The 142312-nt window shown below is 44.2% G+C and overlaps 12 protein-coding genes across 12 annotated transcripts; 5 read left to right on the top strand and 7 right to left on the bottom strand.

The window, feature by feature from the left end:
* Positions 1 to 4401: 4401 nt before the first annotated feature.
* LOC105904801 (extracellular calcium-sensing receptor-like) lies at positions 4402 to 9973 on the bottom strand. The gene is made up of 8 exons (XM_012832736.2): positions 9881 to 9973; positions 9055 to 9063; positions 8709 to 8938; positions 7155 to 7431; positions 6070 to 6900; positions 5720 to 5926; positions 5499 to 5622; positions 4402 to 5306 (listed from the first exon to the last, which is right to left on the bottom strand). Exons 1-8 carry the CDS (start codon positions 9971 to 9973, stop codon positions 4402 to 4404), a joined length of 2676 nt encoding a protein of 891 aa, XP_012688190.2.
* Positions 9974 to 12592: 2619 nt separating this feature from the next.
* Positions 12593 to 17948, bottom strand: LOC105904800 (extracellular calcium-sensing receptor-like). Its single transcript, XM_031573733.1, has 7 exons — positions 17939 to 17948; positions 17348 to 17543; positions 16774 to 17065; positions 15071 to 15886; positions 14065 to 14292; positions 13758 to 13881; positions 12593 to 13503 (listed from the first exon to the last, which is right to left on the bottom strand). The coding sequence occupies exons 1-7, from the start codon at positions 17946 to 17948 to the stop codon at positions 12593 to 12595; spliced, it is 2577 nt and encodes an 858-aa protein (XP_031429593.1).
* An 8842-nt stretch (positions 17949 to 26790) lies between these two features.
* On the top strand, positions 26791 to 31163 carry LOC105904815 (extracellular calcium-sensing receptor). The gene is given in 6 exon segments (XM_012832750.3): positions 26791 to 27013; positions 27483 to 27786; positions 28185 to 29003; positions 29155 to 29382; positions 29506 to 29629; positions 30208 to 31163. Coding segments are annotated over 6 exon segments (2649 nt in total). The 5' UTR covers positions 26791 to 26795.
* Positions 31164 to 31726: 563 nt separating this feature from the next.
* On the bottom strand, positions 31727 to 35049 carry LOC105904799 (extracellular calcium-sensing receptor-like). Its single transcript, XM_012832734.2, has 6 exons — positions 35006 to 35049; positions 34580 to 34874; positions 33630 to 34433; positions 33146 to 33367; positions 32932 to 33055; positions 31727 to 32759 (listed from the first exon to the last, which is right to left on the bottom strand). The coding sequence occupies exons 1-6, from the start codon at positions 35032 to 35034 to the stop codon at positions 31846 to 31848; spliced, it is 2388 nt and encodes a 795-aa protein (XP_012688188.2). The 5' UTR covers positions 35035 to 35049; the 3' UTR covers positions 31727 to 31845.
* Positions 35050 to 40265: 5216 nt separating this feature from the next.
* On the bottom strand, positions 40266 to 44980 carry LOC105904798 (extracellular calcium-sensing receptor). Its single transcript, XM_031573734.1, has 7 exons — positions 44910 to 44980; positions 44440 to 44728; positions 43124 to 43664; positions 42849 to 43051; positions 42502 to 42703; positions 41247 to 41369; positions 40266 to 41164 (listed from the first exon to the last, which is right to left on the bottom strand). The coding sequence occupies exons 1-7, from the start codon at positions 44963 to 44965 to the stop codon at positions 40266 to 40268; spliced, it is 2313 nt and encodes a 770-aa protein (XP_031429594.1). The 5' UTR covers positions 44966 to 44980.
* A 9519-nt stretch (positions 44981 to 54499) lies between these two features.
* On the bottom strand, positions 54500 to 58167 carry LOC105904812 (extracellular calcium-sensing receptor-like). Its single transcript, XM_042708726.1, has 7 exons — positions 57710 to 58167; positions 57280 to 57568; positions 56597 to 57131; positions 56322 to 56524; positions 56002 to 56203; positions 55481 to 55603; positions 54500 to 55398 (listed from the first exon to the last, which is right to left on the bottom strand). The coding sequence occupies exons 1-7, from the start codon at positions 57910 to 57912 to the stop codon at positions 54500 to 54502; spliced, it is 2454 nt and encodes an 817-aa protein (XP_042564660.1). The 5' UTR covers positions 57913 to 58167.
* A 761-nt stretch (positions 58168 to 58928) lies between these two features.
* Positions 58929 to 62491, top strand: LOC105904797 (extracellular calcium-sensing receptor-like). Its single transcript, XM_031572873.1, has 6 exons — positions 58929 to 58939; positions 59246 to 59543; positions 59715 to 60548; positions 60768 to 60983; positions 61324 to 61447; positions 61602 to 62491. The coding sequence occupies exons 1-6, from the start codon at positions 58929 to 58931 to the stop codon at positions 62489 to 62491; spliced, it is 2373 nt and encodes a 790-aa protein (XP_031428733.1).
* Positions 62492 to 64548: 2057 nt separating this feature from the next.
* On the top strand, positions 64549 to 65867 carry LOC105904796 (extracellular calcium-sensing receptor-like). The gene is made up of 3 exons (XM_031574173.2): positions 64549 to 64812; positions 64990 to 65583; positions 65620 to 65867. Exons 1-3 carry the CDS (start codon positions 64549 to 64551, stop codon positions 65851 to 65853), a joined length of 1092 nt encoding a protein of 363 aa, XP_031430033.2. The 3' UTR covers positions 65854 to 65867.
* A 615-nt stretch (positions 65868 to 66482) lies between these two features.
* On the top strand, positions 66483 to 67796 carry LOC122133152 (extracellular calcium-sensing receptor-like). Its single transcript, XM_042708652.1, has one exon. It carries the CDS (start codon positions 66997 to 66999, stop codon positions 67789 to 67791), a length of 795 nt encoding a protein of 264 aa, XP_042564586.1. The 5' UTR covers positions 66483 to 66996; the 3' UTR covers positions 67792 to 67796.
* Positions 67797 to 71183: 3387 nt separating this feature from the next.
* Positions 71184 to 72742, bottom strand: LOC105904794 (vomeronasal type-2 receptor 26-like). The gene is made up of 2 exons (XM_031572874.2): positions 72604 to 72742; positions 71184 to 72262 (listed from the first exon to the last, which is right to left on the bottom strand). Exons 1-2 carry the CDS (start codon positions 72740 to 72742, stop codon positions 71364 to 71366), a joined length of 1038 nt encoding a protein of 345 aa, XP_031428734.1. The 3' UTR covers positions 71184 to 71363.
* Positions 72743 to 90205: 17463 nt separating this feature from the next.
* Positions 90206 to 96686, top strand: LOC105904792 (vomeronasal type-2 receptor 26-like). The gene is made up of 3 exons (XM_031572875.1): positions 90206 to 90261; positions 95326 to 95462; positions 95788 to 96686. Exons 1-3 carry the CDS (start codon positions 90206 to 90208, stop codon positions 96684 to 96686), a joined length of 1092 nt encoding a protein of 363 aa, XP_031428735.1.
* Positions 96687 to 126944: 30258 nt separating this feature from the next.
* On the bottom strand, positions 126945 to 131409 carry LOC105904791 (extracellular calcium-sensing receptor-like). The gene is made up of 6 exons (XM_031572876.1): positions 131384 to 131409; positions 130558 to 130831; positions 129497 to 130312; positions 128227 to 128457; positions 127991 to 128114; positions 126945 to 127858 (listed from the first exon to the last, which is right to left on the bottom strand). Exons 1-6 carry the CDS (start codon positions 131407 to 131409, stop codon positions 126945 to 126947), a joined length of 2385 nt encoding a protein of 794 aa, XP_031428736.1.
* Positions 131410 to 142312: the final 10903 nt, after the last annotated feature.

The raw sequence follows: 142312 nt of genomic DNA on the forward strand, positions 1-142312 counted from the left end.
GTTTAGGGTTGTCAGTGCACCATTTCTGTCTAGACTGTAAAGAGGGGAGGTAGTTTCTGAGGAAATGGGCCCAGAAATGATCAGACAGGATTTGGCTGTGACGCCAGTGACGGCGACTGCGGAGCTCAGAGTCAGGATATGTCACCAGGGGGAGGGAGGCATCATGCCGCCCCATGAGCAGCAGGTTGGGGGTCACCGGGTCAGGGTCAGCAATGTCAGATGAGACGTAGCCTAGGGATTTTGAATTGAGGATGCCTTCAATTTCGATCATCACTGTACGCAATACCTCTTCAGGGACAGATTGGGCTCCTAGGGTGGTGTCTAGGGCAGTCTTAATTGAGCGAATCTCACGCTCCCATATTCCACCGAAGTGGGGTGCGTGCGGAGGATTGAACTTGAAGGCAATCATCTGTTTAGCCAGGATTGTCTGAAGGTCAGAGGTCAAGGATTGGTAGGCGGGCAGAGAACTGGACAGAAACCCAGGGTCAGGCGGCCGGCCAGGTCGATGGCCAAACAGGGGCAAAGTGTCTGGTGGCTGGCCAGGTAGGAGGCCAAACAGGGGCAGAGTGTCTGGTGGCCGGCCAGGTGGGAGGCCAAACAGGGGCAGAGTCTTTGACGGCCGGCCAGGTGGACGACCGGAATGGGGTAAACGGTCTGGCAGGTGACTGGGAGCCTTGTTGGGGGCGAGGAGACCCCGACGCGCCTCCTGAACCAGGGCCGGTAAGACGTCGTCAGGGGAAGAGGCCGGTGTTGCATTACGATAGGTGGCTGGGACTGCAGGGTCAGTGGCTGGTGTAGTTGTGGCGCCTGGACTGCCAGATTCACTGGGAGTGGCGGGGCCGGGAACAGGGACTGTAGCACCCGGGACAGGAGCAACCGGTATGGGGAATCCTGCGACACAGGAGACAGGGGCACAGGTGTCTGGGACAGGGGCAGGGACACGGGCACCGAGGACGCTTGGGACAGGGACAGGGGCGCCTGGGACACTTGGGACAGGGACACGGGCACTCTGGACAGCAGAGTCATCAGTAGCGACGTCATCAGTGGGTGCTGCTGGGCCTGCATCGGGAACGGATGCTGGAGGGTCTGGATCGGCTGCGGCGTCTGGGTCGGCAGCGGTGGCTGCGGGGTCTGGGCAGGCAGCGGTGGCTGCGAGGTCTGGGCAGGCATCGGTGGCTGCGGGGTCCGGGCCGGCAGCAGTGGCTGCAGGGTCTGGGCAGGCAGCGGTGGCTGCGGGGTCTGGGACGACATGAGACTGCAGCAACTGGGGCGTCTGGGACTTTAGGCACTGGAGTGCCTGGAACTGCAGCCATTGGGATGCCTGGGTCAGTGACAGCTGGGTCTGCAGGGTCATGGCACTAGGCAAGGCTGGATGAGGCAGTGTATGGGCTGAGTGCAGAGAGTTATGCGGGGCTGGGACTTGTCCTATGGTAGGGGACTGACTATGGGCAGGAAGATGTGATGTATGCCAGGACTGAACTAAGGGCTGGACAGGGGGAACCCGGCTTACAGGAGGAGGGGAAGGAAGCCGCTGCTGAAATGGGTGTGGTGAGAGCCTATAACTACTTGTGGTAGCCTGAGGTGGCGCTACAGTGTGAAGGGCCTGAGAGGATGCTGCTACCTGGGGGCCGTGGGTATCAAGGCAGGGGGATGGCAATGAACGAGAAGGCGAGGAGTGGGTACTACCTCTAATCATGCACTGCTGGAGTAGTCTGCCCCGATTCCTAACTTCTTGGTGGGGCGGACTGGACTCCATTGGTCATCAGAGCTCCAGCTCGAAGGACCATGAAAAGGAGTTTGAGGAGTTCAGGGTAGCTGGCTTGAGACCAATGGGGGTGTCGGTGAGAACACACTTGTCCAGTCAGGATTCACAGTTCAATTTGTTTATTGGAGTTTCCGTTGAGGATATGAGTAGGACTGTATGGATGTGTGTGTGTGTTAGGAAGGTGTGTGTGATAGGAAGGCGTGTGTGAGGTTTATGTTTCAGATAACGCACACAGGAGGAGCACATGCAGCAGCATTCAAGTTCTCTGTGTCTCTGAGTGAAAGGAAGGGGCTGTGAGCACAGGTGTAGCTTATAAGGTTGGTGGCAGGGTGGGATTGGAGCTGAGTGAAACAGAATGAGGAAATTAACAGGCTGGGAAAGCGGTGTGGCCGTGAGTCTGTGAGGGAAGCAGGGAAAGTGAAAATCTTCCAAACAATTAGGCTACCTGACGTATTACCCACAGGCTTATGTATAGACACCTGGGGTCCTAAAGCCGGTAGCTTGTTGTCAACACCACTGGTTCTGGGGCTGTGTAGCAGAGTCACGGGTGCTGTGTGAAAGCAACAGGTATGTCTGAGCAAAGGTTTCTTTAAGTTCTTCCGTCACTTATGACTAGCTTGCTAAGTGGCTATTTGTTTAACAATTGTATAGGAGGGCGAGCCGCTGTATGTTGATGTGCATGTGGGAGAATGACGCTGTGTTGTTGTGCGTAACAAGGTACGTTATTAAACGTATCCGTGGTAATAGACTTCTGTTTGTAGTATAATACAGGCAAGTCATGTAGTGTTTATTTATCCTTCACCAGTGTCTGCTGGGCACTGTTACCGTAGCAGTGAGGGGAGTTGTTCTCCCGAAGTCATCAGCTACAGTGTTCGTAGCCTTGTTGAAAAGGTATGTGCTATACCTGATCCATGTACTGTGTTGCGTACCAGCAGGCCATAGCGGCCATTTGTGCCATCGCCTTTTCTTTCTTTTTATGTGTGCTGCTTTTAAGGCTGTGTGATTAGCAAAGTTGATTAGTGTTGTGATTGCTATTTTGCACAGTGGTAAAGTACCAGTAACCATCTTATCACTGTTTGTTTTATATGCTTGCAGTGATAGACCCTCGCAGCTACACAGTGATGCTAGTTGCTGTTCTCTTTTTATGTGTGTTTGATGCATTAGTGCCGCTTATAGTTTGTTTACTTTATTGTGTTTGTTTTTTGTTCCTCTAGCCTATCGGCCTATGTAGCCTGTGTGTAGGTACCACCTATTTAATGTGAGCCGCAGGCTAGAGTGGATTTATTTGTATTTCTTTTTTTCTTTTTACTGTACTTCCAGTTCGTGTGTCTCCCTCCCCCCTCCACAGCTAATAGCCTCTGTGCTTATAAGGCCCATTAGTACCTGACCTTGGATAGCCGGTCTCTGTAGTTTTTCTCACTCTAGTAGCCTACAGAGATTGCAGTGTGCATGTAGTTTGAACTCTTAATTGCCATGTCACATATCACAGAGTGTCTTGGATATTGTAGTGCATTTTCCCTGAATTTAAACACGTGCTATTTAGTGTGCACAAGACCACGTGTGTTATAGAGACCTGGCCTGACATCAGTTCTCCTAGTGGCCCATTGCCGAGGTTCCCCAGTCCCCCTATTGTGTCTATGTATTTTTGTATTATTCCCTTATCTGGTGACCAACCAACGCTACTCGTGTGTACTATTTATTAATAAAGAGTATTTTTATACTTTCACAAAAACTGGCAATAGTGTAATTGAGTTCCCCTTGCTCTGACATAATTTAGCCCACAAGGGGTGGCGTAGTCGACTGTACCCGAGAGGTCGCTACATAAAGATTGTCTGCTGAGATCATACATCAACAATTAAATCACATCCCTCCCTTGCGTGTCTCTGAAGCAACTCATTGATTGGCTGTAATTGTTTATGGCTCTGTCCGAGCCACAGTGTTCCAAGTATGTGGTTTGGTGACAAACCTCACAGTAAGCGGTAAAGCTTTCAGTATGTCAGTCACCTTCCTCTGTATCGGGTGTGACGAAAGCGCGTGCTGGGTACTATGGATGTGATGGGTGTGACCAAAGGGGAGAATGGTACAACAGAAAGAAAAAACTGAATTTCCGTTACAATAAGCAAAAAGACTACTTGTGGAATGATATGAATCAGAAGCACAAAACCTGTTACCAATGGCAATTTTTTAGACGATACATGTGGCCCTTAGTGTGAATAACTAAAGTGTACCAGCAGCAGCTACTACATGTTTGGGATGGGATGGGAGGTTGCTAAACCAGGTGTTATACATGACTTGTAACCTACTGTGACACAGAGCTGAATACTCAAAGAAATTCAAACATAATCAGGTGCCTTTTAATTCACTGCCACTCTTAAATAGATATACCCACCATATTTTATGCTGAATGCTGTGAAACACTTTTGCCTCAGAAATGTCAAAACTATTTTACCACAAGTATCAGTTCTTTTAGAAAATGTTTACAGAAAGTGCATCCAAAATGTAAATTTTTCCTGTGTAGTAGTAATCTTTGAGGACATTAATGTCTTATAAAAAGACACTGACATTTAACACATAGTTTCCATTATCTGTATGTATGTGCATAATAACAAAAGTATTACTTCATGTGCTTTAAAAATTTATTGATGAGTCTGTGCCTTTCCCATTAGAAATTTCTTGGTATTTTTCTCTGGCCTGAGTAAGATTATGAAGCACTTTGGAGCAAATATGCAGAGGAGAAGGCCAAAACTTGATGCCAGGATTGCAAAGATCTCGACGGCGATGGCATACTTCCCTGGTGAGCTCACATAGGCAGGAACAAAAGCAATCCACACAGCACAGAAAATTAGCATGCTGAAGGTTATGAACTTGGCCTCATTGAAATTATCTGGAAGCTTTCTAGCAAAAAATGCCAACAGGAAACAGATTGCAGCCAGCACACCGATGTAGCCAAGTAATGTTGCAAATCCTGCCACCGATCCTACTGTACATTCTAGAATGATTTTATGTCCAATGTTCCGGTGAGGCAGAGGAGGTCTTAGGGATAGCCATGCAGCACATATAACCACCTGCACACAGGTGAAGAGAAGTACACTGCCTCTTTGTTGACCCGGCCCAAACCACTTCATCATAGAGTCTGAACCAGGTCTTGCTGACCGAAAGACAGCCAGAACCACTATAGTCTTGACCAGGATGCAGGAGATGCACAGGACGAAACTAATCCCAAACGCTGCCTGTTGAATGCGACATGACCAGTCTGTTGGCTGACCAATGAACAACAAAGAACACAGGAAGCACAGCTTGAGTGACATCAGGAGCATGAAGCTGAGCTCAGAGTTGTTGGCCTTCACAATGGGTGTATGTCTGTTGTACAGAAAGACAATAGCTACAGCCGCTGTCATCACAGCACCTGACACAGCAACAGTTGTGAGAGTGATGCCCATGGTGTCGTTGAAAGAGAGAAACTCCACAGTGAGAGGAACACACATGTTCTTCCGATTGTTGGACCAGAACTCCAGAGGGCAGCCCTCACAAGTCAGAGAATCTAAAAGACACAAACAAGACAATATACTACATTTAGAGTGCTATTACATTTATTTAATATATTCTTATCCATCCATGGCCCAATCTGACCTGTTTCATCCTCTAAAATAAGCAGATATAATTAGCGGATTTAATTAGTAGACAGTTGTGATTTGTGTTAATGATGCCACATATCTAAACTTTATATCCTCACCAGTTGTGTTGCTGATCTCTCCGTCTGCACAAGGAAGGCAGTCAAAGCAGCAGATTGGCTCCCCCTTTCGGTTTGCTTTTCGAGTCCCAGGAGGGCAGGACTCACTGCACACAGACCCTGGCACCTGCATATGCCAGAAGGGTGGAGTGTTATTATTGCAGTGTTATTTCAGTAAGTATGTATCACAATATGAATGTAGGTTCAGCCTTAAATGGAGTTACTTGTGATCCTGTGGCCCACCAGATGGCTGAATCTTCCAAATGTAGCTGGGATCCCTCCACACGTCCAATTGTGATGTACTTCAGCACACCGTTAGGTGCTTCCTGCCAGTTCACAAGGTCATACACTGCTGGGATGTCCCCACCATGGAAGAGGAAATTCTCCCCAAGCTGAGTGGTGAAGTTCACCTGACTCAGGTGTTGCAAAAGCTTGAAAGAGCACACGTTGACAGTAAATCTCATCTCGGTTCAAGTCAAGGTGAGTTTTGATTATGATAAATATGATATGATATTCTGTGTTCATAATTTCTTTCAAACTATCCAAACTAATTAATTGAGGCTGAAATATTCACCTTAGCTGGGCTGATATTGTAGTCAGAGGAACACTGTTGGCCTCTGTTCATGTCAGTGTTCTCTATTGGACTGCATGACAGCAGAGAGTGAAAAGCATGTGCAGCAGCATACACAGCTATATATGCATTATAGGTCACCCGCAGGTGAGTTGTATCTGTGAAAGTGTTTTGCACCCCTTCCAGGCTCTCTGTCCCACTGCAGGACGGTAAGGAGGAGGAGTCAGAGCTAGAGCCACTGTCAGGGTTACAACCAAACTCCTCCCTCCAAAGATCTCTCAGAAGGGCGTCTCTTGGGTGACGGGAGGGACGAAGCTGGCGTAAATGTGCCTCTAGGCCTGGGATGGGTGCACTCCTAATGGCCACTCCCAGCACCCCATTGCCGATATTTCTCAGGGCAGGGTTATTGAGCAGGTATGAGCTGGTGCTCCAGGCCTCACTGGCCAGGAACTGTCTACCAGTCACATTCCTGCGAGCAAGCTCCAGCAGCAGTGCCTCCACATCTGTGTACCAGGCAAACACCAGCACCACCCGTGCTGAAGACATCTGCACTGTAGTTGCTGCCCGATCCACGTCCTGGGCCAAGGTCTCACGGTTTAACGTCTCAAAAAAAGCCAGGCATATCCCTGTGCCCTGTGCCCTCTCTCTGAAGGCTTGCACTGCCAGTAGTCCATAGTCATTATTCACAACCACAGCTCCAACCCAGGTCCACCCATAATACTCAGCAAGGTCGGCCATGGTGCGTGCCTGATACACATCACTGGGAATTGTGCGGAAGACATTGGGGAACTCTCGTCTATTACTCAAACAGGCGCAACTGGCTTGATAGCTGATCTGCGGAAACAAAGCATCAGTTACACCTAGGAAAGTATTTTCCATCCATCAATAGTCTTTATGCTTCCTTTCTTGTGTAACTATTTTGTTGGACAAATCATTCCACACAATACAGAACATTCAGTTTAACTACCACATGTCACCCGTGGCTCATTTCATTACATGTAGAGAAAAAAAGCTTGATTTCAGCTGGCAGTCAGAACATCCATAATAGTTATCTTTATAGTTTGTAGTTCTACCATGATGAAACTCACCAGTGGCACCTGCAGAGGGCTCAGCGTCCTAGACAGCATGATAGTTTGAGTAGAAGATGCATCCCCTATAATCACACGCACAGGTCCAGTAGACTTACAGGAATGATTCCCTCCGCTGATCAAAGACATCGCTGCTCGTAAGGACCAGGGGTACCGAGTGCAGCTGTCTAAGATTTGGTAGCCAAGTCGCACTCCTGGGAGGAGGTAGGGATTTTTGTTTATCTCCTCAACAGCAAATACCATAGCATGGGCCCAGCGGTAAGGCCCTTGCTGAAAACTGACACGAGAAACAAGATTTAGTCATGGATCAAGATTATGAGGTAATATCATTAATTCATGATATTTATATAGACAAATTCATTTGCCTAAGCCTGATTTATTGCATTTTTTTACTTAATAAAGCAATTTCAGCCAAAGTCATTTTTCTGAATTTAGAAGTTTATTTTTCCATTTTTCCATGGAAAATGATAAACTATGACTATGAATGGTAATATTATATACATTTTAACTGGAATGGCCATTTTTGTCCACATATTGCCATGGTAAATGTCATAACAATAAGACATACAGTATAGTCTATAATTTACATAGATTAAAGAGACAGAAGTCACAAAATGCATTTGCAATAAGACAAGCAATATTTTAAAGAGTCCATGATTTGTCAGTATTCCCAGTTTAGTCAAATATGACTGAGATATGTCACAAATGACTACCAAAATAAATAAATACCAACAGATATAAACAGATCGACAATATAAAATAGAAACTAAAATTCAACCCAAGTCATGTGAAACAGAAAACAAACTTGTCCGTTACATGATCACAGAAAACAACAGTTTTAGGTTCTGAACATTTAACTGAATTGTTGAAATAAACATTTGGTTTGTTGGTTTGTACATTTTTTTTATATATATATATATTTTCATGAAAACATCAGAATAATCAGCTCAATCAAATCAATACTGGACATGACACACATTGGCCACAGCCTCTCATATTGTTTTTCAAGCATTATTGTAAAGAGAAGAAGGGATTAGTGACAGGTCATGGTAATATCCTCCAGCCTCATAAAGCATTGATTTTCATCAAGGTTAGGCACATTTCTTGTTGATGAAGTGAAGCATATATTTCATGAAAAAGAATAAAACATTTAGTTCCGATAATGCATTCATGGTAGTAGGTGAAAGTTGATAAATAATAACTTCCAAGTCAAAAAAACTAAAATACAATTACTATTATTTAAAATAACATACAAGTCAAAGTATTACAAGAAGTTCAGCAAATGTAATGCCTTACATTCAATTCACCATGGCATTAATTTAATGCTTATTCCAGAGTAATCAGTTACAATTGGATTATAAAAAAACAGGACAATCACATACATTACATTGAAATTGAAAATAAATACACAGAATATGTAATATAATACAGAGTGGTTCGTATATGTATGTACAATAAACCAAGATGAGCAGAGGGTATTATGTATATCATAGGTGAAATGTTCTTATAATACTCCTCGCACTTCATATCACTCTTCACTTTTTGGATACTTACCTAAAGCAGGGCTTTTGCCCAGGGTTCCTGGTAAAGCTCAGGTCTGGAGTAGGTGGTTGGTTATGCACCACAAAGAGCCCTCCAATGACCACATCTCCATCCTGAGAGATGCCACGGTCATCAACCCCCTCAGATTGGTCCCAGCGTGAACAGCTCTGCTGCTGCTCTGCCATCTCAGCCACCACTGCTTCTCCAGGCAGCCAGAGCAGAAGCAGCAGTGTGGCAGAAGCCTGCAGCAAAAGGGCTGATGAGGAGCTGGGCATGGGTGAAGCTCTTCTGACCTGACTAAGTGCCAGCCTCCCCTTCTGTGTGTGTGAGTGCTGTTAGTATGGGTATTTGTTCAGACCACACGGTCCTGAGAGGACGTGAGAAAAACAAAAATTACAGAGCAGAGAGTTGTTTCCAATTACTCTTCCCAGAAGGCAAGCAGTTAGGGATAATTGTCCAACATTTAGCAATGAGTGTGCGGTTCACTGCTGCTCCCACTGGGCTGCTAATCTGAGAGAGGTTGGGTGAAGGTTTACAGTCGTCATTAAGTCATATGGCTGTGTTGTTTTGGACCACTAAAACGTTCAACAAGGAGCATGACAAAGACAGCAAGAGAAATACATTTTATAATTCTGTATTCTTGCACCCATACCCCTAAATCACAGAATCCACAGCGTTTGGTGGGGCAAAAGTGGTACTGGATTTGATAGTCCAGTCAAATGCTCGAACATCACTAACCTCAACTCATTCTTGAGAGCTATCAGACAGGTTAACTGGAAAAAGTTCGCCATAGTGTTTTGAAGGGTGGAATGCTACCTATGTAAGCCCTTACTGTTTATGCTGTGTATTTTACTGAAGATGCTAAAAGTAAATTGTGTGACCTTTGAGAAAACTAAAGTAATTGCTCCAAAATGAATTGAGGTTTCCAGACATGTGACCTGGAAATATAATAATGGCTATCAAATTTAGCACACAGCTTTAAAAGTACATGTACATGGTGCCCCGACCACCACACGACCAGGGGCAGACCAGTCCCACTGGTGCTGGATGACAAGGATGGTGAGCCAGGGTGTAATTGAAATGCTCCACCAGTCCATCACTTTGTGGGTGAAGGGGGGGTTACTGACAGACCTCACCCAACACTGAGGCCTCAAAGTTCTGTCTTTGATCACTGTGCAGCTCACCTGGTGCCTCAAACTGGTACTGGAACTGTAAGTGGCACTCTGATCTGGGATGGCAAATGTTGTGGGCCACTTGGTGATGTAATCTATGGCCATGAGGATCTAGCGGTTCCCTGCATCCGTGACCAGAAATAGTCCCAGATTGTCCACCTGCACCTGCTCCATGGGGACCCCCACCTAGTAATGTTACGAGGGAACATGTGATCGACAGCTTGATCCCCTCTGGGCATCACAGACATAGCAGCAGTGAACATGGAGATCAGCACCCTGTCTGCACCCTGCCCAGTAGAACTGTCCAAGCCTATGGAGGGTTTTGCCCCCAAAGTCACCCGCTCCCACCGAGTCCTGGACCATCTGCAGATCTGGGGTGAAAGCACTTATCGCTCCAGTAATTACAGCAAGTAAGTCCCAACCCCAACATTACTGGCATTGGTATCCACAATAAAGGGCCACTGGGCATCAGGGTATGTCGGAGCAGACGACTCGGCAGCAAGCAGCAGCTCAGGAGTGATCCCACAGAAGCTTGTCAATTGTGACAATGTTGGCACGGTCCTTCACAAAAACATCAATACTACGAAGTCAGCCTCAGGAAGCTGCGAAGTTCAGAGATATCATTGCAAGTTTGATTTGTTTTTGTTTGACAGTGGACACCTCGCTCAGTTTGGTGGCCATACCATTTTCACCCACCACATGATCCAGGGGTGGCAGATGGCAGTGAGGACCTCAGGAAGATTCTCCAGGTCACCTAGGAAGACCACACAGTGAATATGAGGGATATTGGCAAGCAATCTCTTCATGAGTTAAAACAGCATGACCCTGAACTACCAAAGTTCTTGTCCAATGGTGAATGCCGTTTGGGGATTTGCTTCTGCCACATACTTCTGCTACATACTTCTGCCATATCCACGTAACTTTGGTGGATATGGCGCGAGACCTCTTGTGAGAACTACATAATGCTTTATGGCACCACCTCACGCCACAACAACTAGACCTATCTGCTAGCTATAAGAGGAAGCTAGCGCAGTATTCTCTGTATGGACATAATAGCAGAGGCGAAGAAGAAACTGAGGAAGCTACCTATCTCAATTTTTCCTTAAAAATGTGACAATCACTGTTGAGTGTTGCACCACTCTGGAGTACGAGAGAGAAATAAATGCCCTGTGTATGTGTAGAGGAGGTCCATTAATGTTTGGCTTCCATGGCAACATACAGTAAATGGCCAGTGTACAGGTTAGGAAATCCAAACTGGTGTTGTCTTAACACCAATCAGATTAGAAATACAGACAAAGTATTAAACTGAATGCCGTCCTATGTGGTTAGTCAGTGAACTGCCACTGTGAATGTGCATCAATACAATACATGTTACCTTAGCTACATTCCTTGTTGCATATACAGTACATATGATCAAGATTCCTTGTGAATAATTATAGTAAATATAATAGAGGATAAAAGCTGAGAACATTTGTGCAAAACAGTAGGATTAGGTTCCCTTAGGAGTTTTATGGTAGGGTTGGTAGTGGAAGGTAGTGGATTAACCTTTTTAAACTTTATTTTATTGTGAGTAAAGGTATCTGTGAAACTGAAAATCATTCATGACAGGACCACTGCAAGTTTGTGTTCCACCCTACGTCCTACTGCCTTCTACCCGCCCCGACTTCTAAAGTCATGTGGGGGCATCCCAACACTGCTGCTGACACTACTGCTGTGGGATTTGCACACACCAACCCATGGCTCAATTTAGGGTGACCGTTCTAAATGTTCATGTAGGCCAAGATAATTCAAGTTATTCTACAGTAGTTTATTCATCAATAGACACAGTCAAATAGAGAGCGCTCTTTCAAACTCATTGGCTAAGATATGACTTAGCTTATTGTAGGCTACACCTTCATTTGGTTAATATGCATCTAGTTATAAAATGTAGACATTAACTTATAGTTAAAGGCTGGGTAGGCAGTTTATTTCAGAAGCAATCTTTTCTCTTTACATCCCGATAGCAATGAATACATTAAATGCTCTGACAACAAAAAGAAAACAATCTGTCATCTGTGGCAGCTGCAGGGCTGTAAAAGCCTATCCAATCATTTCATTCGTCCCTTATGCAAATTATTGGCTGTCTCATACTCATTGCGCATGACCGGAATCTTCCAAAAGGCAGGGCAGACATATTGCTATAAAAGCTAACAAGCTAGTTGCACAAGAATGTCAGGGAAAATGCAGCCAACATTTGCAGCCTATACCTACAAGTTTGTACTGCTAAACAAAGCAAGAAGAGAAAGACAGATATTTGACTGTCCTCTCCACAGAAATCAGGAAGGACGATCCACGACAGGGATAGGAAGTTGGATACAGTTAGCGATGACAATGATTCACTGTGATCTCTCTCATGGAGTCCGGCACCAGAAGTAGGCTAGTCAGGCAGTGCACGCTCCTGTGTTGGAGAAGTGGCTTTGGTCGTATGAGTGAATCTACATAAACACAACTCAGACGTTACGAACTGCAGGCTTATAATAAAAATCATTAACCTGATTCAGATTAGGCAAGGACTCTCCGACATCAGATAGTCCATCAGCCTTCAGATCGGGTCAATTATTATAGCCTAAAATTTGTATCAGTTATTACGATTGGCATCTTATGAATTCATAAGCTTTTGAGAAGCAACGTTATTGTACGTTTTGCTATGATTTCAGTATGAGATTTTATTGGTCAAGTGAATTATTATTTAGGAGTACCTCGACCCATTAGTGCCTTCTTGGTGTTCCTTTCTGGATGCAAGAGAATTATGTAGCATTTTGGGGCAAATATGGCTATGAGCAGGCCAAAGCTTGAAGCCAGGATGGCAAAGATTTCAACTACGTCTGCATACTTACCAGGGGAGCTAATATAGGCAGGAACGAAAGCAATCCACACAGCACAGAATATGAGCATGCTGAAGGTAATGTACTTAGCCTCATTAAAAGTGTCTGGGAGGTTTCTTGCTAAGAAAGCTAACAGAAAGCTAATGGCTGCCAGAAGGCCTATGTAGCCCAACAATGTCGCAAACCCTGCCACTGAGCCAACTGCACATTCAAACACAATCTTGGAACTCTGGTAGTGAGTGTTTTTGTAAGGTGTAGGAGAAGCAGTGGAGAGCCAAATAACACAGATGACCACTTGGAGAGCAGTTAGGATGAGGACAGTGCCTCTTTGTTGGGCTGCTCCAAACCACTTCAAGGCGCCTTTACCTTTAGGTCTTGAGGCCTTAAAAACTGCAATCACCACCATTGTCTTAACCAGAATGCTAGAGACACAGAGTACGAAGCTGATACCAAATGCTGCATGGCGGAGTTGACAGGTCCACATCCTGGGCTGACCAATGAACAGCAGTGCACACAGGAAACAGAGTTTTAGTGAAAGCAGAATCAGGAAGCTCAGTTCGGAGTTGTTGGCTCGCACTACAGGAGTATGACGGTGGTAAACAAATATGGCAATGACCATAGCAGAGGCACATGCACCAAACAAAGACACTGATGTCAATATGATGCCTAAGGCCTCTTCGTAGGAGAGGAACTCAATCTCCTTAGGCACACAGTGATCTCTCTCTAAGCTTGACCAGAATTCCACTGGGCACTTAATACATTCAATGGCATCTGATGAGATAAAACATGGAGAGCAGAAAGATATTCAATAAAGAGAGGAAAAAAAAGGGAATAATTATCACTTCTAAGACCATTTAAGACTTTTTTGCATTTAGGTAATGTTAAGAACAAAGAGTACATGACACTTTACAAAATGGGACACTTCCAACAGGTAATGAACATAGCGTTCTGCATGAAAAGGCCTTCAATATTCCCTTTAAACTAAATTACACTGGACATCCTTTTGGTTACATCAGTTTATTTACCTGTCGTGTTACTGATCTCTCCATTTGCACAAGGAAGGCAATCAAAGCAGCAGACAGGCAGTCCTTTCTTTCTGGCTTTTCTTGTTCCAGGAGGACAGGACTCACTACACACTGACCTTGGAAGCTGTGCATAAAAGGTGCAGTAAATTCCTCTTGAACTGTAGTGAAGTGTGTTGCATGTATGGTACTTAATTCCTTCACAAATCTAGTGTTTTCAAATTTTTAAATTAACAATGTACCACAAAGTGTACTCTTAAATCTTATTTCAGGAGATATTCATGACTTGAGAATTACAATGTGAAATCACTTTGTTTAATTCAGAGTTCCAGGAGAGTTTGTCTTCTTCCAAATAGAAGACCTGCCCAGTTGGTTGTGATTCATCAACAACACCCACTGTTTGAGCCTTCATTGTACCATCTGGCATTTTGTGCCAGTTGAATATATCGTAGATTGCCAAGGCTTCACCAGTTTCATCAAAAGACACCTGATCCCCAAAGCCTGTGGTAAACTTCACCGTCTGTAGGTAGTGAATTAACTATAGCCAAGAAAGACAGAGAACACAGATAAATTAAGAGACAACACTTTCGTGCCAGGTCCTGACACCTAATATATCCTCCAATAAAGGTGCTTCATATTGGGTTGGCATAATTTTAGCAATATGAATTGTGAAATAAAATCTTAGGCTAGCAATATGAGAAGAGCTGGATAAAGTCACACCACAACAACATAATGTGGTGGTATCACAGAAGGTCATTTATAAGAGAAAGTATATGTATGGCACCTATATAGCAATAGTTTGGTAACACCGAAACGAGACTGTCCATATTGGAGATCAGAATGTATTTCACACAAAGCCTTTGCAGTGCAAAACACAGAAGAACTCAGTGTTATAGTTTATCAGCTAAGACACCCTTCCACTCCATTGTAGTCAAAGTAATAGGTTCCATAGGTAAGCAAGTCATTTTTCCCAGCTACTGGAGACTGGGTAGAGTTTTAGAATGAATGGTTCTTAGGTTTTTATGGGCAAAATATTGTGTCTTTAATTCATGTTGTATTTTGTCTTTAATTCATGGCCTTCTTAATGAGCAGTCTGATTCAGTGTTTCTTTTCTGTGGATTTATATATCTTGTTCAAAATATTTCCTATCAATAGACCTTTTTCATTTTATATGTTAATTAAATAAAAAGTGTTGGGTGTAAAACTAAAATTGTGAAAAATTGTCATGTACTGACTGATATGAATTTTTAAAATCACTTTTGGGCATAATGCCCAGCCTGAGCTTCATATGTGCTTGTGTCCAAACAGCTGTGTACCTGCCAGGGTTGCATACCATAGAGACTGGCACAGCTATTTCCTTGAAAGGGCCCTTGCCCTGGGACACAGCTCATCAGGTTGTGGAGGGAATGTGCCAGGGCATAGACTGCTTTATAGGCATTGTAGGAGGGTCTGAGGTCCGACACATCGCTGTATGCCGAGTCAGCTTTGCTCAGGTCCTCCTGTCCTGTACAGATTCTTCCCTCAGCCACTGCCAAGGCCTCTTCTGGCTCAAACCTGCAGCTGAACAGCTCCTGCCAGACCTTTCTTACCAAACTGTTAGAGCTGTTGTCGGGGCGGACACTCAATAGAAACTCTTTCAGCCCTTCAATCTCTCCTCGCCGGATGCCAATGCCCAGTGTGCCTCTGAGGAAGGGCAGCAGGCGCGGGATAAGAAAGAGAGTAGAGGTGGACCAGGCCTCACTGGCAATCCACTGTCTTGTTACATTCTGACGAACTACCTCATCCATGAGGGGCAGTAGGTATGATCCCGCTGAAATGACCACAATCACTCGTGAGGTGGAAGTCTGAATCACCTGCATGATCTTTCTGATCTCCACAATATCATTGTCTTTGGGCAGTATTTCTGAGAATGCTACACAGCCACCAAATGCAGTGATATCTTCATGGAAAGACTGAGCAGCATATCGGCCATAGTCATCATCACTATAGATGAGACCCACCCATGTCCATCTGAAGTGCTGCAATATCTGAATCATAGCTCTCACTTGGAAGGCGTCACTGGGAATAGTCCTGAAAAAGGAGGGGTAGCGCCGTCTGTCACTTAAGCAGGAACAAGTAGCAAAATAGCTCACCTGCATGAAAGAGAATTTTTTTTATTGTCATTGAGTAAATTACACAAGCGGAAAATAGAACTAATTTGAGGATACAGGTCAGTTGTCTCTTTTTTTTTAATATTTTACAAAATGTAATTTTCTAAAGGTAATATCCTTATGTTACAACGGTTGTGAAAAAATACACCCATTAAGGCTGGCTGATTTGAAAGGGATACACATTTAAATGGCACTATCCACTCAATCCATTGACACCATTCACTCATCCACACCATCTAAATGCAATAATTCATCCATAAGTTTAGTTTAGTTAAGTGCAACAGAATTATATGACAAAATGCAGGATCAGGCAAGAAGTAGGAGAGAAGCAGGATCATGAACTAGCCACCATTCACCTGTACTGCCTGTAGTAGTATAAATATAAACAACAACAGTACAGTACAGAGTCCTAAAGAGAAAAGACTGACAGAAAAGAATGGTTAGATTTCTGTGTATAATTAGAAAAAGGATATACCATGAATACATTAACAATTTTACTGATGCATTCACAAGGTAAATGTATGCCATCTGAAAGCTGCCTCTATTTTAAAATTATGACCGTGAGTAGCCTTATCTGTCGTGGTTGGAATATATAGAAACAGCAGGTGTAATAGAGACTTTTGTGAAAATGAACACAACCAAAATCTTCTTCTCAAAATCTAGGAAGGCTATTAATTTTACATTCCAACATGTCCATGTTTAACACTGACAAGCCACAACATCTATTATATATCTAATATATACTTTTTGTTAGCCTTGGATAAATTCCTTTAAAGCAGTTTTTCACAACTGGAACATTGAACATGCAATCCAGCCCCCCCAAATGACAATCTCCTTTTTAATGCATATTGGATTACACCAGCTCGTACCATTGGGACACGATACAGACCCGCCACACTAGAAATGGCGATAGAGTGAGTTGATATGGAATCCCCCACGATTCCCAACACAGGTGGCAACCCGCTGCAGCCAGATGAGGAGAGAGTTTTTTGTGCTCCACTAATGAGAGCTGTTGCAGCGCGGAATGCCACTCCGAGTTTTACACAATTGTCATAAATGCTGTATCCTAGAGAGAGGTCGGGAAGCAGATTGGGATTTTGGTTTATCTCATTTATGGCAAAGGCCATTGTCTGTGCTATCTTAAAACCATCTAGGTCAAACCTGGCAGATAGAAAGGAAAAATACAGCATTCATCAATTACATTATCAAATATTATCCTATGATAAGGCTAATAATATTCATTATAGACTACTGATAATTTAAAAGTGGCACTGTCAGTTGTAATTGCAGATATCACAGTAGAAGCGGCAGAGTCAACTTTACACTGATTACATTGTTAATTTGATGTTTGCACTTGATGAGTGTAAAGACTTGAAAGAAGCTCTGTCCTGTCATATCATTGGATTTAGAGAGCCAGGCCAGGCTACCCAGCCGTTGACTCACCCATGGCACCAGGGATCCGCTGGTTTAGTGCTGAAAGACAGCTCTGGAAACTCAGTGAATAAATGGACGTCAAACAGTCCCCCTATGATCACATCTCCATCCTGATGCATCCCAGTCAGATTGAACTGCTCCCGCAGCTGGCAGAGGTCAGGAGTATCAGAGCTGGAGTTGAGGATGGGAGAGAGCAGTGTGGCCGCTGACACTGTCCAGGCCAGCAGAAGGAGAATTGGAGAGACCCACATGTCTGCTCTCTGTCTGCCTCCCTCTCTTTGCTCTCAATTGTTTTATGGAGAGGGTTGTGCCTTTTCAGTGTGTCATCTGATATTAAATTAATCAAATTGGGCAGGTTGGCCATTTGCTTGAGAGGGGAGGGTTCATTTTCATAGTTCATTTTTGGGGAGTTTAGAAAGGTTGAACAAAGCTAGAGTAGGTCTACTGTATTTGTACTGTATTTTGTAACATATTTTGTAAAATCACACAATCACAAATCACACAGGCATCACTCAAAAAGGGAGAGGGTAAAGGTTTATATTTGTAGATATTAGTTAATAAAGTACATAGTAGTTATCTTTTATACACACAAGGGTGTACAGAGAATCATTGGCCAGAGGTGCGCTCTTCCATAACATCCTGACGGTGGCAGTCAAACACTGATTTCTTTCTCGATCACTGGGATGCAAGGAGGAAGCATCTAAGCCTATTGGACAACAATGTCAATGACTTAGGACAGGGGTTCTCAACCTTTTCTACTTTAAGATAGCATGCACTCAAAACAAGTGATGAAACATTGAAACATAGAAACAAGACCACTCAGGCCTAAATAAAATAGGTGTTGCTTCAGACATGCAAACAAATAGGTTCAAATAATGTTCAAATAAATAGGTTCAAATAGGTCCAAATAATGATTCAAATAATTCAAATAATGATTTAAATCTGTTACTGCAATCTATTATCAACATAAATAGCACCAAGTCTTCCTGGGCAGTGGTTCGAGTTGGTAGCTCTCCACAGAAAAGCATGTCCTCTTCGAATCGAATACCGCACCAACAATAACGCACAAAAACCAGCAGTAATGCAGCGTAACTGACGTCCGTCGACTTATCTAACTGTATTGAAAAGAACGGGCTATCTTTCATCCTTTCCAGGACCTGGTTCTGTATGTTGGAGGCCATCTCCGAAAGCACCATCTTGTCAAGCGTGTCTAACTTCAGTGCTTATCATTCTCTCCACAATTTTTTCGTATATGTAACAACTTGGTGAGATTGATGCTGCCTGTTAGGAAGATTTTTTTCAACATTTTTGACAGACAGCAATGATATCAAGTGTGGGATATTGTCAGGTTCCTGCGGAGCTCCGCTCCGGCCACGCCCCCTTCAGCTCACTAACCGAGCATTCACACGCTTCCGTTGGAATGCGTTGCGCCAACGGATGGCGGAGGAGGAGTCTGGTGCATGGGGTTCTGTTGATACCAGAGACGTTATAGTGAGATTGACAGGTCAACAAACCAATCACGCCACTAGCAAGCTGCTTACCTTGTAAGCAGTAGCATGCTTACATTAGGTAGGGTGCTCACACACCTCGCAAATCCTATCAGACGTCTATTTCTCGGTAACTTTAAAAAAATCTAAGCAAAAAAAAGTCAAACAAACAACTTTTGGGTACAAATACGACCATCTACGGAGTTTGGTCACCATCTTTTTTTTTTTTGAGCTTGCCGCTTTCTAGATGTGAGCATATACGGGATCTGATTGGCTAGCGCCTGTGCTGTCAGTTATGCATGAAAGGCAATTTGATTGGCTGACGCATGCATTGCCTCACGAAAAGTTGAACATTCTTCAACTCTTGCTGCAAGCAAAGCATGAAACGCAACGCACGGGAACCCAACGGAGCCATAATTCAGTTCGGCAAAGGATGACGTTACCCCATTCAAAGTGAATGGAGATCCGTCAACCCTGACGGATCAACGCATTCCAACGGAAGCGTGTGAATGCTCTGTCACTCTCCCAGCTGCACGCTCATCAGTTGCGTTCAGATCCCCAATCACCCAAGCACATACACCTGCACCGCGTTTGCACTCACCTGGTTCCTAATCACTCACACCTGTATCCTCACTCACCTGCACCGCGTTTACACTCACCTGGTTCCTAATCACCCACACCTGTCACAGCCCCTACATATACCTCACTCTCCCTTCACGCGGTGTCTGGTATTGCACTTCAACGGATAAACAACCTTAGATTTTCCGCGGCCTGACTTTCATGTGGATTACCTTCGCTCCCGTCATAGTTTGTACCAGTTCCGTTTATCGCCTTAGTTCCAGTTTCGCGTATTGTATTAGTTCTTGTTTAGTTAGTACCTTGCCGAGTGTGACTTGTGTTTTGTTTGCCGCAGCGGCGTTTTCCTCAGTTCCATCAGTCCCAGCAGTGCTACGCAGTGGCGTAGCGGGTGTTTTGGCCGCCCTGTGCGGTAGCCAAATTCGCCGCCCCCCTTCAAGGAGGATTTCCTACTGGTGCGAATTTTTGATATTGTTGTCAATATGTCTTTGAAGTTCCGCGAGTCTTTGTCCTAGCGTCATAAAAAGGACATCCTTAGAAACCTTGAATCTTCTTCTGTGTACAGATATATGGGCCATTCTACCGAATTGGTGCAAAGTCAGGTTGGAAATATTTTGAAAATTTGTATGTTTTATTCCCAAAACGTTGTCCGTATATATATTGTACCATATCTAAAGTATACATATCTAGTAAATTAACCGTCAATTTTCATATTGTATTTTCAGAATGTGTTGGAATGTTTTTCCTCTCCCAAAAATTGTCACTACCGAAACATAGTAATAAACTATAGGAAAAACGTATTATTATTATTAACCTGTTCAGATTGTGTTTCCTTCCCTTCTCTGAAGAGTATTTTTACAAATATTTCTTGAAGGTTTTCACAATGAAATCAATTAAAATAAATTTTTTACCAAATTTCAAAGTTCAATTTATACAATTCATCAAAATCTAAGTGCAATATTTCTTTGTAAAATGCAAAATACTGATCATATTGATTCCAGAGTTGATGATTGATGAAATTGAACATACATTAAACCAATCAGTATCATAACATTTTAGTTGATAACTCGATATACTTTATTTTTTACAAAACATCCAGTGTTTCGGTAGTGACTGCACTGTTTCGGTAGTGATCACAGTATTTTGTTTGCAAGGTTGTATCATATTTCCTCAACCTTATTGCTTAATCTTAACTCATACCATAATTTAGGTTGGGAATATTAAAAACACAAATGTTTTGTGCTTTTGCTGTCTTTTCCTCCATATTTTTCTGACCTTCTTTTGCTCCCTGTTGGATAAATCACTGATACATTTCAACTTTCCTTCTTCCTTTCGTTTTTTATTTCTTTCTGTAGGAGCCGCATTTAAGTTTTTTGTATTTGGAATGATTTATTGATTTTTTCCCCTTTTTGTGGAATTGCGAGTGTGCGCCCTCTATAGGTGGTGACGGTGCCACCCTTGAAATGGCTGCCAGACACGCATGACGGGGAGAAGGCGGGCGCAATTACCGTCATTGACCTCAGTGCTGAGGCCGTGAACCATGCTGTCTCCGTTTGGGCCTGTTCAGCTTGTTGCAGCGTTTAGTTATTTGGACTTTAAAACTGCAATTGCATCCTTATTTTTTGTGACAATTTTTATACAATAAAACCGGCAACATTGGATGGTCAAACTCCCTTTGTATTGGATTATTGGACAGAACTGCGAGTCTTGACATTGCTTCTCCTGCTTTCTCCATGGTGGTAAAATCAATTAGGACGTAGGAATAGGATCTAGGGGTTTAAAGGAAAAAACTCAACTGTTTTTGCCACTACACTTTCTCTTTCCTTCCTTAAATATTCTTGGTGTTTCACTGGGTCATCCCTCACTCTTTGTCGGTATTCTCTCAGCCTCTCTGCTCCACTTTTTCCTTTTGGCATTTTGGTGTCTTATGATTCTTTCTCTCCTGAACAATTTCAGATAGAAATCAGCATTATCTACATCTTTACCATTTAGTCCACATAACACATTTATTTCATGATGGGATTGAACTACTTACCATTCCATTTTGTCACTACCAAAACGATCATGTCACTACCGAAACTTTACCATACGTTTTGGTAGTGATTGTTTCGGTAGTGACTGTTTCGGTAGTGACAATTCTAGCTAAATTTGAGCATAAATAATTCTAGCAAGCACATGGCTAGCAAACAAATCTTTGAAGAGGTGTACACACAAACAAACATAATACTTTGCATAAAACCCCAAAAAGTTTACTTAATTGAAGAAAAAAAGGTGTTCGGTAGTGACAATTCTTAAGGTTACACACTGATTTTCAGACTTTGGAACACATTTATATCAAAAGTATGGGATCTAGCTACTTACCATTCAGCGATGAGGGACAGATATGCAGTATCACTGCCTGGTTATAAATGCAGGGGTGTGGCTAAAAAACAGGCTCAGCCAATGGACTAAAACTCCTGTGTTTCGGTAGTGACATGAAAACTATGGACATGATTTTTTGAGTATAGTTTATTTAAAAAAAAATTAAACCCACAATAAATCTAAATCTTCCCAGTTCTGTTTAAACTTAATCGTAAAGATCTTTGAAATTACATCATTGAAAAAAATCTAAAAAGTGTTATTTACAGACATTGAAATTTAGATGCCAGGGTTAGGGACAGCTACTTACCAATAGAAAGTACCCTATAAATGATGATTTTGTATATATTTAGCTTATCCCTATCTCAATTAATGTCTTGGGTTTAAATAGACCATAACATATTCTTAGTAAATATCTGTCTGAATACTTAATTGTTTTGTAAATAGTTTTTATTGTTGTGGGACCACACTTTGCACCAATTCGGTAGAATGGCCCATATACAGTTCGAAAAATAATAATAATTAGCACTTTGTAAGGAGAATAGAACTAAAATCTTGCCCATTTCATTTTCTGAGTGACAAAACAGCTGCTAACGACCCACCTGTTAGCAAATGAGGGCTATTCATTTGTTAAAGGCATGGTAAAGAAGACGGCGAGGACAAACGTATCCACTTTGAGCTGGTTGCTATGGTTACCTAGTTATGCTAGCTAACTAGCTAGCTAAGGAAACTTGTAATAACCTTAAACGGTTTAAATGGAAGAGTTCCATTTACATAAAATGATAGCTAGTTATCTAGCTGATGTTATAGTCTCCTCGATTTAACTGATCAAATTATAATAGGAAAGGGTCGAAACCCTCATGGTGCCTGTGCAACTTTGTATGAAGGAGTTCATATTCATGAGTTCATATTGACACATATTAACACGAAGAGTTCAGCCAGCGCATGTATTACCTTACCTATTTGTGTGTAAAGAATGCTGATATGAAATATGAAAACAACCAGTAGAAACATCTATGTGTATAATGTTCTTCAAAAACTTAGGATACCCTACTTGAAAATGTTGCAGAATGCAGTCCAATAGTAAAATTTGGCACTAAACACAGAGACGTTCCACCAAGACGTTCACACGCGCAGGTCACGGGAGATTGTTTACAAGCTGTCAAACTAATATGTTGCAAAGTGGATGCTAGGGAGACCGCGCCACTACAAAACAGCACCATATTCTAAATTCGGCCATTTGGGAAAACTACTATTATCAAAACAACAAAAAAAACACAAGAAAGTAATACAATTATAGTATTGACCGCCCCCATTCAATTGGCCGCCCTGTGCGGTCCGCACACCCCGCACACCCCACGCTACGCCACTGGTGCTACGAGCCTGCGCCCCTCTGTGGGTTGTGACTGTGTTCTCGAGGATTAACCCCTCAGCATCTCCGTGTCTGCATCAGCATCTCCGTGTCTGCAACCTGTTGTCTGTCCTGTGTGTTCCTGGCTGTCACTGTCTGCAATAAACTCTGTTCCAAGTATTCCTATCTCGGAGTCTGTTCGTTCCATGACAGAATACCAGACCAAAAGAGACGGATGGATTCAGCCAGCTCTGCCGACGCATCCGTCCCACGGGTTGGCGCGGCGATACGACTACCACCGTTCTCCGGATCCACCTCAGCCACAGCCCCCTTTCCCTTCTCCTTTTCCGATGCCCGTGAGGACTGCTGGACATTTCTCCTCGATTGTGCCATCGCCCTGTCGAGGATGAAGCATCAGTACCCCACCGAGCGATCACGAGTGATCTACGTCGTCCTCCGCGTCCAGGGACAGGCGCTACTATGGGCAGCAGCTGTGTGGGAGGGCCCAGAGACTGAGGCACTCGACACGTTCATGCCGCATCTAATGGCGAAGTTTGGTCGTCCTGCAAGGGACCCAGCGATCCAGGCGAAGCGCCTAGGACTCCACCAGCAGGTCATGGAGGAGCTCCATCGCAGCCTCGCTACCGCAGATCCACCTCCTACGGTATCCGCTGCTCCCACACCTACCTCGCTGAGGGTAACCACCACAGCTCCCACGCATCCTCCGCCCAGGACCCATGAGGTTTGGATCCAGCCTGAGATAGTCGGTGTGGGTGATAATGCTATCCGTGAGGCATATCGCACTGGATACCCTGTCTACGCCCATAATTATGACTCGGAAGAGGATGATGAAAATGTTTTGGATAAAGCCATCAGTGAAGATCTCCTGTACGCCTACTATGACTCTGAAGAGGATATCAGTGAGTGGATTGATGGGGACTTTATCTTGGGGGATCGGTTCTTTGCGAGATCAGCCTACAAAGAGATGGACCCAACTCCCGCTCCTGCTCCGAAGACGACCTCCGGCAAGATGCTGGCACTGGCACTGGTGTGGGAGAGGCTGGAAATGAAGACGTAGGCGGTACTTAAGCCTCACTAGCCACAGCGGTTGCTGTGGGAACAGCGGAGGCCGCGGCCGTCGTCTTCGGAGCAGGAGCGGGAGTTGGGTCCATCTCTTTGTAGGCTGATCTCACAGCCCACAGCTGCCTCTGCCTCCGCGGTTCCCAAAGCAGCCGCGGTGGCCAGTGTTGCTCCAGCATTGCCTATGTCCTCCCCTCCAGCACCTCCTGCACCTCCCACACCAGTATCAGTGCCAGCACCTCACCGGGCGCCTGCTGCTGCCTCTGCTGAGCCCACACCTGCCTCGGCTGAGCCCGCAGCTGCCCCGGCGGAACCTGCAGCAGCCCCTGCGAAGCCTGCGGCTGCCTCGGCCGCAGCTGAGCCTGCAGCTGTCTCTGCCTCTGCGGAGCCCACAGTTGCCTCAGCCTTGGCTGAACTCACAGCTGCCTCTGCCACTGCCTCGGCCTTCGCTGAGCCCCCAGCAGCCTCTGCCCCCGTGGAGCCCGCGAGGGCAACAGCAGCCCCAGCCGCAGCTGACCCTGCCGACCCAGCCGCAGCTGACCCTGCAAACCCAGCCGCCGCCGACCCTGCAGACACAGCCGCCGCCGACCCTGCAGACACAGCCGGCGCTCACCCAGCAGACCCAGCCACCGCTGACCCTGCAGACACAGCCTCCGCAGTCCCTGCAAACCCAGCCGGCGCTCACCCAGCAGACCCAGCCGGCGCATACCCTGCAGACCCGGCAGACTCAGTCGCCGCTGACCCTGCAATCCCAGTCCCGGTAGTCCCAGACGCCCCAGTCCCAGCCGTCCCAGGCACTCCCGTTCCTGCAGTCCCAGGCACTCCCGTTCCTGCAGTCCCAGGTATCCCAGGTGGCCCGGTCCCAGGTATCACAGGTGTCCCCGGCCCAGGTGTTTCTAGTTTCCTGATCCCAGGTGTTCCTGTCCCAGTTCCCTTTGACGTGTGGTCCCTTCCAGTCCCCAACCTTCCTGCGCCCTTAGTCCCTTTGCCGCTTCTGGCTCAAGCACCAGCAGCACCCTCTGCCGACCCGGACCCCCCAGCATCCGTTCCCGACGCTAATCCAGCAGCTGGCGCGAATAACACAGCTGAGGACGTCGCAAAGGGCGAAGCCAAGGAGGCTTCCACTACGACTACCCCAGCTACGGGTGCTGCAACCTCAGCCTTATCCCCGGTCGACGTCGTCCGAGGCTGGGTTGAGATTGGTTGCGGTCACCTTGCTCCTGACAGAGCTCCCAGTCATCCGCCAGATCTTTGGCCTCTTGCTGGCCGTCCACCCGGCTGGCCACCAGACACTCCGCTCCCGGTCGGCTGTCCAACCGGCCGCCCACCAGACATTTCACCCCTGATCGGCTGTCCACCAGGCACTACGTCCCTTTTCGGCCGTCCACCAGACATTCTGCTCTGGTTCGGCCACGGCTGGACTGCCCGCCTTGCCCTTGACCCCTCCACCCTGTGGGGAAGTGTATTTTTTAAAAAATTTTATGTTAAGGGCCGTCTGGAATCCGGCCGTAAAGGGGGGGGGGGGGTAATGTCAGGTTCCTGCGGAGCTCCGCTCCGGCCACGCCCCCTTCAGCTCACTAACTCTCCCAGCTGCACGCTCATCAGTTGCATTCAGATCCCCAATCACCCAAGCACATACACCTGCACCGCGTTTGTACTCACCTGGTTCCTAATCACTCACACCTGTATCCTCACTCACCTGCACCGCGTTTACTCAGGCGACAGTGGTTCCGGAGGTAGAGAAGTCGTTTAGCAATCAGAAGGTTGCTAGTTCGATTCCCACTGTTGAAGCGTCCTTGAGCAAGGCACTGAACCCCTAATTGCTCCTGATGTGCAGTGTGCCATCAGTGTAGATGTAAAAAAAAAATGTATATACAAAACTATACAAAGTCGCTTTGGATAAAAGTGTCTGCTAAATGACTAAATGTAAATGTACTCACCTGGTTCCTAATCACCCACACCTGTCACAGCCCCTACATATACCTCACTCTCCCTTCACGCGGTGTCTGGTATCGCACTTCAACGGATAAACAACCTTGGATTGTGGAACTTTGCTTTGTTCAAATTGGTGTGCCTGTAACATCAATAGTATTCAGTTAGTTTCAGAAAAACCATAATCTGGTACAAGTGAGCAGTCAGTATTCACTTCTACTGTCATGTTGATGTGTCTGCATATTTTCACCACTTGGTCTTGGTTCTAAACAATGGTGAAAGGACCCTTATTTTGGTAAAACTGACTAATTCATTGACTCAATTTTCAACTCAAACATGATTTAAAGAGTTGTAAGTGAGCTTCTCCCCTCCCCAGGTAAACAATATTGTGTTGAAAAATATAACCTATGTTGAAAAAAATGCATGAACTATTGAGAACGCAACTGAGAAAAACTAACATGAGATGCATTGTACTGTGCTGTATAAAGTCCCCTCCCCCACAAAAGCTTTCATTGGTTTATCTTAGTTGCTGTCACTTGACATGTCAGTTGAAGCAGATCCAGGGCTTTTATAGGATGGGCATGTCTGTCTACCCTGCACTCTGCTGCAACTATGTCACATTTCTCTGCTTGTGGTCTGATATAACATGATTACTGCAGAGATTTCAGCAGCCATGAGTAAGCGAATGGCACCTAGAGTACTATTCGTTCTGCACCTCTTGTTAGAGAGCTGTGCTGCAGAAAGATTTTGCAGTATGATGGGAGATTTTAATTTGCCAGTCTTGAAGGCAGATGGGGAGATCCTGATTGGGGGGCTATTTCCTCTTCACTACATGACCTCAAAGCCAGACCATAACTACACCTCCAGACCGCAGCACAGCCAGTGCACTGGGTGAGTGGAAATCTCAAAAACCTCATTGTCAGATAGATCAGGTGGATGAAAACCCAATTTGTCCGGAGACCTCCATGGAAAAAGACCACAAATCAAATATGGCAGTGTGACTGAAACTAAAATGATAAAAAAAATTTAATGTGAATTTAAACATTGACACTTTGTTTTTAGTTTTTTGGTAATACATTAATGCATTTAATGCACGTCATGTACACTTTTCTTTTGTGCAAAGCTCATCAGTTTTTGATTATGGTATTTTTCATATTTAATATTTTTGGTGTGTGTATGTAAAATAAAATTTTAAAATGCACATCTTCTGCAGGCTTTTCAGGTTTAGACTAAGAATTTGTAATACATCTCAATTTTCTTAAATGTATATGTAGTCTACCTTTTAAAAAACACCTGCATTGTTTCATGAAAGAAAACATATTTCTGCTGTTAAATTCACATCTGCTTTTGATTATTTCAGGTATGATCTTCGAGCTTTCCGTTGGGTCCAGACTATGATATTTGCCATCAAAGAGATAAATGAAAACGTCAGCCTCTTGCCAGGGGTTACACTGGGCTACAGAATCATGGACAGCTGTGATCAAGTCCACACTGGCTTGACAGGGGGGTTGTCACTGGCTAGTGGATCTCTGGCTTACCATCAAAATCAGACAGAAGGCTCCCAGTGCGTGGCTGATGCCCCAGTCTCTGCTGTAATTGGTTTAGCATCTTCCACACCCACCCGTGCTCTGGCACACACTTTGGGACCTTTTGGAATACCAGTGGTATGGAAAAGAATTAAAAGATTAAATCAATTATTTATATTATTTGAATGATGTACATGTGTTCCTTTAGCTCAAACGGTAGAGTAACAACACCAGGGTCATGAGTTGGATAAACTGTACAGCAAGCAGATCTGTATAAACGTATAAATCAAAATGAGGCTGTGCAGTATTCATGCATAGAAATGGAAATGGACACATAGGGTTGTACAGTATACTTTTTTCTAATTGTAAAACTACTGTGATATTCTTCATTCTGACATCCTGCAGTTACACATTTGATTGCTTTCTAATGTGATAAATCATATGCATTTGTGCTTTTGAACTATGAGGTGTGTGTTTTTAGACAAACTTTTATATATACAACCACTCTCCTCTTTAACCCTTGCCTGTGTTTATAGGTTAGCTATTTTGCCACCTGCGCATGTCTTACAAACAAGCAAGTATATCCTTCCTTCCTGCGCACAGTGCCTAGTGATACGTTTCAAGTGCAGGGACTGGTTCAGCTCGTTGCCCACTTTGGCTGGCGTTGGGTTGGCACAGTAGGCACAGAGGATGACTACAGTCGCTATGGGATCCAGGCATTTTCTGAGCAGCTACAGGAGTGGGGTGGTTGCCTAGCCTTCCACCAAACCATTCCTAAAGCGCCATCAATGGCCAGGATCAATGTCATTGCTGACATTCTAGAAACAACCACTGCCCGTGTGGTCATCGCCTTTGCCACAGAAGGACAGCTGCTTGAACTTCTGACTGAAGTTGCTCGACGCAACCTGACCAGGTTGCAGTGGGTGGCCAGTGAGGCGTGGGTGACTGCCAGTCTGCTGACTGCACCTGAGTTTCAGCCTGTGCTGGTGGGCACTCTGGGCTTTTCCTTTCGAGGCACAGTGATCCCAGGGCTGTCGGACTTTCTCCTGAAGGTGCGTCCATCACCACGACCAGAGTCAGCATTGATTAATATGTTCTGGGAGGAGCTGTTTGGGTGCAGGCTAGTGTTTGGGTCTCACAGTTTCTCCAGCACTCCACAGTGTAGTGGAAATGAAGATCTGACCTCACACAAAACCAGTTACAGTGATGTGTCACAAGTCAGAATCTCTTACAACGTATACAAAGCTGTGTATGCCATTGCCCATGCTTTGCACAAGCTGCTGCAGTGTGGTTCTCTGTGGGAAAACACCACACACGTGGGCTGTAACAGAACCACCGCATTTACACCAAGGCAGGTAAAACAGTTACAGTTTTGTACTCTCTAAGACTGACAACATAGTAATCACTTAATATTCTAAATAACTAGTAGTTATTTATGTTTTTTTTTTTTTCAAATTAAAGTTTAGATGCTTATGCATTGTTGTTTAAACTAACCTCTGCCTACAGCTCCTTTACCACTTAAAGAGGGTGAACTTCACCAATCAGTTTGGGGAGAAAGTGTCCTTTGACTCTAATGGTGAGCCTGTGCCCCTCTATGATATCATCAACTGGCAGAGAGACCACCAGGGTGGCATCAGGTTCCAGAAGGTGGGAAGCTATGATGGATCAGCTCCTCATGGCCAGCAGTTACAGATGGAAGAAAAGTCCATTGAGTGGACAGAGGGACAGTCTCAGGTGTATATCTACAATTATCAGTTCAGTGAAGTGTTACAGTGTAAATGATGAGAGTGACAAAAAAACAAACATTTATTTTGTTATTTATTAAACTTATTTAGATAGCATTGTATGTCTATGCAGGCTCCTGTCTCTGTCTGTAGTGCAGCCTGCCCTCCTGGAAGTCGAAAGGCCTCACGTCCAAGAGAGGCTGTTTGCTGCTTTGACTGCCTGCCCTGTGCTGAGGGACAGATCAGCAACACAACAGGTGAGTGAGCCAACATGGAACACACTTTCCTGACAGAAAAGAAGGGGAGTCAATTAAAATGTTTACTGTCCATTATGTAAGGGACAATATATAGTCCGCCGGGCAATATATGAAAATAAACCTCCAAACAGGACTAAACATTATCCCCTCTATTATTATATGGTTACTTGCCAAAACGATAAAAGATATAACTCCAAGATACCTCATTTTAATGATTCTGTTGCCATTTCATGACTTCTGCTAAGAAAAGATATTCAGGTGAAATCATTTTCAGGTGTTGTGTAGCAACCATTACCTGCTGACTGAGAAATATCAGACCTCCGAACATTGGGGTGACCCATTCAAATCAACAGAACGTTTTGCAAAATTCCGAGGAGCCTATAATAATTATAATATAATATTTTATTAATTATGAAATAACATTTTACATCCCATGGGTGGAGTGTAACAAAAATCAACTTGGAAACTTGGCTTTTCCTTAGGGTCTTTTCTGTCTTTGATTACTTTAGTCAATATGTATTAAGGCTGTTACTAGCTCTCATTAACAGAAATTAAAAGGCTTTGTTTTTTTATGCTAGGAGCTACGGAGTGCATCAGGTGTCCTCTTTACTACTGGTCTGACAGAGACAGAGTGGCCTGTGTGGCTGGTGTGGAGGAGTTTCTTTCTTTCCAAGAGAGTCTGGGTATCATCCTTGTCGTCTTGTCTCTGCTGGGAGTTTCTGCGGCCACAGTCATTACCGTGATCTTCCTCTGGTACAAGACCACACCCATTGTCAAAGCCAATAACTCAGAGATCAGCTTTTTGCTGCTCCTGTCACTCAAACTCTGCTTCCTCTGCTCCCTGGTGTTCATGGGCCGGCCCTCGCCGTGGTCTTGCCGGGCCCGACAGGCGGCATTCGGGATCAGCTTCGTGCTCTCTATGTCCTGCATCCTAGTCAAGACCATTGTGGTGCTGCTGGCCTTCCGCTCCTCCATACCTGGTCTCCATGCGGTACAACTGTTTGGGCCTCCTCAGCAAAGGGCCTTCATCTTCTGCTGCTCTGCTGTGCAGGTGATCCTGTGCGCTGGATGGCTGGCTGTGGCGCCCCCTGTGCCCTTCAAGAACACATCCTTCCAGGCTGGGAGGATTTTGCTGGAGTGTAAAGGTGCATGGCCGCCGGGTTTCTACCTGGTGCTCGGGTACATTGGCCTGTTGTCTTGTGTTTGCTTTATACTTGCATTCATGGGGCGTAAACTTCCAGACACTTTCAACGAAGCTAAGTTGATCACCTTCAGCATGCTCATCTTCTTTGCTGTGTGGATTTCCTTCATACCTGCACACAACAGCTCCCCAGGGAAATACACTGTGGCTGTGGAAATTTTTGCCATCCTGGCTTCCAGCTTTGGACTACTACTTTGCATCTTTGCTCCGAAATGTTATATTATACTTTTTAAACCTGAACAAAACATCAAGAAAGGAATGAGGAAATAATCACAAAAATGTTTACCTGATTTTGTGTATATCTTTCATGTGTGTATTTTTCTGGTCATGTGAGTTTTTCTCATTAAAACTAGTCATCCTGATCTTGATTGTTGATGCAAGTTATTTTTATGAATAATTTCGCTCTTTCGTACAATTATTATAGTATTATAGTAATTATATAGTGAGGCATAGTTTAATGTAATTTAACATAATAACATGAAATAATACACATATTAAATCATAAACATTGAAATTGTAAATAAATGACAACAGCATTGAACATAACCACCACAAAACTGAATATTCTTTTTATTATAAAAAATATTCAGCTTGGATTTGTACAGTGTTTTATCAATTGCAGTTCATAAATCATACCATACAGCACACTTGAGCAAATAAAGATTTAATAAATATTTTGTAGCAAATGTTTTTTATATATATTTTATAGCAAAGAAAGAAAAACATGAATCCATCAATCAAATTATTAATTTTGAGTCATCTTATTATTAGTTGAAAAGTGTTATGTGAAATAATCAATGATACCACACATCCAGCCAACTATATGGTGACTATTAAGGCATTAATGCTGCATACAGTGAGTCAATGTGAGTACTCTCACAGTGAATGGGGCCTATTACAGATACAAAAACATATGCAGTTTGTCTATAGTTCTGAGAGAGAGAATGAAAGAGAGAGAAAGAGAGAGATAGATAGATGGATGGATAGATAGACAGATGGGATTTCATACAATACGTCAGAGGGCCTTTAACTGACCTTTACCCATTACATGCTTCTTGGTATTTTGCTCTGGCCTAAAGACAATTATAAAACACTTTGGGGCAAAAATACATATAATTAACCCAAAACTAGAAGCTAAAATTGCAAATATCTCCACAGCAACGGTAAATTTCCCAGGAGAGCTGACATAAGCTGGTATGAAGGTGATCCAGACTGCACAGAATATCAGCATACTAAATGTGATGAATTTGGCTTCATTGAAGTTATCAGGTAGTTTGCGAGCCAGAAAAGCCAGTATGAAACACAAGACAGCAAGGAGTCCGATATAGCCCAATACAGCCCAGAAAGCACCCACTGAGCCCAGGTCACATTCAAGAATGATTCTTTCCTTGTAATGTGACATGTTTATTACGGGGAATGGGGGTGACAGCACCAACCACAAAATGCATATTAAAATCTGTACAACAGTGAAAGAGACAACTGTCATCCTTTGCTGTAAAGGCCCAAACCACTTCATGACATTACTGCCTGGAAGAGTGGCTCTGAAGGCCATTAAGACCACTAATGTTTTCCCCAGAACACAGGAGATGCAGAGAACAAAGGTGATCCCAAACGCTGTGTGACGCAACATACAGGACCACTCAGAGGGCCGACCAATGAAAGTAAGAGAACACAGGAAACACAGCATCAGTGAGAAGAGCAGAAGAAAGCTTAGCTCAGAATTATTTGCTCGAACAATAGGAGACATCCTGTGTCTGTAGAACACGGTAGCCACAGCAACAGCAATGCAAGCTCCTGCAATAGAGAAAACTGCTAATACAATTCCAAGAACCTCGTCCCATGACAGGAACTCAACTGGTTTAGGCAGGCATTGATCCCTCTGGGCATTGGGCCAGTTCTCATCAAGACAGGAGACACAGTCAACTGAATCTGCATGAAATAGAATAGTGTAAGCTTAAAGCAGTGTGGTGTAAGGTTCGTGTTAGGATAATTGAAATTCGTCAGAACAGTAATTATTTTGGCCAAGTAACACAAAGGATTACGACAAAATCTGACAAATTCAGTGTAGCTGGTTTGTATTTCTGTACTACAAATATGGTACCTGTTTCATTGCTGATCTCTCCCTCTCCACACGGTATACAGTCGTAGCAGCAGACAGGCTTGCCCTTCTGCACAGCCTTCCTGGTGCCTGGGGGACAGCTCTGACTGCACACAGACACAGGTACCTAGCAAAGCCATATAGCAAGACAGATGACAACTTTGTGTAATAAAATGTAATATACAGTGAGTGACTCAACATCTTTTCAGGCTTCTACCTGTGTTTGTCCTTCCATCCAGGTGATGTTTCTGCTCATGCTGAACTCATGACCTTTGGGTTGTGAAGCATCATAACGGCCCACTGTCACAAACTCCATTACTCCATCTTCAGTGATTTGCCAATTAACAAGTTCATATGTGGCAACAGGGTCCCCATTAGTGTCAAAAGAAATGTGATTTCCATTTATGGTGAAGTTGACCTTTTTCAGTTGATCAAGAACCTTGAGAGTGAATAGGAGGGCAGAGACATTTACATATCTTCACAAATAGTAATATGAATACAAATAGTTTTATTGTCCTTCTGATGTTATTCATTTACACAATATTAACTTGGTGATGTATCTCTTCAATTTGTATGAAAGATCTGAACTCACATATCACTTACATTCACCACTGAAACCCTACCTTGTGACATCAACGCCATTATTATGATTATGATTATGATTATTATAGTTGTTAAATTGACTCCAAACAATCTTTTACCTGATCTGGCTCCAGTACTATGCTTCTGTTGCACTGCGATAAAGACTCTGGCCTATCTCTGCACACAAGGCCATGGATAGCATGAGCTATGGCATAAGCAGCTTTGTAAACCATGTTAGTGATGCGCAGATACGAGGTATCCGTGTATTGAGTCAGAATGGCATCTAATTTTTCATTGCCGCTACATGGCTCAACTCCCAAAAGTTGACCTGCTTTTGCAGCGTGCAGCGTGCAGCCAAATGCGTCTTCCCAGAACTCAGTGAGAAGAGCGGATTTTGACGCTTGAGCAGGTGAGAGGTCCAGAAGGAAGTCTCGTAAACCAGGGATTACAGAACGCTCAATTCCGAAACCAATGGCTCCGGCACACAGTCCAAACTTAAACATATGTGGGTCTGTTACCCACGCCTCACCGCCAATCCACTGTAACGGTGGAGGGGTACGTCGCGATAACTCTTCTAATAAGAAGCGCATGTCACCTGAGGCAACAAAAGCCACGATAACTCGTGCGGTAGAACTGCGTATCACTTCTGCCACTCTTTCTAACTTGCTACGAGGATTTGTCCTGTAGTAAGCCACGGAATATTCAACACAGATTCCTTCCTTTTTTGCAGCTCTCAGGAAGGATGCCATTCCGTTGTTCCCATAGTCAGAATCGCTACGAACGGCTCCAATCCATGTCCAGCCGAAATGTTTGACTAGTCGTGCAAGTGCAGCTGCTTGGTAGTGGTCGCTTGGTATAGTCCTGAAGAATGTAGGATGCTGCGTCTTATCGCTCAGACAGGCACATGTCGCAAAGTGGCTCACCTGTAAGATTATAAAATAAAATATAGACATCTGTGAATGGACAGCTATCGGTAATACAACGTAAAGCCAGCATGTATGATATATTTTTGAAAGACAGATATTAGGCCTTCATAGTAATGCTGTTGACACAATTACATTGAACGCACCATTGGAATTCCAAAAAGTCCTAGAATTCTGGACATGCCAATTGACGGTGTTGAGCCAGACTCTCCCACAACAGCTACAACGTCGGCTGTCTTGTTGCAAGAGTTACTCATTGAAATATTAGGGGTTTGCCCGTTAGCAAACTGAAAAGCGAGTTTCAAAGCTACAGGCACAGCTGCACAAGAGTCGTGTATTTCATACCCCAGCGTAATATTTGGCAGGATATCTGATCTATTGTTAATTTCCTGTATGGCAAATTCCATCGCGCGAGCAAATCGAAGTTCCCGAATGTCCATGCTGTTAAAAAGTAATAAAACAGGTTAATATGACTCTAAAAGTGCTATTTTCAGTTGTAAGCAAAAAGGCATAATAAAGATTATTAGATTATTTTTTACTTATATAGCTAAACCCTTCTCATAGTAACTGACCTCCCACTGCATTGCATAGGCTCTGGCATACTGGTATAGTTGTGCTGTATAGTATCCATATAATAATGGATTGAAAAAATTCCCCCTATCACAAAATCTCCATCCTTAGAAAATGCAGGGGGCCTGGTAGCTCCTTGCAGCTTGCAACTAACTGAACTCATGTCAGACTCCACAAATTTAAGCCCCATACCCAACAGGGCAACAAGGAGGGTGAGAGAGAGACCCTGAGTGGTCCACATCACTAGGCTTACATATACTGACAGATGAGAGCTATCTGTTACAGGATTAAATACCTTTGTCCTTCATGCTTTCTCCCTCTAGTGTTCTTAGCTGAAGCTAAAAAAGGGATTGGGGGTTGGGCCAGTTTTACCTGGGTTCATTGTTAGTATTGCTTGTGATGACAGCAATTGTGTGTGGAATTAAATTAATTATGATTATTTAATTATCTGACGATTCTATTTACTATTCAAAACATTTTCTGTACTACACATTAGATCTCTGTCAGTGACAACTAATGATTTTTCTGCAGGCCTCTCCACCTGGTTTATGGATGAATACCCTTAAATCATATGCAATTTAGATTTGTTGCTCCTACAACCAGTGGCGGCTGGTGAATTTGTTTTTTTTGGGGGGGGGGGGGGGGGGGGGGCGCAGTTGGGCGGCACGGTTAAAATAGCACTCCTCAATGAGAAGAAAAGAGGTTGAGTAGAATATAAAAAAAACAAAGCTTTATTTCAAGAACACACAGTGCTCAACACTATCCAATAACAACCATCAACAAACTGTAACTTTGGGCATGAGAGGTTCAGAGCAGAATGGTTTCAGAGGTGCCCACACCCTCACATGAAAGAGGTTTAGAGCACAAGATATTCAGAAAGAGATATCACATTTTACATTGGGTGTTCGACAAGAGTAGGCCCCACTACTTGTAAAGAAATTTAGCCCTCCTCTCTTTCAAGTTGGCAAATCTCTCAATAACTCTCTGGTTAAAGTCAATCATGCCTTCCCTCACAACAGTCAGCATACAGTCAAGAAGTTCATTCTGGACTGTTTTGGATGTTCCCTTAAACACAGTTGCCCTCTCGAGATGCTCTTTCAGTGCACTGTCAAGTGAGGCAACGACGTCCACCAAGGCACGGAATATCCCTGGGTTATCCGAGTTCTCGCTCTCATCATGACCATGCAGGGCCAACTCAAATGCACCACAGAACTTCACACAGTCTATTATTCTTGAGAGAATGTGTCTGTTTTTCCTTACTTCTTCATTGTGTTTTCGATTGCCATTTCGGTACCCTTTGTCGAGCTGCTCTGCTATACTCAGTCTTCCAAAGAGGCTTAGCTTCAGGCTGTTAGTTAGATGGCTGCGGCAAGATTCGTGCTTCCTACATTTATCGTTGAAGTGCTTTAGATCCCTCATCCCCATTGCAGTCCAGATTGTTTCAGTCCCAGGACTTGGAACAACAGGCAGGGAAAACAAAAAAACGCATCACTCACTGAACAACCAGCTAACCAGCTCCGGTTAGCACACAGGCTTGAGGAGAAGCTACGGGTGTACGTCCTCCCGCGGTCGATGCTCTGCTGCTGAATTTTTAAATCCGGACGTTCGGGTCCCATGTCTTTAAGTCTCTTCTTATCGACATCTGATCGTCGATTGAAAGGTGTTTCACGAAGAAATACAACAGAGTTTTCAATCGCCATACTCACAGAATCAAAGTCTCTGCTAGCTATGTTGCTCTCGTAGATACGTGAGATTTATATGGGATGTGAGGGAATGATAAAGATCTCTGATTCGACAAATAGTCCAGTCGCGTTGAAATAAGAAACAATGTCATTGGTTAGGGCGCAACATTTTGCGCCCAAGGATCGAACTTTCATCTGCCAATGAGAAGCTGTCCTTGCTCAAATGTATGTAAAAAGTATGAGAGCTCCCATTGACTTTCATTTGGCCGGCGCCCCACCAGGGAGGAGGGGCTTATCTCAGTGATAACGAATGGCAATTGTCGGCAGAGATAACGTATTTTCTAAAGGATCCGTATTGAAACCGGAAGTGGGTGATTTACTCCGTTTGATTGACTAATAACAGGACCTTTACTTTTTCGTTGAGAAATTATGTTGATCGCCTGACATTCAAACGATCGGTTTTCTTTAAATTATTATTATTTTTGTGAAGTTATACGGCTCAATACTCAATTGACTTGTTAACCGAACTTTTACGAAGTCATACAACTAAACACACAAGTGACTTGTTAACCGAACTTTTACGAAGCTATATGACCAAACACAAAGCTAGCACTGTTAATTCCGGTATAGCTAGCTAGGTCAATTAGCTCGCCTAAGATACTGTAATTTAAGCTAACCAATTACCTAATTTCCCCCAAAACCCATCGATTGTGTGTGTTTGTGATGTGTAACATATATCCTTTATCAGTCATTCAAGTTATTTACGTTTATTTACCGCTAGCGATTGCACCCGACAGAAGTGTAATTCAATTGCTAGCTAGGTAAATTAGCTCGCGTAAGATACTGTGAGTGCTAGCTTGAGCTAACCAACACACCTTGAGCTGCCCACTGAATAGCTAGCTAGGTCAATTAGCTCGCCTAAGATACTGTAATTTAGGCTAACCAATTACCTCATTCCCCCCAAAACCCATTGATTGTGTGTGTTTGTGATGTGTAACCTATATCCTTTATCAGTCATTCAAGTTATTTACGTTTATTTACCGCTAGCGATTACACCGACACAAGTGTATTTCAATTGCTAGCTAGCTAGCTAGGTAAATTAGCTCGCGTAAGATACTGTAATTTTTAGCTTACCTATTACCTAATTATCACACAAAAAACATCGATTACGTGTGTTTGTGATGTGTAACATATATCCGTAATCAGTCATTTAAGTTATTAACGTTTATTTACTGCTAGCGATTACACCGACACAAGTGTAATTCAATCGCTATTAATGTTAACGTGACACAACATTAAAAGTCAGGCATGGACATGGTTCCTAAAGAATAAATCAAAGGTCCTTGTCCATTTCTGTTCAGGACATGTGACAAGTTTTATCCAACCAGAGACCGGAGTAAAGTGACGACATCCGGTTTCAATACAGATCCTTTAGGAAATACGTTATCTCTGCCGACAGCAATATATTATATTTGGTCACATTTAAGTGGTTGTTGACAGGGGCTTACGGTCTCCCACACACATTTAACGTGTTAACACAGTACATTTCTTATTTTAATTGTTTGGTATATAATGTTTTTTGACTTTTCTTTTTTTTTTTTTTCATCTCAAAATGTTAGCAGGGGCGGTACCCTTGCGCCCTGTATTGACGCACCGCCACTGCCTACAACCCTATCTGAGTAGAAGTATGCAAAAATGATTTTTTTTTTTTTTTTATTAATTTTAAAAATATTTATTTTTGGGCGTTTTGCCTTTAATCGGACAGGGCACAAAGAGAGACAGGAAATTATTTGGAGAGAGATTGGGAGTGAGATCGGGAAATTACCAGCTAGTCGGATTCGAACATTTTCAATGTCATTTTCAGAAAACAGGATGATGAGGCGGGTTTGGCAGCAGCACTAGCGGTAGCTTTGCCTGTTATACCTGAACATTCAACATGGATCCAGAGTCGGCCTGAACTGAGCCCTCTGATATCAGCCACCCTTGGCCCTATTTAAAAGATAAGTTCGAGTTTAAAGGCCCCAAGAATGACTCCTGGAGGTTTCAATGTGTTTCCTGTCTCCCTCAAAAAAAGGAGTTGCTAGCCTTCAATAATTCGCCTTCAAATTTAAAGTAGCATATCGAGGTAAGCAGAGTGATTGCTATGCTAAGTTAATGTCCCTGACTTTCGAATATTGATATATGTATTTAATTTGGTTACTCACATGATATTATAACGTTATCTAGCGAAATGCATGTTAACATACAGCAGTAGCATCAAAATAACATGATTGTATCTTCAATATATATGTAACGTAGTGGTAAGATAAAGCTGGTAGGTTAGCTATGTCAAGCTAGCGGGACTTGTTCTGTCCAGTTTTACAATTATATTTGTTTTTTATGTTCCCCTTTTTTACACGTTTACAATTAAATAAAAGATTTAAAGATATAACATGTTGTCTTTATTGGTTTGGCTTAATGGTATTAACTTTGCAAATAATCCCTGGTAAATAACAGAATTGTAAGATAGAGTGTGAACAGTATTACAGACGGTAGGCACAATAAGTACACCAACCTTTCCAATAAACAAATGTTGTTGCTTATAATTATTACTAGTAGTGACATCAGTAGAGGCATTTATTACCAGTAGCTATTTCTTTATCAAAATGGCACAGCCTAGACATTGAGAGACAACCCATTGCGTGAGTACTTTTACTTTTAATACTTAAAGTAAATGTAAAAGTAAGTACTTTTTACTTTTACTTAAGTAGGATTGTTGATGTAGTACTTTTACTTAAGTATATATTTTCCTGGGTACTTGTACTTTTACTTAAGTACTAAACTTCAGTACTTCCTCCACCACTGCAGGTTTTACAGAAGGCAGAGTGATAGCAAAGAGGGGAAGAATAAACGGGCAACCTGACACCCCATTACCTCTTCCTTTGCCCCCATATAAAGGAGGAATCTACAGAAATACAGCCCCACCTGTTGTCTGGAGGGCTCCCCAATTCAAAAACCTTCCAAATTCTAGCCTCTCCTCTAATTCAATAAGGATACAAGTTTTCCCGATTGGAGCATCCGTAGTTGGTCTCGCCCACGATAATTGCCCATAGTGAAACACAGATAGTTTTCATGTAATGTGCAAGTCTCTGAACAATCCTGCCTGAAAAGCTTTATGTTTACAATTAATGCCAGGAATCTGAGGTCATCTTCCTGTGTAGGCCTTTGCAGTCACAGATGTGCAAGACGTGATTCATGTATTTGCCTCGGAATTGAGTCAAATAAATACAGTATGTTTATAATTTTACAATGTCACATTTAAAAAAGCCTTCTTCAGAATTGTATTATTAATATCTCTAAAACTTATAATAGATCAGTCTTTCAATTTTAAGTCATGGATTGAAAAGTGTGTGAAGCCATATTGTCATTTTACTACTAAAGTCAACTTTATACCATATTCTCATGATACTATTGATGTTAACCACGAAGATAAAAATGCACACCACTTGATTTCTATTCATATTTTATTTTGAATATGCCAACATTCACTTTACTTTATTTCATCAGTTCCTGATTATTACATTTATTTACAGTGTTTTGGTTACTTTTCTTTTCCCATTAGGTGATGCTTAGTGTTTTTCTCTGGTTTTACCAAGATAATGTAACACTTTGGTGCAAATAAGCACAATAGTAGGCCAAAACTGGATGCCAAAATGGCAAAAATCTCCACAGCTACAGTGAACTTTCCTGGGGAGCTGACATAGGCTGGGACAAAGGCTAACCAAACTGCACAGAAGATCAACATACTAAAAGTGATGTACTTTGCCTCATTAAAGTTTCCAGGAAGCTTTCGGGCCAAGAAGGCCAGCACAAAACACAAACAAGCCAGAAGTCCAATATATCCCAGAACACACCAGAATGCCAAGTCAGAACCCACACTACACTCCAGGATAATTTTGGAGCGTTGGTACTGGGTGTTTCTATAGGGAAGAGGGGGAGCGTAGATTAGCCAGGCAGCACAGATTATGACCTGAACCAGAGTGCACGAGAAGATGATGACCCTCTGCTGACTGGGCCCCAGCCACTTCATTATGTTGTTTCCAGGCCGAGTGGCTGTGAAAGCAGCAAGGACCACTAAAGTCTTGCCCAGGATGCATGAGATGCAGAGGGAGAATGTGATACTGAAGGCCGTGTGGCGCAGCATGCAGGACCAGGCTGTGGGCTCTCCGATAAACACCAGTGCACAGAGGAAACACAGAGTGAGTGAGAGCAGAATAAAGAAACTCAGCTCTGAGTTGTTAACACGGACAATGGGGGTGTTTCTGTGATAAAGGAATACTGCTAGAACAGAAACCGTGAGACAGGCACCTACAATGGCTATCACTGTCAGTGACACTCCCATTGCATCGTGGGAAAGAAACTCAACAACCTTGGGTATGCAGTGTGTTCCAACAGAATTTGACCAAAAGTCTTCAGGACAGGACATGCAGTCTATTGAATCTTTAGGGAGGAAACAAAGATTTAATTAAAACAATATTGAACCGTTCAGGAGAAATGTGATATACAAGGGTGTGGGCCTCACCTGTCTCATTGCTAATCTTGCCACTGTCACATGGTACACAGTCAAAGCAGCACAGAGGCTCCCCAGGACGGACAGCCTTCCGGGATCCTGGAGGACAGCTGTCGCTGCACACAGACACCAGCACCTGTTGTAACGGAATACAGGGAATCACACCTTTGCAGGGGCGTAACTATAGGGGGAGCAGCAGGTGCGGCTGCACCTGGGCCCGTGGGTCTTGGGGGCCTTTTAGCCGGGGTTTTTTCGTGCCTAAGAAAAATATCTGCGCAGGCGGAGGGGGCGTGGCGGCGGCGGTTAGTGACATACCCTTACAATTTCACAGTTGTAAGTGTTGTAGGCTGAATATCTGCGCAGGGGGAGGGGGCGTGGCGGTGGCAGCGGCGGTTACAAACATGGGGTACGGGACTGTAAAATGTTTGGGAACCACTGCCTTACGCCACTGATTAGGACCCGTTATAATAGCCTGCACCTGGGCCCGTCGTAACTACGTTACGCTACTGCACCTTTGCCAACCCTTCACACCTCTCTACTAGTTCAAAGTTCAGTTCATACAAGTAAACATGAATAGTTCACGTCCATAGTTCAGCATTTAAATTCTGAACTAGTTCATAGTTCAGTTCATTTCATAGTTTTAAGGTGGAAAGTGAGAATGAAAGACTTCACTTGTTTTTTAAAGAAAACTTTATCCATCACTACCCCTTGCCTTAAACTGCACTTCATATGTATCAATTCCTAAAGGAAATGTTTTTTTTTTTAATTATTGCTAATTTTTCAGGAGGACATAATTTGCACAGAAAGGTGCAACGACAGGGTGCAAGCATTCGATTTAGACAGCGTCTCTCGTCATGAGAAGGAAAACATTCCGTAATGTTTTAGCTAGACCTCAGTGGCGCCGGACCTCAGATAATTTGAACGTGTTCACCGTTCAAATTCATTATTTGTCATTAAGTTGCGTTCATCATTCTCATAAAAATGAACGTGTTCAATGAACGCGTTCTTTTGAACTCGTTCATGCACAACACTGCCTACAATGCAGCGATATTCTGAATCTGTTGGATGGTTTGCAGGTCCTTTGCATGGTTAGTTTACTACAGTTGCACAATCTCAGATTTCTTGGCCCAACTTTGCGCAGCCATTTACTCATTTCATTTCTGTTTCACTCACCTCCACTTCACCCTAAAGAACTTCAAAAGATGGCATCTCATGTATTTAAATACACACTGTGAGCAGCTTGCCTTGCTGCGATGATCAGTCCACATGATCATTGTGTCCTGTATGAGTAGCTCTTTCCCAGCTTCGTTTGCACCATCAAACAATCCAACATTGATGAACTCAATATTCCCCTCATGCCCTCTCTGCCAGTTAATAAGGTCGTATGATGGAATTGAGTCCCCTTTCTCATCAAAGTTCACTTCTTCTCCTGATATGGTGAATGATACATCTTGAAGGTAGTGCTGGAGCTTTACATTGTTACAAAAAAAAGAAGAGCACACAGGAACACACATGTAACATGTATTTCATGTATACATGTATTGGAAAAGAAAAATTAAAAACAGGACATAACTGAATATAAATGAAAATCACTCGGTCAACAATAATTTATACCTGCCATGGATAGGTGTTGTTGATGTCTGCACATGAAGAGTTTTTGAACGGTCCCTGTCCAGTTTCACAGTGCATGAGGTTGTGCAGGGAATGAGCAATAGCATATACACCTTTGTACACATTATAGGAAATGCGAGGGCTTGAGGTGTTCATGTAGGCAGAGTGCTGCTCCTTCAGAATCTCATGCCCTGTGCAGAGGGGCAGTTGGGTATTTCTAGCTGCTGCAGGGGGAGAACAGCCATAGAGAGTCTCCCATAGCTCCTGTACAAGAGGATTAGAGGGGTAATGCCATGGGTCCACTGTCATCAGGTAATCTCTGAGTGCTGGGATCTGGCCTTGTCGTATCCCAAAGCCAATAGTGCCCCCCAGGAAAGGGTAGTACTCACTCCCTGTGAACACAGAGGAAGTCACCCATGCTTCGCTTGCAATCCACTGGATCCCAGTGATATTCTGTTCCATGTAGTCACTCAGGAACGGGGTGAGCTCACCCTCAGCAGAGAAGACCACCACCACCCGAGCACTAGAGGTCCTCATGACATTGATGATTTTGAGTGCTCTCTGCCTCTCATACAGCAGGGGAATCATCTCCTGGTAAGCCACACAGACACCTGTGCCTGTCAGCTCTCTCAGGAGGCCCTGCAGGGCAAAGCGGCCATACGCGTGGTCCCCTCGCACCACACCCACCCATGTCCAGTTGAAGTGCTGCAGAAGCTGGGCAATGGCTTTTACCTGGTAGTCATCACTGGGAATTACTCTGAAGAAAGTGGGGAACTCTTTTCTGTCACTGAGACAGGCACAAGAGGAGAAGTAGCTGATCTGAAAGAGAGACAAGTTGATACATTATTCCTTCACTGTGCTGTTAGTTGTTTCAGTCATAACACAAGTCTTTTATTGTCAGATGCACAGAATAACACAGGGTCAGACTGGGCACTGAAATTCTTAAGACAAGGCACCGCACAACAACCTACCATAACATAACATAGTATAACATAACATGACATATACGCTGCACAAGTACTCTGAACATAATTTACACGTGTTAAACATATAATAAACTAAACATAGAATAATAACATGTAATAACCCTACTAAATATACAAGATAAATATACAATACAGTATGCTAAACCTATAATAACCTATACATATAATAATAACATGTAATAACCCTACTTAATATACAAGATAAATATACAATACAGTATGCTAAACCTATTTACACACATATTAACCTATGCTAGCCTAGTAAACCTATACTAACCTACAGACAAATCTAGTGTGGGAGTTACAGGTAGTGCTGTATTACTGATACAATATTACTGATAGTGCAAACAGTAGGTTGAAAGTGACAGTGTATGTAATGTGACGAGTGCGAAAGTGGCGATAGTGTATCAATGTTCATTTAGAAGCCTGATAACACAATGCACACTGTGGTTCATTTTAGAATATAAATTGAATTGGTTTTACATTTAGTCATTTAGCAGACGCTTCTGTCCAAAGCGACGTACAAGGGAGAGAGTGTTAGATTTCTTTGCATAAAACTGACACCTTGTTTTCACATCTTCACAAAGTACAAATAGCTTAATCTTTACCATTGGTATTCTAAAAGGTTGCAGAATCCTGGACACCACTATTGATTGAGCAGACCCTGACTCTCCGATGACAGCTATTAATGGAGCAGCCTCAGCGCACAGTGGGCTACTGACCTCACCGGGTCCATTTAGGATGGCCAAAGCTGCCCGCTGGCCAGTTAAAGGGTATGCACAGGAGTCAAAAATCGTATAACCCAGTGTGTGGTTGGGTAGTAAGTCTTTGCTGTTGTTGATCTCCTCCACTGCCAGCCTCATGGTTAAGGCCCAGCGGAAGGCACGTGGGTCAAACCTGCATACAGTGGAAAAAGGTATGGATTATGGGTCTCTGTTGCAGTACAAAAAATGTGTAGATGATAGTAGTGGACCAGGTCCAGTCAAGCCATTGTATCACTGAAAAACCAAAGATATTAAAACATGACTATTTACAAACTTGTATGTTTTACAAATTAGAATATTTTACTCTCACTCACCCATTACACTGTACTGGTGCCGGTTTATAGGTACAGTTTAGGTCAGGCATCTCCATATTGTAGTGTAAAGGAAATATGCCTCCAATAATGAGATCTCCTTCAGCTCTGAAGCCTGCCTCAAAATGTGTCTGCAGAGTACATGGTGTGGACAGTGCCAAGGCGGGAATTAGAAGGACGGAGAGATGGTGAAACAAGGAGCAAAGGAGATGGGGAGTCATCCTCTGACAGCACTGGTTGCGTTCCTGAAATAGGAAGGGAGACATGAGTGCTGTTTTATAACCATGGTATACAGCACAGCTGTCCACGTTTCAGTTCACCTGGGACATTCTTGCTTTGACCAAAATGACATCATCCAAACTACAACCCCCAAGGACCTTTGACATTCAAAAAACAAACTCTACAAAAGTCTGATAATTTGCCTACACCTGGAGGGTTCAATCAACCCCCCTCTATACCTGTCATTTGTTAAAATAAGTAATAAAGTGTCTTTGTTTTTATATAGTTCTGAACCTTTATGAACCACTTATAAGGCACTCTTTCTGAATTGAAATGGTTTTTCAGCAAGTTTTTTCAGTGTTGAGTACACAGTATCAATTCTTCCTGATCTGAAATGTATATACCATACTCTCTGATCACATCTCCTTTTGAGGAGTTGGTCAAGTTGGATACACCTTTACTTAGCTTAAGTTAATACAGGCTATTTTAGTAGTCATTATCATTATATAGATATATTTTCATAGCAATAAATAAAGTAAATGTAGAAGTTTCTCTATATTTGTATACATTTTAACGTACATATTCCTTATAGTGTAATACATATATTTTCAGGTAGAGAAATGATGGAACTTAGGTAGAATGACCAGCAGAGGACACTGTTACAACACATTCACTGAAATCCTTTATGGAATATCTAATGGCAAAACTGCATGTTCATCTTCACAGACTTATCCTGAAGAAGCAAGACTGAAAAATATCTTGGGGGGCTCTGGTGCAAGCGGCAGCATCCCAACCACATGTGGGTCTATGTGCCTATGGGAATCTGAGTTCAAATCCACCCTGTGGTCATTTCCCAATCCCCCTCCTACTTTCCAATTAGGTGTTTTTCTCTGGTTTTGCCCAAGATAATGTAACATTCTGGTGCAACTAAGCACATTAGAAGGAGGGAGAATGTGATACTGAAGGCCGTGTGGCGCAGCATGCAGGACCAGACTGTGGGCTCTCCGATAAACACCAGTGCACAGAGGAAACACAGAGTGAGTGAGAGCAGAATAAAGAAACTCAGCTTGTTCACACGGACTATGGGGGTGTTTCTGTGATAGAGGAATACTACTACAACAGAAACCCTGAGACAGGCACCTACAATGGAAACAAAGGTTTAATTAAATAATATTGAACAGTTCAGGAGAAATGTAATATACAAGGGTGTGGGCCTCACCTGTATCATTGCTAATCTTGCTGCTGTCACATGGTACACAGTCAAAGCAGCACAGAGGCCCCGAAAAAATGCATCTCCATTGCAAATTAATACATTTGTAAGTCCACTCTCCTTCCCGATGACCCAATGCTCAGCTAAACAAGCTTTCACTCACCTATTCGATTTTGTGTAGTTTCTGGCTGCATCAACTGCACAGAGCGGTGCTGTAAGTAAACCTCACTCCCTGACACCCTTAAAGACGTGTTAGCAGATTGCCTGCGCGCATGCGCAGAGATCTGTTTTTGCGGCACATCTCGTGATTAGGTCAGTTTGCAGAGAATCACCAGAAGAGTCTCCACGGCAAAGTAGCTTGCTTGTTTGTTTACCGCTTAGCAGTGGATGTTAGACTCTTTTCCAGTTCCTATCCAACAAGTTTGTGCGTCACTGACAAACTGTAAGTCTGTTTTCTTGTTATATGAATGTACGAACAAATTCCGTACTGTAATGACGTTGTTTTTCGTAGCAGCTAGTATGTTAGTTTTGGTTAGTATGTGGAGATGATAGTTGTATTTTTGGCTACTCCATGCGCAGTTGGGGCGAACTGTTGCTTATGTTAGTGAGTATGTTAGACTTGTGTCATATTTGTTCCCTTCCTTGTATATTTGTAGCGTGACTGACGTGACTATACTGTAATCTACAGGTCAGGTCAGTCACACAGTAACTACCACCATTATACTGTTATTACCTCTTTATTGTGTGTCTGATCTATATATATTTAGGGTTGGGTACCGAAAACCGGTGCCACTGGTTCCTATACGACCGGTGCCTACCGGACCGAAACGCAACGCAGATTTCGGTGCCTGAGCCGATTGAAATACTGCCACTGGTGGCCTAAAACGGACGTTACAGCCAACATAAGCATCACCTCACTTCCGCTAGTTAACGTTACACTACTCTGATGACTCCGTCCTGGCAGCAGGTAACGATAGCCTACCGTTTGTATAGCTACAGTAGCTAGCTAGCCATCAACCTTTAAACGTGTAAAATGGCAAAAGGTAAACGGTCAAAAGTGTGGCTGTATTTCGCACACATAAAGATTCAAACAACGCAACGTGTAGCAAATGCAACAAAACAGTCAGGCTGATGTTCATGGACAACTAAAAACAGACAGCCCTTTATGGGTAGCGAAGTGTCTGCTTGGTGTAACGTTAAGGGCTTGCTAAATATAGATACCGTAACGATAGAGTTAACAATCCTAGCGGGCTCCCGGAAAACAAAAGTTTTCTATGTTGCCCTCTACGTAATTTTTGGCCAACTCAAAATCAATGCTCAATGAAAAACGACCCATATCTACGCATGCTGATGTTAGCTCAAAGCAGTGTCAGGATTCGGAAGGCAGAGACCCAATCGCAGACCAGATGCAGGAACTGTTGAGGTTTATTTACAAAAGGTTAACAAAAAGTCCAAAAGGCAAACACACAAAAGATCCGGGCAAAAACTAGAATTCCAAAATAACACAGAAGACACAGAAGATCCTAACTTAGGGACCCAAGCACTGGCAGAGCAACAATACAAAAAGCAAGGAAGCAAGGCAGAGCAGGAATACATGAAAGCACACAGCTAATTGGAACAGAACTCTCACCATGCTAGTATGACGAACCAACAAAAAACACAAGACAGACTGAACTTAAATACCAAAGGGGGAACTAGACAACAAGACACAGGTGAACTAAATCAGGCAAACCAACAGGGAGATAATTGGGAACAGGTGAGGGGAGGAGACACGGACAACAACAAGGGAGCACATGGCAGGAACAAGGAAGTACAAGGACTAGACACAGGAAGGAAACAACGGCAGACAGGAAGTAACATAAAACGATGAAGGGGGAACAAAGTAAAAGCAAGGAGCAATAACAGAACACAGACCTGACAAGCAGGTGTTATCACAATGCCAGCTGGTCAAACTGTCAGGCGGGGATCGAACCCAGGTCGCTGGATTCGTAGACCAGCGAGCTACCAAGTATTCTTTTTACAAAGATCCAAAACACAAAAGATACTCTTGACAGCGAAAGTTAAAAAACACAGAAGATACTTCAAAAACGATAATCCAAAAGCACAAAAGAACACGATCAAACACCAGCAGATGGTGCCGTTTAGCCTGGGAACGGTTGGTCTCCGCCGTGCGCTGGAGGGTCTGCCGGGCCCTCCTCCAGGTCCACCAACACCTTTGCATATAACGTTGGACAGACGGCACCATGATGTCCTCCTCCTGTTCAGAAAACAGAGGAGGTTGGAACCGGAACTGGCACTGGAAGGGAGAGAGGTTAGTAGCGGAGGACTGGAGGGTGTTGTGCGCATATTCCGCCCAAGGAAGCCACAAGCTCCAGGAGGAAGCATTGTCTGCCACCAGTGTCCTCAGAATGGACTCGAGCTCCTGATTCAGCCTCTCCATCTGCCCGTTGGACTGGGGGTGGAAACCGGAGGAGAGACTGTCCGTCGCCCGGATGATCCTACAGAAAGGACGCCACACCCTGAAGGCAAACTGGGGTCCTCGGTCGGACACTATATCCTGAGGGAGGCCGAAAACACGGAACACATGGTTAAAAATGAGTTTAGCGCTTTCAAGAGCGGATGGCAGTTTAGGAAGCGGAAGAAAACGACAGGCCTTTGAGAACCGGTCGACGATGACTAAGATGACAGAGTTACCTTCTGACACCGGAGGACCTGTCACAAAGTCCATTGAAACGTGAGACCATGGGCGGTGTGGGATTGGGAGCGGATGCAGCAACCCCTGAGGTCGCTGGTGGGGGTTCTTGCTCCGTGTGCAGACGGGACAGGCCCCAACGAAGGACGTAACGTACTTGGCCATGCCAGGCCACCAGAAGTGTCTCCGAAGGAACTCCAGCATCCCTTGTGCCCCAGGGTGTGCCGTGATGTGCGAGGCACGGCCCCACTGGAGTACCTGGGAGCGTACGCCTCGGGGAACGAAGAGGAGTCCGGGTCTTTCTGGACCTGCGTTGGGTTCGTCCTGCTGCACCCATCGAACTTTGGCCTCGATTCCCCAGCGGATGGACACCAAAATCCGGGAAGCAGGGATGAAGGACCTCTCCTCCCTGTCCTGGCCTGCCGAGGAGAATTGCCGGGACAAGGCATCGGGCTTGATGTTTTTCGACCCAGGGCGGTAGGAGAGGGTGAAATCAAAGCGACAAAAAAAAAGGGACCACCGAGCCAGATGTGTATTGAGACGCTTCGCGACCTGGAGGTACTCCAGGTTCCGGTGGTCGGTCCATACCAGGAACAGATGTTGAGCACCCTCCAGCCAGTGCCTCCACTCCTCAAGCGCCATCTTAACGGCCAACAACTCCCGATCGCGGACGTCAGATCGGGACTCTGCCGGACCCAGCCGATGGGACAAGAAGGCACAGGGGTGGATCCTGCCATCCGGAGCCTGCTGGGAAAGGATAGCCCCCACCCCCACCTCCGAGGCATCTACCTCAACAATGAAGAGCAGGGCTGGGTCGGGAAGGACGAGGATGGGTGCGGACGAGAAGTGGGTTTTGAGTTTGCGGAAGGCCTTGTCCGCCCTTGAACTCCAAACAAAGCGTTCCCTACCCTTTTTGGTAAGGGCAGTTATAGGTTCCGCCACCGTGCTGAAACCCCGTATGAACTTCCTGTAAAAGTTAGCAAACCCCAAGAACTGCTGGACCCCCTTGATAGAGCTAGGAGGTTCCCAGTCCCTCACCGCTTTAGTTCTCCTCTGGTCCATCTCTATCTGGGCCTCTTGGAGGATGTAACCCAGAAAGGCCACCTCAGGCTTATGGAACTCACATTTTTGGGGTTTTACAAACCGGTGGTTTTGGAGAAGCCTCTGGAGCACCTGACGAACATGCAGGCTGTGTTCCAACAAAGAGCTAGAAAATATTAAAATGTCATCCAGATACACGAAAACGTTAATCATGTCGCAGAGACAATCACTAAAAAGAGCCTGGAAGACAGCTGAAGCGTTAGTAAGACCGAAATACCTGGTATTCGTAGTGGCCTGATGGTGTGTTGAAGGCCGTCTTCCATTCGCCCCCCTTCCGGATGCGAACCAGGTGGTAGGCGTTTCGCAAATCCAGCTTCGTGAAGATGGCTGCCCCCTCAAGCAGGTCGAAGGCTGAGGACATCAGAGGAAGAGGGTAGCGGTTTCGGACGGTGATCTTGTTCAAGGCCTGATAGTCGATACAGGGCCTCAGGGTCCCGTCCTTCTTTCCCACGAAGAAGAAACCTGCTCCAGCTGGGGATGTAGAGGGGCGAATGAAGCCAGACGTCAGCGCATCCCGGATGTAGTCGTCCATGGCCTTCCATTCTGGACGGGAAAGAGAAAAGATCCGCCCACAGAACGGGCTGGTGCCTGGATGCAGCTCGATCGAGCAATCATAGGACCGGTGAGGAGGAAGAGTAGCGGCCCGGCTCTTGCTAAAAACCTCCTGTAGGTCCAGGTACTCTACAGGAACCTGAGATAGTTCAGCAGGATCGGGAGGGTTGGGAGGCAGAAAGGGAGGGTGCACGAAAAGGCAGGTGGCATGACAGGAAGGACCCCACCCCAGGATGCGGCCAGTCACCCAGTCGACATGGGGGTTGTGGCGGTTCAGCCACGGGTAACCTAAAACGACATTAAACTCAGGGGAACAGATTAGGTTTAATGCAATCTCCTCACAATGATTACCTAACTGTAACCTCACCTGAGAAGTTACCCGAGTAACGCTGCTGTGCCCCAGAGCACGCCTGTAAAGGGCTGTGATGGCCAGAGGCTTCTCAAGGGCGACCAGGGGGATCTTGAGCCTCCGTGCTAGACCTTCATCAATAAAATTCCAACAGAGCCTGGCAAGAGTAGTCTGTTCCCCCCCAGGAGATGGAAACTGGGAGGTATACCGCCTGATCGGGGAACTGGGAGGACAAGGTTGCACCCTGGCTGCGACCTGGCCTTTTCCCAGAAGCTCGAGACAGGAAGAGGGGCGGTGACCTAGCTCGCCGCAGTACCAGCAGTGCCCCTCACGCAGTCGCCACTCTCTCTCTCTAGTCGATAGTCGCGCTGCTCTATCTGCATGGGTTCAGGATCGTCCCGAGCCGGGAAACTCCAAGGGCCTCCCTCTGGTGGTTTCTGGAAGGACCCCGGATCCCGGCGGCGCTCCCTCATCCGAGTGTCCGACCGAATGGCGTGGGCAATCAGAGACTCGAGATCAGTGGGGCAACCCAAATAGGCCAGCCCGTCTTTCAGGGAGTCTGAAAGCCCGTGATGGAAGGCAGTCACGAGGGCATGCTCGTTCCATTCACTCTCCTTTGCGAGGGTGCGGAATGCGATGGGGTAATCTGCGAGGCTCCGCTTGTCTTGGCTGAATTGCTGTGAAAGTAAGGCATTCGGGGCCCTGTTTTTCCCAAACAGCAGTAGCCCATTCCAGAGCATTGCCAGAGAGTGTGGTAATCACATATGCAATGCGAGACCTGTCTGAGGGAAAGGTTACGGGCCGGAGTTAAAAGTTTAAATTGCACTGGGTAAAAAATCCTCTGCACCCACCTGGATCGCCATTGTAGCGCTGCGGTGGAGACAGTCGAGGCTCCGGGGCTGGATGGGAAGGAGGTGCGGGGTTAACTGGTGCTGGTTGCTGTTGCTGTGCTGCCCCAGCCTAGCCAAGTAGTTGCAACTTCTGATCATGGCAAACTAAATCCTCCCGCTGGCGAGTAAGATCATCTTGCTGGCGAGTTAAACTTTCACTCTGTTGCACCAACGCCTGCTCATGTTGATCCAAGCGTGCTTGAGAGCGGAGAACCGCCTCCATCAAAGCACTACATCAACACTGAAAATGTAAGTGAATAAATAAATAAGCACTAAACTCAATCACGTGGATATAGCCATAGTGGAATTGAATGGACACATCTACATTCTGCAACAGTACCTCTACCTCTGCACCGGTGAAGTAAGGTCTGCGTTTACTCAACCGGTGCTCGCTTTCCGCTTTGACATGACTGTCGCTTTCACGTGGATTCGATCGATTCTGACTGCACACGTCACTATGGTTGCGTGCCCTTATAAGGAGCTGGCACGGCGTGTATGTATGCAAATCAAGGTGCACGAGAACGCGCGTTCAATTTAAGAATCCTCATTCGGGGGAGCACAGCTGAGAACACTTTGACTGTGTAAGAACCCATTTTCAGGCGTTCATGAATCAGGCGGAGATATTTTCTTACGTTGGTCTTTCGAAGACCGTAAGATAACTTTTCAGAAGACACTTCAGAAAATCTTTGAAAATGAGGCCCAATGTGTTTAAGTGGATTTTAGCTAATGGGAGAGCTTTTTAGGGGTATACAAATTACACTTACTGTCTTCAGGGACCTAATTTCTTCCCATTGGACCATTTATATCACATGGTAAAAATCAAGCTCCATGTTTGGTCGAAACGTATGTTCACATTTGAGGAAATGAAAGTGTTGTTCAATGAGAAAAGTATTGATAACCATCACTGCAACAATCATTAGACTGAGGAGCTCTGACTACTGTGGACTAATGATGGCGAAATGAAGCTTCATGAACCTTCGAAGCTTTCCAGCCAAACGTGTTGAAAAAAGGTTCACTACTCGAAGCTTTGTTCGCTCTCTAGAGACACCTGGCGGTCAATAAAAATACAGTGTAGTGCAGGGCAGTAAAAAGGGGGCGAAAGTGCTTTGTGCAACTTTCTCTTCCTAACTGGCTCCATAACTCTATCTCAAATAATCTAAACTACTAACAACAGTAAACAATCTAAATCTCCAACTACTGCTAAATCTCAGACTATCACTAAATCTCCAACTATCGCTAAATCTCCAACTATCGCTACGTCTCCAACCACTGACAACAACCACGAATACGAGATGGGACTTGAAGCTTCCCACCAGAGGTGAACCAACAAACCACTTGGTGGAGCACTTGATTCAAATGAGGCTTCGGACATCACCAGTGACGTCATTTCGGCAAAACGATACAAGCATCGGTACGCGCTCAGTCTGGAAGTGCTTCACTTTCGCGACACAAGTTCCGAAGCCTCGGGTTCATTTGTAACATCACTACTGTGGACCTATAACGAATATAACCGGTCTTACACTTGCATTACCCTTCACTAGTAGACTCGCTGTATCTAAAGATAAAAATGCCCACATACTTGGGTGTGAGAAGTCCTATCTGTACCATACATAATCATATTAAGGAAACTGCAATGGATTCAGCCATTTAGCAGACAGGTATCTATAGGCCCATGTAATAACAGAAAGCAAACACACAAACCTGCATTTGATTTGTTTTGTATTTTTCAGTGGTAGGAATACGTGTGAATTTGAATTGGGCAAAACAACAGTTTATCATATATTATTTTCTCATTGTGTAAGATAAAACAGAACTTTAGTTTAGAAAACTATAGGCCTTTGTACGCTGACAGCACTTCGCATTGGTCTTGACTCATACTACAAGAGCATAAACTGTGTAACTACAGCCTAGAAAGCAAACATGAACAGCTAGTGTCCCTGGTGTCTGCAACTGTCAGTGTGCGCATCCATAAGCGAGTATAATCAAGGCCTTGCTCGTCTGCATACCTGCTTGACTCCTGCCAGCACAGTTGACTCTTGCACTGAGACTCGTGAATATAGTTTTGCTAAAACATTTATCAACAACTAATAATGCACTTTTCATGTATTCACATTTGATCATAACTTAGCTGAACTTCAATAGTTTTTAACACTTGCATTTTGGATTTAAATTATCATAGATATATGGATAGAAAATTGTTTATAGCAATAAATAAAGTAAATGTAGAAGTCTTAGTATTTCCCTACATGTCAATATGTATATATTTCATACAGTGGAATATATGCATTTTCAGGTAGTGAAATGACCAGCAGGGGACACTGTTAGAACACGTTCACTGAACTCCTGTATGGAATATGTCATGGCATGTATTAATGACTACTATTTCATTAATTTCAATGATTGATGATTTCTATCCTTATTTCTGTCCTTTAGGACTGTTAGGACCATCAAGATTCAGACAATTCATTCACATCACTTGATTTCAATAACAAATTTTATTCTTAAAATGCAAACATTTTCTTACATTTACTTGGTTTCATCAGTTCCTGATTATTCCATGTTATTCACTGGTTTCTTTGGTTACTTTTCTTTTCCCATTAAGTGATGCCTAGTGTTCTTCTCTGGTTTTACCAAGATAATGTAACACTTTGGAGCAAATAAGCACAATAGTAGGCCAAAACTGGATGCCAAAATGGCAAAAATCTCCACAGCTACAGTGAATTTTCCTGGGGAGCTGACATAGGCTGGGACAAAGGCTAACCAAACTGCACAGAAGATCAACATACTAAAAGTGATGTACTTTGCCTCATTAAAGTTTCCAGGAAGCTTTCGGGCCAAGAAGGCCAGCACAAAACACAAACAAGCCAGAAGTCCAATATATCCCAGAACACACCAGAATGCCAAGTCAGAACCCACACTACACTCCAGGATAATTTTGGAGCGTTGGTACTGGGTGTTTCTATAGGGAAGAGGGGGAGCATAGATTAGCCAGGCAGCACAGATTATGACCTGAACCAGAGTGCACGAGAAGATGATGACCCTCTGCTGACTGGGCCCCAGCCACTTCATTATGTTGTTTCCAGGCCGAGTGGCTGTGAAAGCAGCAAGGACCACTAAAGTCTTGCCCAGGATGCATGAGATGCAGAGGGAGAATGTGATACTGAAGGCCGTGTGGCGCAGCATGCAGGACCAGGCTGTGGGCTCTCCGATAAACACCAGTGCACAGAGGAAACACAGAGTGAGTGAGAGCAGAATAAAGAAACTCAGCTCTGAGTTGTTAACACGGACAATGGGGGTGTTTCTGTGATAAAGGAATACTGCTAGAACAGAAACCGTGAGACAGGCACCTACAATGGCTATCACTGTCAGTGACACTCCCATTGCATCGTGGGAAAGAAACTCAACAACCTTGGGTATGCAGTGTGTTCCAACAGAATTTGACCAAAAGTCTTCAGGACAGGACATGCAGTCTATTGAATCTTTAGGGAGGAAACAAAGATTTAATTAAAACAATATTGAACCGTTCAGGAGAAATGTGATATACAAGGGTGTGGGCCTCACCTGTCTCATTGCTAATCTTGCCACTGTCACATGGTACACAGTCAAAGCAGCACAGAGGCTCCCCAGGACGGACAGCCTTCCGGGATCCTGGAGGACAGCTGTCGCTGCACACAGACACCAGCACCTGTTGTAACGGAACACAGGGAATCACACCTTTGCCAACCCTACATTGCAAATGTCTTTAGTCCAATGTTTGTTCACTTTCATATGCCATCACATCATTTTACAGCACTTACTTTTCAGAATTTGGTTTTGTGAGGGTTTGAGACTGCCATTATATACACGAAAATGAATTTGATTCTTTAGAATATTTCATAATATATATTTCAGTAATAATTTCATAGAATTACTTTAGTGTATGGTTAATATGCATGTTTATTCAGACTAGTGCCCTTTTTATTCTTTTAAATAAAAGTACAACTGGGGGTTCACTTACGGCAAGTGCTGTCTATAGTACTTCAAAAGATGACATTTTAATTCCACAAAGATGCATCTTGCCTCTTTTCGCTGTCCTGTCCACTTGATTGTGTCCTTATCAATAATGAGCTCATTCCCAGCATCTTTTGTTCCAACATACAGACCCACTGTCACAAACTGAATCTGTCCATCAGTATACCTTTGCCAGTTTATGAGATCATATGATGGAATAGAATCCCCTTTCATATCAAAGTTTACATTTTCTCCTGAGATGAAGAAGGAGACTTCTTGAAGGTAATGCTGAAGCTACAGACACATAAAAATGTGAGTAATATCGTGAACTACATTTAGTTTTCATGACATAAATGCTATAACACTATTAATTGCAGAACTCAATATAATTTCTCCTAATATTTTCTCATACCTGCCATGGATGGATATTATTGATATCAGCACATGAAGCATTGAGGAATGGACCATAGCCAGGGGCACAGTGTATGAGGTTGTGCAGGGAATGAGCAATAGCATATACACCTTTGTACACATTATAGGCAACACGAGGGCTTGAGGTGTTCATGTAGGCAGAGTGCTGTTCCTTCAGAATCTCATGCCCTGTGCAGAGGGGCAGTTGGGTATTTCTATCTGCTGCAGGGGGAGAACAGCCATAGAGAGTCTCCCATAGCTCATGTACAAGAGGATTAGAGGGGTAATGCCATGGGTCCACTGTCATCAGGTAATCTCTGAGTGCTGGGACGTGACCCTTACGGACAGCAAAACCAATGGTGCCGTCCAGGAAAGGATACGTCTCTGCCAGCACAGAGGCAGACACCCAAGCCTCGCTTGCAATCCACTGGATCCCTGTGATGTTCTGTTTCCTGAACTCTTTCAGGAAAGGATAAAACTCTCCCTCACCTGAAAACACCACCACCACTCGGGCAGTGGAACTTCTCATCACCTCGAGTATTTTAAGGACACTCTCTGTGCTGTAGTCTTTGGGGATCATTTCATGGTAGGCCAGGCAGATGTCAGTATTTTCTATTTCTTTTCTTAAGCCCTGCAGTGCAAACCTGCCATAATCATGATCCTCCGTCACTACGCCGATCCATGTCCAGCCAAAGTGTTTCAGAAGCTGAGCGATGGCTTTTACCTGGTAATCATCGCTCGGCACAACTCTGAAAAATGTGGGGAACTGTGTCCTATCACTCAGACAAGAGCAAGTGGAAAAATAACTAATCTAAAAAAATAAAAAAATAAAAAAATAAAACATGAATACAGTGAGAGTACAGTTCATTTTCTAACACTACCATTTACATTGTTTATTTCATATCAAGTCATCAGGTGGATTTTTAAAAACATGCAATGCGTGCACTGTAATGTCTTACCATTGGGATTCTGAAAGGTTGAAGTGTTCTGGACACTACAATCGACTGTGAGGACCCAGATTCCCCGATTATGGCTAGAAGAGGATTCGTACTAGAACACATTGTATTCTCTCTACTGTCCTTCCCATTTAGTACGGCAAGAACAGCTCTCTGTGCCGTCACTGGCGTGGCACAGGAGTCAAAAATCTTATAACCCAGTGTGTGGTTAGGTAGTAAATCTTTGCTGTTGTTGATCTCCTCCACAGCCAGTCTCATAGTTAAGGCCCAGCGGAAGGCACGTGGGTCAAACCTGCATACAGGGACATTACAGACAATAAAGCATCATTGTGTGACAACAATACTTAAGGTTTATAAAAAGTAAGACATAAAATGCACACAACATTGTATCACATTTAACAGAAAAAGGGGGTTAATGTAACACTAAGCTCACCCTCTGCACTGGGCTGATACAGGAGGCTTTTTGAAGTCTGCGTGTGGAAGCTCCACTCTGTAGTGCAAGGGGAAAATGCCTCCAATAGTGAAGGTTCCGTCAGACATGAATCCAGGTAACTCAAACCCCCCCTGAAGAGTGCATGAGGTAGCTGTTGACAGGGGTGCCTGATACAACAGGACGCACAGAAGGAGAGGAGTCATGTCCACACACCTTGCCCAGACAAACAAGATGAAGGAAGTGGTTCGGTTTTTATTGGCCAGCCTCTTGCATCATTACGTTTGATTTCTCCCAGGATTCCAGGCGTATTGTTCTAGTTAAAGAGCTTACTTTCTCCCTAACATTCATTTCAATAGGCTGAACCGGGCAACATACTCCAAACACTACCCCTTTTCCAAATGGCTAATGTCCCATGGTAATATATAAATAAATATATAATAACAATGCCACATACCATATTAATAAAAAGCTATCACGTACAGGATATACAGATGAGATGCCAGATATGTGTATAAAAGAGCAATCCGTGAATTCAAACTTTGATAACCTATTGTAGGCAAAGGTAAATCAGTTTTTTATAAAAATAGGAGAGAATATCTATTTGAGTGAGATAGGTGCTCAAACAGTAACATACACAGACAAAGGCAGACAAAGCTTTTGTGGTGTGTGTGTGTGCGTGCGTGCGTGCGTGTGTGATACAAAGAAAGAGTGGGGGGAGAAAGGTCAAAGGAGAAAGGGAGTCTGTCAATACTTGTCCATTATTGCTGACTGGGCTAGAGCAGTAAAAATAACCCTCAACCAGGGAGTTCTCTGCCACCTACAGTTTCTGAGTGTGTATAGCATGTCCAAAATATTTCCTTGTTAACTTCGTTTTTTTTCTCATTGGATCATTTGTACATCTGATGGTTATATGAAAAACATCAAATTGCCAGCATTTGCTTTAATTTTGATCCTGGCTAATGAAATACAGTTTTATGTGTTGTCTGGTTTGTTATGTCCAGTTTGTTCCGTGGTTCTGTGTCCGACGGTTGGAACATGATCTGCCATTGGTGTATTCTTATGTGGGAATGGGGGAACCTCTCTTTGTGCTAGCCCCCTCCTTCTAGGGCCCTATATAAAGTCATTCACATTTCTGTGAAACAGGGGAGCAATGGCATACATCTCCAATAAACATCTGTCAATCTGGCTTGTTCTGACATGCATGTGTTTTCAACCTGTCATGAATAAGAGGTGCACCTTTATAGGTTCAGAGGAAACCTATAGTTTTTACTTGCATGGAGATGTCATTCTTGGGGGCTTGTTCCCATTGCATTATCAACCTGATTCCACAGAGCAGTCTTTTGTCAAAAAGCCTGTACCATATGGATATAAGTTGTGAGTTAATAGTGATTTTGTTCCTTTCATCTACATATTGTATTGTTTAATATCCTGAATTACTAAAACTGAAAAAAAGCAATGACCCTAAATTGTAATTGCTCTGTTTTCCTCCTCATGCTTTTTTACATAGTAAAATGATTATTTCTGAATTTGTTCCAGCTTTAGCCCCAGGGCTTTGCGCTGGATGCGTACAATGGCCTTTGCTGTACAGGAGATAAACCAGCGACAGGACCTCCTACCTCATCTGAAACTGGGATACCACATAAGAGACAGCTGTGACGATATTCCAGTTTCCTTGAAAAATACACTTCTCCTTGCAAATGGACAACCTGAAAAGGGCAGTGGCTCTACATGCCTGGACACTCACAGGAAAGTTTCACCTGTGATTGTTGGAGATGCAGCTTCAGGGGTGTCAATGGCTGTTTTACGGATTTTGGGCTCTTTTCACGTCCCCTTGGTGAGACATTTTCATGAAATTGTTAAATGACAATCACATTTCTTTTTTTTGCAATTATGGTAATAGAGGAATTAACTTTAATCTATATCTATATCTATAACATATGTTTCCATCATGTGAATTTTTATATTTCTTTGCAAAACATCTTTCTTTTGTCTTTTTTTATATCAGGTGAGCTACTTTGCGTCATGCAGTTGCCTGAGCAATCAAAAAGAGTTTCCTACTTTCATGAGGACAATGCCAAGTGATGCAATCCAGACAAAGGCTCTGGCCAGACTGGTCAGTCATTTCCACTGGACTTGGGTGGGAGTGATTGGTTTGGAGTCAGACTATGCCCGTTTTGCCATACAGCTCTTTCTCCAAGAAGCAGCCAGATATAATGTCTGTGCAGCCTATGTTCATTTTCTGTCTCTGCCACCAATCAAAGACGCTGTTGTGGATCTGGTGAAGACTATAAAGAAGTCCTCTGCTAGAGTCGTCCTGAGTGTTTATGGGGACACTGAGATGCGTGTAATTTTGACTGAGTGCAGACGGCAGAATGTCACCGATCTGCTTTGGATCGCCAGCGAGGCCTGGTCTACATCACAGTCACTGTGGACTGATTTTGAGGATCTGTTGCGGGGAACTTTGGGGTTTGCGATACGGAAAGGTGATATCCCAGGTCTGGGCATGCATCTCACCAGTCTGCACCCTTCCCAAGAACTGACTTCACATTTTATAGCAGAGTTCTGGGAAGAGACCTTCAACTGCAGGCTCAATGACTCGGTGAATACTCACACACATGCGGAGGAGGCTCAGAAGAGAGGCTCTTGTAGTGGACTTGAAGAGCTCAATGAGGTGTACTCTGTATACACAGACGTGTCCCAGCTCAGAGTCACCTATAATGTCTATAAGGCTGTGCACCTCATAGCTCATGCACTGCATGATATGAGCGTCTGTGTTCCCGGGAAAGGTCCCTTTTCCAATGGGACCTGTGGGAGTCTGGCACCCGTTCTGCCATGGCAGGTGAGCAGGGCGTATTGTGAGGTAAACTAATGAACAGAACCAGTGTGTTTTTAGACTACAATGATAAACGGATACGGACATGGATTAATCTAGGCCCGTGTGTATCTCTTCCTGGATCTGAATTCATTCATGCGCGATTGATATACTGTATGCTTGGTCATGATCATTGATTATTTTATCACTCTGTCCTACTTGTCTCTTCTTTTTTTTTCACTCAAGCTCCTTCACTATTTGAAACAAACAATGTTCACAACATTGGGTGAGGAAGTGAGATTTGATGAAAATGGAGACCCAATTGCTTCATATGACCTCATGAACTGGCAAAAGGCACAGGATGGCTCATTGCGACTGATGAAAGTAGGATATTATGATGACTCTTTAGCTCAGGACCTCTTCATTAATGAGTCTGCAGTGCAGTGGCACAAAGGCTTCCAGGTTTGTCAGCTATCCTCAATGTCAAAATGTTTTGCATTACAAATAACAATCATGTATTCCTATCTACTGCTAAAAGTGCATTTCAATATTTTTGGTAGCACAATGATGATATGAGTGTTTTATATTGTTTAATCTAAAGTAATTACATTTTTGACAATTAATTAACAATGTTTTATGTTTTAATTTTCCTGAATGTGATTCATGCTAACCATGCTCATTCCTATACCCTTGATTAAAAAGGTTTAATGAATATGCTATGTATGCATGTTTTAAAGAACACACAGACCTGTATTTGTCTGAATAGCATCTCTCTCTTCCACTACTTCACTCTCACTGATAGACACCAGTGTCAATATGTAGTGAAAGCTGTCTGCCAGGTTTTAGGAAAGCGATCAGGAAAGGCCAGCCCATTTGCTGTTTCGACTGCATCCCCTGTGCTGAAGGGGAGATTAGCAATGAAACAGGTATGTTTCCATACAGCAGACAATTTCTGTTTTATTAGCTGTTTCTTGATCTTCAACCAAAACAATATGTTTTAAATACATTTATATTTAAAAAAAACTGAAACTTCTCTCTAAATATTCTACGTCTTCCCTTTACCCTTTCCTTCAGATTCAGTGAATTGTTTGAGATGCTCGGAGGACACATGGCCAAACCGAGCTCAGAATCACTGTATTCCAAAAACAATAGAATTTTTATCTTATCATGAAACCATGGGCATAGTTCTTTGGGTAGTCTCTGCATTTGGTGCCTTTGCTACGGTAGCTGTTTTGGGAGTGTTTGTTATTTACAGAAAAACACCCATGGTTCGAGCAAACAACATGGAACTCAGCTTCTTACTGCTTCTCTTTCTCTGTGCTTGCTTCCTGATTGGCCTGACCTTCATTGGGGAGCCCACTGATTGGTTCTGCCAGATCCGATACACCGCATTTGGCATCAGCTTCGCTCTCTGTATCTCCTGCATTCTTGCTAAAACAGTTGTAGTAATGATGGCATTCAGGGCCAACCTTCCTGGAAGTAATGTCATGAAGTGGTTTGGTCCAGCCAAACAGAGAGCTAGTGTTATAGTATGCACTTCCATACAGGTACTCATATGCATTGTTTGGCTTACCACTCGGCCTCCTTATGCAGCACAAAACACCAGGTTCCTGAGTGCCAAGATTATCCTGGAGTGTGTTGTGGGGTCAGAAGTGGGCTTCTGGTGTGTGCTGGGCTACATTGGACTGCTGGCCTGCATGTGCTTTTTAATGGCTTTTTTAGCTAGGAAACTCCCCGACAATTTCAATGAAGCCAAGTTCATTACATTTAGTATGCTTATTTTTTTTGCTGTTTGGATTACTTTTATACCTGTATATGTTAGCACATCAGGAAAGTACACAGTAGCTGTTCATGTATTTGCCATTTTAGCCTCTGCTTTTGGCCTCCTATTTTGTATTTTTATCCCAAAATGCTACATCATCTTGTTTAAGCCTGAGAAAAACAACAGACAGCACATGATGCGAAAATAAAGGAATGGCTTAGAGGGTTGCATGAATGCACATCAGACACCATGCAGTTTTTTTTAAATGCCATGAATCATGCCATGTCATGCATCTAGAAATGAATCATGATTTCCAAATGTTTGTTCAAGAGAAAATGTTCTGTGTATAAGATATTTCCTTTGAAGCGGCTGAACTGTTGTCAACTGTGCAATAAAGGTCACTCTGTTAACACTCCCCGTATTAATGAGATTTATTATCCAATTGAAAAATCATGAGAAGAAAAATCCTTATTTGTTCATAAATTGTTACAACATCATCAACAACACACACAAAGACAAACACATCAGATCCTAGACACATTATATCTTCCCTCATTCCATACCATATCACAATAGGCCATGTATGTCATAATGCCATGGTTCATATGTACATGTTCATCCCAGTTGTTTTTTTGCCTTGAGGCAGACTACAACGGATATAGCTTATAATGGGATATTACTTCCTTTGGAATATTCCCACAGAAAAGGTGAAAAGGGCAGATAGCTTACGTTATTTATTTTTGTACTGTAGTGCTCACTATCAACACCACAAGTGTGCCCACATATATTATAGGCCCACACATATTACACTATGAGATATGCGATCAAAAAAAGAAATGATTGGGTGCATATTTCTACCTTTAATTTGTGTATCACCGTACACAATAATGGATAATGGATAGTCTGCACTGTGGTTGATTTGACTGCTCTATTATGGAAAATGGTGGGGAAAGGCCCATTTTTAATAGGGAATATGTCATTTACTATGTATAATATTTAATACACTCTCAATTACATATGCGAGGCACACTAGCCTTGTTTTATAGCCATTAATATAGCTTTGTATATTTATATAGGTATTTTATATATTATAAGTGTATTTAGTCCTGGGGTTTGTTACTATAATTCAACTGACTGTATACTGAACATGAGGATCTGTGTGTGTATGTACGTGTGTATGCGTGTGTGTGTGTCTGTACTGTTTGTGTGTCAAACCTATCGTTCCAGAGTTGGCAAATGTAAATCAGTTTTTTATAAAAATAGGAGAGAATATCTATTTGAGTGAGATGTGATCAGAGGTCATGATAGGTGCTCAAACAGTAACATACACAGACAAAGGCAGACAAAGATTTTGTGGTGTCTGTGTGTGTGCGTGCGTGCGTGTGTGTGTGATACAAAGAAAGAGTGGAGGGAGAAAGGTCAAAGGAGAAAGGGAGTCTGTCAATACTTGTCCATTATTGCTGACTGGGCTAGAGCAGTAAAAATAACCCTCAATCTGGGAGTTCTCTGCCACCTACAGTTTCTGAGTGTGTATAGCATGTCCAAAATATTTCCTTGTTAACCTCGTTTTTTTCTCATTGGATCATTTGTACATCTGATGGTTATATGAAAAACATGAAATTGCCAGCATTTGCTTTAATTATGATTCTGGCTAATGAAATACAGTTTTATGTGTTGTCTGGTTTGTTATGTCCAGTTTGTTCCGTGGTTCTGTGTCCGACGGTTGGAACATGATCTGCCATTGGTGTATTCTTATGTGGGAATGGGGGAACCTCACTTTGCGCTAGCCCCCTCCTTCTAGGGCCCTATATAAAGTAATTCACATTTCTGTAAAACGGGGGAGCAATGGCATACATCTCCAATAAACATCTGGCAATCTGGCTTGTCCTGACATGCATGTGTTTTCAACCTGTCATCAATAAGAGGTGCACTTTTATAGGTTCAGAGGAAACCTATAGTTTTTACTTGGATGGAGATGTCATTCTTGGGGGCTTGTTCCCATTGCATTTTCAACCTGATTCCACAGAGCAGTCTTTTGTCAAAAAGCCTGTACCATATGGATATAAGTTGTGAGTTAATAGTGATTTTGTTCCTTTCATCTACATATTGTATTGATTAATATCCTGAATTAGTAAAACTGAAAAAAAGCAATGACCCTAAATTGTAATTGCTCTGTTTTCCTCCTCATGCTTTTTTACATAGTAAAATGATTATTTCTGAATTTGTTCCAGGTTTAGCCCCAGGGCTTTGCGCTGGATGCGTACAATGGCCTTTGCTGTGCAGGAGATAAACCAACGACAGGACCTACTACCTCATCTGAAACTGGGATACCACATAAGAGATAGCTGTGACGATATTCCAGTTTCCTTGAAAAATACACTTCTCCTTGCAAATGGACAACCTGAAAAGGGCAGTGGCTCTACATGCCTGGACATTCACAGGAAAGTTTCACCTGTGATTGTTGGAGATGCAGGCTCAGGGGTGTCAATGGCTGTTTTACGGATTTTGGGCTCTTTTCACGTCCCCTTGGTGAGACATTTTCATGAAATTGTTAAATGACAATCACAATAGTTATTTTTTTTTCAATTATGGTAATAAAGGGATTAACTTTAATCTATATGTATATCTATAATCTATATTTCTATCATGTGAATTTTTATAGTTCTGTGCAAAACATCTTTCTTTGGTCTTTTTTTTTTATATCAGGTGAGCTACTTTGCTTCATGCAGTTGCCTGAGCAACCAAAAAGAGTTTCCTACTTTCATGAGGACAATGCCAAGTGATGCATTCCAGACAAAGGCTCTGGCCAGACTGGTCAGTCATTTCCACTGGACTTGGGTGGGAGTGATTGGTTTGGAGTCAGACTATGCCCGCTTTGCCATACAGCTCTTTCTCCAAGAAGCAGCCAGATATAATGTCTGTGCAGCCTATGTTCATTTTCTGTCTCTGCCACTAATCAAAGACGCTGTTGTGGAGCTGGTGAAGACTATGAAGAAGTCCTCTGCTAGAGTCGTCCTGAGTGTGTCTGGGGACACTGAGATGCGTGTGATTTTGACTGAGTGCAGACGGCAGAATGTCACCGATCTGCTTTGGATCGCCAGCGAGGCCTGGTCTACATCACAGTCACTGTGGACTGATTTTGAGGATCTGTTGCGGGGAACTGTGGGGTTTGCGATACGGAAAGGTGATATCCCAGGTCTGGGCATGTATCTCAATAGTCTGCACCCCTCCCAAGACCTGATTTCACATTTTATAGCAGAGTTCTGGGAAGAGACCTTCAACTGCAGGCTCAAGGGCTCGGTGAATACTCACACACATGCGGAGGAGGCTCAGAAGAGAGGCTCTTGTAGTGGACTTGAAGAGCTCAATGAGGTGTACTCTGTATACACAGACGTGTCCCAGCTCAGAGTCACCTATAATGTCTATAAGGCTGTGCACCTCATAGCTCATGCACTGCATGATATGAGCGTCTGTGTTCCCGGGAAAGGCCCCTTTTCCAATGGGACCTGTGGGAGTCTGGCACCCGTTCTGCCTTGGCAGGTGAGCAGGGTGTATTGTGAGGTAAACTAATGAACAGAACCAGTGTGTTTTTAGACTACAATGATAAATGGATACGGACATGGTTTAATCTAGGCCCGTTTGTATCTTCCTGGATCTGAATTTATTCATGCGTGATTGATATATGCTTGGTTCACACTGATCATTTTATCACTGTCCTACTTGTCTTTTTTTTCACTCAAGCTCCTTCACTATTTGAAACAAACAATGTTCACAACATTGGGTGAGGAAGTGAGATTTGATGAAAATGGAGACCCAATTGCTTCTTATGACCTCATGAACTGGCAAAAGACGCAGGATGGCTCATTGCACCTGATGAAAGTAGGATATTATGATGACTCTTTAGCTCAGGACCTCTTCATTAATGAATCCGCAGTGCAGTGGCACAAAGGCTTCCAGGTTTGTCAGCTATCCTCAGTATCAAAATGTTTTGCATTACAAATAACAATCATGTATTCTTCTCTACTGCTCATTTCAACATTTCAATATTTTACATTCTCATTTTGAGAACACAGTCCCTCATCAGTATTTTTGGGAGCACAATGATGATATGAGAATGTTTTATATTGTTTAATCTAAAGTAATTACATTTTTGTCAGTTAATTAACAATGTTTTATGTTTTAATTTTCCTGAATGTGATTCATGCTAACCATGCTCATTCCTATACCCTTGACTAAAAAGGTTTAATGAATATGTTATGTATGTTTTAAAGAACAGACATGCTTGCATTTGTCTGAATAGTATCTCTCTCTCCCACTACTTCACTCTCACGGATAGACACCAGTGTCAATATGTAGTGAAAGCTGTCTGCCAGGTTTTAGGAAAGCGATCAGGAAAGGCCAGCCCATTTGCTGTTTCGACTGCATCCCCTGTGCTGAAGGGGAGATTAGCAATGAAACAGGTATGTTTCCATACAGCACACAATTTCTGTTTTATTAGCTGTTTCTTGATCTTCAACCAAAACAATATGTTTTACATACATTCATATTTAAAAAAAAAAAAAAGTAACTTCTCTCTAAATATTTCACTTCTTCCCTTTACCCTTTCCTTCAGATTCAGTGGATTGTTTGAGATGTTCGGAGGACACATGGCCAAACCGAGCTCAGAATCACTGTATTCCAAAAACAATAGAATTTTTATCTTATCATGAAACCATGGGCATAGTTCTTTGGGTAGTCTCTGCATTTGGAGCCTTTGCTACGGTAGCTGTTTTGGGAGTGTTTGTTATTTACAGAAAAACACCCATGGTTCGAGCAAACAACATGGAACTCAGCTTCTTACTGCTTCTCTTTCTCTGTGCTTGCTTCCTGATTGGTCTGTCCTTTATTGGGGAGCCCACTGATTGGTTCTGCCAGATCCGATACACCGCATTTGGCATCAGCTTCGCTCTCTGTATCTCCTGCATTCTTGCTAAAACAGTCGTCGTAATGATGGCATTCAGGGGCAACCATCCTGGAAGTAATGTCATGAAGTGGTTTGGTCCAACCAAACAGAGAGCTAGTGTTATAGTATGCACTTCCATACAGGTACTCATATGCATTGTTTGGCTTACCACTCGGCCTCCTTATGCAGCACAAAACACCAGGTTCCTGAGTGCCAAGATTATCCTGGAGTGTGTTGTGGGGTCAGAAGTGGGCTTCTGGTGTGTGCTGGGCTACATTGGGCTTCTGGCCTGCATGTGCTTTTTAATGGCTTTTTTAGCTAGGAAACTCCCTGACAATTTCAATGAGGCCAAGTTCATCACATTTAGTATGCTTATTTTTTTTGCTGTTTGGATTACTTTTATTCCTGTATATGTTAGCACATCAGGAAAGTACACAGTAGCTGTTCATGTATTTGCCATTTTAGCCTCTGCTTTTGGCCTCCTATTTTGTATTTTTATCCCAAAATGCTACATCATCTTGTTTAAGCCTGAGAAAAACAGCAGACAGCACATGATGCGAAAATAAAGGAATGGCTTAGAGCAGGGGTGCCCACACTTTTTTGGCTTGTGATCTACTTTTAAAATGATCTACCACAAAACATGTTCATAAATAGAGACTATGCATGGCTAAAAAGTGTGGGGGGTGGGGCACACCGACACAGACACTTAAAGGAATCATGGTGATATTGGTGACATTATTTGAGATAGTTGCGGCCTAAAATTCTTGATTTCGAGGGAGCTTTTCCAAAAGGTTGAGTTATTTGTTGAAAAATAACTGATTAATAAACAAACATTCATTCATCAAGAACAAAAATAAATAACCTTGCCAATATGCTAAACAAAAGATTACCAGGACTACAAAACGTATTCACAACACAGTGCACCTGTTGGCATTACAGAAGGACCATCAGTATGACTGAATACAATGTTATGAATGTCTCAGCCTTCACATATGAGGGGAAAAAAACAGCCTGTGTCACTGTGATCTGTCTCATCATCTGACGTCCTGCCTGCGTTTCTGCCGTTCTCATTCTATGCGTATCAATCTGTTTTTCTATCCTTGTTTATTTATTTTATCCGTAAAGTTGTTGATGTTGTTCAATTACATATATTAATTTAAAGTCATCCAATTTCAAGTCATCCATTCTTCAACACTCGCTGCTACCTTATCTTCAAACAGAAAGTAACGTTAAATCTCCATGGCAACAGCTCTCAAGGGTTTGGATAATAATTGGATTTATTGCTTCCTTCATTATTCACAGCTAAATAACATAAGGCTTTTTATTTAGTTTAATACACGAAAAAGCTATATCTGTTCTATAAGAAAGGTAACCTTAAATGACTTCCGTTGTGATCTGGCGATTTATAGAAAAAAAAAAAAAAAAAACTTTATTTTAATTTAATTTTTTTTTTTTTTAAATGACACGATCTACCACCATAAGCTTTGCGATCGACGCATTGGGCACCCCTGGCTTAGAGGGTTGCATGAATGCACATCAGACACCATGCAGTTTAAAAAAATGCCATAAATCATGCCATGTCATGCATCTAGAAATGAATCATGATTTCCAAATGTTTGTTCAAGAGAAAATGTTCTGTGTATAAGATATTTCCTTTGAAGCGGCTGAACTGTTGTCAACTGTGCAATAAAGGTCACTCTGTTAACACTCCCCGTATTAATGAGATTTATTATCCAATTGAAAATAAATTGTTACAACATCATCAACAACACACACAAAGACAAACACATCAGATCCTAGACACATCATATCTTCCCTCATTCCATACCATATCACAATCTGCCATAGGCCTATACTGTATATCATATTGCCATGGTCCATATGTACATGTTCATCCCAGTTTGTTTTTTGCCTTGAGGCATACTACAACAAATATAGCTTATAATGGATTATTATACGGCTCTTCAGAATGTTCCAAAATGTTCCGTGGATTTGAATGGGCCACCCCAAAGTTCGCAGGTCCGTAATTTCTTGATATTCACCGCTGCGAAAAGCTATTGATCGCTGTCATTGGCAATGGGTTTTGTGCTTCTAATTCACATCTTTCATATCATTCCGCAAGTAGTCCGGTCATTTAACGTAACAGACTCATTGTTATTTGAAGTCAGCAAGTAATTGGTTGCTACGCAACACCTAAAACTTAAAAGTTCTATTTGCGTAAAGAACAATTTTTTCTTAGCGGAAATTACGAAACGGCAACAAAATCATTAAAAAGAGGTATTTCGGAGGAATGTCTTCTACCGTTTTGGAAAGTAACCGTATAATAAGCGGGATAATGTATGGTCCGGCGGTCATTATCTAAAAATAAATCCCTTCAGGACGAAACAAGACCCCTCCGCTGCGCGTCGGGCCTAACAACACCCTTAAACAGTACATTATTGACGATACAGTACTGCCTCGAGTACCTTATTGCTTAAATAATGACCGCCGGACTATACATTATCCCTTACATATTACTTCCTTTGAAATATTCCCACAGAAAAGGTGAAAAAGGCAGATAGCTTACATTAAATTTTTCTTTTACTGAAGTGCTCACTATCAACACCACAAGTGTGCCTACATATATTTTAGGCCCACACATATTACACTAGGAGATATGCATATTTCTACCTTTAATTTGTGTATCCCCGTTCAAAATAATGGATAATGGATAGTCTGCACTGTGGTTGATTTGACTGCTCTATTATGGAAAATGGTGGGGGAAGGCCCATTTTTAATGGGGAATATGTAATTTACTATGTATAATATGTAGTGCTGTCAAACGATTAAAATATTTTATCGCGATTAATCAAAATTAATCGCGATTAATCGCAAATTTTTATCTATTCTAAATGTCCCTTCGTTTATTTATTTTTTTCCATCATTTTATTTTCATTTTAATGCCCTTATCAACATGGAAAAGTGGATTGGCTTGCTTTATGCAAATGTTTTATTTTATTGAAAACCAACATTGCCAAACAGGGCGGTACAAAATAAAATTATAAAGTGCACATTTCAGGTAAACAAGGACTCAGCCCAGTTAAACCATGGCTTAATATTTTCTTTTTTTCAAGTTTGCTGGAAACATAGCAGTCAGGCCTCTTATTTCAGAAACAATGAACCGTAACAGTTAGGTTACCAATAAAAGGTAAGCCTACTACTTCTTTGCTTTCAGCCAGCTGCCTGTTGACATTTTCAGACAACAGTGACGCTGGCTTCTTTTGCACAACACCACTTTCCATTCAGAAGCTTTTTATCATCCATTTCGCCTTATCGCGCTCACCATTCACTCAAACCGTAACGTTAGCCTACTACACAGTTTGCGAGGCCAAAAAGAATGTTAATCTAAAAAAAAAAAAAAAAACGCGTTAATCTCGCGATAAAAAAAATAACGGCGTTAAAATGGGTTTGCGTTAACGCCGTTAATAACGCGTTAAACTGACAGCACTAATAATATGTAATACACTCTCAATTACATATGCGAGGCACACTAGCCTTTTTTATGTTTGTATGATGAATTAATCTGAAGAGCATGTGGACTAGTATGTAATTTACAAGCCTCCTTCTCAAATAAAACTCATATTTAGGCAGAAATAACAGAGATTATTTACTTCTAATCAAAACAAAAGTTAATTTGAAACATACAAGAGGCTTTAGTATATTCAGAAATAATGGTGATTTATATTTTTATGTCAAGAGGACACTGTACATTTTTAAAACAAACTGCTGTCTATCATCACATGCACCCAATAAGAACAGTTCCATCAAACACTCTATTTAGTTAGCCAATGTGCTATAAACAACCATATTTTATCACCTTTTAAAGTACTTTATTTTAAATAAAAGTAAAAGGCATGTTTGGGTTGGAGTTGATATGGATGTGGTAAAAAATTTAGATAATTATCAATGACTGCATCCTTCTTTTGTATGTTAAACCAACCCCATTAGCTAACTTGTTCATTGGCTACCATAGAAATCCAATGCAAGGCTTCCTGACTGATCTTCGAGAAAACAGAGAGAACACAGTTTAATTGTGAAGAATATCTATATTACATTTAAGTAAGTAACACAGTGGCCCAAATCACAGTCTACAATCTAATCAAAGCTCACTCTTAGGCACCTTCCCCATTACATGTTTTCTAGTGTTTTTCTCAGGTTGAAATATAATAACATAACATTTTGGGGCAAAAATACAAACAAGTAAGCCAAATGCAGAGGACAAAATGGCAAATATTTCAACCGCCACAGTATATTTGCCTGGTGAACTGACATATGCTGGAATGAATGCGATCCACACAGCACAGAATACAAGCATGCTGAAAGTAATTAATTTGGCCTCATTGAAATTATCTGGTAATTTTCTGGCTAAGAAAGCCAAAAGTAGACACATACCTGATAAAAGGCCTATGTACCCCAAGACAGCATAAAATGCTGTGTCTGACCCTGTGTTGCATTCAACAATAATCTTTCTGTTGTTATGCCTTTTTTGGGGATAGGGTGGTGTGATACTTAGCCAGAGTATGCAAATAAAAACTTGAACTGCAGTGCAGGAATATACAATTATCCTCTGCTGTACAGGTCCAAACTGAGTCACACCTGGCAAAGTGGCACGGAAAGCTGTAATCACAACTAATGTTTTCCCTAGAACACAGGAGATACAGAGGGCAAAGGTCACGCCAAATGCAGTGTGGCGCAACATGCAGGACCAGGCAGTGGGCTCAGCAATAAAGGTGAGAGGACAGAGGAAGCACAGGAAGAGGGAAAGCAGCAGGAGGGCACTCAGTTCTGAGTTATTTGCCCTCACTACTGGTGTGTGCCTGAACACAAGGAAAATCACTGTGGTTGCTAAAGTAAGAGAGGCCCCAACTAAAGACACAGCTGTCAGAATTATTCCCAACGTGTCCTCAAAGGACAGAACCTCAACGTATTTTAATATGCATCTGCTCCTCCTCTCATTGGACCAGTACTCCTCAGGACACAGGGTGCAGTCCAGTGCTCCTGGTTGACAAACATGAAAATCCCAATTTTTACACAGAATTACAAATATATCTATTGTGTCATCAGAAATGTCCTACTACATTTCTGTGTTGTGTGTTGCTGTTGTCATATGTGCAATGATCAATTACTGGATTCATTCATAAATAGGCTCTGATGATGATATTCTGTCAAAATAAATTAAACTCAAAAGCACAAGTTTAAAAAGGTTTAAAGGTTGTTGATTGTTGATTTTCCATGCCGATCATTTAACACAACTCCATTAATAGAATTCTGCTTCACCATTTTACTGGTGTTGCATGGCAACATAATAATCAAAACCTCCTGGTGTGAATGCAGTGTACCTGACTGATTAGTGATGGTGCCATCAGCACATGGAACACAGTCAAAACAGCAGCTGGGCCTTCCTTTAATGCGTGCTCTCCTCGTGCCAACAGGACATAGTTCTGAGCAAACAGCATGTGGAACCTGGCCATAAGACATCAGAGACCATGTACTTGAATGCTTGGATAAGAGGTATTATTTAGTTAGTTAGAACAGTAGCTTTCAAAATAATGCATTTTCCATACCACTTTCCCTGTACTCCATATAATGTTCTCATCCTGTATGGCAAGCTCATAGGCTGTATTTGCAGACGTGCTGAAATAGCCCACAGTGACATGCTGGACCTCACCCTGTTTTAGTTGCCAGTTGATGATATCGTAAGAGGGAGGAAGATCCCCATTTTTATCAAAGAACACAGTCTCTCCAAATACATCTACAAAGTTGACTTTTCTTAGCTGAGAGGTGACCTGAAAACAACAACATTTTGTCAATAAATCAGCAGGTATTAAGTAATATTCATGTTATTTGCACAAAATGAAATATGATTTCAAATAAGCTCACCAGCTTGGGGTTGATCTGTGACACATTTAAACACTTCTCTTGAGGAGAAGTTTGATTGCAAAATATCAGCTGATGTATGGCATGTGCAATAGTATACATGGCCTTGTAAACATTATAGGACACTCTCAGTTGTGTGACATCAAAAAAAGCACTTCTCAAATCAGGTGTTTCATCCCCTCTGCAGAGAGGACTTCTGGATGATACGCTGAAATGGTGAAATGGCTTACAACCTACAAGAGTTTCCCAAAAACTACCAACAAAAGCAGCTCCGCGATTAGAGTAGGGACTGATGTTGGTGAGAAAGTTGCGCAGTTTTGGAATTGCCATCTTGCGTACTGAAAAACCGATTGTGCCGGCAAAAGATTGAAACATCTCAGGAGTGGAAGGCCGAGCTGCTGTTACCCAGGCTTCACTTGCAATCCACTGGATTCCGGTAATGTTTTGTCTTACTATCTCCTTCATTACTGGATAGAGATCCGCCTCTGGCACAAAGGCAAGAATAACTCTTACAGTTGATGTTTTGATCAAGTGAACAACCTCAAGTATTTTACTCTGCGGGTTAGTGCGTGAAACAGTGCCTGTAAATGCAATGCAAACCCCAAGCTTCTTCACTTCTGAAATAAATGCTGACAGTCCATTTCTACCATAATCATTATCAGATTGTAAGGTTCCTATCCACTCCCATCCAAATCTTTTCACCAGAAAAGCCAAAGCCTTTGCTTGGTGATAGTCACTTGGTATTGTTCGGAAAAATGTTGGATATTTACTTTTGTCACTCAGGCAGGCACAAGTTGAGAAGTAGCTAACCTGCAAAAAATTCAGAGCACACATTAGTTTTATGACATACATGTTTGTAGTTCTGTACAAAGTAGAATGTGTACAGTACATGTGATCACAACAGCATACTGAAATAAAATAACTGAAATATCTCAGAAAATAATTATAATAATAACTAAATATTACCATCGGCAGGTTAAAAGGTCCAAATGTTCCAGCAAGAGCTATCGACTGTGATGACCCTGCCTCTGCTATTAATGCAGATATAGGAGACTGACACTGAGCAGTAGACCTGTCCCCATTTGCCTCACTCAACAGTGTTAGGGCGGCACGTAATGTGTTGGTTGGAGTAGAGCATGAATCAATTATCCTATAACCTAAAGAGATATTTGGAAGCAAAGTGCTATCGCTGTTTATTTCATTAATTGCAAAAATCATCACCTGGGTCCAACGAAAGGCACGCATGTCAAATCTGGGAAAACATAAGGTTATGTAAGTACATTTGTATTTTACATCATTATACAATATTTACCAATTCAAAATGAAATGTTTTGAATTCTCATGTCTTACCCTTTACATGGCACCTTTGGAGGCTCTTTCTCAAATGAGGCGTTAAAGTCATTTTGTTTGACATACACAGGGAAAATACCTCCAACCATAATATCTCCATCCTTTGCTAAACTAGGCATGCCAAATTCAGCCAGTAAGTTGCATGCAAAGCCTGACTGCAGCCAAAGTAGAAGGCATATTTGAGTTCCATGTGTAGACATGATCCTTCATCAGCTTCACAGTTATTTATGTGATGAGCTTTATTTCACATATACTTGTATTCCCTGAGATCATCCTGAAAGGAAGGGTTTCAATTGGATGCCGAAAATGGCATAGTCCCTTAAGGCACCACGTGTGGTAAGGTAAGGCAAGGCAAGTTTATTTACATAGCACATTTCAAAAACAAGCAAACTGAATAAATTAAAAAGTAAATATAAAAAGTTGAGTGCATTTGATCTGAGAACAGTTGGGTCTTACGGCTGACTCACACTATATGCGTTTGGAATGCGTTGATCCGTCAAGGTTGATGGACCACAATTCACTTTGAATGGGATGACGTCATCCGTTGCCAAACTGAATTGTGGCTCCGTTGCGTTGCGTGCGTTGCATGTGTTGCGTCGCGTGCCATGCGTTGCTTGTGGCGAAAGTTGAAAAATGTCAACTTTTTGAGAGGCAACGCATGCATCAGCCAATCAAATTGTCTTTCATGCATAACTGACAGCACAGGCACTAGCCAATCATATCGCGTTTATGCTACATCTAAAGAGTGCAAAGCTAAAAAAAAAAAGAAGATGGCGGACCAAACTCCGTAGATGGTCTTATTTGTACCTAAAAGTTGTTTCTTTTCCTTTTTTTTGCATAGATTTTTTAAAAGTTACCGAGAAATAGACAATATACAATGTAAAAACCCCGTTATTGTAACTGAAAAATACATCTGATAGGATTTGCGAGGTGTCTGAGCCACCTATCTAATGTTAGCATGCTACTACTCACAAGGTAAACAGCTTGCTAGTGGCGTGATTGGTTTGCTGACCTGTCAATCTCACTATAACGTCTCCGTTATCAACACAACCCCATGCGCCAGACTCCTCCTCCCTCATCTGTTGATCAACGCTTTCCAACGCATATACGGCTGGCTCACACTACATGCGTTGGAATGCGTTGATCAACGGATGACGGATCAACGCATATAGTGTGAGCTTGGCATTAGTGTGAGTCCGCCAGTAGGTCTAGATTTGAACCTGGCTACAGCTGAAACACCTTTGATTTCACCAGGAAGCTGTGGTAGCATGTGTAGTGTGGTGGATTCACCTATGGTTTTACGTCACCGCACTCATTTAGCTAGGGTGACCAGATTTCTGAGACAAAATCCGGGGACAATTTCAGTTCAGACACGTTAACACCTCCAAAACATGTCATGTTTTTGTCTTTGTAATCGAAAAACGGGGACACTGACTGGAACCTTATTCATAAAAGCAGTTTATCTTACTCTTGTTCTTGTAAATCGCAAGGGGAATGTCAAACAAAGAGTTTTCTTCTTAAAACTAATCACAAAGTGGCTGAAATGAAGAGTAGTAAAGGTAACAACCTTTTGCTAGATAATAAGAACCAATATCAGTGATAAGAACTTTGTTGACGTCATGCACAAGCTTCCTTGCAGTAGGCCTAACCTCTGTGTTTGGCTGATAAGTGACTGGTCTGCACGGATGGGTGACAAGTGTAGGTTTTTCCAGCATAGGCAACTGAATGCATTGTATTCCTATATTCTGTGTGAAAATTAGCTGGAACTATGAACATACAGATCAGGCCCATAGACTCCAGGATCTTTGGAATTGTTTTTTAGGTATTACTATACCAAAAGTGATTTAAGAAACAAACAAAAAGATTCAAAATACAATTTCAGTAAAAAATGTAATTAAATCCAAGCAATGTCAAGGTGAGGGAGGGAGATCTGAATAATCTAATAACCAGTTGACATATTTGTTGATAAAGAATAGGTGAAGTTAATGTGGGAAAAAGACATTTCATTAGTGTCTTTTAAGAGACCACCACAAGAACACATGTTTTTTTTTGTGTTTGTTTTTAAGTAATGTAGGCCTACCATTATTCTAGGCTACCTGTAATTGTCTATCTATGTAGCCTAAGCACAAGACTCATTTAAAGATTTTAGCACATTGAAACCCACTGCTTAAAATTGAACTGGTGAGACTGTTTTTGCTTCCACAGAACTATCAAAGTTCAAAGTACTTTACTGTCATCGTCACACAAACAACGAGACAGATGTAAGCGGGAAGCGCAACTGGATGTACGGAAAGTGAGTTCAAGGAGTATTTTCTTGCTTTCAAGTGGTTTAATTTATTGACAAGTTGCCAACTACCTCTCAATAGTACCCCAGACTAATGAAACTGAAATGTCATAGTACTGTAGTTAGTACCACTGCTAATGTTAAAAAGTTAACAAAGTTAGCAAGTAGAGCTGTGGCTGACACCTGACAGATAGCTGCTGCTTAACACTCACATTGTTGCAAATTTTAGATCATAGGCTACATACATATTATAGGTTAAATAATATATGACATAGATGATAAACAATGACACTTACAATAAACACTGTTCGCTAATCGCCTATCCCAATGCTATACTGTTGTTAGAGCCATAAATAAGATGTGTATTATTTCTGGAATAATATTATTTTGTATTACCTTGTTATTTTATAATGAATATCTCTGTAAAGTAGAGACTCTTATTTTGACACATTGTTTTGACCATGTGAAGAGAGCATGCTTAGTTAGAAGGAACAGAGAGGCACGGAGGTTCACAGTTTTTTGACCGTGCTAGCTTAATTGTGTTAAGACAGATATACAAGAATCATTTATTTATGTATGTACATGGATACCTGAATCTTTAAGAAGATAAAGACATTTACACTTTTAAGCTTTTGCACTCGTTCAATACTTTCCCAGAGTGCTTCAAAAGATGACACAGATATTGGATCTGCTGCCATTACACCTGTCTTGTGCTCGATTTGCCAGAGCTAGCTGGCTGAATGAATGAATGAATGGACGCGCTCTATCTCTGAATAAAAGAAAAGTAGAAGCTAAGGGCAAAGATTCTACCGCGCTGCATATTCCACCAATCAAAATACTACAAAGACAGGCATTCTAGAACATCTTTGAGCTCTGAGCTAGAGCTTGTGCCCCTGGCTGCTGGCTGGCTTGCTTGAGCCTGTGGCGTGTAGGCTACGCAACTAAACGTTTGGTCATTGTTTTCTTTCTTTCTTTTTTGAATTTGTATCCCGGGTCTGTTGTTGGTCACAGTGAAAACCGGGGACAGCTCCAGCCGGGGACAGGCCACCAAAAATGGGGACTGTCCCCGGAAACCGGGGACGTCTGTTCACCTTACATTTAGCCCACCTGATCAACAAACACCTAATTAGTGGCCACTGCCTGGGTGTGGCTATAAAGGCCTGGAAGTTTGCGGTGTCTTGAGTTTGTGAATCGCTACCTCCTGTGCAGTGTGACTTCCTGTTTCTCCCGCGGTAGGTTTTCTTTGCCTCTAAGCCAGTTGCGTTAAAGCCCTGCTTTTAGCAGGAAAAAGGATCAATTCAGTATGTTTCCAGCTACAGCTGTACAAAGGTTTGCACAATCACGGCACACAAGTAGCATGCTAAGCTAACGAAACCTGAACTAGAGACAATATGCTGCTAACACCTGGCTGTAAGGTAATGCTAACGGACAAAGCACAGCAAGTGAACTATCGCTAAATTCCTTACAAATCCTGGAATATCATGACACTAGTGGAACTTGTGTGGCAAGCTAGCCAACATAGCTATCACAATAACATTACAAAGAAGCTGAAACGAGAGCACTTATTACTAGCTTCGATGTCCAAGCGTGTTACAATAAGCTTGCTAACATCACTAATGATATGAGATGATACTTTGTTTATGACTGTGAGAAGATGAATACTCCCCCTCCTCACCGTGGCAAAAAGGGATGGTGCCCTTGAAGACTTTTTGGACTCCCCCACCATAAAGGTTGGATCTGGGCTCCCCTGCGTCAATGGTTGGACCTAATTAAGCCCAATTGGCTGTGCCCCATTTAAAGGGTGCCTCATTGTTATGTGGAAGCAGTGTTGCCAACTTAGCGACTTTGTCGCTATATCTGGCGACTTTCCAGACCCCCTTGGAGACTTTATTAGCAAAAAGCGACTAGCGACAAATCTAGCGACTTTTTTCTGTCATTATTATTGGATTATTGTGTCGACAAAGCACTGAAAAAGCATCTCACATATCCCTTTTGCAGTTCACATTACAACCGATCTCACGAGAGCTGAGTACAGTGAGGGCTGTCATCGTCTCCTCTCCACTCACACAGCGCCTGCGCGGCTAGTCTGACTAGATAGCAGCAAAATATTACAGCTTTGTATTCGTGGGCAAAATATTAGAACTTGTATTCGCGCGAAAATTGTACCTCTCCCAGAATTGCATAATGTGCGCATGTGCAGCTTATTTGCATATTATGCAAATTAGTTGATTGCGTCATCTAGCGACTTCTGGCGACTTTTGGGAGAGCTAACAGCTACTTTCCTTACAGAAAAGTTGGCAACACTGTGTGGAAGACAGGCTGAGAGACACACAACAGAGAGGCAGTGGAGAGGAATGATGAGAGGTAGTAGGGTAAAACACTTCCCTGTTGTGAGAAGGTGTATGTGTTTTCTGTCTAGTTGTGTGGACAGCGTTTGCCCTGTTTTATGCCTGTTCCTTTGTGCTTGTTCTGTGTGCCTTGTTTCTGTGCCTTGTGATGTGTTTAGTTCATGTGTTTATTTTCTGTGGCTAGCTATGTACTTAGCTTCGGGCTTAGTGCCTGGGCCTAGTTTGGGGCCTGGCTTGGGCCTTGAGCAGGTGCCGGTATTTAGGCCTAATCGGCCAAGCAGGTGCCCAGGGTGCCACGCACTTGAGTTCCTGGCGGTACGGCCTGACAGAGCATTCATACGTTTCCGTTGGAATGCGTTGATCCGTCAGAGTTGACGGATCTCCATTCACTTTGAATGGGGTGTCGTCATCCTTTGCCGAACTGAATTGTGGCTCCGTTCAGTTCGTCAAAAGGTTGACGTCACCCCATTCAAAGTGAATGGGGATCCGTCAACCCTGACGGATCAACGCATTCTAACGCGTTCGTGTGAAAGGTCTCTCAATGTTTTTGTTGGTTTATTTTGGGGGCACTGTGTTGGGGTTTATAGCCCCTTGTAAATAAATATATATATATATATTTTATGACAAAACCACCATCTCCTGCACTGTATTTCCCCTACACCACCAATTCCAGTCGCCACATCCCTAAAAGAACATGGGGTGACCGTCTGGTCCCTCACTGACACTAGCAAGTCAACAACTTTTTACATAGAGTCTGGTAATACATCAATGAAATGTAATGAAAATGATTTATTTTGCTGTGAATAATGAAGGAAGCAATGAATCCGATTATTTCCCAAACCCCTGAGAGCTGTTGCCATGTAGATTTAACATTACTTTCTGTTTGAAGATAAGGTAGCAGCTATTGTTGAAGAATGGATAACTTGAAATTGGACGACTTTAAATTAATATATGAAATTGAACAAAATAAACACCTATATGGATAAAATAAATCAACAAGGATAGCAAAACAGATTGATCTGCATAGAATGAGAACGGCAGAAACGCAGGAAGGACATCAGACAGACAGATCAGTGACACAGGCTGTTTTTTCCGTTATACGTGAAGGCTGAAACATTCATAACATAGTATTCAGTCTTACTGGTGGTCCTTTTGTAATACCAACAGGTGCACTTCGTTGTGGATAAGTAAAGCCTATGTACTGTTCCCGCTACGTGTTTTACACCACCAGTGCGTTAACGTAGGTAAACAGACAGCCAAACTCGAGTACACTACTTTATTGATTGTCAGGTGAAATTTATGAGTGAAACTGTAATACAGAAAATACTTAGAAGGTATACTAAACACATCAAGAATCAGAGCAACAACAGATTACAGCACAGCTGGCTAACAAGTGCTAACGTCAGCCATTAACGGCATTATGAATGAATAACGGTCATATCGCTATATTTTACTAATAATTAACACTAACACAGTTCATGGAAATAATATTTAGGTCACTTAACCATGTTTATCACAGTATGAAACAGTCAAAACACGTAGTCATTGTTTTCGAGGGTGTGAGGGAAAGCATAACACAAGGTTTACCATGAGCATAAGTAACTAGCATATGTTTCTAGATAACTGTCTAACAGCTGTTGCCATTCTCACGAGACGAAAATTTTAATGAAGTCCAATAATATACTTCTGTTCGTTTCTATAACAACAATACAAGCATACATTTGCTGGCCTAAATAAGCAGAGGGCAGAACAGCCTATTTTGCTAAATTTCTGTAGTCCTGGTAATCTTTTCTTTTGGCATGTTGGTAAGGTTATTTAGGGGGCCATTTATCAATGGTTTTGTTCTTTAATGAATGTTTGTTTATTAATTACTTATTTTTCAACCAATAACTCAATTATAATTACAAAGAGGGAAATTCGCAACTTTTTTATCGCAACTTTCACTTGCTCCCGCAATTTCATCGCAACAAACACCTAAAAAATACCGCAACTTTCATCGCAACTTTTTGGAAAAGCTCCCGCGAAATCAGGAGGCCGCAACTATCACAAAAAAGGCCCGCGAAATCCTGGGGGGACTGATTATATGTCCATTAACAACATAAAGAAGGGGTAACATAAGTCAAACCCAACACTATTTATTGACTGATCTTGAAAGTATTGGCTTACAAAAGCAAAATAAGTCATCACATAAAAAATTATTCAGTGTTAGTGCAAGAAGGGAACTGTGAAACACTGTGAAACCTATGAAAAGTGACAGTGGTATATGAAACACAGACCGCGTTAGCCACTTCACGACCGCAATTTTGTTTTCGTTCCAATTCTTGGATGTAGGATTTCCCTCCCTTTGTAGAAACCTGTTGAATGGATACATTTGGTCTAGGAAGTCCTAATTGTTTTGTTCAATTTATCTTCATTAGTACGCCGACTAAAAAGAAGTTTCTGTCAAAGAGCGAATCGAGTTGTGGCACTGAACAGGAGCCATCTTGACCGAAAATGCCTTTGTCGAGCTGTATGACGTTCGTATAGGCTTTTACGTCCATTACTTATGACGCGACATGGAGGGGCGAGCCCTCCCGGAAGCCATAGAGAATGCATTGAGAGCTCTGTTTTGTGAAAAAAAAATGGATTTAACATGGGAGTCAATGGGAGAGGTCTGGGGCGATTTGCATTTCGGCCCAGAAGGGGCGGGGCCATTTGAAGCACGACTTTAGGCTGACTGAATGACTGTTACCTGATTCGACAATGACATACAGAGGCAGATCAAACAGTCTAGTGGTAGAATCCGACAGAAAAAAAATTATTACATTTAAATTTACATGTCTACATTTACGCGACTTACAAGGATATTGCGTTTATACATCAGGAGGTTTTTTTTATTTTTATTTCCCCCTAGGCAGTGCGTCGCCCCAATCGCCCTTATGGACAGGCCGCCCCTGATTGCCACTACAGCTCCCATGATCCTTCAGGTCATTGGGGATCTATAAAGGGGCTGCGCTCCCCACTTTCACCCTCTTAACTGTTAATGCACTCTCTTGATGGACTCTGCCTTCACTCCACTCTGCCCTCCTGATGAGCCAGGGCTAAATTTAATTACTAGATAATAAATTCCAGTGTATGTTAATGGCATCTCCAACGCCTCTTACTTGTTTTAATGCGTGCCCCCAACCGGACACAACAAAACTGGCGACGAGGAGTGGATTTCTTAACCACATTTTAGATTGAAGCGGAAGGAAGATGCTAATGTTGACGAATGGAAACTAGCAACTAGCAAGCAAGTGAACCAGCGATGGGTGTTTTTAGCAGTGAGACAGGCATGTGCTTCGACGAGAGCAGTGAAAGTTTGTGGAAGCCAACGGAATTGACCAAGAAAAACGAAGGGCCGTTTTCTTATCGGTGGTAGGTGCCAAGACTTTCTCATTACTGACAGACTTGCTAGCTCCGAAAAAGCCATCTGAATCTATATATGATGACATTCTAAAAGCTCTAAGGTAATTGTATGTGCCAAAGAAGAATGTGTTAAGTGAGCGTTATACTTTCCATGCACCAAAGCAACAAAATGGAGTCTTTGACAGAATATATTGCTGCGCTAAAAGGACTTGCCACCACCTGTGAATTTGGAGCAATGCTCGAAGAGCAGTTGCGGAATCAACTAGTTTATGGCATCAGCAGTAAAGGCCCCGTCACAGCATAACGTTCTGGTCAACGTTCTCTGAACTTTCTAATCGTTCAATTTCGAGCGTTCTAGGGCGAGGTGGACACATCTGGCGTGTGACTAATGAAAGATAGCGTAGGACTGGCATGACTAGCGTGGGACTCACGCATAAGGAGCATGTGACTTGAGATAGAACACATAAATACCTGGACTGGCGAGGGGTTTGTTGAGAGTGATGTTTGATTGTATGTTAAAAAGAACTGTCGAAAAAGTTCAGAGAAGACATCATTGTTACGATTCGTGGCAGTCAGTGCCACAGTCTTGCATGCCCCCAGTCCCAGTGCACCAGGCAGCCCGGATGCCGCAGTCCTAGAAAACGCCAGTCCCAGTGCACCAGGCAGCCCGGATGCTGCAGTTCCAGATGCACCCAGCCTGGATGCAGCAGTCTTGCATGCCCCCAGTCCCAGTGCACCAGGCAGCCCGGATGCCGCAGTCCTAGAAGCCGCCAGTCCCAGTGCACCAGGCAGCCCAGATGTCGAAATCCCAGAAGCCGCCCGTCCTAGTGCACCAAGCAGCCCGGATGCCGCAGTTCCAGAAGCTGGCAGTCCCAGTGCACCAGGCAGCCCGGATGCCGAAGACCCACAGGCCGACAGCCCGGATGCTGCCATCCCAAGTGAACCAGACAGTCCGGAGATCTCAGCCCCAGGCGCCCCTGTCCCAGGCGTGCCTGCCCCAGGCGCTTGTGGTCCCGTCCCAGGCGCCCGTGCCCCTGTCTCCAGTGTCCTAGGTACCACAGTCCCAGCTCCCAGTGCTGCCAGCCCCAGAGAACCAGGCAGTCCAGGTGCCGTGACTACCCTAGCCACTGGCCTGCAACACCAGCCTCGTCCCCTGACGGCGCCTTCCCGAGCCTGGCCAAGGTGATGCTTCTTGGTCTCCTCGGTCTCAACAAGTCTCCTAGTCGCCTGCCAGACCGTTCGCCTCATTCTGGTCGTCCACCCGACCGGCCGCCAAAGACTCTGCCCGGATGTGGCCGACCGCCCGGCCTCCCACCAGACACTCTGCCCCTGCTTGGTCGCCCGACCAGCTGGCCACCAGACACCCTGCCCCTGCTTGGCCGGCCACCAGACACCCTGCCCATGCTTGGCCTCCCGCCCGCCCGTCCGCCCACCAGATACTCTGCCCTTGTTTGGCCGTCCACCCGACCAGTCGCCTGACCCTTGGCTCCTGTCCAGCTTTATGCCCGCCGTCCTTGCCATGGACCCCCTCCACCCACCCTATGTGGCCTTTTTTTTTTTTGCCTTTGGGCCGTCTGGAAGCCGGCCCTTAGTGACTGCAAAACACCTGCAGCAAGACTTGGTGGCAGCAGGCACTGAGGTTTCAGTTTGCACAGTAAGGCACATACTAAACACTGAAGGGTTCCATGCCCGGACTCCAAGACGCACACCACTACTGACTAGGGCTGTCAAAATGGCTCAAAAATGACGTTCGAATATTCGCTTTAAAAAAACACATATATTCGAACATATTCGAATTTCTGGTTGCGCATTAGGCACGTCAATAACAGGACAAATTAATACAACGAGACATAACTACTTGTATAGGTAATTTATTTAAGTTTAAACATATTTAACAACATATTACCTACACAAAAATACGTAAATTAACTAATGGCCAAGACCGCAGAGCTTGCACACACTCGCACTCTTTCTTTCTCCCTCTCTCTGCCTCTCCCGCACCGCCTCGCTCTCTGCGCATAGCGGTTTAAATGAACGACAACAAGGGATACGGTACCTCGGTTCCAGTGCTTCACAGAACTCCCTGAAGCCTATCCCATCCACCACACTGGTCAGCCTCATGTCCTTGCATATGAACGAAATCAGTTTTTGCGTGCAGGCCTCCTGTCGTGCCGTAGGCAACGAACTTGTGACGGACGGCGCAAAATATGTATCCAAACGTGGCTGTTTCGCTGAAGTTCCACATATTATGCCGTATTCACTTGGATGCACATTTTGGAGATGTAGCCTCGCGTTGCTAGTTGTTGAATGGTAAGCTAACGCTAGCTTACATAGCTTACACACTACTTTATCTGTAGGCTCAACAAGTTTACAATCAACTGCCCAAAATCCGAAATATTTCCAGACATCACTCTTTAGATTTTTGGGGGTTACAATCACTTTCTCTGCTGCGGTCAAGCAGGGTTCTGCACTTTCTGCCATCTACCACCAAGTCAACTGTCAGCAGTGAGGCAACTTGTTGAGCCTACAGCTAAAGTAGTGTGTAAGCTAGAGTTAGGTTACCATTCAACAACTAGCAACTTGAGGCTACATCTCCAAAATGTGGAGATGTAGCCTCAAGTTGCTAGTTGTTGAATGGTAAGCTAACTTTAGCTTACATAGCTTATACACTGCTTTAGCTGTAGGCTCAACAAGTTTACCATCAACTGACCAAAATCCGAAATATTTCCAGACATCACTCTTTAGATGTTTGGGGGTTACAATCACTTTCTCTGCTGCGGTCAAGCTGGATTCTACACTTTCTGCATCTCGCAAGTCAACTGTCAGCAGTGACTCTGTGCCAGACAGTGAGACTCCTGTGACCTGTCCCTGATCTCAGGCGCGCGCCCACCCGCAAAGCAGACAGTGCTGCCGCTGTTTTTTTTTTACATTCGAATATTAATTTTCACATTCGAAATTCTATTTTTAACAACTATTCGAATATATATTCGAATTTAGAATATTCGTTGACAGCCCTACTACTGACCCAAAATCACAAGAAAAGTCAGCTCCAATATGCTGAAAACCATATAAATAAGCCACCAAAGTTTTGGAATTCAGTTCTGGGCAGCGATGAAACAAAACTGGAATTTTTCGGGCCTATGGATCAGCGGTATGGCTGGAGGAAGAAGAATGAAGCATATGCTGAAAAGAACACCCTGCCTACTGTTAAGCATGGCGTTGGCTTAGTGATGCTCTGGGGCTGCTTTGCTGCCTCTGGCACTTGAAACCTGCAGCGTGTGGAGGGCACGATGGATTCAGTCAAGTATCAGGAAATCTTAGGAAAAAACGTAATGCCGTCTGTGATGAAGCTGAAGCTTGGGCGTCATTGGACCTTCCAACAGGACAATGATCCCAAGCATACCTCAAGGTCCACCAAGGCTTGGTTTCAGAAGAAGAAATGGAAGATTCTAGAGTGGCCATCAAGTCGCCTGACTTGAACCCCATTAAAAATCTCTGGTGGGATTTGAAGAAGGCGGTTACAAAACGCACATCCAAGAATATTACTAAACTGGAGGCCATTGCCTATGAGGTAAAATAGGCTGTTCTGCCCTCTGCTTATTCAGGTCAGCAAATGTATAGTAGTAGTATAGTATTGGACTTTTACTTTGACATCATTCAAATGTTCGTCTTGTGGGAATGGCAACACCTGTTATCTAGAAACATAGTTATGCTATGTTATGCTAAACACGTAGTGAGAACAGTACATCGGCTTTACTTACCCACAACGAAGTGCACCTGTTGGTATTACAAAAGGACCACCATTAAGATGATGTTATGAGTATCTCAGCATTCACATAAAACGGAAAAAAAAACAGCCGGTGTCACTGATCTGTCTCGTCGTCTGACGTCCTGCCTGCCTTTCTGCCGTTCTCATTCTATGCTTATCAATCGGTTTTGCTATCCTTGTTGATTTATTTTATCTGTATAGGTGTTTATGTTGTTCAATTTCATATATTAATTTAAAGTTGTCCAATTTCAAGTAACCCATTCTTCAACACTATCTGCTACCTAAACAGAAAGTAACGTTAAATCTCCCTTGCAACAGCTTTCGAGGGTTTGGGAAATAATCGCTGCTGATTTGCTTATGTCTTATTTACTTGTTCGGTGGAGGTAATCCAGAATTACTGTTGATAAAATTATAATCAGACCCCCCCCCCCTTAAAAAAAAACCTCTTCGGATCTGCACGATTCACAAAAGTCACCCAAACTGACGTGAAAAAAGCGGGAGGCGCCGAAAAGCGCGCTGTTTGCCTCCCTGCAAGGAGGCCTCGAAGAGGAGGGGCAAATGATGCCTGCCGACAGGGACTCACGAATGTCCTCATGGCCTTGTTTTCGGGAGGAGACGGGGGAAGAGACAACCTCTAGGGGTGGTGCCAGGTAGAAGGTCTATACCACAGTCATAGGGGGGATCAAAGCTGAAAGCGGGAAGAACATAACAGTGCAGTGCACCTTATGGTTCCCCACGGTGAAAATACTGTTGTTATCCAAGGACTCTATGTCAAATTTCATGAAACATTTACAGGCAAGACCAACACTGCTAACATCTACAGACATCCAGTTAGCTAAGGTTAAAGTTGGTTAGCTAACCTGTTACTATTGCTTGCCTACTAACGTAATGAAAAAAGGGGAATGTAATTGGTGTGAACAGGAAGGTGGTAACACCTGCTAGGCTCTAGGCCTGCCACACCTCCACCGGTGCCCATTTGGCTAGCTGCGGGGTCATCAGCCGGGGACCACCGTTCACGGATGTTTCGCCACTTATTCCGGAACATCTCCTGGTGGCGAGGCATTGAATAGGGACGTCTCCAGTATTTCTTGTTTCCGGGGTATTATTGGACTACCAGACCAATAAATATAAAACTAACACAACAATACTAAATGTAACACAACAGGACTAGGCTAGTTTGGTGTCGCTAGCTGCAGGGAGGCATAACTAAGCTGTTTTCGCTAACGGTTCAGCTGGCTACAGTGCAAGGCAAAGTACGTTACCTGTATGCTCTGCTCCTATCATGTTCACGCAACTTGGAACTCATATAAATATTTATGCACCTTGTTTTCCTGGCTCTGCATTGTAGGCAGTTTGTGCTTCAACCCCTTCACTGATTAAAGCAAATTATCAACAAATCCATTAATATAATTATGAAATCTTACAGTTGTTGTGCAGACAATGTAGGTTTTAATGTACTCATGTGCATCTGGAAATATAAATATTGTATCTTCCTTAAATCATGAGCCCAAGCAGTTCCTCTTTACTGGTGATGTATTAAGGAGCAGCCATAAGAACAAACTTGATAAACCAAAAAAATATTATTTAATTCATCTCAGAACTGCCACATATAATTGAAAAACCACAAAATAACATGCAAGCACATTGAAATATCTTACATAAAATTATGTTTGTGCAGCATGCGTTCATCCATGGACACAAATTAAAGAAACTTGTCTAACATTAGGAATTTGTTTAACATTAGCTACCTGAAGTCTTCTTTGGAAAAAAAAACCTCTCGGTTACTTACGTAACCTCGGTTCCCTAAGCAGGGACCAGATATAAAAGATGGGACATGACATTAGTCACGGTTCCAATCGAAGCATTTATTCATTCACGCCTGAAAGGCTGCGATTCGTCCATGCTCTCTCCTGAGCCCGCCCCCTAAGGAGCCTATAAATTCAGGAGCACGGATCGAATCATCCTTGGAAAGAAAACTAAACGAAGAAGTACAAACCAAGGGCAACACTGTACACGCAACTCTTGTTATATCTGGTCCCTATCGCAGTAGGACTGATATAACAGATGGGACCGTATATATTCCCGCGTGATAATACAGTGGCAGCCAATCACACACACCAACTTACACATTGCTTTTGCCCTCCTAGAGGTTCATACAGCAGCTGGTGGTGAACATTATTGGGCACATCCTTTATACATAGGCGACAAGGATCAGTGATCCCTCGCCTGTAGGAAACAACCCTAGAATGGTTAATTCGCAACGTAACACGTAGACGCTAATGAACACATACATCATTATATCGTTCTCAGGCCAGGGGATTCAAAGATTGCCTGCCTGTAGAACACCTTGTAAAAAACTAGGTTCAGCCACATCTAACATATAGAATCTAATGAAAGTGTGGCGAGAACTCCAGCTTGCAGCTTTACAAATTTCTTCCACTGAGACTCCTTTCAGTAAGGCCCAGGAAGAAGAGACCCCCCGCGTAGAGTGCGCATGCAACTTCTCCGGGGGATCTAAAGACAAACTCTTATAAGACAACACGATAGCCTCTACTATCCAACGGGAGAGGCTCGGTTTTGATAGAGGTCTGCCTTTTGCACGTGCGCCAAAGCACACAAACAGCTGATCTGACCGTCTGAATGCCCCAGTGCGCTCTACATAGCAGCGGAGAGCACGTACTGGGCAGAGCTTATTCAAATGTTCCTCTTCTGCTGACGCAAAAGGAGGAGGCGAGAAAACTGCTAATTCAATCACCTGATTGCGGAATGGGGTTGCCACCACTTTAGGTGTGTAAGCAGCATTAGGTTGCATAACCACTTTGTCCCCAGCGATCGAGAACTGAAGGCACGATGGGCTGACGGACAGAGCTTGCATGTCACCAACGCGCTTTGCTGACGCCAATGCCAGTAACAGCGCGGTCTTTAAAGAGACAAATTTTATGTCCACCGTCTCCAGGGGCTCAAATGGAGGCCCTGTGAGAGCACGTAACACAACCAGCAGATCCCATGAGGGTATGAGGTGTCTATCAGGCACCCTGAGCCGTCTCACACCCGCCATAAAGCGTGACGCTAGCGGGTGACTACCTGGGGAATTGCCATTGATGCCTGCATGGCAGGCTGAGATGGCCGCCAAGTACACCTTGAGAGTGGAAGCCGCCTTCCCCTCATCAAACAACTGCTGTAGGAATTCTAATATGACGCCCAGCGCACAGTTGACGGGGTCGCCCTGACGCGCAGCGCACCATCGTTCAAAACTGCGCCACTTCAGCGTATACAGAGCCCGGGTTGACACCACTCGGGCACTCTGTATCGTAGCCACCACCACGTCTGACAAGCCTGAAGCTAGGAGCCTACTCCTTTCAGGTGCCAGGCCGTGAGACGCCACAGTTCTGGTCGGGGATGCCAAACTGTCCCGTGCGCCTGTGATAGGAGGTCTCTCCGAAAAGGCAGCTCCCAAGGCTGTTGCACTGACATATTGATCAGATCCGCCACCCAGTGCCAGTGGGGGGCTATCAGCAACAACTCCCTGCCCTCGTTCGCTACCCTGCCCAGCACCTGCTGGAGGAGCGGAATCGGGGGAAACGCATACAGACGCAGGCTCGGCCACTGGTGGCTCAGTGCGTCTATGCCCAGTGGGGGGTTGTCGCCCCCTAGCGAGAACCAGAGAGGGCAGCAGGTGTTCTGTCTGTTGGCAAACAGATCTACCTGGGCCCTGTAGAAACGCAGCCAAATCTGCTCTATCACCAGGCACCAATCTGATGCCTCAGGGTCGCCCCTTGATAACAGGTCCGCCGCGTAGTTGAGGTGGCCTGGAATATGAACTGCCCTGAGGGAACGGGTGTGAACCGCTGCCCACAGGAGCAAGCGGTTCGCCCAGTGGTGCAACAACGGGGAGCGCACTCAGCCTTGGCGGTTTATATACGCCAATGCCAAAGTGTTGTCCGTCCTTACCAACTCATGCTGACCACTTAATCTGGGTAGAAAGTTCCGCAGTGCCAGGACGACCGTTCGCAGTTCTAATACATTTATGTGTGACACGGCTTCTGCTACAGACCAGTGACCGTTCATATATTCCCCCTCGCAGACCGCTCCCCACCCTTTTGTGGAGGCGTCTGTGGTTACCACTACGCGCTGCGTCACTATGCCCATGGGGCCTGACGCCGCGAGGAACCGTGGGGTTCTCCAGATTGCCAGGATCTGGGATCCTGCATCTGGAGGTCACCGTCATTCTGCAGTGTCTGTCCTTGGATGAACTGAGTCTCAAGGAAAGATACCACATTTGAAAAGGCCGCATGCGCAACATCCCCAGAGGGAGAGCGATCGCGGCTGATGCCATCATGCCCAGCAGCCTTTGGCAGCACAGGGACGAGACTGACTGTCCCAGCCGGAACTGATGCACGCATGATCTGATGGCATTTATTCGGTCTTGAGACAGCCTGACTTCCATGGAGGTGGAGTCTAGAACCATGCCTAGGAAATGTGCGGTCTGGCCTGGGCGCAGAACACTTTTTTCCTTGTTTATTACAAAGCCCATTCGGTGCAAGTGTGCCACCACTAGATGGCAGTCTTGCACCGCTACTGCCCTTGAGCGAGCGCAAAGGAGCCAATCGTCCAAATAATTGAATAAGCGTAAACCTCGCTGTTGCAACGGGGCGATGGCTGCCTCCACGCACTTTGTGAAAACCCTCGGTGCCAAAGCCAGGCCGAACGGGAGTGCGTGGAACTGGTATGCTATTCCTCCGAAAGCAAACCTCAGAAATCTCCGATGTCTGGGGTGGATCGGGACATGGAAGTAAGCATCTTTTAGGTCTATCGTGATGAACCAATCGTTTGGTCTTATGAACTGCACTAGCCGGCGGGGAGTCAGCATTCTGAACTTCAACGGCATGAGCGCTTTGTTTAACACAAGTAGATCTAGTATTGGCCGATAGTTCCCATCCTTTTTGGGGACCAGGAAGGTATCTGCTGTAGAAGCCTGATGCTGCCTCCTCGGGAGGCACTACACTTATTGCTTCTTTTTGGAGCAGGGAGTCTATTTCTTTCTGTAGGAAATGAGACTGCCCCTGCTGCACCACTGATTGGATCACCCCTCCGAATGACGGAGGGGGACAGGCGAATTGCATCGTGTACCCCGCGCCAACTCCCAGCGCAGCCTGCCAGGCTGGGCTTTGAGTTGAATAGGTCGGGAACTAACCCGCTCATAGTCAACCTAGATCTGCGCCCGCAGGGATCTTTGGGTGGCGACTGAGGCTCCCATGACCCTCCCCAGGGCCTGGGAAATGCAGCCAGTGAGGCGGAGGGACAGGTTCGTCGCCCGACGGAGCTCCACCACTGTCTCGTGTCCTTCCCCCAGCGACGCGGCCAGCTCCGTCAGGAGCTTGGCCTGGTAGCGCTGTAGGAGAGCTGCCGTGTTCGTAGAACAGGCAGCCTGCCCAGCTGCTAAGTACACCTTCTCGGCCAGAGCCGCCTGGTGCCTGGCCACTCGCGTGGGCAGGAGGGGTTTCTTGCCGAGGCGCATCGTGGGGGAGGCAGGCGAGAGGTAGCCCGCCACCGCCTCCTGGTCCGCGGCCACCAGGCTGGCGGGCGACGGCGACGGGGAGAGGCTAGCAGGTGCGGCTGCGGCTGTAGAGCGGCTGCCTAACACCGTGCTGCCTGAGGCTGAAGGAGCGCGCAGTCCTTCGGGGGGAATTCCCCCGGATGGAGCTGGCGCTGCCTTCCCAGCGTCTGCGCGTTCCCAAAACACCAGACGCTTAGTAGCCTTAGCTAGCGTGAGGCTAGCACAGATGCCGCAGGCTGGGTCGACGCCAGAGAGAGCCGCCTCCGCGTGGGCCCTGCTGAGGCAGGCCACGCAACGGCGGTGGCGGTCGCCCTTGTCCCTGGCGTGCCCACAGTCGGGGGATGCCTGCCTGGACATATTCTGAAATTAGAAAGAAAGTTTAGTTTCACAAGCACACTATCACACAACTGAATGTTGAGTAGCAAAAAGCTAGCAGGCTAGTCAGAAACTTAGCCAGCTAACCAGCTAGGATAGCGACTCTACTTTCTTAATAGTAAGTCGAATCTTGTAGCACTCGGAGCTAGTGAGGGTAATACCCGATTAAGTCACCAACTCTTAATTGAGCGTAAAAGCACACAAAATTCAAACTTATCGAGCGTAGAGAATGAAGGTCACTCAGATTGTAGTACTTCGGGTCGAAGTTTTCAGAGAGGATGATTGGATCCGTGCTCCTCAATTTATAGGCTCCTAAGGGGGCGGGCTCAGGAGAGAGCATGGACGAATCGCATTCTTACAGGCATGAATGAATAAATGCTTCGATTGGAACCGTGACTAACGTCATGTCCCATCTGTTATATCGCAGTCCTACTGCAATAGGGAACTAGCTTACAAATTATGATAACATCCATGCTATGATAACAAAGTGTACCCATGGGGGCTTGAAGGATGACATTTTGATTTGCATTCACTACGCACACACATAAACACAAACACACTCACATTGCAGTTTATGTGAGGACTAACTTTAAGTCTTTGCTGGAATGCGCTGTTTTTTTGTCAATGTAGGTTTTTTCAGTGTTTTTAAGTTTGTTAATTGATCAATTGCACTCAACTTTTTATATTTACTTTTTTATTCATTCAGTTTGTTTGTTTTTGTTCTTTTAAATATATTTGTATCTTTTCACTTTGTCTTCATCTTTTCTGTTTGCTCTTATTTATGTAAAGCCCATTGCATTGCCTCTGTGTATGAAATGTGCTATATAAATACACTTCCCTTGTTAGACATTTTTAGGTAGTCTGACATGCATTGATGTTTTTGTATATTTCCTCTAACTAAAAACATTGATGCACAAGTGGCATATATGTACACAAAAACTGGCGGAGCTTTAAAGGCATATTGACAACAAGAACAAAAAAACTAAATATCCCTCCAGAGGGCACCACGTGTGGTAATGTACCACAAGGACTATGCCATCCTTGGCATCCAATTGAAACTCTTCCTTTCAGGATGAGCTCAGGGAATAAAAGTATATGTGAAATAAAGCTCATCACATTAATAACTGTGAAGCTGATGAAGGATCATGTCTACACATGGAACTCAAATATGCCTTCTACTTTGGCTGCAGTCAGGCTTTGCATGTAACTTACTGGGTGAATTTGGCATGCCTAGTTTAGCTAAGGATGGAGATATTGTGGTTGGAGGTATTTTCCCTGTGTCTATTAAACAAAATGTCTTAAATGCCTCATTTGAGAGAGAGCCTCCAGAGGTGACATGTAACGGGTAAGACATGAGAATTCAAAACATTTCATTTTTAATTGGTAAATATTTTATAATGATGTAAAATACAAATGTACTTACATAACCTTATGTTTTCCCAGATTTGACATGCGTGCCTTTCGTTGGACCCAGGTGATGATTTTTGCAATTAATGAAATAAACAGCGATAGCACTCTGCTTCCAAATATCTCTTTAGGTTATAGGATATTTGATTCATGCGCTTCCCCAACCAACACATTACGTGCCGCCCTAACACTGTTGAGTGGGGCAAATGGGGACAAGTCTACTGCTCAGTGTCAGTCTCCTATATCTGCATTAATTGCAGAGTCAGGGTCATCACAGTCAATAGCTCTTGCTGGAACATTTGGACCTTTCAACCTGCCGATGGTAATATTTAGTTATTATTATAATTATTTTCTGTTTGAGATATTTCAGTTATTATATTTCAGTATGCTGTTGTGATCATATGTACTGTACACATTCTACTTTGTACAGAACTACAAACATGTATGACATAAAACTAATGTGTGCTCTGAATTTTTTGCAGGTTAGCTACTTCTCAACTTGTGCCTGCCTGAGTGACAAAAGTAAATATCCGACATTTTTCCGAACTATACCAAGTGACTATCACCAAGCAAAGGCTTTGGCTTTTCTGGTAAAAAGATTTGGATGGGAGTGGATAGGAACCTTACAATCTGATAATGATTATGGTAGAAATGGACTGTCCGCATTCACTACAGAAGTGAAGAAGCTTGGGGTTTGCATTGCATTTACCGGCACTGTTTTACGCACTGACCCTCAGAGTAAAATTCTTGAGGTTGTTCACTTGATCAAAACGTCAACTGTAAGAGTTATTCTTGCTTTTGTGCCAGAGGGGGATCTCTATCCTGTAATGAAGGAGATAGTAAGACAAAACATTACTGGAATCCAGTGGGTTGCAAGTGAAGCCTGGATAACAGCAGCTCGGCCTTCCACTCCTGAGATGTTTCAATCTTTTGCCGGCACAATCGGTTTTTCAGTACGCAAGATGGCAATTCCAAAACTGCGCAACTTTCTTACCAACATCAGTCCCTACTCTAATCGCGGAGCTGCTTTTGTTGGTAGTTTTTGGGAAACTCTTGTAGGTTGTAAGCCATTTCACCATTTCAGCGTATCATCCAGAAGCCCTGTCTGCAGAGGGGACGAAACACCTGATTTGACAAGTGTTTTTTTTAATGTCACACAACTGAGAGTGTCCTATAATGTTTACAAGGCCATGTATACTATTGCACATGCCATACATCAGCTGATATTTTGCAATCAAACTTCTCCTCAAGAGAAGTGTTTAAATGTGTCACAGATCAACCCAAAGCTGGTGAGCTTATTTGAAATCATATTTCATTTTGTGCAATTAACATGAATATTACTTAATACCTGCTGATTTATTAACAAATGTTGTTGTTTTCAGGTCACCACTCAGCTAAGGAAAGTAAACTTTGTAGATGTATTTGGAGAAACTGTGTTCTTTGATAAAAATGGGGATCTTCCTCCCTCTTACGATATCATCAACTGGCAACTAAAACAGGGTGAGGTCCAGCATGTCACTGTGGGCTATTTCAGCACGTCTGCTAATACAGCCTATGAGCTCGCCATACAGGAGGAGAACATTATATGGAGTACAGGGAAAGTGGTATGGAAAATGCATTATTTCGAAAGCTACTGTTATTAAAAATAACTAACCTCTTATCCACGCATTCAAGTAAATGGTCTCTGAAAAAATCATGGTCTCTGGTGTCTTATGGCCAGGTTCCACATGCAGTTTGCTCAGAACTATGTCCTGTTGGCACGAGGAGAGCACGCATTAAAGGAAGGCCCAGCTGTTGTTTTGACTGTGTTCCATGTGCTGATGGCACCATCACTAATCAGTCAGGTACACTGCATTCACACCAGGAGGTTTTGATTATTATGTTGCCATGCAACACCAGTAAAATGGTGAAGCAGAATTATATTAATGAAGTTGTGGCAAATGGTCGGCATGGAAAATCAACAACCAAACCTTTTTAAACTTGTGCTTTTGAGTTTAATTAATTTTGACAGGATATCATCATCAGAGCCAATTTATGAATGGATCCAGGAATTGATCATTGCACATATGACAACAGCAAGACACAACATAGAAATGTAGTCGGACATTTCTGATGACACAATAGATATATTTGTAATTCTGTGTAAAAATTGGGAATTTCATGTTCCAGGAGCACTGGACTGCACCCTGTGTCCTGAGGAGTACTGGTCCAATGAGGGGAGGAGCAGATGCATATTAAAATACGTCGAGGTTCTGTCCTTTGAGGACACGTTGGGAATAATTCTGACAGCTGTGTCTTTAGTTGGGGCCTCTCTTACTTTAGCAACCACAGTGATTTTCCTTGTGTTCAGGCACACACCAGTAGTGAGGGCAAATAACTCAGAACTGAGTGCCCTCCTGCTGCTTTCCCTCTTCCTGTGCTTCCTCTGCCCTCTCACCTTTATTGCTGAGCCCACTGCCTGGTCCTGCATGTTGCGCCATACTGCATTTGGCGTGACCTTTGCCCTCTGTATCTCCTGTGTTCTAGGGAAAACATTAGTTGTGATTACAGCTTTCCGTGCCACTTTGCCAGGTGTGACTCAGTTTGGACCTGTACAGCAGAGGATAATTGTATATTCCTGCACTGCAGTTCAAGTTTTTATTTGCATACTCTGGCTAAGTATCACACCACCCTATCCCCAAAAAAGGCATAAAAACAGAAAGATTATTGTTGAATGCAACACAGGGTCAGACACAGCATTTTATGCTGTATTGGGGTACATAGGCCTTTTATCAGGTATATGTCTCGTTTTGGCTTTCTTAGCCAGAAAATTACCAGATAATTTCAATGAGGCCAAATTAATTACTTTCAGCATGCTTGTATTCTGTGCTGTGTGGATCACATTCATTCCAGCATATGTCAGTTCACCAGGCAAATATACTGTGGCGGTTGAAATATTTGCCATTTTGTCCTCTGCATTTGGCTTACTTGTTTGTATTTTTGCCCCAAAATGTTATGTTATTATATTTCAACCTGAGAAAAACACTAGAAAACATGTAATGGGGAAGGTGCCTAAGAGTGAGCTTTGATTAGATTGTAGACTGTGATTTGGGCCACTGTGTTACTTACTTAAATGTAATATAGATATTCTTCACAATTAAACTGTTTTCTCTGTTTTCACAAAGATCAGAGTCAGGAAGCCTTGCATTGGATTTCTATGGTAGCCAATGAACAAGTTAGCTAATGGGGTTGGTTCAACATACAAAATAAAGATACAGTCATTGATAATTACCTCAATTTGTACCACATACATATCAACTCCAACCCAAACATGTCTTTTACTTTTATTAAAAATAAAGTACTTTAAAAGGTGATAAAATACGGGTGTTTATAGCAGTTGGCTAACTAAAAAGAGTGTTTGATGGAACTGTTCTTATTGGGTGCATGTGATGATAGACAGCAGTTTGTTTTAAAAATGTACAGTGTCCTCTTGACATAAAAATATAAATCACCATTATTTCTGAATATACTGAAGCCTCTTGTGTTTGTATGTTTCAAGTTAACTTTTTGTTTTGATTAGAAGTAAATAATCTCTGTTATTTCTGCCTAAATATGATGTTTTATTTGAAAAGGAGGCTTGTAAATTACATACTAGTCCACATGCTCTTCAGATTAATTTCACAAATGTATAATACCGTAAATCCTCAAATTGTGGCCGGGGCTTTTATTTACTTAAGTTGCACAGCGCACCGGCCTGTATATGGGGCAGGCTTGTATTAGGGGCAGGCCTTAATTTCGTACTTATTATACGGCTCTTCAGAATGTTCCAAAAAGTTCAGTTGATTTGATTGGGGCTCCCCAACGTTAGCAGGTCTGTCATTTCTTGATATTCACCACTGCGAAAAGTTAATGGCCGCTGTCATTGGCAACGGGTTTTGTTCTTCTAATTCACATCTTTCATATCATTCCGCAAGAAGTCCGGTCATTTAACGTCGCGGAAAGTAATTGTAACTTGAAGTCAGCAAATAATGGGTTGCTACGCAACACCTGGAACGTTAAAGTTAGCCTGAAGAACATTTTTTTCTTAGCGGAAATCACGAAACTGCAACAAAATCATTAAAAATAGGTATTGTGGAGGAATGTCTTCTATCGTTTAGGCAAGTAACTGTATAATAACAAATTCACCTTGTAGGCTGAAACATTTCTTTTTTAATTGCAAACAGCCAAGAAATTAGCCAACAACATTAAACATGAGGAGAACATGTATTTATAAAATGCATTCAATTCAATTGTTATGTCTGCTTTGTGCTGATTGACTGATGCTGGTGGGCTACAGTAAAATAGGCTACCGGTGCCTTTTGTTACCACGGCTTGTATTCGGGGCCCGGCCTTTATTTGTCCGTATCGACCACGCCCCCGGCTAGTATCTGAAGCCCGGCCTCTAATTGAATCCCGGTCTTTATTTGAGGATTTACGGTAAGTATATGTCATACAAACAAAAATAAAGGCTAAAGAAAACCTTTTTGTGGTGCTTCAAAGAACCCATACACATGCAGTTCTCTGAAGAACCACTTCAGATTCCGTTCCTCAAATAAGGTTATGGCTCCAAGTAGAACTTTCACAAACAGTTCTTCCTAGCACCCCATTGGCAAAGGATCTCAGAAGAACCAGCCAATCCAGTTATTTAAAGAGCCACCATATAGTTCTTAGTATATCAACTGTTGTTTCAAAGAACCAAAATAATCGAGCAGATCTATATCTGTGAAAATTAGCCAGACAATACTTACAAATGATTCACTTTAATAGCAAGTATTCAGCAAGTGTGATCAGCACAAATTCATATATCTAAAGGCAATATACAGTCATTAGCTACCTGAAGTTTTCTTTGGAAACAATTTAGCTTGCAAGTTATGATAACATCCATGCTATGATAACAAAGCGTACCCCATGGGGGCTTGAAGGATAAAATACAATTTTGGTTTGCAGTCACTACGCACACACATAAACACACACACACACACCCACACACTGCCACGGAATGGAATCGACACAAGAGATGGTAATTCTTGACAAACAGAGTTTATTGCAAATGGAACAGCCAGGAACAAACGAGACAGACCAGAGGTTGTAGGGAACACAGATGACGAGGACACAGATCCTCTTGCACGTAGGCAAAACCCACGGAGGGGCTCAGGCTCGAAGCACTGGATGAAACTCGGGAAACTGGCACTGAAGGCGCAGAAAGCAACAAAACCGAGTCAAACTCTTTAACTGAACTATACTATCTACTTTAACGCCGTAGCAGAAACCAAAAGGGTGGCTGGTGCAGGTCCGGGCTCTGACGTGACACACACACACTCTATGTGAGGACTAACTTTTTGTCAACCACAATCTTTGCTGGAATGCGCTGGTTTCAAATGTCAATGTGGGTTTTTTTCTGTGGTTAATTTGATGAATTCGTTATTCAGTGGTTCCCAAACTTTTTACAGTCCCGTACCCCTTCAAACATTCAATCTCCAGCTACGTACCCCCATGTTTTTCTTTTCATGTTTGTAGCAGCCGCCGCCACTCTGTAGTGCGTTCTGTCGCTGATTAGTGTTGTCTCAAATGGAATACTGACGGACGCAAATTTGCGAGCCTTTTACCCATAAATCTGTGCGCCAGCTTCCTCCTAAACAAAGATCGGCAACGGATGACGTCATCCCATTCAAAGTGAATGGGGATCCATCAACCTTGACGGATCAGCGCATTCTGAAACACCTTTGATTTCATCAGGAAGCTGTGGTAGCATATGTAGTGAGGTGGATTCACCTATGGTTTCACGTCACCGCACTCATTTAGCCCACCTGATCAACAAACACCTAATTAGTGGCCACTGCAAGAGCGTTGTATGGTCGCTGCCCATTTCACTGCATAATGCAGTAAATATGTGAGAGTTCAGGGGCCTGGCTTTAACAAAGTTCACCAATTTTACTGTAGTGTCCAAAACGTCCTTCAAGCTGACAGGCATTCCCTTCATGGCCTTTCTCCCCGTCATGGCCTTTGCGCCATCTGTACAGATGCCAACACATTTTTACTAAATAAGTCCATTACAAAGGTGTCCAGCATTCTGAAAATGTCCTCCCCAGTTGACCTTGTTTCCAGTGGTTTACAGAAGAGCATGTCCTCCTTAATTGACCCTTCGTGAATGTACCGGACATATACCAGGAGCTGTGCCAGGCCGGCTACTTCTGTTGATTCATCCAACTGTAGTGCATAGATTTCACTGGCTCGTGTGTGAATTAGTAACTGTTTTAAAACGTCCTCTGCCATGTCACTGATACGCCGTGAAACAGTGTTGTTTGATGAAGGCATTGTCTGTATAGTTTTTTTTGCCTTTTCCCCCAACATTGCCCCAGCCATATCTGTGAACAGCAGGGAGAATTAAATCCTCCACAATAGTGTGGGGCTTGCCAGTCTTAGCTACTCGGTAGCTTACATCCTCTCTTTTTTGACCATACATGTGTTTGCATCCCTGTCCTTGGCCCCTGCATTGATTATAGGGGTCTCAACAACATCACAGTAAATAATCGCTACCCTCTTCCTCTGCCTTTGAGCTATTGCAGGGGGCTAAGATCTTTACCAAACTCGATCTCCGGTATGCCTGTAACAATGTAAAAATAAAGCTTAGTGTCTTTAGTGAAGTTCCACAAATCCCTGCTGTATTTATGTTAATATTTTTTTGGGAAACACTACTGGTTTCAGTATTGTTTCTGATGGGGCAATAATTGGTGTTGCACACCTCAAGACTTTCCCTTGCTTTGGAAGTCTGGAAAGGGGTAACCTGGGTTTCTAAATCCTCCGTGAATTAAATTAATTAATATTTTGTATTTTGCAATGTTGTCCATGACATGTGTGGCATGGCGCCAACGCAAGTGGCAGCCTTTCTGTAATGTTTTGCCCTCTGGCAACAAACGTATTTACTTTAGTATAAACTCAGGCTGACGACCGACTTCATTCCGTGCTAGTTTATTCACCGGGGTTTTTCCCACTGCCGTCAATACGTCATTCCTGAACGTACACCTTGGGCTACGGTATGCACCGTGTGACAAACAGTCACAACAGATATTACATCTCCGTTTTTCTAAAAAGTAAGTAAAGGATTGTCATCAACAGTTAACACACATTGACTCATTACATTCCATGAGATTATCAAATATAGCTATATACAGTATTACATTCACAGGGTACTAAAGGTAAGTATAAAACATTCATATTTCATTCAACATATTTCAGGAGGTAGCTGCAAGAACAAAACAGATTAGTTTAAACAGCTAAAAAGTGAGTAAGGGATTGTCATCAACAGTTAACACACATTGACTCATTACATTTCATGAGATTTTCAAATATAGCTATATACAGTATTACATTCACAGGGTACTAAAGGTAAGTATAGAACATTCATATTTCATTCAACATATTTCAGGAGGTAGCTGCAAGAACAAAACAGATTAGTGCAAACAGCTAAAAAGTGAGTAAGGGATTGTCATCAACAGTTAACACACATTGACTCATTACATTTCATGAGATTATCAAATAAAGCTCTATACAGTATTACATTCACAGGGTACTAAAGGTAAGTATACAACATTCATATTTCATTCAACATATTTCAGGAGGTAGCTGCAAGAACAAAACAGATTAGTGCAAACAGCTAAAAAAAGTGGAAACTTCCTTTTTCTTTTCACAGGTCACATTTCAGGAACAGGTAAGTATCTTTTCTTTTCACAGATCACATTGCAAGAACAGGTAAGTATTTTCTTTTCACAGATCACATTGCAGGAACAGGTAAGTATTTTCTTTTCCTTTACATTTTTTTTTTTGTTTGGTTTACATTACAGGAACAGGTAAGTGAACACCTTTTTTTTTTAATAGGGCAGCGATCCGCCTACATCCTTTTACACATCATTTACAAGTCAAGAACTTGTCTTGGTTTGATTGTGCGACCTGACTGTGTGGTGTCACCAGTCTGATCGTCTCTGTCTGGAGGTTCAGCAGGATCTTGCTGATGGGCCTGTGTGTTGTAAGCAGTGTTTATCTCCTTGCTTACACGGAGGTGTCGCCGGTTGTGTCGGTAGGTTTGACCCTCTCCGGCTTGGATGTGGTAGCTCCTGTCTGTGTGTGCAGGATGCATCACTGTTGCAGGTCTCCAGGATCCATCCTCCTGCCGGAAACGGATTGGTGCGCCTGTGGGCAGCTGGGGCAGGGGGTTTGGCCGACCTGTTGTAGTATGCCTGCTGACGTTGTTGGCATACCTCTCTCCTTTCGTGTACAGCCTGTTGACTGGCGATCTGTGGCTGCAGGTGCTTGGCTGTTGCTGGCAGGATGGACCGCAGCCTCCTGCTCATCAGTAGCTGAGCTGGTGATTTCAGGTTGTCTACTGGCGTGTTGCGGTACTCCAGCAGGCTCAGGTATGGGTCTTTGTTCTCTGCTTTGCTTTATCCAGGATGCTTTTGGCTGTCTGGACAATTCTTTCCGCCAAACTGTTGCTCTGCGGGTAGTGGGGGCTTGTGGTGGTGTGAGTGAAACCCCATGACTCTGCAAAAAGACAAAACTCACCCGAGCTGTAGCACGGACCATTGTCGCTGATGATGGACTCGGGGATCCCGTGTCGAGCCATTGCTGCTTTCAGTTTCATGATGACAGCTGATGAGGTGCAACTGGAGAGCTTCTCCAGCTCGAAGAACCTGGAGTAGTTGTCTACAATGACAATGAAGTCCTGTGAGTTCCGTGTGAATAGATCTGTGCCTATCACTTGCCACGGCCGCTCGGGTATGGCGTGTGACTTCATTGGCTCTTTGGGGGTTGCGTTGCGGCGCTCCTGGCATATGCTACAGCCTCTTCGATCTGCTTGCCCATGCCAGGCCAGAAGAGTAAGTCTTTTGCACGGTATTTGTTCTTTTCCATACCGAGGTGGCTGGCGTGTACGCGTCGTACCATGTCCTCCCGGAGCTTTTGGGGGACGATGATCCTCTCACCCTTAAACAACATCCCGTCCATCTGTGAGATTTCCTCTCTATGGTTCCAGTATTCCTGGATGCTTGGTGGGCACTGTTTCCTTGTGTCTGGCCAGCCAGTGAGTGTGGCTCTTCTTAGAGCGGCGAGCTGTGCATCTTGAGCAGTTTCATGTTTGATTTCTGCAAGCCTCGTGTCGCTCACGGGCAAGCTGTTAAGAACCGTGTGTACTTGGGCCTCCATCCCTTCCTGCAGGGCACGGCCCTGATATTCCATTGACTTACGTGAAAGCGTGTCGGCCACCGATATCTCCTTACCAGGGCGGTGCAGGATGTGGATGTCATATTTTTGTAGCTTGAGAATCATCCGCTGTAGACGGGGTGGTGCTGCCGCCAGCGGTTTCTTCAGTATTCCCTCCAGGGGCTTGTGGTCTGATTCCACTATCACTCTCCTCCCGTACATGTATTCATGAAAGCGCTTGCATCCAAACACCACAGCGTAGAGCTCCTTCTCTATCTGTGCATAGTTTTCTTCCGTGCTGTTCAGTGATTTGGATGCGTATGCTATTGGTTTTCCTTCCTGGAGCATAACAGCCCCTAGGCCGCTTTTCGAGGCGTCGACTTGGAGTCGTAGCTCCTTTTGTGGGTCGAAGTACGACAGGACTGGGCTTGGGTGCTGTGTGATGAGGTTCTTCATGTCTTGGAAGGCTTTATCATGGTTTGCATCCCATGCAAACTCGCTGTCTTGTTTCAAAAGCTGCCTGAGAGGTGAGTTTACCTGTGAGAGATGTGGAGCGAATCTGGAGAGGTAGTTAATCATGCCGAGGACCGTCTCCAACTCTGCCTTGCTCTGCGGGGGTTGCATCTCCCTGATCGCCTTCACCTTATTAGGATCTGGTTTGATGCCGTCTCGTGAAAGTGTGTGTCCGAAGTAGCTTACCTCGGTCAAGCCTTTGCGGCACTTGTCAGGGTTGAGCCTCACCCCTCGCTCCCGTGTGCGGTCCAGCATCGCTTTGAGGCCCTGGTCTGGCCGAAGACCAGTATGTCGTCCACTATGGCCGTAACACCATCCAGCCCTTTGTAGTGAGGGCAGTAGAGGGAAAGATGGTTATACCCCAAGTTATAGTCCGACTACGCCACCCTAGGGGAACCTTACACCAGTAAGCCCCAGGGAATACTTTAAAGTAAATTCCAGTATACTGTTTTATATACTGTTAGTCTTAGTTTAAACACAAAAGGCAAAAACAGGTTCGAATGCACAAGGCGACAGACGGGGATTCCAGTTTAAGAATTTTTATTGATAACTGAGGGAAAGGGGAGTGGGAGTAAAGAGGTGGATTGTGAAATAACCTGCAAACAAGCCTCTCTAGTTAGCAAGATACAAAAATGTATTTATTGGATAGTATTTATGCCAGTAAGGCTAAAACAGGGAAACACTAGACTAGGGTATAGGCAGTGCTAAGTAGGACTTACCTGAGGGAGGCAGACTAGCAGGCGGCGTGCTCTTGGATCCACACCGCTCACACGTGCACACACACACACACACACACACACACTCAAAGTGGTTGTAAGGTGAACTATTACAGGGAAAGCAACCCACAGCACACTGCACACACAGCACAACACGGCACACTGCACACCCACAGCACAGCACACTAACCAGCTTGATCCACCCGCATGCAGTGACAGGGGCCCACCACCAGGTTTCTAGCCTCCCTCTGGAAGCACCCAGCAACTGCTAAATGAATAAAAACTAAAACAATTATTGCACCAGGAGATACCAACAGTCAATCATAAATATGAATCACTCAGAAAATAATAACAATCACTCATAGATATTAACTACAGACGGTACAAATAACAAACATGCACCAGGACAAGCTACAGCACCAATAGCCTTCTCCACAGTCACATGCAAACAGAAAAGACACCAGACAGAAGCATTACACTATTGAAGTTGACAAGGAGATGGTACAATGCCGAGACATGACAAAGAAAACGAAAACCCAGCTCAGAGATATGTCAGACCAACATGCAAAACAACAGTTTGTGCAAACACCTACCCGGCTAATCAGGAAAGCACCTCAACAGGAGAAGGGGTGTGGTACAGACACCGTAATGCACGCACACAACGTCTGGTCCTTTTATCTCCATCTAAGTGGAGGCTATCAGTGACTAGGCTGACGATAGTTGGGCTAATTGAATGTAAAAGCAGGGAGTGTAGGAGACCTTTCACACGAACGCGTTGGAATGCGTTGATCCGTCAGGGTTGACGGATCCTTATTCACTTTGAATGGGGTGACGTCAACCTTTTGACGAACTGAACGGAGCCACAATTCAGTTCGGCAAAGGATGACGACACCCCATTCAAAGTGAATGGAGATCCGTCAACCCTGACGGATCAACGCATTCCAACGGAAGCGTGTGAATGCTCTGTAGGTGTAACGACACCACCTTACCACACCTTCACATGTTTCTTCCACGCGCCTCTGGAACTTGTCTTGGGCAGACACAATTCCAAATGGGAGTCTGACGGAGCATTCACACGCTTCCGTTGGAATGCATTGCGCCAACGGATGGCAGAGGAGGAGTCTGGCGCATGGGGTTCTGTTGATACCAGAGACGTTATAGTGAGATTGACAGGTCAACAAACCAATCACGCCACTAGCAAGCTGCTTACCTTGTAAGCAGTAGCATGCTAACATTAGGTAGGGTGCTCACACACCTCGCAAATCCTATCAGACGTATTTTTCAGTTACAATAAAGGGGTTTTTACATTGTACAGTGTCTATTTCTCGGTAACTTTTAAAAAATCTAAGCAAAAAAAAGTCAAACAAACAACTTTTGGGTACAAATACGACAATCTACGGAGTTTGGTTGATCTTTGGTTGATCTTTTTTTTTTTTGAGCTTGCCCCTTTCTAGACGTGAGCATATAGGGGATCTGATTGGCTAGCGCCTGTGCTGTCAGTTATGCATGAAAGGCAATTTGATTGGCTGACGCATGCATTGCCTCTCGAAAAGTTGAACATTCTTCAACTCTTGCTGCAAGCAAAGCATGAAACGCAACGCACGGGAACCCAACAGAGCCATAATTCAGTTCGGCAAAGGATGACGTCACCCCATTCAAAGTGAATGGAGATCCGTCAACCCTGACGGATCAACGCATTCCAACGGAAGCGTGTGAATGCTCTGTGAGAAAACGATATCTTCCGAAAACTGTTGAATGTTGTTAATAATGATGATTCAGTGCTAAGTTTAATTGCCCAATAGCCTGACCTTGCGTCTAATACACTAAAATATTGTGCTCCTGCAAGCTTTGTGGTGGCATCCTCCAGTGTAGGGAGGGGGTAGTGAGGTCGCTGTATTGCCTTGTTGAGAGCTCTGGGGTCTAAGCATACTCTGAGTTTTCCAGTCTTTGGTTTTTCAACTACGACGAGTGCATCCACCCATTCTGTGGGTTCTGTTACCTTGCATATGATGTTCTTTTCCTCCATGCTGTCGAGCTCATCCCTCAGTTTGCTGCGCAGGGCGATGGGGATCCTTCGTGGCGGGCATATCACTGGCGCTGAGTCTGGTGCAAATCGGAAGGTGCACACGCCTGGGAATTCACCTATCCCCTGGAACACTTCTGCGTACTCCGCCATTATGCTCTGTAAGGCAGCGTCTTTTCCCCCCCTTACAGCCATCACTATTTTGACCATGTTCAGGTCGCGGCATGTTTTCATGGCCATGACTGGTGGGGCGTTTGTGTCAATCACATAAAAGTCCAACATAAGTGCAATGTCCCTGTATAAGCATCTGAGCTGGCACATACCTCTCACGCTCAGTGCTCCTCCACCATATACTCTGTGAGTCTGTGTGCTTCTGATTTCAGTGGCACGTCCCTGAACATTGCCTGAAACACGCTGGTGGGAATGGTGTTGGCTTGCGCCCCAGTGTCAAGCTTGAATTTCAGCTTTTGTGGAGGTGTGCCTATCCCCGCCCCTCTATATAGGCCTGCTCATTGCTTTTCCCATTGTTCTCGACGGTGACGCTGTCTAGGTACAGCTCTGTCTCTAGGTAAAACTCTTGCTACTCTGGCCCATAGACTTCAACTGCTGCTGGGCTAATTCGTGCGAACAAGCTATGTCTATGGCTTTCTCCAGCGTCAGGTCAGCTCCCTGGCATAAAAGTTTTTCCCTTAACTGGGTCGAGTTGGTGGCGAAAACGATGTGGTCCCTGACCATTTCATCACTAAAGTCAATAGGGTATATACAGTCTTTTACCAGTAGCTTCAGCTTCGTTATAAATTGTTCAAAAGACTCACTTTCTCCTTCCATCTTTACGTTAAAACGGTACCTCGCATAGATGGGGTTGGCTTTCGGTGTGATGTATGCCTTGTATCTATTGTAGTACGTGTCCAGCTTCTTGCCCTGATCCTCGGTGATTGTCCAAGTGTAGACATCGCACCCTTTTTCTCCTATCCACAGCAGGAGGTAGCTGCACTTCTCTTCCTCGGTCTTCCTATGCAGGGGTCCCTTGAACATTAGCTCCGTCGTCTGCTGAAACCGTCGCCATGCCTCAGGTAAGTTGCTAGCTTCCCAATCCATCCTTGGAACTGCCACGCCATATGCATCAATTTTTTTGTATTATATTTTGTTTTAAGCGGTAAGTACTTTATCCTGAATGTCTGACACCATGTAATGTTTTGCCGTCTGGCATACATACACTTAACTTATATACTTTAGTATAAACGCTGACGACCGACTTCATTCCGTGCTGGTTTATTCACCGAGGTTTTTCCCACTGCCGTCAATATGTCATTCCTGAACGTACACCTTGGGCTACGGTATGAACCGTGTGACAGTGACAGATATTACACTTTCCATGTAGCTCCGTTTTTCTCGTGTCTTTTTAGCTTTTTTAAGATAAGTTACGTTTTTAAGTTGTTTTGTCCTTGTTTACACTTTGCTCTGTAAATGCACTGTGTAGATCTCTTTATATCCTATGGATACAGATATGAATCGACTGCAACAGGGATAGCCATTCCTAGTTACACAGTCGTTGCTTCAGCTAATTGCTGGTTGCTCTGGGTGTTTTTTTTTAGATTTATCTAACTTGGGCTCATTAAAATGAACTGTTTATTCTGACCACCTGTTTAATGTAGCACAGTTTGGCCTTTTTGTAGGGTTTGTAACAAAGGGTGGATTTTCAGCTGCGGTTGATTTCTTTTAAACGGGTTATTTATTTTCGGTTGCCATGGCGCCGATACGACAGTCAGAACTTTGTTTACACAAGGGATTAGCTGCTCGCACTGCGGTCTAGGAGTCATGCCGGCAAAGTTCACCCCATACCGGAGGAGCTGGTGAGACGCTACCGTCGAAGCAGAGCTGGTGCGATGGTGAAGGCTAGGCACCAGGAGAAGCGGTGGAGGTTCAAACTGCAGTCCCCCCAGGATTGCACCGTGTCTCACGCACTTTGTGTGTGATGGGGAGTGTAAACTCGTTGGCCAACAAAATGGATGAGCTAGCTGCCTTGGCGAAGAACGTGAAGTTGTACAGGGAGCGAGGTGAAGTTGTACAGGGAATGCAGCCTATTGTGCTTCACAGAAACCTGTCTAACTAGCAACATCCCCGATTACAACGTTGAGCAACCTGGCTTTACAATGGTCAGAGCGGACAGAAATCCAAAATTAGGTGGCAAACAGAAAGGTGGGGGTCTTGCACTTTATGTTAACATCAGGTGGTGCAAACCAGGACATGTGGCAGATTCAGGTGCTGACTGGGATGGATGGCTGCCATACCTACTGTTTGCCTATCGAGAAGTCCCACAGGCTTCAACAGGCTTCTCTCCGTTTGAGCTTTTGTATGTCCGGCAGGTGAGAGGTCCACTGGACATCCTCAAGGAGGTGTGGGAAGGCCAGCAACCCCAGCAAGGTATGAACATCCTGCCATATGTACTTAAAATGCGCAATAAGATGGAGTCTCTAGCAGAACCGGTCCAAGAGAACATGAGGACGGCCCAGGCAGTGCAGAAGCGCTGGTATGACAAGACGGCGAGGGAACGCACGTTCAAGCCGGGACAACAAGTGTTGCTGTTGCTACCAACCGCTGAGAGCAGTCTCCTGGCGAAGTGGCAAGGACCCTTCGCAGTTGAGTGGAAGGTAGGCTCAGTAACTTATGAAATCCTTATGCCAGGAAGAAAGAGGGGGAAGCAAATCTTCCATAAGGTTCCATAACATTCAGAAGGAAGGCGGGGAGGCAGCAGTGGCTCATCATCTCTTGGCCAGGAGAGTGGACAAGGAGGAGGAGCAGGACGAGCAGTTCTTCCCGGTGGAGCAAGGACATGAGGTGAGCTCAGATCTGTCCCATCACTCCTCAGTGTGCCAACAGGAGCTGGATGCGTGTATCCCAGAGGGGCTTTTCACAGAGACTCCAGGGCGGACTCCGCTGGTTGAGCACCACGTCAGGCTCAAGGCACCAGGACCAGTGAGGTTACCAGGATACCACATCCTTGCTCGACTCCTCCCCAAAATCAGGCAAGAAGTCTATGTTGGAGATGGGCATCATTCAGCCCTCCCACAGTGAATGGTCATGTCCAATGGTGCTTGTTCCCAAGAAAGATGGAGATTTTGCATAGTAAAATTCAATATCTGCTTTTGACCTGTACCCTATGCCCAGGGTTGATGAGCTGATCGATCGGCTGGGTAGTACTAAGTACCTGACTACCCTGGATCTCAGTAAGGGATATTGGCAGGTACCTCTGGCTGCAGACACTAAATAACTGACGGCTTTCAGAACTCCCTTTGGGTTCTTCCAGTACACCATGATGCCATTTGGCCTGCAGGGGGCGCCAGTCACATTTCAGCGCCTGATGGATAAGGTGCTGGAGGGGGCTTGGGAGTACTCGTCAGCGTAACTGAACGATGTGGTGGTCTTCAGTCAGACGTGGGAGGACCATCTGACCCATGTCCAGGGGGTCCTGAGGAGGATCCAGGCCGAGGGACTGACTGAACCCCAAGAAATGTGCCCTGGCTCAGGCAGAGGTGCAGTACCTGGGGTATGTTATCGGTGGGGGAACCATTAAGCTCAGCTCAGCAAGGTTAGTGCATTCTGGATACCCCAGACCACACATGAAGAAGCAAGTGCTTTCTTTTCTGGGTGTGGTGGGCTGGTATTAGAGCATGGATCGGGCCGACATTTTCTGTCCGAGTCCGACCCGCGTCCAACAGAGTAGTAACCGAGCCCGGCCCGAGTCCGACAGCCATTCAAATATTTTTTTTCTAACCCGACGGAATCAATTTCTCAACTGTTCATACTACATTTACATACGTTTTTAATGAATAGCCTGGCTTTATTAAACTCGGACATCAACAGATAAATGCTCGCTCACACAAACAAGCGCTGTTAAACGCACAAGCGTGCACAAGAAGGCCAATAAGCATATTTAAATGAAATGATTCACATTGCAAGAACGTGTTGTAAAATGGTGCGGCTTCTTTAAGAGCAGCACGTACAGGGTGGGTGTGCTAGAGAGAGAGAGCGGTGATGCTTATGAATAGTTTGGATTTAGCGACAGGAGCTAAAAATGATGTGCTGTAAGAGTGTTAACCAGTGTGTGAAGAATAAATCCTCAGAAAGAATACAGTGGGCATTTATTTACTAACCAGCAGCAGATGGAAAGTAAAGGGAATTAACCGCGAAGTTAAAACCATGTAATACTAATCTCCCCTGCAATCTCCAACTACGGTCAGACAGACAGCAGGAAAGGAACGGAATGAAATAGCCCACACATTACACACGCTATGCCTTAATAAAACTCACGTTATATGCTAAACCACAGGATTACATAGTCCAACCATCGAGGTTTAATCCATGTTGTTGTGGAGACAGAGGATCGCATCAATCATATTTCATTAAAACTTCACACTTCTTACATTGGACATATTATCCAACAGCCTAATTAGAATCTGCATCGACTACTAAGCAGAAATATCTCCATACAGTAGATTTCCCTTCGTTTAATAGGCTATCGTTTTAAACTCTCCAGATGACAGTTTCTCTTTAACTTCCTCCGTGATGCCATTTTGCCACCTGTAATTGCGCTGTCACAGCTAGGACCTAAGCAAATTCCCGCCACGGGAAAAAGGCTGTTATCCTAAATGTGATATATTTTATTCTCAAAAACGAACTTCTGCATAATATGAAGCAGACACGTTGACTATTTATTAAGATATTATATATTATAATTTCTAAATATTTGTCCGAGCCCGACCCGTTGGGTCCCGATGGGTTCCGACGGGCTCGGGTCGGGTATTCATCCTCTAGCTGGTACAGAAGATTTGTGCAGAACTTTGCCAATAGGGCGGCCCCTTTAATTGAATTGACCCGCAAGTCCAGTCCTGAAGTGGGCTGAAGACTGTGACAAAGCTTTTAACGATTTGAGAAGTTGTTTGTGCAGTGACCCTATTTTGCAGAACCCTGACTTTAGCCAGCCGTTCACCGTGCAGACGGACGCCTCTGGAGTGGGCCTTGGTGCGGTGCTGCTGCAGGGGGAGTCAGGAGAACAAAAGCCGGTGGTATACCTCAGCCGAAAGCTCTTCCTGAGGGAACTGCGGTATTCCACCGTAGAGAAGGAGTGCTTGGCGCTCAAGTGGGCCGTGGACTCCAACTGGGGTGGAAACTTCCATCGACTCTGGAACTTCCTACAAACAAACACAGAACAGAAGCCCTAAAGACACAAAACAAAGCCAACAATAACTACACAACTAGTCACAAAACACTTCACCTTTAGACAGGGAAGTGTTTTACCTTAATGCCTAAAACCAGTCCTCTTTCTCAGTGTTCTGTAATGTCTTTCTTAGCCAGTCTCTCCTCATGAAAATGAGTTACCCTTTAAATAGGGCACATCCACTTTGGCTTAATTAGGTCCAACATTGGAAGTAGGGGAGCCCGGACCCAACCATTATGGTGGGGGAGTCCAATTGTCCTAAAGGGCACCATCCCCTCTTGCCATGGTGAGGAGGGGGAGAATTTCACCTTCTCAGTGTGTGTGTGTTTTAATAAAGTACAAGGTTTATAATCCACCAAATTCTGCTTCATGCAGAAGCTTTTGAAAGCCCATGCGGACTTTGGATCTTGTTATATTGCCCAGCCTCTGGAATGCAGGCAAGAGGTTCTTCAGGAAGTGTCCATCCTCATTGGTAGGTGTATTTAAAGCACCAAGGATGCTCTGTTGATAATCTGTTAACGGTGTAACGGTGGCAACCCCAGGTAGTGTAAATTCTGGCGCCAGGCAGGCCCAAAATCCTGCCACTTAACTAAGGTGTGATACCATCAGCAAATTTAACGAAAAATAGCTAATGCAAATAAGGAGAAAAGCTCAGAAGTTTGATTCAAGCGTACATAGTACTCATTTACTAAATAACCCAATCAAAAATCACATAAATCTCCCCTTTAACCCACGGCAAGGCAAACGCAACAAAAAACATTAGCAACTTCAATGCCTGTATCCACGTCACCCAAAACACGAAATAAACAAAAACAATGCAATTGAAACAGTCTGTGTGTGTGTGTGTGCGTGTGTGTAGGTTCATGTGCATTTATGTGGTGTGGAGCAGCTTGAGAGTCGCAAAGTACGAGCAAGGTGCTCTCCAGTATGAACTCACGGCAACGTTGATAGACACCAAGGATCTGCCCCGGTCCGTATGGAAATATAATGGCAGGTTGACAGTTCAGGTTGACGAACAATTTTTAATCTCCGTGAGAGAAATCCGGGCTTTTCAATGTCGGGTGGTTTTCCGTGTTGCGTCGGGAGGACTTCTCCAGACCACGAACTCCAGCACTCTTTGCGGTAAGCAATATGACCTGTATCCTATTTACTTGCTCCTTCACTCAACTTTGACTCTCCTGCTACTAACGTGTCTGTGTCTCCGTCTGTTTCTCACTCTTTTCGCCATTGATTCTGTGAGCACTCTATATGCACAGGAACCACTCCCACATTGACGTGACACTGACGTGAATTGGAAGTTACGTTCATGACATGACACGTCACTCTGTAGAAATACACTATAGAAGCAGACTTTTATTGCTATTAAAGTAGCATGAATTAAGTACTCTGCTACACTCCCCCCTCCATGGAAAGACAATCCATGGTCGGTAAAGTGCAGCCTAATCCAAGCCGAGGAAGTCCTCCTCATCAGTCCTCCCAGAAAATGTCGTACAGTGTTTGTTTCTCTTGCTTGTCAATCTCGGCTGCAGTTGGATAGCAAGCTTTGAGATTGTTCACATGAATATTGCACAGACCTTCTTCAGTGTCTTCTCTCATTACTTCAATGTTCACTGGGCCTAGCTGCCGCAAGACTCTTTACGGTCCTTTCCACTTTGGAGCCAGCTTTGCCGAAAAGTGTTTTGCTTTGGAAGATTGAGGACGGTTGCGCACCCATACTATCTTTCGGTAAGAATGTTACATCTTTTCGATGTTTGTTATAGTTTCTCAGCTGTCTCACCTTTGCTTTCTTACTGCTGATGTGTGCTATATTTTGCAGATCTTTGATGTGTCGCACTACATCATATCCAGCAGCATCGGGGGAAAGATTTTGACCCTTCAGTAGTTTATCCATGGGACTCTGCCCCAAGGTGTAGCTCGGCTGGGAATACACCCGTGGTCTCATGAACGGCAGAATTCAGGGCGAATCGAAATTCAGGTAATTACTGATCCCCTTTTCTTGTGGTTTTCCACATTGTAGGATGAAATCATGCACTTTAGATTTCGGTTTACCCTTTCAGTAAGGTTAGTTTGAGGGTGGTAGGCTGTTGTCAGTTCTGGGGTTACTGTCCAGGTCTTACAAAGTTCCTTGAATAAGTTGGAGACAAACTGAGATCCTCGGTCCGAAAGGATGAAGTCTGGAACTCCCCAGCGAGTGAGAATTTCTTTTCGGAAACAAGCGGGCAATGACTGGTGAAGATGCTGTGCGCATGGGGAAAAGTTCTACCCAGCAAGTGTAGTAATCCACAAGCACAAGAAAGTGTTAATTTCTGGACTGCAGGGTAAAGGCCCCATGATGTCAATTCCCAGCATTTCATCTGGATAGCTCACTTCTGTCTCTTGGAGTTTCCCACTAGGTTTTTTGTTTTCTCCTTTGTGAGTCTGGCAAACTATGTAGGCACAGACATAACTCCTCACTTCCTCCCACATTTTAGGCCAAAAAGCCACATCATGGATTCGTTTATACGTCTTAAACATACCTTGATGGCCACACAAAGGGGAGTCATGATACGCTTGTAAGAAAGATGGCAAGAGTGTCTTGGGCACCCAAACTCGAAAATGGTGTTTGTTGTCAGCCAGGTGAATTTTCCTGTACAGTATATTTTTCTTCTGAGACTTTGCAGCTTTTCATGACCTTCTGTATTCCTGGATCAGTGTGCTGTTCTTCCCACAAGGTGGTGTTTGAGAATGGAAAGTCTTCTGAATTATTTTGACTTTTAGCCAGCATGCAGACCGGTCCAACAGGACTCCTTGAAAGAGCATCGGGTGCAACATTGAGTTTTCCCTTCTGGTACTCAATCACAAAGCTGAACTTCTGAAGACGAAGTGCCCATCGGAGAAGGCGGCTTGAAGTTTTGGTGCTGTTAAGCACCCACTGTAAAGAGGCGTGATCAGTCACCACAGTGAACAATTTTGATTCCAAGTAGTGCTGCCATTTTCTAATGCCCAGACAACTGCCAGACATTCTTTTTCAGTTGCAGAGTAATTCCATTCTGGTATGTTTAAGGTTCGGCTAGCAAAAGCGATCACTTCCTCATGCCCAATTCCTTCCTTCTGGGCCAGGATTGCACCGAGTCCTACGTCACTGGCATCAGTATAAACGAAAAAGGGAAGGTTTAGATCAGGGTGTCCCAGGATGGGAGGAGAGGTGAGGTGTTTTTTCAAAACATCAAAGGACTTCTGACACTCATCGCTCCACTTGAGTCTACGTCCTTCGTTTCAAGGGCATTCAGGGGATCCGCCACTTGTGAAAAACCGGGTACAAATCGATGGTACCAGCCTGCTAAACCCAGGAAGTGCTGGACCTCTTTGATGTTGGTTGGGGTTGGGTAAGCTTTGATGGCGTCAACCTTCACTGGATCTGCAGCAATGCCCTTGGCAGAGACTACGTGGCCCAGATATTTTATTTCGTTCAGACAGAATTTCACTAGACGAGCGCAGCATTCTGGTGTAGTCCTTTTATTTATTTTATGACATCACGGTGCCCCCCACGGGGCCATATTGTGGTGTCAATCTTATTGTCAAGAGCTTGCATCTTAATGTCTTGCTCACTGTGAGACATGGGCCTGTAAATTGCCCAGAGAGGTACATATCTTATCCATCATTCTAATACAGTGATCTATCTTTTGTGACAGATTTCCATGATCGACAGCAACAGTTCCATGGTGGTTATGAAGATCCTGCTGGACTTCCTGTTGTAATTGTTCCACCATAAAGGCGAATTACATCAAGTTGTGTTGTGTTCTGTTTTTTCACTTCTTCCACAACCAATGTTTTCATTCCTTTTAACATTTTCTCCATTTAATTTTCTAGTTCAGCTTTGCTGTCTGTTACAACTGTATTAAGATTCTTTATTTCTTGTTCTGACTGCAAAAGACTTAAGTCTGGCTTCTAGATGGAGACGACTGTGATTTCTTTAGTAAGAGCACTGATGGTGCTGGTCTGCTCATCCATGTTCCCAAGCGGGCCTGCAGATAAGGAATCCGGTTGGTCCAAAGACTGTAGAGCCATTTTACCAAGTGTTCTCCCAGGTGTAGGAATGGCAGCCGGCAATTCGCGCTGTGATGGTGTCTGATTCAGAGATGGAAGGTGGAGTTGCCAGTAACATGTCCTCAGCACTTGCCAGATATGGTGATTGTGTAGCCTCCACTGGAGGATCTGGAAGGTAGAGGTAAGGCATGATCTTTAGGCCTCTTTTTTGGAGTGGTGGAGATTATTCACTGGACTTAATTTACAGGCTTCCACTCTTGGAACACAGATAAATCCACAGAATACAACACAACAACACCTGTGCACAGGGTTTGTGATGAGTAACCAAAATATTCACTGCCAAAACCACAGTGTGAACAGTTTAACTTAAATACAGCCTAGCTGCATTGGCCGGGAATCGAATCTGGGCCTCCGGCGTGGCAGGCGAGAGCTCTACCACTGCACCACCCGGAGAAAAAGCTACACATTGAAAAGCAGGCGACAAAAGCTTTACTCAACTCTTTATTCTTTCTCTTACCGTATTATTGGTGTTCCTTCTTAGCCGAATAATAGTAGTCTACTTACCGCACTCTACGGAAGTTTCACAGGTCGTTATACTTGTAATCAAACAAAGCAATGTTAACACACACAGCGGAGGCAGACTCCACAAGAGGACCTACCTGCCGGAAACTGTAGGAATGTTAGTAGTAAATAAGTAGGTTTAGTATGGGTTTATCTAATTCAGTATAAATCAAAGGAGTTAGGAATGATTTGAATGGGAAGACGGGGCTGCTTTGTCATACGATAAATAAAGGGTGGGTCTTCGAGGTACTATGATAGGTTTCTGATTGGTGGAGTCAACGGGGAGGTCATAGGTTTCATTGGTTGAGCAGTCAGCCAGTTGAGGCTTTAGGGGGAGTGCCATGTTAAGTTTAAATGCCTAAGCGGGAGATATTTTTGTCAGAGCGTCTTCGAATTCATTCTCTTATTGTGGTTTAAGATCTGCAATAAACCTTACTGAAATACTCTACAATCGGCTGTCTCCACTTCGACATTTTCTGGTACCTCGCGGTAATTTGTGATCGGACACCACAAAACATTGATTTTTAAGGGGAAATCACTTACCAATCCTCAGGCACAATAACATGACGGATTCAGATTTCCCAAATTTAAACCTACCGGTCTCGAGATCGAGGCGAGAAAGGCAAAGAGGAAGAGGCATGTTCCCGGATACGCTATATGCTGCGGGTCCAGCCTCCGGTCAGTCACATGACATTGTTGATAGAAAAATCTCGAGGCAGGTGCCAGGATGGCATCATTCGTAGTAAGACTGTGGTGATGGTCAGAGAGAGGTCGAAATAGATCCACTATTTCTCAAACCAGCACCTTTTTTACAGTGTGGCCTGCTAATTAAACAGTGGTGATCCAAGCACTTCCCAATAGTGTAGGGATCAGCATAACTGGCTTGAAACGGACTATTAATGATGGGCAGCAAGGCTGATCCCCTTTCTCAAAACACCCTGCTGCAGCGTTGTGATTGAAAGGGAGCTGCATCTTACACTTCGATCTCGCTAGCGCTGTCTTTGCAGCAGCACAGGTTTTATAGAGGCAGTACCTAGAGCCACCGACATAGCCTAGCACATTAACAGGAGGCTACTTAGTGCTCCACTTAGTCTGACTCCCTGTAGTCAGCAGCACTATGACCATTCCCAGGTTTGGTGTGGATCAACTCCACCAGTAGCCAGTGGTGGTAGCCAGCGCATTTTGAAGAACATTTGGTGAGTGGCTATTGCCAAGATGGCTTCGTTCACATCCGTCTTCAACTCCAGATAACTACTGAACCTTTTCTCAAAACCTGCCAAGATGGCTTGTAAAAGGGGAGTAGTGTGCCTTAGGTTGGAGGCTTGTAGGTCATGGAGTTTGGATTGCACCGCAAAAAGGGTAGGGATAAGTTCACCATAGTAGCAGGATATCTGACCCTGTAGCCGATCCATGGCTACTGCAATAGGTCTCAGGATTTTGCAGTACTCTGCCAGGTAGTCAAGCTCCACCTCTTTGAATGGAGGGAGTTGAAGTTTTTCCATCATTTCAGGTAGTTTGAAGTCTTGAAGTGGCCAGCTGATTCAAACTGTCATACATAGAATTCCAACATGTTGGGCATGGTGTTTTCGACTGTTCTTTTATCACTTCTGACAGGAGCTCTGCCGTCTTGGGTCTTTTTGATGCATTCCACAAAGCTGAGCACTTTCCCATGGCTGTGTGGTTCAGACGAGAGAGAGTGTGGGAGAGTCCTTCATCGCCTGCTTCGCATCAGTGGTACACACTAAGCTCAGTGTATGAGTGGCACATCTCACATGAGGTGGTAGGATGAATGCACCTTCAGACACTTCTTCTTCTAAGGCATTGATGGTTACAAAGGATAGTCCATCCTCTTCTGTGTCATCATTCTCGTCTTCATCTGCAACAACAGATATGTTGAACTCCTTAAAGGCCTTTACAAAATTTGACCCATTGTCAGTCACTGTTGCAATGATGTTTTTGTAGTGGAATGTCAGGCCACTAGGGTGCGCTTGACCATTGAGTAATGACTGATGTACGAAGCTGCATATAGTTAATAAAGTACGTGTGCTGCTGAAGAATACACACCCTCGTTGCTGTCTGGTCTAACAGAGCTAGTTCACATCATACCATTGTACAGTTTTCATTTGACAGGCCAAATTCTGAGTGGATTTCCTCCAATATCTCAGCAATGCGGTTGTAATTGTTTAGACTTGGGAAATGTCTGCATGCAAGAATCTGGCTTGATCCAGTGAGCTGTTACGCCCATGAAGCTAGTCTTACTAATGGACCAGACGTCCGCAGTGGTGCAAACATATTGCACCGTCTTCAGTTTCCCTTTCAAATCACTTTTTTTGGCACTGAAATCTGCTTCTATTTTCCTTTGCAGTGTACGTCTGGAAATCACTGTCAGATTGGGGTTTAATCCATGAATCAATTCAACAAATTCAGTTTGTTCAACTGTAGACAAAGGATGCATTCCCTTCACTATGTACGAAATAACAAGAGAATCAAGTTTACCCTGTGTTACTGTGTGTTCAAAAAGGTGGGTCTGCCTATAGGGTGTGTTTGTCTTTTTGCCACTATAATTAGGCCTACACTCTGTCTTGTGCTTTTCAAAATCATCAAGACTGTCAGGGTGAAGTCTCTTTAGGTGAGTTTTGAAATTTGATGTAGCTAAAAAAGTTCACACTCCGCCTGGACCTTCCTATCCGGTGTTTGAGAGACAATAGAACTTCCCATCAAAGATTGCAGACACAGGCTTGGTTCCATCTGTGGTTCCATCTGTGGTTCCATCTGTGCTTGTTGATGGTCCTTCTTGAACATCATCTTGAGACATTTTGTCCACCTGGCCAACTGTATAATGTATGAAATAATAAAACTAAGAATACTTTAACGTTATCATGAACATGCAAGCTCCCAATCTCCCTCTTCCAGGGGGGTCGTAACAGGTGCCCTTCATAGCTACTCGACTGATAAGTTAACTTGCCAAACACTGGCTATGCACTAGCCTAGACAGCATGTTAGCATCGATCGCTAGCTTGATATTATAACCATCACCATGTATATACAATAGGCTATGTAGCCAGACCCAGACATTAATTATACATCAAGCTAGTTTACCTTGACAGACAATCCGTTGAACTTGAAGATCTGAACTCGTGAACTGTTTTTTGATTCGTGGAGTAAGTATTTTGAGTATTTTAAATAAAAAATTACTCCACTCTAAAGATTTTGTTAGATTTTTTATCGGCCCTATCAAATACAAATTACAAAATACTCAAAAGTATTTGAAATACGTATACAAGTAATAGAAATACTGCACATCTCTGAACGCAGGCTCCCACAGGCATACTTAACTGAAAAACTCAATTAGACCAATTTACCGCAGTGCAGCAATTTTTTTCAGACCACCTGAAGTAAACATTAACGAGCCACCGCTCATATAGTAATCGCCCAGTTAATCAACAAACCTACTCTCACAAAAAACAAACCAATTTAGAGGGAAAAAAAATCATACTCACATACTCATCACGGTATAAACGTCCGTCCGTACACTCCAGCCCTTACCATCTGTTATACATTCCTACACATGCCGCTTCAGAAACGTGCTGGGCTAGAGGTGCACTGTGCCCAAACTTGAGTGCAGCCGTACTCACGTACCCCTGACGAGATTTTTACAATTCCCGCCCAGGATTGTTTCCACGACGGAAAGTAAAACAAACACGCAACACACAAAAAAAACAACAACCAACGCTCAACGGAAGGATCTGGTGACCCAGCTATGCCACTGCTTCTTACCTGGAGTGTACGGAGGTAGAGGATACCGGCACCAAAACAAACTGAATGAATAAACCACACAATCCACACAGAATTAAATCTATTTCGGACAAGCCCCCAATTTTATGTTACGACCGGCTTGTGGGGTCGCAGCATAAAAAGGTGGAGACAGACAACGTGGTCAATTGTAACGAAAAATGTGTTTATTTAGACAAGGTAGATCCAACGAAAAAGTCTAGGGTGTTTAAAGATGCGTGTGAAGTGAGTAGGAGTGTTTGCCAAAAAGTATGTGAGGAGGAGATGTGAGAGGAGCGGAAGCTGAAAAGGGGCCACCCACAAGATGTTGCAGTGCTTTTATACCCACACCTGGCGACAGGTGTGGATAATCACCGCTAATCACTTCCCGCTGCAGGCCCACAGCCTGCTGCCTGCATATGGCCAGTACAGGGACTGCAGGCGGGGTGCGCAGGGGCACAGGGGTTCGTAACAGGTGCCCTTCATATTTTTTCACACCTGCCCCTCAGACAGCCCAAGTGTGCCACTGACCATTGTGCCTTAGATGCTGCTTGTGTGTATGTACCCAGCTTGTCACGAATTCCCCTGAATTCTAGTTTGTTTTCATCTGGGTTGTGTTCATGTGTATCATCTCCTGTCATTACAGATCCGGCTACGCCCACATGCTCGGCAATCTACTCATCTCTCTCACCTGTTAATCTCCGCCCATCTCCGCATTAGGTGCTGTGTATTTATACCTGCCCGCTATCATCTGTTCTTTGCCAGATTGTCTTGTGTGTTTTGCCAAGCTCTCCCGCGATTTGAATGTTAACCATAAGCCTGATTACCCTGTGTTTAGACCTTGGACTGTACCTCGGATTCTGTTTTCTCTGCCTGCTCCTCGTCTGACTTGTCTGCCTGTATTATCTGATCTCCCGGTTTTGACCCTGCCTGCCTGCACACCGATTACGGACTACCCTGCCTGCTCCTTGTCGGATGGTTTGCTGTACGGACGGATCTCCCGGTTTTGACTCTGCCTGCCTGTTCCCCGGATTACTCTGCCTGCTTCCCTGTAGTATTACTGAGACACTGGGCTGTTGACCAGGGTTTGACTCTGTTGTATGATAACCAAGTAAAGAAACGCAAAACTACTTTCTGTGTCTGTCGTGCTTTTGGGTTCCTATTGTGTCTGTACTGTAACGTTTTCAGGTACAATCTGGCCAAAATGAACCCAGCCGACAAAGAAGCGCTTAGAGAGGAGTTGAGAGCCCAGGCTAGTGCTGTACAACAACATGGCGAACAACTTACCTCCATAAGTGGGGCCTTGCAGGAGATGTCGGATCGCCACACTAGGGGCATGACCGCCATTCAGGGGCAGCTTCGGAGGCTGTCAGATCCAGGAGTGGGTCATGCATCACACGCCAGCTCCGCGCCTCGGAATCCTTCTGATGCACGCCTGCCCCCTCCAGAGCGTTACTCCGGTGCTCCTCACTCATGTCGGGCATTCCTCGTCCAGTGTGAACTCGCCTTCGACCTCCAGCCTTCCGCCTTTCCCACAGAGAAGTCCCGGGTTGCGTACATCATCTCACTGCTCACGGGTAAGGCAAGAGATTGGGGAACTGCTGAGTGGGAGAAGAGAGCTTTCTCCTGCACTTCGGTTGTGTTGTTCTCCGCTGAACTCAAAAAAGTTTTTGATCATGTGACGCCAGGAAGGGAACAGGCAAGGGGCTTGTTCAAGCTGACACAGGGCGGAGGATCGGTTTCGGAATATTCTATTAGATTTCGCAGCATGGCAGCAGAGAGTGATTGGAACAATAGTTCACTTTTGGATGCATTCTACAACGGTTTAGCAGACCGCATCAAGGATGGATTGGCAGCCAAGGATCTTCCTGTGGATCTGGATGAACTTGTCGCTCTCTCCATTCGGGTTGACGATCGTCTACGAGAACGGAGGAAGGACAGGGACACGTTCGCGCTTTCACTACGGCCACACAGCCAGTCACCTCATCCTCTGTTGTTTAATGCTGAAACCGACACTGGCGTTCCTTCCGACAGTTCTGAGCCTATGCAGCTCGGACGTACCCGGCTGTCAGCGACTGAACGACAGCGTCGTCTAAGGGAAGATAGCTGTATGTACTGCGGCCAGAGCGGCCATTATGTGTCATCGTGTCCGTTAAAGAGACGGGGCTCACCAGTCATCCAGAGGGCGCTGGTGAGTCGAACCATGACTTTTGAAATGCCCTCTCGACCTCTGATTCAGGCACAGTTATATTGTGCGGGGAAGAAGAACACTGTTGCTGTTCTTATTGACTCTGGTGCTGATGCCAATCTGTTGGACATGACTTTTGCCTCCCAGCTGGGTGTCGGTCGGGAGCTGTTGGGAACACCCATACACGCCACTGCCCTGGATGGTCGTCTCCTCTGCAGGGTTACACACCAAACTTCTCCTCTGCAGATGAACATGTCGGGTAATCATCATGAAACACTCTCTTTTCATTTAATTCATGCACCTCATCAACCTGTTATTTTAGGATATCCTTGGCTTAGGAGGCACAATCCTCACATTGATTGGGCATCAGGAACCATCATGCAGTGGAGTACCCATTGTCATGCGGTCTGTCTAAGATCTGCTCTGTCACCTACTTTTTCACCTAATTTTTCTGAGTTTCCGGATCTTTCAGGGGTTCCTAAGGAATATACGGACATTAAGGAGGTCTTTAACAAGGCTCGTGCCACCTCGTTACCGCCGCACCGCCCATATGACTGTGCCATTGACCTTCTCCCGGGTTCGTCTCCTCCTAGGGGCAGACTCTTCTCACTTTCTGCTCCAGAGACCAAGACCATGGAGAAGTATATTAACGACTCCTTGGCGGCAGGACTTATTCGGCCATCATCATCCCCAGCGGGGGCAGGTTTTTTCTTCGTGGAGAAGAAGGATAAGAGCTTACGACCGTGTTTTGATTACAGAGGACTCAATGACAATACGGTAAAGAACAGGTATCCTCTCCCACTGATCGCCTCTGCTTTCGAGCTGTTACAAGGGGCAACCATTTTTTCCAAACTCGACCTTCGCAACGCTTACCATCTGGTAAGAATCAGGAAGGGGGATGAATGGAAGACAGCGTTTAATACTCCTAGCGGCCACTATGAGTACTTAGTCATGCCTTTTGGTCTTACCAATGCACCTGCAGTATTCCAGGGGTTGGTTAATGATGTTCTCCGGGACCTGCTGAATATATGCGTGTTTGTGTATCTTGATGATATTCTGATTTTTTCCCGATCTGAACAGGAGCATGTGGTGCACGTACGTCAGGTTCTCCAGAGGCTCTTAGAGAACCAGCTTTTTGTCAAAGCGGAGAAATGTAACTTCCACACCACGGAAATAGCCTTCCTGGGCTTTATAGTCAATGCCGGTAATATCCGGATGGATCCGGCGAAGACCAAGGCAGTTACTGACTGGCCTACCCCTTCCACACGGAAGGAGCTGCAGCGCTTTCTGGGATTTTCTAATTTTTATAGAAGGTTCATCCGGAACGGTAGTTCAGGGGCAGCTCCCCTCACTGCGCTCACCTCCCAGAGTGTGCCCTACCGGTGGTCCTCCACGGCTGAGTAGGCTTTTGGTGAGTTCAAATCACGTTTCACCTCTGCTCCTATTCTGATCTTTCCAGTTCCCTCTCGCCAGTTCATTGTGGAGGTGGATGCTTCAGACACCAGTGTAGGGGGAATACTTTCTCAGCGGTCGGCTGAGGACCAGAAGGTTCACCCGTGTGCTTTTTTTTCTTGGAAACTGTCTCCAGCAGAGAAAAATTATGACGTTGGAAACCGGGAGCTGTTGGCTGTGAAGCTGGCTTTGGAGGAGTGGAGACACTGGTTGGAAGGGGCGGAGGAGCCATTTGTGGTCTGGACTGATCACAAAAACTTAGAGTACATCAGGTCGGCCAAGCGGCTCAACGCTCGTTAAGCTAGATGGGCTCTTTTCTTTGACCGTTTTGCGTTTTCACTTTCCTACAGACCAGGATCTAAGAACGGCAAGCCTGATGCTCTTTCATGTCAGTTCCAGTCAGAAGCCTCTCCCTCCCACCCCGAAGGTATCCGGCATGTGTGATTGGTGCGGTTACCTGGGAAGTGGAGGACAGGGTAAAACGCTCCAATGCCGAACACCCTGCTCCCAGTGCTTGTCCGAATAACCGCCTGTTTGTCTCTGATAATCTTCGCTCTCAGGTTCTCCAGTGGGGTCACTCTTCCCGCCTGGCTTGTCATCCGGGGGTGAGACGCACCCTAGCACTACTGCGGCAACGCTTCTGGTGGGCTACTATGGAGAGGGACACCAAGGAATTTGTCGCTGCCTGCCAGATTTGCTCTCAACATAAGAGCACTCACCAAGCGCCTTCAGGTCTACTTCATCCTCTGCCAGTTCCTCGTCGTCCCTGGTCTCACATCTCTCTGGATTTCGTCACCGGTCTACCACCCTCTGACGGTAACACAGTCATACTCACAGTCATTGATCGCTTTTCTAAGACGGCACAACTTATCGCATTACCCACTGCCAAAGAAACTGCTGAGGTTATGTTGCACCATGTTTTCCGGTTGCACGGCTTTCCCAGTGATGTGGTCTCCGACCGGGGGCCACAATTCACCTCTCATTTCTGGTCTGAGTTTTGCAGTTTGTTGGGGGCCACGGTCAGCCTGTCATCTGGGTTTCATCCCCAATCCAATGGTCAGGCGGAGCGTATGAACCAGGAGATGGAGACAGCTCTACGATGTCTCGCCTCCCGCAATCCGTCTTCTTGGTCGAAGCAACTCCTGTGGATCGAGTACGCCCATAACACCCTTCCCAGTTCGGCTACTGGTCTCTCTCCCTTTCAATGCCCACAGGGTTACCAACCACCGCTCTTCCCTGAGCAGGAGCGTGAGGCCAGCGTCCCCTCGGTCCAGGCGTTTGTCCAGCGGTGTCGACGCACTTGGAAGCAGGCCCGCTCTACTCTTCTGCGCTCCTCCGACCGCTATCAACGGTCCGCCAATCGTCGTCGTATCCCTGCACCCCGTTACACCCCGGGGCAGCGGGTATGGTTATCCACACGGGATCTTCCTCTCAGGGTGGAGTCCAAGAAGTTGGCTCCCCGTTACGTGAGTCCTTTCCCCATCTGTAGAGTCATCAACCCTGCAGCAGTTCGCCTCCGTCTGCCAAGATCTATGAGAGTTCACCCCACTTTTCATGTTTCCAAGGTTAAACCTGTTAATGAAAGTTTGCTTCAACCCCCCTCCAGAGCCCCACCACCCCCCCCCCCGACTCATAGACGGAGCACCCGCCTACACGGTTCATCGCCTCCTCAAGTCCCGGCGACGTGGTAGGGGAATACAATATCTGGTGGACTGGGAGGGTTATGGACCTGAGGAACGCGCATGGGTTCCCAGTCGCTGGATTCTGGATCCACCCCTCATAAGGGACTTCCATCGGTCTCATCCGGAACAACCGGGTGGTACTTCAGGAGCCGTCCCTAAAGGGGGGGGGGGGTTCTGTCACGAATTCCCCTGAATTCTAGTTTGTTTTCATCTGGGTTGTGTTCATGTGTATCATCTCCTGTCATTACAGATCCGGCTACGCCCACATGCTCGGCAATCTACTCATCTCTCTCACCTGTTAATCTCCGCCCATCTCTGCACCTGCAGCTCATCTCCGCATTAGGTGCTGTGTATTTATACCTGCCCGCTATCATCTGTTCTTTGCCAGATTGTCTTGTGTGTTTTGCCAAGCTCTCCCGCGATTTGTATGTTAACCATAAGCCTGATTACCCTGTGTTTAGACCTTGGACTGTACCTCGGATTCCGTTTTCTCTGCCTGCTCCTCGTCTGACTTGTCTGCCTGTATTACCTGATCTCCCGGTTTTGACCCTGCCTGCCTGCACACCGATTACGGATTACCCTGCCTGCTCCTTGTCGGATGGTTTGCTGTACGGACGGATCTCCCGGTTTTGACTCTGCCTGCCTGTTCCCCGGATTACTCTGCCTGCTTCCCTGTAGTATTACTGAGACACTGGGCTGTTGACCAGGGATTGACTCTGTTGTGTGATAACCAAGTAAAGAAATGCCAAACTACTTTCTGTGTCTGTCGTGCTTTTGGGTTCCTATTGTGTCTGTACCTGAAAACGTTACACAGCTGGTTTAAAATAGGGCTTTGGTCTATGAAGACACTCCCTGAGAGTAGGAGTAAAGGTGTTATTAGAGTCACATGACAGCGTGAGCCAGTCACAGACTTGGGAATGTCATTGTATGGAAAAGGGTGTGTCTGAAAAACCTGACACCTAACTATTTTTTAGCCATCTGAAGGTGTTATGTGCCGAAAGAAGGCGTATATGCATGCCAATTGTACAATGCTGTCAAGTGCAGGAGGCTTTTTTAGGGAGTGAGGTTTATTGGTATGTGTTGATATGACAGTATAAGAGCAGTTGTACATAGATTTTGTATTGTTCCCATTTGGTGCTAACAAGGTGACCTACGTCATTTGTATCCCAAATCTAGTCGGGTTCCTGTCCTCAAGATGTTATCCAGTACCCAATGCCTTCCCTTAATCTGAACAGGGTTTGTAGCTAATGTCAGCTCCTACCGTAGTCTAGGTTTGACTCCTGACGGGACTTTCCACACCCATCTCTCACCCTGTGCAGCCTGTCACATGCCATAATAAAGTGTGTTTGGTGGCTAGAATAGAGATTTCTTTAAGAATGGAAATAAGCATGTGAGGTTTGCCCTTTATATATTCCACTCTTCTTCTTCTGCAGATTTAGTACCATTGTGGATATATTAATAATATATCAGACTGCCTCTTTGCTATTTCCTGACGTGTCCTTTCTAACTAAATGTTTGTTGATCAACAGCAAGCGGCAAAATGCCTCTATTTGAGGTATGTTTTTATATGCAACTAGTTTTGGTGTTATCTTCAAATTGACGTTGATGGTATATGGTCATTATATGGTCATGTGAGGTACAGATGAATACACCTGTCAATCTCACTTGCCACCCAGGCGATGCCTTAGCCCTGTGGTGTGGCACAGACCACCCCGTGAAAATTTAAGAAAAGCTTTCACAGCACGATATTGGGATACGTCACCAAATGACACCAATGTTAGCATGCTAGTAAACTTTTTTTTATCAATGCCAAATAGGCTATTCTTGGTGTTTGCAATGCTTTTGCAAACCTTTAAGCTCACCTTTATACACCAAATCCTTACTGTTAAAGTATCTATTAATAACACAATGGTACATAAAATGTAATAAATCTCTAATCAAGGTTTAACAAGAAAATCTTTTTTTATAATGACTTAGATGTCACTTTACCCATCACATGTTTCTTTGAATTTAGTTGAGGTTTAGCTACAATCACATAACACTTGGGAAAGAAAATACATGAAAGTAATCCAAAACTAGAAGCTAAAATGGCAAATATCTCCACAGCCACAGTAAATTTTCCCGGAGAGCTGACATAAGCTGGTATGAAGGTGATCCAGACAGCACAGAATATCAGCATACTGAATGTGATCAATTTGGCTTCATTGAAGTTATCAGGTAGTTTGCGAGCCAGAAAAGCAAGTATGAAGCACAATACAGCAAGGATTCCAATGTAACCCAATACGGCCCAGAAACCTACTGCTGATCCAACCTCACACTCTAGAATAATCTTTTCCTGGTAAAGGTTCATATTCTTGTATGGGAATGGAGGCGATATAGTTAACCAAAGGACACATATAAGGACTTGTATGAGGGTGAAGCCAAGAACACTGAGTCTCTGTTGCAGAGGCCCAAACCACTTCATGACATTACTGCCTGGAAGACTGGCTCTGAAGGCCATTAACACCACTATTGTTTTCCCCAGAACACAGGAGATGCAGAGAACAAAGGTGATCCCAAACGCTGTGTGACGCAACATACAGGACCACTCAGAGGGCCGACCAATGAAAGTAAGAGAACAAAGGAAACATAACTTTAATGAGAAGAGCAGCAGGAAACTTAGCTCTGAGTTGTTAGCTCTAACTATTGCAGTTTTACGGAAAGAAAAGAAGACGACTGTTGTAAGCACTGTCAAGAAGAAACCAAAACAAGAAAATATGACCAGCACCACCCCCATTGTTTCTCCATAGGACAGGAACTCTGTAGTTTTTAAAACACAATCATCCTTCCTGTTGTTTGACCAATATGCTGATGGACACTTTGTGCAGTCGGAAGAATCTATGAAAAGAAAAATCAGAAATGCAAAATTGTATTTGTTTTCAGATAAGTAATCCTGATGTTTTTTTTAAGAATCTGTATTTGAAGTCAAAAGAAAAGTGAGTGTATGAAATAAATGTCAGTCTCAGCTACCTGTTTCATTAGCAATTTCCCCATCAGCACAGGGTAAGCAGTCAAAACAACATATTTGTCTTGTTTTGTTCACAACTTTCCGACTGCCAAGGGGGCATATTTCTGTGCATAGAGATCTTGGTACCTTTTGAAAGTCAAATAGATGTGTATCACATATACATTTAAATTATAAATGAAAATCAGCTAAACAATATGACTGTTTAAAAGTACTTTTTATTTATTATGATGCTTGTTACCTCAGAGTGGTCTCCTCCCCATATGACTGTGATGTTTTCTGTCATTTGGAATCTTTTTCCACTCGGTAAAGATGCATCATATTGACCAATATTACTGATATTGACAGAACCATCTTTGTTGAATTGCCAGTTTACTAAATCATACAGTGCTACTGAGTCACCGTTCTCATCAAAAAACATCCTTCCCCCAGACAGTATGGAAAAGTTCACTTTCCTCAAGCTATGCACCACCTGAAAGAAGTCAAGTTCAGCTGTTAACATTCTGGCACATGCATGGGGACTAAACTCAGAAATACGCTATCATTGTTCCAAATATGTTTTGAATCATACAAATTGACATTAAATTGTGTGTTGATTGTATTGTTTGTCTGAACGTAAACATGCATCTACCACAGGTAATTGCAGGGAACTCAGGAAAACATTTCCAGGTAATTACAGAGGGATGTGTTTTGTTGCTCAGATCCCTTCTAAAGCCACATTCTATTCCATATAACCATCCTCTTATGCATTACTGTCAGTTACAACATTTCTGAGGGGAACATAGAATTATTCTTTCACACTTATATTACTCTCTTATTTTGTATTGCTCTTTTCTTTCCTTAATAAAATTTGGCAACATCAAAAAACACTAATTTCAAACTCATATTACTATAATGTTTCCATTTACAGTAACTGACACATTAATGATGTATTTCTTTGTTTCTGTAAGTAGTAAGTAGGGCACCTATAAGTAACCCTAAATTATTTACATTGTTTTGAGGGCTATGAGAGGCATGATTTAAATGAAGGTAAGGTTTAAACTAGGGCTGAATGATTAATTGCATTTGCGATTTAATCGCGATATGATAGAACGCGATTTTCTAACCGCAACGTTCGCGATTTAAAAAACGTGGTCTAAAAAAAAATTTTTTTTAAAGTTTTTTTTTTTTTAAGATGGTACATTTTGCACACAGTGTTTAAAAAGTGCATGCCTAGTGTTTATACTTAAAATGACTTTTTTTAAATTACTTAAATGCACAGTGGCAAAGCCACTCTTGTTTCTGTAATGAGCAGTTAAATAAAAATGTAAAATGTGGGAAAGAATATTTTACACTAAATGTATCTAATATTGTGTTGGTCATATTTAAATCATTCATTACGTTTTGTTGGGGAAAAAAAGAGGATACAAAAAAAAATTGCATATTAAATCGCAATCGCAATATTTTGGTAAAAAATCGCAATTATATTATTTTCCCAAATCGTTCAGCCCTAGTTTAAACTAGGATTTTACCTGCAACGGTTGAATATCAGTCTTGTTGTGACAGCCTTGCCCTGTGACTGTATTTGTTCCATTGTTGCACTGCAAGAGATTGTGAAGGGCATGTGCCACTGCATAAACAGCGTTATATACATTATTAACCATCCTAGATTCTGACATGTCTGTGTAATCATTGGTTATTGACCGTAGATCCTCTGAACCATCACACAGCCTTTTGTACTGAGACTGATTTGATGTTGAGAGACTGCACTGAAAAGTTGTCTCCCAGTAATCCCTGATGAAAGCACTGTCTGGTGCATCTGAAGGCTGCAGACTCAGTAAGAACTCAGTAAGACCAGGTATTTTGACCTCTGGAATGGCAAACCCCATGGTGCCTTGTAAAATTCCCATGCTCTTAATAGAAGCCAGATCGGGTGTTGTGACCCAGGCTTCAGAGCCAATCCAGTGTTTCCCAGTAATATTGAAATACTCGATTCTTGATAAAAAGCTTCTGAAATAAGATGAAGACATAAATGACACAATGACCTTCGATGTTGAATTCTTAATTATGCCGGCAATATTGGCCACTATCTCATCTGAAAGCTTCTTTTTGTATATTTCTTCATATTCTACACAGATTCCTTCCTTCTTGGCCTGTTCAATGATTGCATATCTCCCATTTTCTCCATATGATCCAAAACTGTAAACAAGTCCAATCCAGTTCCATCCAAATTGCTTCATGAGCTGAATAAGTGCAATGACCTGGAAGTGATCACTCGGGACAGTTCTGAAAAAAGTGGGATAGATGTGTCTGTTGCTTAAACATGCACAGGTGGAAAGATGGCTGATCTGTTGAAATGAGACGACATAGAAAAAAAGAATGTTACTGATATTTCTGAATACTTATTTTGAATCATGATATCTTCAGATTGGAATATTACATATTGAAATATTTACAATACAAATACAAATTGACATAGTGAAATATTTATAAAACAAATAGATGCACGGAGTGGCAAATAAAAGACTGAGCAGTAAAATTACGAGAACCTTAACATTTCTGTGTAATTTAAACATATGAGTAAATTGTTAACCTGTGGTATCCCAAAAGGACTTAGTATATTGTTTATTTTCTGTGTGGGTCCTGAGGAAGAGTGCCCTATAAATGCGAGGATTCGGGCACATTCCTGTTGTTTTTTTTCGTCCTTACTCAAAGCCTCCAGAGTAGCCCTCATAAGGTTTAGGCCTCCACAGGCATTCAGAATTGTATAGCCCAGAGTGACTCCAGGAAGAAGGTCTGGTTCGGTATTGATCTTCTCCAAAGTGAATATTAATGTACGGGCAAACTTGAGTTCCCTGAAATTTTTCCTGCAGAAAAATCAGAACAATACAACCACTAAAACATCTCCATATACTGTATGGGCATATATCATCATATGTTATTGACTTATTTCAAGTCAATATTCAGCCGCATTGAATATACAGATAATTTTCTTTCATGCTTATTTCTACTTACCCACGACAGGATGTCAGATTTGGTGGGGTGCTAAAATCCTGTTCAGGAGTACGACCTGAATTATCAAGTGAGAATAGACCCCCAATAATAAAGTCCCCATTCTTTGATAGCTCTGTATAGCCAATATTCCCTATCATTTTACATGCAGGGCTGTATGCTCTAAGATTTTTCAGAATAACAAAGATGATAAATATTATTACAGTCATTGCAAAAACAACTCAATGCCTCAGTCTTCTAACAATATGAATTCTTTAAGAGTTTCTTCTGTAGGTTATAAGCACATCTCTGTCCAATCTTGAGCAACAAAAAATCCCAGGGCTCAATGACATCGATGGCAGTCACCAATGATATCACTAGTTTGGTTAACACTATGGTTATGACTATAGTTAAGACTTCCCATTCACCCTTGTTTCCAGTTGGTGTCCTCCATAGATTTCCCTCTAGGCTTTCTCTAAATGTAGCCTTTGGCTGTTTTTATATTTTGCTTTCCACAGTGTCTCATCTTCAGAGAAGCTGATTATGACTTATGAATTACAAAACATAACTTACATTTCATGCTTTTTATTTCAACCTCTGGGATCAAAAACATCCCTGAAGAGATGTGATAATACTAGGGCTGTCAATCGATAAAAAAAAAAAAACTAATTAATCGCACATTTTGAAATTAATTAATCGCGATTAAACTTTTTTTTTTCTTCTTAAGACTACATCTTATAAATTAACGAGTAATCACTTAATACAGCGTGTATTTTAGACACTGTTGTTTAATTGTATTTTTTTTTTAAACACAATGGTGCCCCTCGACGGTAAATCGTAAGAATTTCCCCTGAAGCAATTCGAATCACCTCAATCAGCCCACTGTCCTCAATTATGTTGATGGGCCCACAGTCACCGGCAACCCAAATGGCAACCTTTTCACGGACTGGTCTAGTTATTTTCCTAGAGAAGTCATGGAGTGTGGGTTGGCGATCATCTAACCTGGGACTGCTTTCTGTCGGGTGCTTGGCATTAAGGTGATAACTTCAAGACGAGCTGCTTCTGTGAAAGCCAAATTCAGCTTGACAAATGCTACATACAACTTTAGTTTTGTCGATTGTTCCGTCATTTTAGCTCTTAAACAGACTTTCCGCCCAACAATCCCTCAGCTCTCTCCATCTTCAACTACCGCAGTGGTTCTCAAACTTTTTCTGTCATTCCCCACTTTGAACAAGGGGGGCTATTCAAGCCCCACCTGTCCCATAAAATGGTAGGCCAAGCCCCCTACTTACGGGCTACATTGCCCGAGTGGACACAGGTTCAAGTCTGGCCGTATGTGATTTCCCAATCCTCTCCCCACCTCTTCTCCGCCTCGCTTCCTGTCACAACTTCATGTCCTATCCAAATAAAGGCATTAAAAAAAAAAAACGTTAATTGCGTTAAAATATTTTATCGCGTTAATCGCGGCCGCATTAATCGCATAGATTAACGCGTTAACGCTGACAGCCCTAGATAATACATATTAACATAACTATGTGTAGAGGGGCCAGGGAATGATCGTGTTTCACTTGTCGACTACGCCACCCAGAGGAGTTATGCTCCCCTTAGGAACTAGAATTTGACCACTGCTAACTGAAAGTCCTCAATGCACATGAGCATTCAGTGGCATATGCATACACAGCACACAGGTTCGTGCAAGGATGAAGCAGAGACAGGATTCTATTACAAAAATAACATATTTCTTTATTGCATAAATTAGGTTACATGGGTTTTCTTTTATCTACGGGAAAAGTTCTCCGCTGGTCATCACACACACAATGACATGATAGACACCACAAAACATAGGCAGGAGAGGGGCTTACCAGAGGGGGGCAATCTGTCTAGGAGGGGGGGTCCAAGGGACCACACGTGAACACACTGCACTGCACACCCGGGTGACCCTACACTGCAAAGTTAGTCAGACACACATGCGGATACCCACCACCAAGTGCCAAGGCCTCCCTGCTGACAGTACCCAACTCCTGCAACAAAAAGGACAACCAGAAAACAAACACACGTTCAACTAATACACAAATCAAGCCGCTGGAGACCACCAGACGTCCCACCCCGTCGGACTGATTGGGCAGTAAAGGAATGTGAAGTGGCACAGTCAAGCACCGCAAAGCAATACACCCCAAATGGGCACTACAAGCACCTTAAAATAAGAGCACTGCAAATAACAACTAGCCACAGTGTTAGGTGCCCAGTCACAGGGGTAAGTTCGCCACTGGTGGGGTTTTACAGCAGGCAGAGAGGACAAGAAAACGAACAACAAAACATGCAGACAATGGAGACTTACAAACATTAAAAGGAAAGCAAAATAATCCTCACCGACACTCCTCAACACCTGCACGCACACCCGCAGGTTACCATGAGCTGGCAGCACGCACGCAGTGCAACAATGGTCAGTAATCAATGGGCAAACATACAACAAAAAGGAACTTTAAGTAGAAACAAAACAGCAGCTGGTGACGGAAGGCAGCCTCAATTTCTTGCCGTCAGCCGACAATCTGCGGGAAGCATAAAATACCAGAGGCATATATTAAATGCATCTGTATTTAAATCACGATAAAGCACAGGTTAAAAGAGTGACCTACCACAGCCAGGGATTAACCGGAACTTCACGTGAAGTGGAATGTACTGCCGAAACCACCAAGCAGCCTAATAAGAGCAAGTAACACGAATAAAAACAAAGCCACCTAACATAGCTACAGCCAGCCGAGCAGGCAGCTACGTACCAGTAAAGGGAAAAGCAGCCGCACAGCCTTGGGCTTGCAACGCTCGTGGTTGCCCACGAAGGAAAATGCCACGATAAACGAACCAACGGACACAAATAGATGATCCAAAATCAGTCCTGCCGCTTACTTGGTCATCACCAGCGCAGTGCTTTTAAAGAAGCTCCGAGACTGATAATTGATGCATCAGCGTCGCATTGAGTGACGTCAGTCAGGTGTAGCAAAAGACAGCTTGGGCTTAAAGGTACAGGCACCTTCATTCCAACCCACTACAATCTGCCCTGGCTTCTTTTTATCGTCGGCCCGACGATAGAACTAAAACCTCTTAATAAAAAAAGAAGGGTAAACCACGGAGTAGTTACAAACATTAATGCTTACATTAAGGTTTACTGGTCATTTATTCCTCGTGGTAGGCGGTGAGGATTTGAGTGTTGGCCCGCATTGGCTCGGGAGGTGTGACGCCGTGATTGATCAATGGAGCCGAGGGAGGACCCAGAGTGCTGAACCTCTAGTGGTTCAGAAGACAAATTGCTGGCAACAGAATCTAACCCTTCTGATGGATAACTAGTAGCCAGATTCAGCCCCTCAGAGTCTAAACGATTTTCCACCAGAGGCACATGAAAAGTAGCAGGGGTCTGATAGCTAGGGATGGATACCTGCAACTGCTCGCCAAGCAAGAGGTCTTCCTCACTAGACACCTCCCCTTGATCAAGTGGAGGCAATTCATCCGAAGGAGTGTTAACCGGGGGGTTGGTGGAGACTTGCTGGCCGACAACACCTTTCAACATGCTACGGTGGACGTGTTTCAGCTTATTCAAATTATCAGTGGGGGCAATGGTGTACACCGCACCTTCAACAGGTGGGGCTCGCACAATGGTGTGCACCACTGAACTCCATAGGTCATGAATTTTATGACGACCACGTACCCCTAGATCTCGAACATAAACCAATTGACCTACTTTCAAGGGTGGGTCCCGAACCCGTTGATCGTGTCTATCCTTGCGGTATGCTGCTGCAGCCGCCATACGCTCTCTGGCCCCATTGAAGGCAGCCTGGAGTCGGGCCTGGTGCTCTTGCACCCAATCACACACCCTGCCCCCAACTGGCTCACGGATCCTTCCCAAAAGAAAATCTACCGGTAGCTGTGGCTCTTGCCCAAACATCAGTAGATGGGGTGACTCTCCGGTAGTCTGGTGGGGAGTAGTGTTATAACAAAACACAACATGAGGTAAACAAGACGCCCAGTCTCTCTTCCGGGAGACTGGCAAAGTCCGCAGCAGATTGTGCAAGGTGCGATTAAAGCGCTCGCATTGACCATTGCCAGCCGGATGGTAGGGCGTGGTGCGAGACTTGTGGATGCCATACATACCACAGAGCTGTTGGATAAGGTTGTTTTCAAAACAGCGCCCTTGGTCAGAGTGAACACGACTAGGGATCCCAAATCGGTAAAACCATTCCGTAACCAGAACATGGGCCACTGTTGGGGCCCGCTGGTCACGTGTGGGAACAGCAATGGAGTACTTGCTGAATACGTCCGTGATTACCAGTACATTTTCTAGCCCACTAGTAGTTGGCTCCAGAGTTGTAAAATCGACAGCTATAATTTCGTTGGGTCGGGATGCCAAAAGGTGACCCATAAACGTAGAAGCAGGGGGGCGGGTCTCCTTAGCCACCTGACACCTAGGACATTGTTCACACCATTTCTGCACGTCAGAAGACATTCCCGGCCAGTAGCATCTCTGCCGTACAAGCTCTAGGGTTCGATTTACCCCCTGGTGACCATGCTGTTGGTGGAGCTGGGTCAAGACCTGTGGCCGCAGTGAGGCAGGCAGAATCAGCTGGCGGCATTCCTCGCCACCATTGGGGAGAAGGACCCTTCGGTAGAGCGCCCCTTCACTTTCTAGTAACCGGTCCCACTGGCGCAATAGGGTAAGCACCTGGGGAGAGAGCTTCTGTCTTTCACTTGGAGTGGGCCGTCTCTGGCCCTTCCAGAAGACCAAGGCTGTCTGGATAGTTGGGTCAGCTGCCTGCAAGGAACACAAATCAGTGGGACTATGAGATGGTAACACTGAGATCACCAGCTGGGTTGCCTGGATACTCCCTTCTGGGGCTGCTACCCGCTGCAAAAGTTTAGGGACCGCAGTCCCAGGGGCCAAATTCTGCACACCGCTCGGTTCAGGTTGGTACTGCCGCGACAGAGCGTCAGCGTTGCGATTGGACTTCCCAGAGCGATATTTTAATTCGAAATCAAAAGACGCCAGCTGGGCTGCCCACCGGTGCTCTACAGCACCCAACTTGGCAGAGTAGAGGTGGCTAAGGGGGTTGTTGTCTGTGTACACCAAGCATTTATGCCCAAGCAAATATTCCCTGAACTTCTCCGTTATTGCCCACTTAAGTGCCAAAAACTCTAATTTCATCGAGCTGTAGTTGCTCATATTTCGCTCCGTAGGTCTGAGAGATCGGCTTGCATACGCAATAGGCCGTACCCTTCCGTCCTGTTCCTGGGAAAGGACTGCACCCAGGCCGCTGTGGCTCGCATCCACTTCCAGTACGAACGGACGGCTAAAATCTGCGTAAGCAAGAACAGGTGCAGAGACAAGCTTGCCCTTCAGGCTCTCAAAGCTGACCTCACATTCATCAGACCAAGCTTCCTGTAAACTCCGCCCTGATGCCTTTTTGGACCTACTCCCGCCCAGCTCAGCCACCAGTTTATGCAGCGGGGCTGCCAATTTTGCGAACCCCTCTACAAAGCGCCGGTAGTAGCTGGCAAAGCCAAGGAATGAGCGGAGCTCCGAGGTGTTAGTAGGGCGGCGCCAACTGGCAACAGCTTCAACTTTGCTTGGATCAGTGGCCACACCTTGCTGGGAAATAACATGACCCAAATAGTGGACCTCAGGTTTAAAGAATGCACACTTCCCTAATTTTGCCTTGAGACCCTCCATCTGTAGACGTGTCAGGACCATTTCTAATCTCTGCAGATGTTGATTTACAGTAGATGAGTGGATTACAATGTCATCAAGGTACAATAGAACGGCTTGACACTGCTGGTCCCCAAACATGCGTTGCATGAGTCTTTGAAAGGTACCAGGGGCGTTACACAAACCAAAAGGCATTCTGTTCCACTCAAATAATCCAAATGGTGTACAGAATGCCGTTTTGGCCCGATCCCCCTCCGAGACTGGGACTTGATTGTACCCGCTGGCCAAATCCATGGTGGAGAACCAGCGAGCACCAGACAGCATATCAAGGGATTCCTCTATACGGGGTAATGGAAAAGCGTCTTTACGGGTCTTAGCATTTAACTGCCGATAATCTACACACATTCTCAGGCTGCCATCCTTTTTCTTTACAAGGACAAGAGGTGAGGAGAAAGGGCTGCTGCTTTCCCTTATGACCTGTGTTTGAAGGAGCTGATTTATATGAGACTTTACAGCCTCATAATCAGAAGGTGGAAGACGCCTGTATCGCTGTCTAACTGGAACCTGATCCAGCAGAGGAATGTCGTGGGAAATCAAAGTGGTACAACCCAAATCTCCTTCATATGCAGAGAAGACCGATGAATACTTCAGCAATAACGCCCGGACCTGCGCCTGCTCGGGATCAGACAAAGGAGAGAGATCAACATCCCTAAGCTGGTCCTCGATCACCACTGTTGCAGGCAGTGGTGCAGTAGGTGTAGCGGTGATAGATCGAACCTCCACAACACCCCTGGGCAAGCTAACAATGGCAGTAGTACTCACTTGGCCTAATCTTGTGCGGGGGTAAAGTACCACATCCGTGGTGCCAACATTAACCACTGGAATGTACACCCTACCTTGTGTCACTTGTACAAGAGCTGGGGAAACCAACAGTCCCCCTGGTAGCCCCGAGTCTATTGGCTCAAACAATGTGCCCAGCCCGGAGTACTGCTCCGAGCAGGTAGCTGTTACCATCTTTAGAGTGCCCCCGGGAACTCGCCAAGGTCTCCGCCCAAAAACATTTACTGGACCATATCCCTTTAATGGGGGCTGAATAACAGCCTGATGGCAGTATTGCAATGCTTTAACCACCGAATGGGGGGCTGCAGAAACAGAAGGCAGATCAAACAATGTGGGGCCATGCTGACCAAACAATTCCTCGTAACATTTACTGATCACATTCATGCCAAGTACACCGGGAACCCTGGCCAGCATGTCACCAGGGGGGTCTCTAACAACTAAGACACCACAGTTACTCATAATTTTACCACACAGCTCCACATCAAGTTCTAAGTAACCCAAGTAGGGGATCCCCAAGCCATTTGCCGCACGAAGCTGCAACCAGTGACATGATTGTAGGCGCTCCTGGCCCCATGGTTTGAAGTTTTTAGAAAAGAAGCTTTCAGTCATGGTAGACACCATGGAACCTGTATCTACAAGGCATGGGACCAGAATCCCCCCCATTCGAACAGGCAAGTTTGGACAAGCAGACATCAAGCCCTCCACCACACTAGCAGAATCAAACGCTGTTCCAGAGCCGGAGAAAACCCCAACCGGACTGTGGCTCTTCAGCCCGGTGGGTATTAGTTTTCCGACGGCTGGACTGATCGATTGGATCTACTGCCTGGGGGAAATGGGCCGTTACTTGAAACAGCTGGTGGTGGATTCACAACCCGATCACATTCCCTTGCATAATGACCCGGTTGTTGACAACGTCTGCAAAGGGGGGGTCCATCACGGGGAAAGTGATTACGCCTGGGGGGCTCATGCATAGCAGCCATACTACGGGTTAGCTGGTTTATCTGAATCTGTTGTTGTTTCAACATTTCCTTTAATTCATCTAACTCTGCTTTTGGCGCCTTCCCGCCAGAGGCGTCACTAGTCACCGAACAAGAGGTACCCGAGAGCCCGCATGGTCTTTCCCCACCGGATGGGAGAGAGTAGCTACGAGGCCGGGGTGGCTCAATCGAGCCCTCCTGTTCCCATCTCATGGCTTCTTTGCGGACCTCAATCAGGGTGGCAGTCGGCTGGCTACGAATTAGCCGTTTTAATTCCCGACGAAGGGGACCCTCACAAACATATTCTACAAACTGGTCACGAAGCAGGACATTTGCATTAAGAACTCCTTGGGGTGCACACCCCTTGACTTTGTCCATTAAAGTCATTAAAGCTATAGAGAACTCAAGCAAAGACTCTCCCTCCTGCTGTTTCCTTGAAAAAAAAGCTTCCTGCAGGGCTACATAAGACTGGGGGCACCCATATAACTCCTGCAAGATCTGAATGATTTTCTCTGGGTCTTCTTTCTCTTCCCTTGACCGATAACGAATCTCCTCCCTGGCTTCCCCCTCCAAGTGATCAAACAAAAAATATGCTTTGTCGGTTGAGGACAAATGACGGGCCCGCATGCAGGCTCTGGCTTCCTCTATCCACTCCTTTATACCTATGCCTAGGCTACCTCGAAATGTTGGACACTTCTTTTCTCGTGGAATAAACACCAATCGCTCAGTAGTCTGTGCGGCGTGTGGAGCAGGGTCAGTAGAGGCCCTGACAGAGGGACCCGCTGCATTAGCAGTTTGGAGACGTTCATTCTCAGACATAAGCTGGGCCACCCTGTCCCTAAGTTCCTGCATTTCCTCTGTCATTCTGACCAATGACAAACTCTAACAGGACTGACCAACCAACAATTAAAGAAACTCACAGGAGATGGTAGACTAGAAGCTCCGGAGGACAGATGTTCTCTGCAGGCTGTTCCAGATACACTGGCTGCTGTTTTGTTTCTGAAAGCACTTTGACAACACAAAAACCACATATACATACATACAAAAACAACCATACGTACGGAAGAACTGAATGAAATGGGTGGGATGCTAAAGCCTAATAACCAACAAACAAAAATAGAATACCCGTCTCTGTTCTTTTATGCGTATCCTGCCCGACTCACGCCAAAATGTAGAGGGGCCAGGGAATGATCGTGTTTCACTTGTCGACTACGCCACCCAGAGGAGTTATGCTCCCCTTAGGAACTAGAATTTGACCACTGCTAACTGAAAGTCCTCAATGCACATGAGCATTCAGTGGCATATGCATACACAGCACACAGGTTCGTGCAAGGATGAAGCAGAGACAGGATTCTATTACAAAAATAACATATTTCTTTATTGCATAAATTAGGTTACATGGGTTTTCTTTTATCTACGGGAAAAGTTCTCCGCTGGTCATCACACACACAATGACATGATAGACACCACAAAACATAGGCAGGAGAGGGGCTTACCAGAGGGGGGCAATCTGTCTAGGAGGGGGGGTCCAAGGGACCACACGTGAACACACTGCACTGCACACCCGGGTGACCCTACACTGCAAAGTTAGTCAGACACACATGCGGATACCCACCACCAAGTGCCAAGGCCTCCCTGCTGACAGTACCCAACTCCTGCAACAAAAAGGACAACCAGAAAACAAACACACGTTCAACTAATACACAAATCAAGCCGCTGGAGACCACCAGACGTCCCACCCCGTCGGACTGATTGGGCAGTAAAGGAATGTGAAGTAGCACAGTCAAGCACAGCAAAGCAATACACCCCAAATGGGCACTACAAGCACCTTAAAATAAGAGCACTGCAAATAACAACTAGCCACAGTGTTAGGTGCCCAGTCACAGGGGTAAGTTCGCCACTGGTGGGGTTTTACAGCAGGCAGAGAGGACAAGAAAACGAACAACAAAACATGCAGACAATGGAGACTTACAAACATTAAAAGGAAAGCAAAATAATCCTCACCGACACTCCTCAACACCTGCACGCACACCCGCAGGTTACCATGAGCTGGCAGCACGCACGCAGTGCAACAATGGTCAGTAATCAATGGGACAAACATACAACAAAAAGGAACTTTAAGTAGAAACAAAACAGCAGCTGGTGACGGAAGGCAGCCTCAATTTCTTGCCGTCAGCCGACAATCTGCGGGAAGCATAAAATACCAGAGGCATATATTAAATGCATCTGTATTTAAATCACGATAAAGCACAGGTTAAAAGAGTGACCTACCACAGCCAGGGATTAACCGGAACTTCACGTGAAGTGGAATGTACTGCCGAAACCACCAAGCAGCCTAATAAGAGCAAGTAACACGAATAAAAACAAAGCCACCTAACATAGCTACAGCCAGCCGAGCAGGCAGCTACGTACCAGTAAAGGGAAAAGCAGCCGCACAGCCTTGGGCTTGCAACGCTCGTGGTTGCCCACGAAGGAAAATGCCACGATAAACGAACCAACGGACACAAATAGATGATCCAAAATCAGTCCTGCCGCTTACTTGGTCATCACCAGCGCAGTGCTTTTAAAGAAGCTCCGAGACTGATAATTGATGCATCAGCGTCGCATTGAGTGACGTCAGTCAGGTGTAGCAAAAGACAGCTTGGGCTTAAAGGTACAGGCACCTTCATTCCAACCCACTACATATGTACAGTTTATGTACAGTGTACATAAGTCATGAGTGAATGTTGCAGGGATGCAAACACATGTATGGTCAAAAAAGAGAGAGGCAATTGAAGCCCTCGCCCCGCGGGAAATATCCATATACTTACATTGACACCAACCTCCCGACATCTCCGGCCCACCCCTATAGGCACATAGAGTAAAATGAAATTCTGAAAATTCTTTTTCCTGGCCACCTCCTGCAACGTATGCAGGGCCTTCCGTCTGGCTGCATTCATTTTCTTAACATGTTTGAGACGTGTCTGCCTCTCTTTGGCCAGAGCAGTAGTCTTGGCCTTCTCTGCTGGATATTTCCCCAAACTCATGACATGGGCCCACCACTTCACAATGCCCAAGGATGCCAAGGATTTCGCTGTCCTTTTTTGTGATAGTTGCGGCCTAAAATTTCTGATTTCGCGGGAGCTTTTCCAAAAAGTTGCGGTATTTTTTAGGTGTTTGTTGCGATGCAATTGCGGGAGCAACTGGAAGTTGTGATAGAGTTGTGAATTTCCCTCTTTGTAAGTACAATTGAGTTATTTGTTGAAAAATAAGTTATTAATAAACAAACATTCATTAAGGAACAAACCCATTGAGAAATGGTCCTCTAAATAACCTCACCAACATGCCAAACAAAAGATTAACGGGACTACAAAAATGTAGCAAAATAGGCTGTTCTGCCCTCTGCTTATTCAGGTCAGCAAATGTATATTGCTTGTATTGTTGTTATGGAAACGAAATTGGACTTTTACTTTGACATAATTTAAATGTTCGTCTCGTGGGAAAGGCAACAGCTGTTAGACAATTATCTAGAAACATAGCAAGTTATGCTATGTTATGCTAAACATGTAGCGGGAACAGTACATAGGCTTTACTTATCCACAAGGAAGTGCACCTGTTGGTATTACAAAAGGACCACCAGTAAGACTGAATAAAACGTTATGAATATCTCAGCCTTCACATATAACGAAAAAAAAACAGCCTGTGTCACTGATCTGTCTGGTTTTCTGACGTCCTGCCTGCATTTCTGCCGTTTTCATTCTATGCTTATCAATCGGTTTTGCTATCCTTGTTGATTTATTTTAACTGTATAGGTGTTTATGTTGTTCAATTTCATATATTAATTTAAAGTCGTCCAATTTCAAGTAACC

This window comes from Clupea harengus, chromosome 9 (genome assembly GCF_900700415.2).
Source record: "Clupea harengus chromosome 9, Ch_v2.0.2, whole genome shotgun sequence".
Taxonomy (NCBI): Eukaryota; Metazoa; Chordata; class Actinopteri; order Clupeiformes; family Clupeidae; genus Clupea; species Clupea harengus.

Coding starts and splice junctions, on each gene's coding strand:
- LOC105904801 (XM_012832736.2), bottom strand. CDS start 9,973: ATGGCCATAGATTACATCACCAAGTGGCCCACAACATTTGCCATCCCA. Junction 6,901..7,154: donor GCCCTCTGCAGGTGCCACTG/GTGAGTTTCATC, acceptor TTGTTTCCGCAG/ATCAGCTATCAAGCCAGTTG. Junction 5,307..5,498: donor AGAGATCAGCAACACAACTG/GTGAGGATATAA, acceptor TGTGTCTTTTAG/ATTCTCTGACTTGTGAGGGC.
- LOC105904800 (XM_031573733.1), bottom strand. Junction 17,066..17,347: donor GCGGATCCCTGGTGCCATGG/GTGAGTCAACGG, acceptor TCTATCTGCCAG/GTTTGACCTAGATGGTTTTA. Junction 13,504..13,757: donor AGAGATCAGTAACACGACAG/GTAAATAAACTG, acceptor TTATCTCATCAG/ATGCCATTGAATGTATTAAG.
- LOC105904799 (XM_012832734.2), bottom strand. CDS start 35,034: ATGCCAGAGCCTATGCAATGCAGTGGGAG. Junction 34,434..34,579: donor GACTTTTTGGAATTCCAATG/GTGCGTTCAATG, acceptor ATAATCTTACAG/GTGAGCCACTTTGCGACATG. Junction 32,760..32,931: donor AGAGATCAGCAATGAAACAG/GTACCATATTTG, acceptor TATTTCATGCAG/ATTCAGTTGACTGTGTCTCC.
- LOC105904798 (XM_031573734.1), bottom strand. CDS start 44,965: ATGGAGATGCCTGACCTAAACTGTACCTATAAACCGGCACCAGTACAG. Junction 43,665..44,439: donor AACCTTTTAGAATACCAATG/GTAAAGATTAAG, acceptor TCTCTCTTTCAG/ATCAGCTACTTCTCCTCTTG. Junction 41,370..42,501: donor CATACAGGACACAATGATCA/TGTGGACTGATC, acceptor CGTTACAACAGG/TGCTGGTGTCTGTGTGCAGC.
- LOC105904812 (XM_042708726.1), bottom strand. CDS start 57,912: ATGACTCCTCTCCTTCTGTGCGTCCTGTTGTATCAGGCACCCCTGTCA. Junction 57,569..57,709: donor GTATCAGCCCAGTGCAGAGG/GTGAGCTTAGTG, acceptor CCCTGTATGCAG/GTTTGACCCACGTGCCTTCC. Junction 56,525..56,596: donor CCCATGGCATTACCCCTCTA/ATCCTCTTGTAC, acceptor GAAATACCCAAC/TGCCCCTCTGCACAGGGCAT.
- LOC105904797 (XM_031572873.1), top strand. Junction 59,544..59,714: donor GCTCTTTTCACGTCCCCTTG/GTGAGACATTTT, acceptor TTTTTATATCAG/GTGAGCTACTTTGCGTCATG. Junction 60,984..61,323: donor AGTGGCACAAAGGCTTCCAG/GTTTGTCAGCTA, acceptor TCTCACTGATAG/ACACCAGTGTCAATATGTAG.
- LOC105904796 (XM_031574173.2), top strand. CDS start 64,549: ATGGCCTTTGCTGTGCAGGAGATAAACCAACGACAGGACCTACTACCT. Junction 64,813..64,989: donor GCTCTTTTCACGTCCCCTTG/GTGAGACATTTT, acceptor TTTTTATATCAG/GTGAGCTACTTTGCTTCATG. Junction 65,584..65,619: donor ACTGCAGGCTCAAGGGCTCG/GTGAATACTCAC, acceptor GAGGCTCAGAAG/AGAGGCTCTTGTAGTGGACT.
- LOC122133152 (XM_042708652.1), top strand. CDS start 66,997: ATGGGCATAGTTCTTTGGGTAGTCTCTGCATTTGGAGCCTTTGCTACG.
- LOC105904794 (XM_031572874.2), bottom strand. CDS start 72,742: ATGTCTTATGGCCAGGTTCCACATGCTGTTTGCTCAGAACTATGTCCT. Junction 72,263..72,603: donor CACCATCACTAATCAGTCAG/GTACACTGCATT, acceptor TTTGTCAACCAG/GAGCACTGGACTGCACCCTG.
- LOC105904792 (XM_031572875.1), top strand. CDS start 90,206: ATGCCAAAGTGTTGTCCGTCCTTACCAACTCATGCTGACCACTTAATC. Junction 90,262..95,325: donor GACCACTTAATCTGGGTAGA/AAGTTCCGCAGT, acceptor ATGGTCTCTGGT/GTCTTATGGCCAGGTTCCAC. Junction 95,463..95,787: donor CACCATCACTAATCAGTCAG/GTACACTGCATT, acceptor TTCATGTTCCAG/GAGCACTGGACTGCACCCTG.
- LOC105904791 (XM_031572876.1), bottom strand. CDS start 131,409: ATGGAGGACACCAACTGGAAACAAGG. Junction 130,832..131,383: donor GACACCAACTGGAAACAAGG/GTGAATGGGAAG, acceptor ATTTTTCTGCAG/GAAAAATTTCAGGGAACTCA. Junction 128,458..129,496: donor CTGATATTCAACCGTTGCAG/GTAAAATCCTAG, acceptor GACTTCTTTCAG/GTGGTGCATAGCTTGAGGAA.